The 142,020-nt window shown below is 38.3% G+C and overlaps 1 protein-coding gene across 4 annotated transcripts; it reads left to right on the top strand.

Annotated features, from left to right (window-relative positions):
* Positions 1 to 20,420: 20,420 nt before the first annotated feature.
* On the top strand, positions 20,421 to 136,827 carry limk1a (LIM domain kinase 1a). 4 transcript variants are annotated; one of them, XM_039756958.1, is made up of 16 exons: positions 20,421 to 20,723; positions 24,093 to 24,189; positions 85,360 to 85,498; positions 107,091 to 107,200; positions 118,105 to 118,311; positions 118,658 to 118,763; positions 119,093 to 119,283; positions 123,875 to 124,061; positions 124,560 to 124,646; positions 124,930 to 125,061; positions 125,400 to 125,459; positions 126,238 to 126,303; positions 126,769 to 126,940; positions 133,120 to 133,175; positions 133,399 to 133,556; positions 134,116 to 136,827. In XM_039756958.1, the coding sequence occupies exons 1-16, from the start codon at positions 20,666 to 20,668 to the stop codon at positions 134,276 to 134,278; spliced, it is 1,989 nt and encodes a 662-aa protein (XP_039612892.1). In that variant the 5' UTR covers positions 20,421 to 20,665; the 3' UTR covers positions 134,279 to 136,827. The 4 variants fall into 4 exon arrangements, with proteins under 4 accessions (XP_039612892.1, XP_039612891.1, XP_039612894.1 ...); XM_039756957.1 differs by having other exon boundaries at positions 24,090 to 24,189; XM_039756960.1 differs by lacking the exons at positions 20,421 to 20,723; positions 24,093 to 24,189 and adding an exon at positions 46,452 to 46,775.
* Positions 136,828 to 142,020: the final 5,193 nt, after the last annotated feature.

Genomic DNA, 142,020 nt, shown 5'->3' with positions numbered 1-142,020 from the left:
AAAGGCCTAACCCAGTAGCATCACCAGAATAATTTGAACAAGTCAAGTCAAGTTGGGGAGCATGCACTGGTACAGTGCGTTTCCGCACTCACTACACAACGAAACATCTCGGGATCCCGATTGGCAACTCCCCAGGCAGACATACGGTTCAATCCCACCCTCCGGAAATGACCCTCTATCTGCCGCAGCCAGGTGTTACGTGGGCGACCCCTTGGCCTGGTCCAGCCACTTGGGTCCCCAAAAATGAGGATTATACGAGCTGGATCACCCTCTGAGAGGCGTGTCACATGGCCGTAGTGCCATATCTGACACTCCCTCACAATGCAGGTGATGTGCCTCATTCAGGACTCCATGAGCAACCGCTCATTCAACACAGTCAAACCAACGGTACCCAAGGATTTTCCAGAGAGACACAGTACCAAAGGAGTCCAGTCCTCATCTCTGGTCACTGGATAGCATCCATGTCTCACAACCACATAACAAGACAGGAAGCACAAGGACACTGAAGACTTGGACCTTCGTCCCTTTGCATAAATATTGGGAGCACCACACACCCAGAATAATGTGAACAGAGTGGACAAAAATTTGTCAGGCCTTGTATAATTGTTATCATTAGCACTCATGAACTAGGAGTCTCGAGCACTAAAGAGTTCCAAGAACAATGTCTAGAATACTTCTAATGATGCCCACCCTGGCTAGTACTAAGGGCAAGTACAAAATCTTCATAAAATAAAAGATTTGTTCTTCACAAAAAGGATTCCAATCCAAACAAATCTCCATGGAGAAGAGAGGCAAAATGGAAATGCCTGTAAGAAAGCAATCAAAGCAGAACAATGTTCCAATATAGAATCCAAACAGAGCTGATGGAAAAACATCAAAAGGCCAAAAATTCCAAAACATACAAAGAGGCACAATCACAGCAAAACACACATAACTCACTGATTCTAGAGTGCAGGAACTGTGGAAGACCCTCTCGATTTACAGGGTGGAAGGCAGTTCCTTGGCAGGTGGCCCCACATCTTGGGTCCATCCACAAAACACATGGTGCACAACAAAGGCAGATTACATACATAGACAAAACCAAAAATAACATAAAAAAGAATGAATAAAAGAGAAAGAGACATAAAACATGAATTTGAACACCAGCCAGGAGAGGAACACTGGCTGAGACATGATAGTTACCTATAATATCCATCCATCCATCCAACCGTCCAATATCCAACCTGCTATATCCTGACTACAGGGTCATGGGTAGGGAATCCAATGGTTTACCGGGAGCCCGGGATTCCCGGACATTTTTCGAAACTGCTGTAATTCCCGGGAAACCGGGAACGGCCAAGTTCACATATATAGCGTGTAAAAGTGTAAAAATCGATCAGGAAATAACAGAGTTATTGAACAGCAACTTGAAAATGCAATGCATCAGTCTGTTGCATCCGTAATATCTGTGCCAAGAAACTTGCCATCACAGAATGATGACAAGAAACTGGATGCATCAGTAACAGCTGAAATGGAGGTGTTTCACAGCAACGGCAAGCGCGGGCGTTGTTTAGAACAAGTGTATCTGTATCTGATGACTGTGCTGCCTACTTCAGTGGAGGCAAGGCGTGCTTTCTCAGCAGCTGGCGTACTCTGCACGAAGTACTCTCGCCTGGACGACCGCAGGCTGGACAAGTTATGCTTTCTACGCTTTTATTACCGCAACTAACTAGATCAGGATGCCCACAGTTTTTCGGCTTGCGAGCTACTTTTAAAATAACCAGGTCGAAATGATCTACCTACATTAAAAAAAAAAATATATATATATACTGCTCACAAAAATTAAAGGAACACTTTAAAGAAACACATTAGATACATCAGATCTCAATATGAAGTTGGATATCTATACAAATAACGACAGGGCAATGTCTTAGGAACAAAAGGATGCCAAGTCTTTTAATGGAAATAAAAGTTTTCTGCCTACAGAGGGCTCAATTGTGTAGACACCCTAAAATCAGAGTGAAATGAAGATGTGGCAGGCTAGTCCATTTTTTCAAAAACTTAATTTCTGCTACTCAAAATGCTTTTCAGTATCTTGTGTGGCCCCACGAGCTTGTATGCATGCTTGACAACGTCGGGGCATGCTCCTAATGAGACGACGGATGGTGTCTTGTGGCATTTCCTCCCAGATCTGTATGAGGGCATCCCTGAGCTGTTGTACAGTCTGAGGAGCAACCTGGGCGCCTAATGGACCGAAACATAATGTCCCCCAGATGTTCTATTGGGTTTAAGTCAGGGGATCGTGAAGGCCATTCAATTGTTTCAATTCCTTCATCCTCCAGGTACTGCCTGCATACTCTTGCCACATGAGGCCGGGCATTGTCGTGCATTAGGAGGAAACCAGGACCTACTGCACCAGCGTAGGGTCTGACAATGGGTTCAAGGATTTCATCTCGATACCTTATGGCAGTCAGAGCACCATTTCCTACGCAGTAGATGTCTGTGCGTCCCTCCATGGATATGCCTCCCCAGACCATCACTGACCCACCACCAAACCTGTCATGTTGAACGACGTTGCAGGCAGCATATCGTTCTCCTTGTCTTCTCCAGACTCTTTCACGCCTATCACAGCTGCTCAGGGTGAACCTGCTCTGTCTGTAAAAGTACAGGGCCAGTGGCGGACTTGCCAATTCTGGTGTTCTTGAGCAAATGCCAGTCGAGCTCCACGGTGCTGGGCAGTGAGCACAGGGCCCACTACAGGACGCCGGGCCCTCAGGCCATCTTCATGAAGTCTGTTCCTGATTGTTTGGGTAGAGACATTCACACCAGTGGCCCTCTGGAGGTCATTCTGTAGGGCACGAGCAGTGGTCAGCCTGTTCCGCCTTGCACAAAGGAGCAGGTATCGGTCCTGCTGATGGGTTGAGGACCTTCTACGGCCCTGTCCAGCTCTCCGAGAATAACAGCCAGTCTCCTGAAATCTCCTCCATGTTCTGGAGATTGTGCTGGGAGACACATTAAACCTTCTTGCTGCAGCACGTGTGAATGTGCCATCCTGGAGAAGTTGGACAACCTGTGCAACTTCTGTAGGGTTAAGGAATCGCCTCATACTGCCAGTAGAGATAATTACTCAAGCCAAAACTAGCACGAGTGGAAAACCAGCCAAAAAAGATCAAGAGGGAGAAACTTGAAATGACCTCCACATGTAAAACCAGTCCTGTTTTGAGGGTTTTCTAATTGTTGCCACTTTAGTGCACCTGTCGTTAAGTCCATGAACACCAATACAGCTGAAAGTGATTAACAATGACCTCAGCTGCTTAACCAACCAGAAAATTATCACACAGGTTTAATTGATTACATGCCAGGCCCAATAAAAAAAGTGTTCCTTTAATTTTTGTGAGCAGTGTATATATATATATACTAGCAAAATACCCGCGCTTCGCAGCGGAGAAGTAGTGTGTTAAAGAAGCAATGAAAAAGAAAAGGAAACATTTTGAAAATAACGTAACATGATTGTCAATGTAATTGTTTTGTCACTGTTGTGAGTGATGAGTGTTGTTGTCATATATATATTTTGTATATACATATCTATACATATACACATATATACACATATATACTTACACATATATATATCTACATATATACACATATATATGCATACACACATACATACATACACACACATATATACACACAAATACATATATATACATATACATACATATCTACATATATACACACACAGCTATTTCGTATCAGTGCAATACGCTGCTTGTTAAAACGGATAACTCCGCCTTACGCAAGTCTGCGTGGATATTATGAACTATCGTATTTGTTCAAGTTCTTTTAAATTTTAAATAGAAGGAATTTTTATTTAGTCGACAGAAATATCTTTGGTAGGAATGGTAAAAACAGACAGGAATATTATTCCTGAATAAATCAACTCAAAACTTAAACAACTTATAATATTTTGCTCTCCATAAAAATATATCCTGTCTAAATTATACAAGTTAGAAATAAAGTAAACGTTAAAAGAACAAACATTCAAATTTCTTTACTCTTATGTAATTTAATATAAAAAATAAACTTAGATTTTAAATATCCCAAAAGATTTTGCTCTCCATAAAAATATATCCTGTCAAAATTATACAAATTCAAATATGAACATGCTGCATAACAAAACCTGGAAATATAAATAAAATGTGTTCCTTTCAGCAATAACAAATCAAATCATTCAGTTGTCTTTGCTCATATGTCATTTTAGAGCTGGACGCCTGGCATCTTTTTTTGGCAACAGGTTCGTTTCTGTTTGGTGTGAGGTTCTGTGTTGTGGAGATTCTCAGGATGGATTGCAGGTGCTCATCAGTGAGGCGACTCCTGTGTGCTGTTTTGTTAGTCTTTATCACTGAGAAGAGCTTCTCACACAGATATGTGCTACCAAACATGCACAAGGTTCGAGCCGCATGTAGACGGACTTTTTCTGTTCTTCAAAGTCACCAAAGCGCCGTGCAAACTCAGTGCGCAGTGCGCTCAGTTTATCAGCAAAGTGCGTATTTGGGAACACCGTAGTGGCGACTTGGTTTAACATTACTTGGCAACAGGGTTGCACTGGTGCATTTGTGTCTCCCATAAAAGCAGCTTCACTTGAAATCACTTTGTGATTGTGCACGGGTAAAACGTCCGCTGAAGTGTCAGATTCTTATTTAATTCTTCTGCTTTCTGTATCTTCTGCATTGCATTCAGGTTACCCTGTATTTTGTCTCATAGTGCCGTCTTAGATTAAATTCTGTAATTACAGCCACATTAGCTTCACAAATGAGACACACGGGTTCAGTAAACATATACTCAGCCTCCCATCGGTTTTTAAAGGCTCTATTTTCAGAATCAACTTTTCTCTTCAGCATCGTGTGAGCTAGCTTCGCAATAACTTGCAGCATCATAAGCTAGACTTGATTAACGTGGTAAGTGTTCGGCAAGGCAGCTGAAGCGTTGCATTGCATTATGGGATCTGTAGTTTATTGTGTTACCAGCGCTTCATATACCCGGGCCATTAATAACAATAATACAGTATATAAAATGATCTCGGGCGGATATAATTACACGCCGGGCGGATGTGGCCCGCCCTTGAGTTTGACACATATGGAGTAAATAGAACTTAAAAGATATATTTTTCAAATGTGATCGCAATTCAGATAGAGTTGACGCGAACTACAGCCTGCATGCCTCAATAAGTCATCCTCCCCTCGCTCTTACTTTTTTACCGTTCATCTAATGAATACACTGAGTATGGCTTTACCAAAACAATCATTGATGGCAAATAAAGTATCCATTATTCGAGTATGTAGTTCGGGATATATATATACATATATATATACCCGCGTATCGCAGCGGAGAAGTAGTGTGTTAAAAAGCTAGAAAAGAAAAGGGAACATTTTAAAAATAACGTAACACTAGCAAAATACCCGCGCTTCGCAGCGGAGAAGTAGTGTGTTAAAGAAGTAATGAAAAGAAAAGGAAACATTTTGAAAATAACGTAACATGATTGTCAATGTAATTGTTTTGTCACTGTTATGAGTGTCGCTGTGATATATATATATATAGCAAAATACCCGCGCTTCACAGCGATGTCATGTGTTAAAGAAGTTATGAAAAGAAAAGGAAACATTTTAAAAATAATGTAACATGATTGTCAAAGTAATTGTTTTGTGTATTTGGCGGCAGCGTCACGAAGTTGTTTTCGGTAGCTGCATCAGAAAATGTACCACCACGCCTGACACGCCTCCTTTTACTGTTTTCTCACAGCTTGGATTGCTGCTGTCATATATATATACACACACACACACACACACACACACACATACATACATACATACATATATATATAGACATATATATATATAGATATATATATATAGATATATATATATATACATATCTTCATATCTACATATCTATATACATATCTACATATACACATATATATATATATATATATACATACATACCTATCTACATCATATATTCACACACATACATACATACACACACACAAATTATATATATGTGTGTATGTGTGTGTGTGTATATATACACATACATATACTTGTGTGTATGTTTGTATGTGTCTATATGTGTGTGTATAGGTTTGGTCACTGAGTGCAAGGGAAAAATAATAAATTATAGTCTATAAGTTATTAAACAGTAAAACATTAACGTTTTAAGAAGTACAGGTACATTGAAATTACATTTTCTATGTGAACGTTCAAATTTGTGCCTCGCCTCGCCTCGATTGTGAATCACCTTAATATTATTTTGCCGTGGTATAGAAAAGGGGTCCCGTGTTTGCACTTGTCTGGGCTATAGCGCAGGGGGAGGATGAAAAAATTAAAAGTGCTCACTTTGACTTAAGGCAGAAGCGCAGTCAGCGTCTCAAAGGCCGGCACAGCTATGCGCGTGCGTCGGCTGCTCGACTTTTGCTGGGCAGGAGATTACAGTTTTTGCAGACACGTTCATGATATCAAAAGTCTCAGCGCTCTTTGGAGGTCATTCATATATTATATATATAGCAAAATACCCGCGCCTGGCAGCGGAGAAGTAGTGTGTTAAAGAAGTAATGAAAAGAAAAGGAAACATTTTAATAATAACGTAACATGATTGACATTGTCATGAGTGTTGCTGTCATATATATGCCTGCCTAAATAAGTCACCCTCGCTTTGCTCTTACTTTTTTACCGTTCATTTAATCATGGCTAGTGGCGGAAAAATTATAAAATGGAAGGAGGATGGCTTTACCAAAACAATTATTGATGGCTAATCGATTATTCATAAAGCTTGAATTGGTGATCTGTTTTTCTGTGTTAACCTCATATTTTTTCATACTTCTTCTCAAACTAAGGTGGTGCGAGGGTAAAATGAATTGGGATGCGCTGATCAATGTAATCCGTGTACCAGGAAATCATGCATTGACAAAAGCTCCCCTTTGCTTGTAATGCAAAGTGTGATTAAATGCATTATTTTTTAACGCGTTATGGAGCACATGCATCGAAGCTTCTCGGCTGTGCTTGTGCTAAGAAAAGGAAAGATTTTAAAAATAACGTAACACGATTGTCAATAGATTGTCAGTAGTGCCTGGAGGATTTAGTGTGTAGAAACTCTATAGAGACAGCGTGTGTATTAACTTGTGGATTTTTCTGTGAGTATTTGGTGGCAGTCTGAGGAATTTGCTTCGGAAGACAGCGTTAGCCGCTGAGCTCAGCTCAGAGCAAAATGAGGTGGGAGGGGAGATGATGACGTGACTCCCCCACCCGCCTTAACTGTCAATCCCCCACAAACACAGTCTCGAATTTGCATAAGCACACCCTTCACCTACAATTTTAACTTAGTTACAAAGTGATCAAAACTCGCTTATATCCTGCGCCCTCTCATTAAACTTGTATCCCGCATTACCTGTGTGTATGTGAAACGCCAGCGGTAGCCTGTCTATGAACTTAATTTAAAGTTTAGGTTTACATCGTGCTTTCTTTCCGAGCTGGCAACACTCATGAATATATGGTAGTATATGTCACTCGCTCGCTTCTTATTGTTTCGCTGCCTTCTCAATTATATAATGCATGTTTTCTTGAGCGCTTTTTTGAGGTCTTCCTGGTTTTCTATGTACTGCGTGATTACATGGGAGGCGTGATGATGTCACACGAAACTCCGCCCCACGGCGTTGAAGCTCATCTCCATTACAGTAAATGGAGAAAAACTGCTTCCAGTTATGACCATTACGCGTAGAATTTCGATATAAAACCTGCCCAACTTTTGTAAGGAAGCTGTAAGGAATGAACCTGCCAAATTTCAGCCTTCCACCCACACGGGAAGTTGGAGAATTAGTGATGAGTCAGTGAGTGAGTCAGTGAGTGAGTCAGTGAGTGAGTCAGTGAGTGAGTGAGGGCTTTGCCTTTTATTAGTATAGATGACTGTCAATATACAGTATTTGTTTTGTGAGTGTTACTGAGTGTTGCTGTCATCAATGATTTGATTATCATTATTTCTTTCAATCAGGTTCGTATTTGTAGGATGTGTTGTGTTCAAGTTACATTCCGTGTTTGTCAATCGTTGTAAAGATGACAGGTTTCTTTCATCGATTCGTTTCTTACTGCATCAATAAACAGCTCGTCTTCTTCTTTATTTGAGACCTGACACACTGCATGCACGGGTTTTTTTTACACTGTCTTCCTTTAGCAGGACATTAACTTTTTCCACCGTGTGCTTTGTTTCCGCAGTAGCTGGATTTATGAATATGCTTGTATCAGACGCTTCATATTTTTTGCTGCCTTTTCAATTGTGTAATTCGGTTTTGTTCAGCCTTTGGAACTGTTGATTTTATCTGTGCACTGCGCCAGTTCACGTGAGCCGCTCGGTGTACATGCATCGAAGGTTCCCAGCTGTGCTCTTGCCATCTCGTGCGATGTCCATGGCTGTATTTAATGTTACCTTAGTCCTGGCACTTAAAACTTTCTCTCGCAGTTTCGCTGAGTTTGTGTCAAACACCACCCTGACCATCTCATCTTCCTCTCCATAAGCACAGTCCTTCGCCCGTGAATATTTAGTGGGAGTTTGCTATTGGATTGCGGCTGACGGACGGCCTTATATGGGCAGGCACTAAATTACAAACGCCAGCGGAAGCCTGTCTATGAACTTAATTTAAAGTGTAGGTTTACATCGTGCTTTGTTTCCGAAGTAGCAGAAATCATGAATATGGTTGTATATGTCACTCGCTCGCTTCTTATTGTTTCGCTGCCTTCTCAATTATATAATGCATGTCTTCCTGGTTTTCTATGTACTGCATGATTACGTGAAAGGCGTGATGATGTCACACGAAACTCCCCCCACGGCGTTCAAGATCATCTCCATTACAGTAAATGGAGAAAAACAGCTTCCAGTTATGACCATTACGCGTAGAATTTCGATATAAAACCTGCCCAACTTTTGTAAGGAAGCTGTAAGGAATGAACCTGCCAAATTTCAGCCTTCTACCTACACGGGAAGTTTGAGAATTAGTGATGAGTCAGTGAGTGAGTGAGTGAGTGAGTGAGTGAGGGCTTTGCCTTTTATTAGTATAGATATATATATATATATATATATACAGTATATATATATATATATATATATATATATATATATATATATACACACTTGCATAACTTAATAACCTTTATGGCACAATAACAATTCAATACATTTATGGTCACTACAGTATTTGGATCTAATAATCTTCATGTGGGAAAAGGCTGACTCGCATAAATAAGCAGAGCTGAATTATGCAGTCAAGGAACTTTTGAATTCAGCTGAGTGAAAAATGACGGCTGTCCGATTAACTGCAATTTTAGTTCCCTGTTCTCTTTGTCAGATCGCTTTTCAGAAGGAAGTCAATTTCGTAGTTTTTATGAACAGTTCGAAAGTGCCTTTCCACATTTTCCTTCTTTGGAATAGCAATAATAGTTTGACAGATCAGACAAACGAACTTCGATTGTGACATTGTGAGAGAAAAAAATCCTCTTCTAATTACAAATAAAGCCCATACTCTCCCCAAACAATTTTTTTTAAATCCCTTCTTTAGTCGATATAAATTGGAAGGCTAACTAGATTACAGCCGGAGTTTTGCAGTAGCTCTCACGTTTGATCATGCGTGCGGGATGACCAGTGTCTTAGAAGAAAGTAGATCTCAGACTGGCTGCCCTGTATGTCAATCAAGTGGCAAATGCCATAGGGAGGATATATGATAGACTAACCTTTAAAAAAATTTTTTTTGAATGCAACGCGATCTACCTGCACTACCTTTTCGATCTACTGGTTGATTGCGATCGACAGCACCCCTGAACTAGATACATGTACTTGTATGACAGCATGAACTGCTTGTAGATAAGGTTAGTCTTTTATTGGTGTCAACATACTGCAGCAGTTTTATTAAAAATAAGTGTCGGTCGTTCTAAAACCGTTCACATGTGAGATGCCCGTGCACTATGTTATCCTGGGAAGCCCGGGATTCCCGGGAATGCCATGCAGGATTCCTGAATTCTCGGGAATGGATTCCCTAGTCATGAGGGTATGCTGGAGCCAATCCCAGCCAACACAGAGCACAAGGCAGGAACAAACCCCAGGCAAGGTGCCAGCCCACCACAGGGCACACACACATACACACACCTACACACCAAGCACACACTAGGGACAATTTAGGATCGCCAATGCACCTAACCTGCATGTCTTTGGACTGTGGGAGGAAACCGGAGCACCCGGAGGAAACACCTATAATATCATTTTAAAAATATACATTTTTATAGTGTATACTAGTGTCACATTGATATAAATGTAGGGGGTCATTTTTTGTTTTTGCTGTTGCTCCATCTAGCATGAGTTCATCTCTCTTTATACTAATTCAAATGCACTGTTAAATTGCCTTGTGAAAGTAAACAGACTGCCTACCTTGCGATAATCTTCATGTGCGCCATGCATTTCCAGTCTGTATATTGTGAGCGAATGTTTTCAAATAGGTTATCCCTGAAATGCCTGCATATTTTTCATTTTTTTTCTTTTAATAAATTGTATTCTGGCCACTCACTTTCACATGCATCTATTAGCAATAACTCTGTATGTTTTACCAGCATGTTAAAATTTGAAAACTTCGGTCAACTCAGCTAGTGGTTTGTCAAAATCCGAAAAATCTGTAACTTTCAATATCTAGTGACGGAGCGGTCGCGGATTTTTCATCCTACTCAGTAGTAGTGTTGCTAACACAGCTAGCAGTTGTGTTTTCTCTTGTCTATGGGGCATCACTATAATATTTAGAGTGTCCAGCTCTGTAATGTTTTGTAATTGTGTTTATTTCCTTTAATGAATAAAAGTGCCATTTGTTCAGACATTTTCACTATTGTTTAGCCTACATTTCATATTTCTCTCTAACATAATATTCTTGCATATGTAGCAAATTCAGCAATGTTACTATTCACTAGGCTCCTATTATGTCAGCTTTTAGCAGTAAATGACTACGCTAAAGTTTATCTAAATCGTGTTACGCAGATCCAGTCCTATAACTAACTGGTGTTAATCACATGAGAGTGAGAGAGAGAGATTGGAAGCATGCGCTGGGTTTAGAGCGTATTGCTGCACCCACCACACAGTGAACCACCCGGATTAGGACCTGAGTGCAGCCATGCAATGGGTGACACCTCAGCACCACACTGAAACAGTGGCTGAAGTGCCAATCCTGCCACCAACCTCCATGATTTCCCTGTAAATTGGAGGACCTGCCTGCAGGGCTGTACGCAGATTACCGTTATACCCAGGACAGAGCAATTGCAGGTTAAAGGCCTTGCTCAAGGCCCCAACAGAGTAGAGTCATTTCTGGCATTTACAGGATTCAAACCAGCAACCTTCCAATTGCCAGCACAGATCCCTAGCCTCAGAGGCTCATTTGTAAGGTAATTAAAAAACAGCTAAGCTACCAAATAGGGTGGGCCTACCCAGGCCGTACACTGCTGCTGAACCTGGCCCGACTCTGTTATTTCAATTGTCCTTGTGCAAAAATGTCTGAACACATAATGAGTTATCACTGTTCAGATTCCACTAAGAATACCACACAACTGATCATAGATCTCCTCAGCTAGTGACAGCACACTCACAACAATTCAGTTTTGGAAAAATTTTGTGAGCAAAGCTGGGAAACATATCCACTAGAACACACCTATTCTCAAGTTAAATTTGTAATATTTAATGATTTAGTATATGTAATTGTGCTATTTGTAATTTTACCGTTTGATTTGTTATCTGTCTCTTTTGCAATGTCACCTCTACATTCTATTAGGTAGACATGTTTCATTATGAGAAAGGTAATAGCCTCATATTGTCCCTTCACCCTCACTACACTCAAGCAACAGGCAAAACAATAATAACTTTGAAAGGGTAAATGTGCACCAAAGCCAAAACCTTAGCAGGTAATGTAACCCAGAAGTCACTTCCAAACGAGCAGAAGCGAGTCTTCCAGAGACACTCCACAGTAATTGTCTGGCTAGGCCATAAAAAGCCAGTCCAGTTCAAGGTGCTCTGATATTAGCTGAAGGTGCGGCGTCTATCAGTAGTTTATTAGTATTCATTGTATTTTTTCTGGCTTGTGAAGTAACCTTCGTTATCCTGACCTCCAGAGGAACTGCTGATTAGAATCTATTGCTCTTAGAACAGACATGAATGGAAAAGCTGTAGGTCAGAGGTCAGGTTCATTTGCAAAGACATACTCCCTGAAGTGCCTCCACATGCTGACACAGCATTTGCCCCGGTTTTCAGGTGAGATTAAATTTCCATCCTTATTACATTAGAGTAAAACAGAATGGATCTGCTTGCACGCGGAACTCTTGAAAGGGCCTAGTGGGTGCACCACATCTGACCAGTGGTTGCCAATATCCGGTGAAATATGACTGCTGTGGAATCACCTTAAGGCACACAAAGCCTCCAATTTCCCTGAAGCTCTGGAAAATGGGGTCTATAGAATGACAATAAAATTGATATATTAGAAATAAACATGCACCAAGTCAAACAACAAATCAATGCGGTAAGTGGGTGTAATGGCTCTGACAAACATTGCAATAGCTAGAAAACAAACTTGTGTTTGAGTTTTAGTGTTCAAAAATCATCCAGCTTCTTGGCGGTCACACACCGGAGGTGTAGAGGAGACATCAGGCAGCTGACAGCCTGCTGCTCCAAATGTAGGCGAGGTGTCTTCTAATTTAGCAGCATGACGCCCCCTTTGCATTTCTGAGGAGCACTGTAGTTTTCATCCTCCATGACACTACTCCTTGTGCGGTTGCATGTTTTGTCATCTTCTCCGTCTTTTCTCTTTTGTGCCTTTTATCTCCTGTACTCTCTAAACCTTGTGACAGTGCTTGACCTGTGAGTAGCTGGTCTTACAGTGCCCCCCCCCCCCATTTCTTGAGAAGAAAGCTTTATTTTGTGATGAGTACATTTTCACCACTAACTTGTGTTTTGCATTTTGGATGCACCTTAGCTTTCTTAAGTAGCACTTTATTTATTGGCACTGTATGTTTGTTATTTATTAATTTTACACAGCCTATACACTTTGTACCTTGTGAAAAGTTATTTTTATTTTTTGTGACTGTCATGTTTAGCCCCTTTGTTTCTCCACACCATTTTTGGAGCTGTTTTATTCACAACAATTTGTTTCTTAAGACAAGTGCTCAGCCGAAGTAATGCACCCCTTCCCTTGGGAGCAGAAGGTTTCATCTTTGCTATTTACAAGTCAACTCTGCTATTGGTGTGATCAATTTTAATCCAACTCTAGAATAAATTAAACAGAGAACAACAAATAACGTGTCAAGTCAAAGGAAAACATGGCTTTCCTCCCCAGCTATGACCAACAAGAAAATATAGATAGCTCTGTTCATAGTTATATGGTTGTAATATCCAGCAGAAGATTTAGGTGTCCCCCATGTGTGTCAGAGAATCTCCTTCAGGGCTCATTCGGGGTATGTAATACCCCTCCTGGACAGGAGGGAGCATGTGTCATCTGCCTTTCCCTCCACAGTCCCAAGAAGAAGGCTCCAGTAAGAGCAACTGACTCTTTGCCTATTGTGGTCACCAGCCCATAAATTCCAAGCTGGTCGGAGGTGGGCATCTTTTGCTGACCGAGCAGTCTGCAAGATGGAGGAGCTCCCTAGCCAGACCAAAAGCCAAGGAGGCAAACTAAACTTGAGAGGCTCAGAGTGGCCATCGAGTGCCCTTTTTTATTTATAAATCTCACACTTTAGAGTAGATAGATAGATAGATAGATAGATAGATAGATAGATAGATAGATAGATAGATAGATAGATAGATAGATAGATAGATAGATAGATAGTGGAAATTCACATACTCCAGCAGCAGCATACTTAGAAAAACAATCTATATATATAATACACTAAGGCAAGACACCCATGGAAAGCACGCCGGAAGGGGCGTGGATCATCTATATATATAATTCAATAAGGCAAGACACCCATGGAAAGCATGCCGTAAGGGGTGTGGATTCACTAAGCCGCCAACAAGTAAGATACCTATGGCGCACGCAGGGAGGAGCCACGCCCACCAACTCTAAGACCATTGGATACGACGACAACTCGCAGAGCCACGCCTACCAACTCGGGCTCGACGACACAGAAAGAACGGCGCCATTTATATTCGTCTGTCGTAGAAGCCTCATGTACCTCCGAGCCACCTTGACTGTTCATAGAGGCATGTTTCTCATGGAGGCGAGTCGCCATATGCAGTGTGTAAAACAGTTTGCGAGGGGTATCCCATGGGATCCTTAAAACAATCCTTTACAACTGAGGTTAAAACACAATGAAGTAAGCAGTCTTTAAAAACTGAGTTTTCGGTTACGACGGTTATGACCGCGTGCACCATAGCAAACTGTTTTACACGCTACATAAAGCAATTCGCATCCGTGACAAACATGCGTCTTCTTCACTCACGGACATATATGTTGCTCTCTCCAGAGTTCCATCTTTTCATTCACTTTCTGTTGTATCCTCAAACCCTCCCTTTTTAGACAACTGTGTCTTTCCAAAAGTGTTCAACCATCAATAAATAATTATGCGGCGTTTGTTATGCCTATTGTGTTGTGTTTTGCTCTCTCCAGAGTTCCATCTTTTCATTCACTTACTGTTGTATTCTCACACCAACCCGTTTTAGACAACCATGTCTTTCCAGAAGTGTTTAGCATTCAATAAATAATTATGCATGAGATTGAGCGTGTGTCTACCCGGCGCAGAGAGGCGTGGGTAAGCCGTTGAACCCCATTCGGGCTGCAAACCGTGGAATTCCCACTAAGTGCGACTCATACGCTTCCACTGGTTGCGTCCCTACCCTTTGTGTACACCCCCCTCCTACCTCGCTATTACTGTGGTCGGGTGTCTTGGTGGATTATATATAGAAAAGCAGCCAACGACTCAAGTGATGAGTTGGAGGTGGGCACATGAGCGGACAGTACATACTGAACGAGAATTCAGCAGACTAGCATGACAGAGGGAGCTGAATGGACGTCCTTCTCCTCTTCACCCGTTCCACACTCCGCGCCGTGCACCCCCATCCCTCCATCTAGCAAGAGAAGGCGCGATTGCGGTCCGCCAGTTTTCAGTCACGGACGATTGTGTGTTGGTTCGTTCCGTGCATTGTTACAATGTTGCTTTTCTTGCTGATTTATTACATTACCGATTTTTCAAATGTTCATTTTCTCCCTGTGCTTAAAAATCATTAAAAAAACAGCTTGATTATGCGGCTTATGGTACGCCACGGATTGGCTAGTATTAATTAAAGAGCAATAAAAGCGCAGTGCAAGTTAAAAAATGCAAGGAGAGAGTACAAGGCAGGTGTAACAGTCTATAATCTTGTGTAGTGTTAACATTTACCCCCAGGGTGGAATTGAAGAGTTGCATAGTGTGGGGAAGGAACGATCTCCTCAGTCTGTCTGTGGAGCAGGTCAATGACAGCAGTCTGTCGCTGAAGCTGCTTATCCGTCTGGAGATGATACTGTTCAGTGGATGCAATGGATTCTCCATGATTGACTGGAGCCTGCTCAGCGCCCATCGCTTTGCCACAGATGTCAAACTATCCAGCTCCGTGCCTACAATAGAGCCTTCCCTTCCTCACCAGTTTGTCCAGGTATGAGGCACCCCTCTTCTTTATGCTGCCTCCCTAGCACACCACCGCGTAGAAGAGGGCGCTCGCCACAACCATCTGATAGAACATCTGCAGCATCTTATTGCAGATGTTGAAGGACGCCAGCCTTCTAAGGAAGTATAGTCAGATCTGTCCTCTCTTGCACAGAGCATCAGTATTGGTAGTCCAGTCCAGTTTATCATCCAGCTGTACTCCCAGGTATTTATAGGTCTGCACCCTCTGCACACAGTCACCTCTGGTGATCACGGGGTCCGGGAGGGCCCTGGGCCTCCAAAAATCCACCACCACCTCCTTGGTTTTGCTGGTGTTCAGTTGTAGGTAGTTTGAGTCGCACCATTTAACAAAGTCCTTGATTAGGTTCTGTACCTAAATTCCTCCTGCCCACTCCTGATGCAGCCCACGATAGCAGTGTCATCAGTGAACTTTTTCACGTGGCAGGACTTTTTGCACACGGCAGGAGTAAATGGGGACGTTCTGGTCTGGCACCCTAGCATTTCTCCTGTGGAACTGTTATTCCTCACATGACCACAACAGAGAACAAATGTGTACAAGTTACATAAGGCAGTACTGCCAAACACACCTAATTAAGTTTAGATTTAGGAGGGGATGGAGACTAAGCCAGCAGCATCAGGCTTAAGACAAGGAATGAACCTTGAAGGAGACATCAGACCATCCCAGGGATAATGTAGAAAAAGCAATCAAATGAACATGTATTTCTTTGGGATGTGGGAAGAAACCCATGCAAACTCAAAAAGAGCATGCAAATTCCACACAGAAAATGACGATTCCACGAGGCAGAAGCACAACTGCTATGTCACCATACTGCATCAGAGAGGGAGCAGGGCTAGCCAGTGTATCACCATGCTGCCCACACAAGTTATAAATATAGCGAAACTATAAAAGGCTTAACAGCAACAGAGCAAAATAAGCTCCCATATAACGTGAATTCTAGAGAAAAAAACAAATTTTGTGGACTTGTAATTGTTTGCATATAAAAAACAAAAGGAAATCAGGAAGTGCAAGCATCCCTTTAACAGGAACAAGGTGGCACTTTATTGTAAGCTGTCACCATTCAAATGACATGAAGGACACTGAGATAACAAGAATGTTGCTGAGATGGTACCGACCAGCACCTCCTGCTCCCACATAACACCCTGACCACAGCCGCTAAGCACTGAAGTGAAGAGTGCAAGAATGGCAGACAAGTGAAACAAAAATAGAGATATGGCCTAATTCCCCTGTACTTTGCTCTTACCATTGACAATTTGGTTATTATTATTTTATTGTGCCAGCCAAGCATTGCAAAGGTTGACCTACTACATTCCCTTTGACTTTTCTTCTCATTTCACCCCTCAAACAATGCTTTTAGTTCCTAGTTATTTGTCATTCCTTTTCCAAATGAGCATTTCAACCTGCTCATTACAAGTCGGCCCAAATTATTTTTTGCCCTTTGTGTAATTTTAAACACCAGCTTAATTTACTTAGATATATTCTGTGTAATACATGCTTTTTATACAAAAATGGATTAAGAAATGTCCTGAATTAAAAGCAGTTATTGAGACTTCAGAACTTTTACCTGAAGGAAACACTGACTGTAGGCCATAATCAGAGAAGCTGTGTCCTATACAGCATCAGTGTATGGAAAGAAGAGTAAAACACAAATATAAATATAAATACACCATAAAAAGAATAAAGTGCACTACTGTCATTTCTTTTATGCTTATTTTTACATTTATTTGCTTAGCAGACACTTTTATTCAAAGTGACTTACAAAGGAGGACAACATAATTGAGTAACAAGTGTAGCAGGTCAGGTTACAAAAGTTGATCACTACAAGTGAAGAGCTTTGCATTAAAAAAAAATAATTCAAATATTGAAAATTATTCATTAACAATGACAGGTCCACAGAGCAAAAACAACATTCCTTAGCCATTTGACAGACTTTCACAGAACAGGTGGGTTTTCAATGGCTTCTTAAAGGGAATCAGCAGTTTGGATGGAGGTGGGCAGGTCTTTCCACCAACTAGGAACTACACAGTAAAAAGAGTCCTGATTGAGACTTGATGCCATGCAGAGGTGGCATCACCAGATGCTGTTCATGGAGCGACATGAAGAGAGGAGTGACATGTGCTCATCTCAGCTGGTTAAATACAAAATGGGCCGCTGTGTTCTGGATCATCTGCAGTGGCTAGATAACCCATGTGGGAGCAAATATGTGGGCATATGCCAACCAGTCCCCTATAGTTTAAGTACAAGTAATGCCTCCTTTATGATTTGTGTTTGTAATAATAATATTGAGATCGTCAAGATCATCAGTGAAGACATCTCAGCACGACAGTGACCAGAAAATGATCGGGACTCGTACAAAATCATCAATTGTCAAATAAAGAGGCAGAAGTCTAAGAAACATTTAGAGGAATGAATGAAAATGATTGTCAAAATCAGTATGAAAAACAAGATTATAGCCAAAAATGTAATGTGATTGGTAAAGGGCATAACAACTACAAACAACATGGAGGGGGCAATGCAACAACAGTCACAAAACAAATGCGATCATAAGAAAGGAGGATACAAAATGAAGTCACAAAGAACCACAATAAAATTCAGAAAACAATGGAAAACAATGGAAAAATCAAATCCAGGATTGCAAACATGATGGTTCACCAATTAAGACCCTGGAACCGGGCTGCCTGCTTCACACTGGTTCCAGCTGGTTCCTGGTATTAATGAGGTATTTTTTGTGAGACATTGAGATGTCTCTCTATTATATAAAAAAAAAACTTGGGACGAGACAAGATGTGACCTTCTCAGAAAGACACTTCCACGTCCCGTGAGACTAGACTTTGTGCCAAGAGATTTAACCACGCCCGGGGCTAGAAAAAGAGAAAAGAGTAGCTGACAAAGTAGAACGTCGTAAAGAATTCAAAAATGTTGGCACAATACACATGCAGAGCAGGTTAGAGATAATGAAAGTAGGAAAATTTGAAAGTCCCAAAAAATGATAGTAAAGATCGCATTAGCGCAAACAATGGAAAAAATAACTCAGTGAGATAATGGAACAGCGAAATGAGATTGAATAGTGTTTGAGGATGTTTGGGGGAGAAGAGAGACAAGGCAGTAAGACAAAAGGACAGCTGCTGTAAAGGCTTTTAAACTTTTGGAGTGCCGTACGAGATGCAGATCACACGGCACAGCAGCAGCAACAAGCCAGAAGCTGATCGAGCAAAGAGGAGGTAAAAAAAAATATTTGTTTCCCATTATATCACCATTTAGGAGGGGGTTTTGGAGGAGCAGCCGCATGTCCTTGGGGTGTGTTCAGCTCCCCTCTTCACAACATGAGCGGCAGAGACATGAAGTGTCTGGTGCATAGCGCAGGCCGGGGGGTTGGCAAGTGAAGTGAGCAGGGTGCGAACCCCCTTGTATGAAATAAAAAGAGGCATTTACTGACAGGGGAGGTGCATTCTAACGGCCTACGTAGAAACTACCCACAAACGTCACCAAGCAATTTTTGATGAAAATGATAAAGGAGGTAAAATGAAAATACAATAAACAGCTTAACATGTTTTATTTTTCAGATACCATACCAGAATTTTCCCACAGTATATGAGATTGTTGACTTCTCCAATATAAACAGAGACTTATCTAGCTAATAATGTTTGTTCCTTTTTTGCTAATGACTTGTGAGTTGGGAAGTTAGTGAGCTGTCATCATCTGACAAAATAATGTCTTGTGCTCAATATGGATATTTTTTTTTCCTTTTGTTAAACTACTATGGCTACCTTTAAGGAAGTAAGTGGTGATGGACTTTTCATAAATCTTGCTGCAACATCTTGACTTAGAAAAGTTCAAACTAGTTAAGCGCTAATGTGTGATATAAAAAAAAAGTGGTCCTCATTTTAATGCTGGGAATAAGGGGCTATAGCCTTCGAGCCCCATCACTACACTGCAACATTTGTGTGGCACTCATCCATGCATACACAAACAAGGGTGAGCTGAGAACACTGAAGGGCCAATGCAGCCAGTCGCTCAGCTGAAAATAAGTCCCAAGAACCTGGCAGTTTCAGGTACTACAAGAAGCAATATTTTTTAAGATAAGAAATGGAGTGCTGTTGTAAACATTATAATAGTAAGTTAAATTACAACGTGCCTTAATGCAGAAACACCACTTATGAGTTGCCATTGATCCCGGCCATCAGCACATAACCTTTGTGGTGGGCACTCCGTGGTGAAGTGTCCTGTGAATAAGGAGGCTTTGTCGTCGCTCACCACAAACTTTTGCAAGGAAAAAGTATGTTTTGGCTATTATAATATAGCGTCATTGTCCTAAATTACATAGTCTACTGCATACGCTTAAAACTTCGTTGAAAGGAAAAGTTAGCCTAGCTGTTAACTTTTTAAGGCAATTTTACGTTGTTTATGAGGAGAATAACCAATAATCTTATTTCCACAATACATGGGGTATACCGGGCCTTTCACGATCACGATGTGAGAATTAGAGGAGCTAATGAAAATGCGTTTGGAGATGTTTTCATCAAACTCAACATATCGTTGCCATTGAGTGCAGTTTACGTGGATTTTGCATTGGCGGGGTAAGTGACAACTCTGATTCCAACTTACCACATCAAGTGCCATCAGATGCGCCCATTTAATAACTACACGCCACCATTTAGTTTTTTTACAACCCTCAGGCGGCTGCCAACCCCCTCTTTTTTCTCGATATTGACCCAGCGAACCAAAGGCTTTAACGCTATATCACACTCGCGCAGCGCGCTCTCGTGTAGGCGCGCACCTCCCGTTTCCCTCACGCGCTCTTTTCCAGGGATTGTACTCAGTTGGCCACCCGCGTCTGTGTGGCTTCTCAGTGCTGCGTTCAGCTCGGCTCGCGTTTACGCGGCCCGGCCCCAGCTTTGCCCGGCTCTGCTCTTGCAGAGGGCTACCCGTCAGCGCCTGGCTCTCTGAGCTCCTATCTGGACGGTGAATGCGGTTGATGCTGCTCTGCTGCACCTGGAAGGACGAGCGCATGGGAGAGGAGGAAGGTGTGTTGCTCTTGCGGCTCCGTGTCTGGCGCAGTGGGTTGGGAGAACATTCGGCCAGTGTTGGGGGATTTGTTGTGGGCAGGCGACAGTAAACATTGTTACCCAGTATGGGAGGTGTGCCCGGGCCACCCTTACTCGGACAGATATGAATGAGTGGTCAAGTCTGTAGAGGAGAGTGTCAAGAGTGTGTGACCCTGTTGTCTGCGTGCTACTGCAGGACCTCGTGAGTGCTGTATGTGTGCGCAAAAACGGCCATAAATCTTTGTTATACTACGCTTCAACGAGCCCGGCGACAAAAGCGTTTCAAAGATTAAATCGGATTATATTGCTAAATCAAACGGTCCCACTGCATGATGCATGTGATAGCAGGTGGAGACAGGCAATTGTGCGTATAGTGTGGTGCTTTAAAGGCGGGGATGTGGTAGCATAACACAATGAATTATCACAGGCTGAAAAATAAAGTTGTCTTGTCATTAAAAAATGAAGCCATAGTTTTAATGCTACGAGTAAGCGAATTTCATGGAAAGGTCCTGGATAGAGATTTCTGGAAGGTAGGCACCACAAAGACGAAGATAAACGTTACAGAAACCTGTCAGTGAAACCATATTCGGCGGCTTTGCCCAATCCAAGCGTTTTCTTACCAAGAACCCCTTCTCACCGTTGGGTGGCTGGCATGGAGGTTAGGTCACCTGCCGATTCCAAGCTGGCATGGATGAGTGTGAGAGTGGGCACGGCACCTTGTACAAGGTTGTGTCCTGCCTTGCATCCAACAATGCCAGGATTGGTGGTCATCTCTGCATATCTGAATTGGATTAAGGGGCTTTGAGGATATCATTGTTCATCTGCATTCAGAAAACTTCTACATTATTTAAGAATTCAAGAAAATGTATTAATATTGTAGTCACCGCTACACAGTAGTATTAGGAAATGAAACACAAAAGTCACATCAGACCACCACACTTGACTATCCATTTAAGCTCTCTTTATATTCTCAGATGGTAGGTAGCTTTCTCATTCTCATCTAGATTTACCACCTCTTCTCACTTTATTCGCATACCTGGTGACATTTTGTGTATAGCTTTTTGTTTTTCAGCTTGAAATTAACTTTCACCAGTTTGTTTTTTTTAATTTTTCATATAGGGAAAGTATTGGAATCCTCCAAAAATTCCATTTTGAGATTTTGATGAATCTCGATGTTTCAGACCTCCCTGAGTCCGAAAATACCATTTTTGGAATTATGTCTGTGTGTGTGTGCATGTAAACATGATAACCTGAGTACGCTTTCATTTAGGTCAACCAAATTTTGCATAAAAGTATTAGGAAAAAAATGTAGATTTCTGTCAACTTTTTGGCTATTTCTGCTAACCAGAAGTGGTACTTTACCTTTTATTCATGCAGCTGCAGAGTCTGATTTATTCAACTTTTATAATAATTGTTCAAGATATTATTAATTTGATTTGTTGTTGATGTTTCTTTAATGTACATAATATAACCACTGTCTTGCGGTTTACTGCTCAAATATCCATCCCAATATCTGAGTATATGAGAAAGTCTAGGGGAGACCACTCCCGATTTTTTTTAGTTATTTGTGTTTTACACTAACACACATTATCTAACTCCTCCAAGTGATATACAGTATCTTTCATTGCGTTATTTTCCTACATGAAATAATTTTGCTGCAGTGGGCTAGCGCCCTGCCCAGGGTTTGTTTTCTGCCTTGTGCCCAGTGTTGGCTGGGATTGACTCGGGCAGACCCCCGTGACACTGTAGTTAGGATATAGTGGGTTGGATAATGGATAGATGGATGGAAATAATTTTGGAAACCCTGTGTTTGTGTTGTCTTTAGAGTGTGCATTGACATTTATACAAGAAGTATTCATTAATCAAGGAGATATGGTAATCCATCCATCCATCCATCCATTATCCAACCTGCTATATCCTAAATACAGGGTCACGGGGGGTCTGCTGGAGCCAATCCCAGCAAATCAAAGGAAGAAATTGGTTTCTCATTATTCAGTTGGAAGAGACAGCAGCCTGGACCAAGTTTAATAAATGCAGGTTTAGTCCTAGGTGTAACAGTGGGTCAGTGATTTGCGAGATGCCTTTGGTATGTAAATTTGGTTCCTGGCCTTGTCACTGCTTGTGTGGAGCTTGCACAGTCTCTACATGGATACTTTCATGACGCTATGCTTTCCTTTCAAATCCCAAAGACATGCACTGGAGGTTGATTGTCAGTTCTCCATTGGCTGCATGCATGTGGCGGAGGTTAAGCTGTCGGCTTATTACCAGTAGTTGGATCCTGCCTCACACTTGGTGTTGCCACTGTAGTCTAATTGGACCAAGTAGGTTCAGATGGTATATGCCAGGGGTGGGTAGTGTTGGTCCTGGAGAGCCACAGTGGCTACAGGTTTTCATTCGAACCCAATTGCTTAATTAGAAACCAATCCTTGCCAGTCTCTGACCTTATTTAATTTTATGGCTTGTTAGTCTGCAATGTAAGGTTCTTATATCATAGATTTTTTTACTTTCCAAAGATATCCTCCAAATGATTTAAAGCCTAAAACGAATAATTTTCAATCTGTCACATTTTTCTATTAAGTGTTTTATTAAATCAAACAGTGCATGATGAACACACACAGATGTAAATGGAAGTAACCTAGATGGAGAACTGCTGACTGCTTTGTCATTTACATCTTATTGCTAATAAGGAGCCATTAAAACAGTGAATGCAGCTGTTTAGGTCTGAAATCAGCAATTAAGGTTGGTGACCCTTAACAAGCAAGACCACAAAAATGAAGAATCAAAATGTCACTTAAGCAATAATTGATGGTTGGAACAAAAATATGCAGCCACTATGGCCCTCCAGGACCGACATTGCCCACCGCTGGTATATGAAGTAGGCTTATTTGTCTTTGTTTAGTATGTAGGGACGATTTTGCTTTTGCAGGCTGACGGGGGTGGGGGGTAACAGTTGGTGGATTGTCTTGTAATTTGAATCATTTAAGACATTACAGAAGTAGGAGTGTTTCTTTTAAATATGTTTCATCATGTATATGCATTTTAGTGGTCAGGACGTTAGACTGTGAACCAAAAGCCAATTTTAAGCCCATGTCTGATTAGCTTTTGAGAGTATGACTTAAACTGGCCATGTTCCAATTGTAAAAATAAGTGAATAGTCACAACACTGACCTAAGTGAAACATGGCAATCCTATCTCTGTGATTTAGCATAACTGTTTTTAAGTGCGGTAAAGGTATCCATGTTTTTTTATGAGTATGTGCTGTTAGCCAGTCAAATTTACAAATGTTGTTCACATTTTTTTTTCCATTTTTCCATTGCTTCCCTTTCCTTCTTTTCTTTCCTATAGCAGGAACCAGTTTACCTGTGTGTGCAGGGTGCCAACACAGCATTTATGATGACCAATATCTACAGGCTCTCAACACAGACTGGCACTCAGTTTGCTTTAGGTAGGAATTTGGGGTTCTTTTTCGATTGGGTTATCAGATGATGGAACACTGTAAATGATAGGGGAATTGTGGCAGACCTGAAACAATATCACTTTACAGAAATGGTTAAATTGCTGTAACACTACCACTCTCATTTTCTACATGCTTATTAAAACTAAACTGTTGGCCTCAATGGTGAGCAAAAATTGAACTAGTGGAAAAAAGAAGAATTGCATTACTAGTTTTACTAGCGCCTTGAGCATGGGAAAGGCGCTATATAAATACAATGTATTATTATTATTATTATTATTATTAGTTTAGTAGTCTATAAAGAGAACAATACCTGAAGTGTTTGAGAATGCAAAGCCTTGATTGAAGGTTTGACCTTACTTCAAGTGAGTGACTGTAATGAAGATGTATGGTAAATGATTCGCATATAGACAGACAGATAGCCAGTTTGCAAAGTGCTGACTTTAAGTAGCCACAATTTTCTTTATAATTTAAGTCCTGGCTAGACTTAGCAGTGGTAGTGAGCAGTGTACTGTGAGATTTGAGATGGAGATAGGGAGAGTGGGACACAGAGAGAAAGAGAGAAGAGTTAATGTCCTCTGGAAAGGAAGTATAGTGGATCAATGAGAGTGCATCCTCATTTAACACGCAAGATCTATTATCTGTGAACCTCCTGCACTCCATTACTCCAGGGTCTTTGCAGTTGTTATTAATTTGTTTTTTGGCCAAATTTACTTCCCTTTAATGGATGCAGCTAATTGTTTATTAATTTATGACATATGTGGATGTTCTTGAAAGAAGTCTAAATGAAAACAATTTAGGACAAATCAGTTCTTAAATCTTAAACTGTGCTGATGTGGTAACTGAAGCATACTTACAGGAGACTGTCTTTTAGGTCTACTTTGTGAAATGTTGCTAGGTTTAAATTTTTCCAAAAGATTTAAAATAGGGCTGGAGGAAAAGTACAAAATGTGATCCGTCAGGCCCCGGTGGCATGCTTGCACAGTTTTTTGCTTAAAGCAGAGTAGCACAGTAAGGTGCTGCTGAAGTAGAAGAAGGAGAGTGGGGGTTTGTGGGGGAGAGGAGTAACCTGTTCACATGGCAGAAACATCTAGACTGTCTGTGCAGGATGTAGCAGAGACTCTGGAAAGCTAGAGGAGTGGGACCTGTGGGAATTTCATTCATCATTTTTATTTGTGGTAAGTTTTTTTTTTGCAGTAACAGTATGTGTTTAGTTTTCTTTATAAAGATACAGATATTGTGTGGTGGTGTTATTTTTTCGGTTTGGTATATGTCAGATGCATCTTAAGTTCATAACGCTCAAGACGTTTTTGCCTCGTGCTGTATTGATCTTAAAATAAAGTTATACTTTCATAACAAAAAACAGTGTTTAGTTTTCTTTATAAAGATACAGATATTGTGTGGTGGTGTTATTTTTTCAGTTTGGTATCTGTCAGATGCATCTCAAGTTCATAACGCTCAGACGTTATTGGCTCATGTGCTGTATTGATCTTAAAATAAAGTTATACTTTCATAACAAAAAACAGTGAACCCAGGACAGACCCACATTTTGTAAACAGAGATGACTCTGTCCACATGCAGGCCAGCTTTGTAACTTATTAATTAATTCTCGGGTCAGTGAGTTGTGCGGAAAAAATGTAAAATAAAAAATTGAGTAATCTAGGAAATCCAGCCTAACAGTTGTTTCATTGGTATGCTTAGGTTTGAAAACAAATATTACAGCCCCACATGTAACTTGATGTTGTATAATGAACAATTTATGTGATATTTGGGCCATGTTGTCTAAAACTTTGAGGGCAATAAAAATGCACTTGTACAAATTGTGCAAACTTTCCTCCTTGGTATTTGCCTCTGGAAATGTGCCTAAAAAAATTTGAAATAAGAGATTTATGTCAGTGGCAATATCAATGAGGCCTGTTGAATCCAACACGTGGTTATTATTCGTATGGAGTTTGACTGTGAGGGTTTTCCTCCCACATCCCAACGATGTGCAGGTTAAGCCCTGGGTCATTGTGAGTGTCCAGAACTGTTTCCTGTAGTGATGCTGTGATTGATAAGCCACTGATCTAACTTGTCTGATTTTCACTAAAAAGACCTGACTGGTGATTGGTAAATTGGCCAATCACAAAAGATTTTTAGCATCTGTCTTTTTAGGCTTTATGAGAATTTTGTTCTAGTGCTCTTTTACATGTGTTATTATATCAGTTAAGTGAGCATAAGTCTTTTTGCTGCAAGCTTTCTATAAAGTGGGAGCAGTAATTGAAGACTGTACCAGAGAGGGAATAGTGGAATATTAGCCAAAGGAAGTTGACTAATAAACATAAAAAGGAATTGGAGGAGTCATCCTGTGCAACCAGACAAAAGCTTTAATGAATGAATTCAACACTTTTTTTATTTTGTCCTTTAATTAAAATGAACACTGCTTGTGTATGTTTGGGTGATGAAAAATGAACACTGCTTGTGTATGTTTGGGTGATGAGCGAGCTTGGGTTATGTACAATCAGCTCATATTTTCAACTGGAAAAAGATAAGATGAAGAAGATTTGAAATTGCATCTTAGTAATCAATAGGCTTGTTAACTTAACAGCAAAATTTGTCTATTTTACTTTTAAACCTGTTAGGTATGTTAGCCTTATGAAAATTTGATAGATTTGTGGCTCCTTTAAAGGTTTGTACTGTGTTTATAGCTGTATAAACACAAAAAACTGTAGTGCAACTAATAATTAAAAATGATTCAATGCTGTAAGTGTATGTATGTTTACATTTAAGCAGCATTTAAATACCAATATCTATTAATTGAATCAATATGTGAGTGTGTGTGTGCATATATATATATATATATATATATATATATATACTGTGTGTGTGTATATATATCTATACTAATAAAAGGCAAAGCCCTCACTGACTCATCACTAATTCTCCAAGTTCCCGTGTAGATAGAAGGCTGAAATTTGGCAGGCTCATTCCGTACAGCTTCCTTACAAAAGTTGGGCAGGTTTCATTTTTAAATTCTACGCGTAATGGTCATAACTGGAAGCTATTTTTCTCCATTTACTGTAATGGAGTTGAGCTCAAAAGCCGTGGGGGGCGGAGTTTCGTGTGACATCATCACGCCTCCCACGTAATCACGTGAACTGACTGTCAACGCAGTGCGTAGAAAAGCAGGAAGAGCTCCAAAAAGCACTGAAGAAAACATGCATTATACAATTGAGAAGGCAGCGAAACAATAAGAAGCGAGCGAATCACATATACAACCATATTCATGAGTGCTGCTACTTCGGAAACAAAGCAAGGTGTAAACCTAAAGTTTAAATTAAGTTCATAGACAGGCTGCCGCTGCCGTTTGTCATCCACGGGTAATGCGGGATACAAGTTTAATGAGAGGGCGCAGGATATAAGCGAGTTTTGATCACTTTGTAACTAAGTTAAAATTGCACGTGAAGGGCTGTGCTTATGCAAATTCCGAGACTGTGTTTGTGGGGATTGACAGTTAAGGCGGGTGGGGGAGTCACGTCGTCATCTCCCCTCCCATTCACCTCATTTCGCTCTGAGCTGAGCTCCGCAGCTAACGCACGCAGTGTTACGGAAGCGACTTTGTGACGCTGCCACCAAATACTCACAGAAAAATCCACAAGTTAATACACACGCTGTCTCTAGAGTTTCTCCACACTGAATCCTCCAGGCACTACTTACAAAAGGTTACATTAACAATCATGTTACGTTATTTTTAAAATGTTTCCTTTTCTTAGCACAAGCACAGCTGAGAAGCTTGATGCATGTGCTCCATAATGCGTTAAAAAATCACGCATTTAATCACACTTTGCATTCCAAGCAAAGGGGAACTTCTCTCAATGCATGATTTCCTGGTACACCGATTACATTGATCAGCGCTTCCCGATTCATTTTAACCTCGCACCCCCTTGGTTTGAGAAGAAGTATCAAAAAATATGAGGTTAACACAGAAAAACAGATCACCAATTGAAGCTTTATGAATAATCGATTCGCCATCAATAATTGTTTTGGTAAAGCCATACTCAGTATAATCCTCCATCTATTTTATAATTTTTCTGCCACTAGCCATGATTAAACGAATGGTAAAAAAGTAAGAGCGAAGCGAGGGTGACTTATTCAGGCAGGCAGGCGACAGCTCAATAGCTCGAATTTGGATATAAGTAGGTTCTATTTAGTCGCCAGAAATATCTTTGTTAGGAATGGAAGTTGAATTTAGTCTTTAAATTTCTATGGTAAAGAAAAAGTTATGCAATGATCACTACATTTAACTATATAAAGTCAAAACTTGATTATATAAAGTCTCTGTCAAAAAAAAAAAAATCAAAACTTGAATATATAAAGTCAACACTGGAATATATAAAGTCAAAACTTGAATATATAAAGTCATTCCCAAATATATAAAGTCAAAACCTGAATATATAAAGACAGCGTTGGAATATATAAAATCAGCCCTGCAATATATAAAGTCAAAACTTCAATATATAAACTCAGCGTCGGAATATATGACGTAAGCACTGGAATATCCATCCATTTCCCAACCTGTTGAATCCGACCACAGGGTCATGGGGGTCTGCTGGAGCCAATCCCAGCCAACACTGGGCGCAAGGCAGGAACCAATCCTGGACAGGGCACATGCATCATTTTCAAAACATTAACCGAACAGTGTTTTTTTAATTTATTTTTCTGAATACGTTTTTGTTCACTTAGTTCAGTTCAGAGTCGTTTCAATCAATTGATTTTGACTTTATATATTCAGGAATGAGTTTATATACTCCAATGTTGACTTTATATAATCAGGAATGACTTTATAAATTCCGACGCTGACTTTATATATTCAGGTTTTGACTTTATATATTCCGAAACAAGTTTGACTTTATATATACCGACGCTGACTTTCTATATTCAAGTTTTGACTTTATATATTCCAGCGCTGACTTTATATATTCAAGTTTTCACTTTATATATTCAGAAAAAAGTTTTGACTTTATGTATACCGATGCTGACTTTATATATTCAAGTTTTGACTTTATATATATTCTGACGCCGACTTTATATATTCACAAAATCAATTTATTTGCCTGTTTGGCACCCCATAGTATGTGTGTGTGTATATATGTACACATGTATGTATATATATATATATATATATATATATATATATATATATATATATATATATATATATATATATATGACAGCAACACTCATGACAATGACAAAACAATTACATTGACAATCAAGTTACATTATTATTAAAATGTTTCCTTTTCTTTTTACTTCTCGCTGCCAAGCGTGGGTATTTTGATATATATATATATATATATATATATATATATATATATATAGATATATATATATATATATATATAGAGAGAGATATATGTAGATATGAGAACAAAACTCATATCAATGACAAAACAATTACATTAACAATCATGTTATGTTATTTTTAAAATTTTTCCTTTTCTTTTTCATAACTTCTTTAACACACTACTTCACCGCTGCAAAGCGCGGGTATTCTGCTAGTATATTTATATATAAACTCTTTGGATTTTTGTTATCATTGGCTGAGCTTTCAAAGTAGCAATTCCCTTTTAATATACAGTTAGGTCCATAAATATTTGGACAGAGACAACTGTTTTCTAATTTTGGTTCTGTATATTACCACAATGAATTTTAAATGAAACAACTCTGGTGATGTCCATGATTTCAAGATTTCAGGCTGTCATTGCCAGCAAAGGGTTTTCAACCAAGTATTAGAAATGAACATTTTATTTCCAGTTATTTAATTTGTCCAATTACTTTTGAGCCCTTGAAATGAAGAGATTGTTTTAAAAAATGCTTTAGTTGCCTCACATTTTTATGCAATCTTTTTGTTCCACCCACTGAATTAAAGCTGAAAGTCTGCACTTCAACTGCATCTGAGTTGTTTCATTTAAAATTCATTGTGGTAATGTACAAAACCAAAATTAGAAAAAAGTTGTCTCTGTCCAAATATTTATGGACGTAACTGTATGACATGCCTTATGGAAACAGTAGTATTTCAGCAGTGACATTAAGTTTATTAGATTAACAGAAAATATGCAATATGCATCATAACAAAATTAGACAGGTGCATAAATTTGGGCACCCCAACAGAGATATTACATCAATACTTAGTTGAGCCTCCTTTTGCAAATATAACAGCCTCTAGACACTTCCTATAGCCTTAAATGAGTGTTTGGATTCTGGATGGAGGTATTTTTGACCATTCTTCCATACAAAATCTCTCCAGTTCAGTTCAATTTGATGGCCAACCCCTGCGTAACTTCAACTTTGTGACTGATACTTGAACATTATCCTGAAGAATTTCTTGATATTGGGTTGAATTCATTCAACCCTCGACTTTAACAAGGGCCCCAGTCCCTGAACTAGCCACACAGCCCCACAGCATGATGGAACCTCCACCAAATTTAACAGTAGGTAGCAGGTGTTTTTCTTGGAATGCGGTGTTCTTCTTCCGCCATGCAAAGCACTTTTTGTTATGACCAAATAACTCAATTTTTGTCTCATCAGTCCAAAGCACTTTGTTCCAAAATGAATATGGCTTGTCAAAATGAGCATTTGCATACAACAAACGATTCTGTTTGTGGTGTGAGTGCAGAAAGGGCTTCTTTCTCATCACCATGCCATACATATGTTCTTTGTGCAAATTGTGCTGAATTGTAGAACGATGTTCTTCCATGTCTTTGGAGGTGATCTGTGGGTTGTCTGTAACCATTCTCACAATCTTGTGCATATGCTGCTCCTGTATTTTTCTTGGCCTGCCAGACCTGGGTTTAACAGCAACTGCGCCTGTGGCCTTCCATTTCCTGATTCCATTCCTTACAGTTGAAACTGATAGTTTAAACCTCTGAGAGAGCTTTTTGTAGCCTTCCCCTAAACAATGATACTGAACAATCTTTGTTTTCAGATCTTTTGAGAGTTGATTTGAGAATCCCATGCTGTCACTCTTCAGAGGAGAGTCAAAGGGAAGCACAACTTGCAGTTGACCACCGTAAATACCTTTTCTCATGATTGTACACACCTGTCTATGAAGTCCAAGGCTTAACAAGCTAATCAAACCAATTTGGTGTTGCAATTAATCAGTATTGAGCAGTTACATGCATTCAAATCAGCAAAATTACAAATGGACCCACATTTTTGCACAGCCAGTTTTTCACATTTGATTTAATTTTATGCAACTAAATACTGCTTCACTAAAAATCTTTGTTTGGAAAACACCCCAGTACTCAGATGTGCCTAGGAAATGAAAGACATACCAGTGTTATCTTTTTTGTTGAAAGTAGAGTAAATTATTATGTAGGCTGAGAGGGGTTCCGAAACTTTCATATGAATGTATATACTGATATATATATATATATATATACAGTATATATACAATTTTTGAAATTGTCTGTCTGTGTGTAAACACGGTAACTGAAACACTTTGACCTAGGTCAATAAGATTTTGTACACCTGCTTTATATCAAAAATAAGCCATTCTATCAACTTTTGGGCTTGCAGGAAGTGTTACTTTAACTGAATACTTTTGTGAATTTTCAAGTAAACTATGGTTATAATTACAGAGAGATGATTCAAATTTTGTATAAATATTTATAATGCTAAAAAGCAAGCAGATATGAAATTTGAGAAAAATTACTCAAATGGAAGAACTATTTTATATAAACAACCATCCAAATTTTTTATACCATGGAAATATAAATGTGTACGCAATATTAAAAACTGTATTCAATATAACTCATATTCTTTCAATAACTATTATCAATTTTATTTTAATATATACATCATCAGTTTAACAATAACATGTAAACATTGAGCATGCCATGTAAAGATGTAATGGAAACAATAAGCTGCCACGTCCCCATTGTGTTCCTGGTAATACATTTAATTTTGTTATGCTTTTTTTTTATCTCTGCCATCATTATCATAATTAAATGTAGCTAAATGCAGTTTTACCTATAGCAATTTATTGCAACAAATATTCTATAATACTAACACTTTTTCTATGTTTTTAGGTGACTGTAACTTTTTTTACTTTGCATGTAATCTAGGTAATGCATGTGTAATCATGAAAAAATTCCACCACCGTTTTTAACCTCCCTAAGTACAAAAATATAATTTTAATATAAAGTTTGATTGTAAATAGAGATAAATGATCGTGTATTGATATTATCGATTAGTTATGATGAGAAACAAAGAGGTATGATATTTGAGAAATATTGTGCAACTGGAAGTGGTTCTGATGACCATTTCCTCTATCTCAGTATCTCCTGATTTTTTTTTTTTTTTTATGGTCACCAAACAATTAGCTTATAGAATTTTCATTATATCATTTTGTTAATTAAAATGAACAGGTAACACATGTGGTCTGTAGTTTAATTATAAAAATGCCAGGTTAACACTTTAATATAGAATATAAGACTTCTCCATGTCTGGCCATTTAGGACCTTAGTGTAAAACTTTTTAAAGAGGTATATTAAACAAAAAAAAATCTGAATTGGCTGATCTAGTAACCTGAAATCGGTAATAAGTATTGGACCATAAAGTACCTGATAGGAGCATCACTGATTGTAATACATTTTTTGTTAAAATTGAGATGCTGTTTAATTTAAGAGATATTTTTAGATTATTATTTAAATGTTTTATTACCTGTATTATGTATATAAAGTACATTGACACAATTGTAATAAGAAGAGACACGAGGCATGGCAAGGTTTGGGGAAGCCACCCGTTTAATGCAGTTTCCTGGCTGCAAAAGCAAATGATTCATGTAAGACAGAGTCCAAAACAGAACTGCCTCCCAGAGCAAAGGCGGGAGGCTTTATAGGACGTTGGGCGGAAGTGACGTCGTCCTTGGATCGGAAATGATGTGTCCCGCTTCGAGGTGGTGGCTTCTGGTGGGATTTCCCGGGAAAGACCTGTAGGGAACTTAGAGCGTCAGCGTACCCTGCCCCCGGGCAGATGTATAATCAGTCCTCTCTAAGCCCTTCAGCTGCCTCCTATGCACACGTGTGTGACACAATGTACATCTTAATACTTGTTGTCCTAGACTTCAAATTTGCCCCGAATATATCTTTGTATTTTTTACTGTAGTCATATTTCATTCTGTCATTGTGTTTCTTTATGTCTTCTGAAAGCTGTGTGCAAACAGACTAAAAACACAAAGCTGGAAATACATGTTTTACATTTTTTGTTAAAACAAAGAGAACACAGAATTAATGTAACTGAATAAAAAAAAACGAAAAACAAACCTTTGTATAAATAAAGGTTACTTTTTGCTTGTGCAGTTTTTGCCCACTTTTTGTAACCCCCAGAGCTTTTTTTCCTTGCTCACATAGTTGGTACTGTCTCCCTCCAATTAAAGTATCCCTCTTGTTACTGTATGTAAGTACTGCTGTAGTGTGCATGGTGTACATCATTTAGAGTTTATGCTGATCTGTATATATTTGTACTGTATATACTTTATTCATTTTTGTTTTGCAGTTAAACACAACACACACTTTGGCTTTCAAATTAGTAATCCTGAAAAGCAGTGCTTTAAATGCTGAACAGAAATCATCAGCATGGTACACCTTGGCCCTAATGCTACCATATAAGACAGTTGCCACTGTGTTACGAGTATAAATATTCAGGAAGCTAGATTTGCCATTAAATCGTTGTTCTTTATTTGGGAACATCTGGTACATTCATTCTCCTTCCTGCATCGCTTTTGTAAGCTGCATTTTGCCTGGAGATAAAATAATTTTTACAGCTTGTCATAATTTTTTTTACCTAGATCAAAAATACCTGTGTCCCATTGGAAATTAAGAGCTCTGATTTTTACTTCAAGACAAGGTTGTGCTGCGAGATGTCTTTTGTGCAATATCTTTTTTTTTTAATTAAAATTGTGCCCTGATCTGTTTTAAAAAGATGCTTTTGTTTTGTTTTTGAATCAGAGAGTATTTATTTAGATAGCCTGTTAAATTTAATTGAAATTAAAGATTATATTACAATATGTAAAACAATCCAGTCAAAAATACAATTTATATACCTTTTCCTGAAGAGATCTGAGATGAATCAACTAATATCTATACATAAATCCCCATTCCTACCTTGTTGTGAGAGCTGTGTGAGCAAAAGTACCCTTATAAAGTACTTACTCACATATATTAAAATATCAACAGGGAAAATGGAACAGAGGCAGAGGCCCAGCAGGCCTGTTATAGAGCAACATTAATACATTCTTGCCAAATTGTCATAAAGCTTTAGGCTGTTCCTCAAACAAAATTAGATTTTTTTTTTCTAAAACAGTGCTTTCCTATTGAGGTGTCAAGGTTGGTATGGAATTCTTTCATTGCAGCAAGATAAGTTGACACTCAAGGAATGTAGTACAGTTGATTCCGGTTAAACGGACTAGCCGCTTATTCGGACCGAATCCTAAAGAACCAAAACAGATCATATTACATAAGCCTAATATTGTTCGCTTATTTAGACCAAAATTCTGTTTAATTGGACCAAAGAACGTGACAGAGAATAAGAAAAAGAAGTCACAAGTCGCCCGCGGAAAGCGGATGTAAAGCGGGTCAGCGACATCGGAAGGATCCCTGGACTCCCCAGGAGAATTTATGCTGTTGTCAAAGGTCAGAAAGTCGGAAAATTTGTACCAAGTGCAAACCAGTGGGGGTGAACATGCCTGCCCTTTCTTTCCTAAAACGGACCGCCCAGTAGCCGCCGACATGAAGTTGAGCGTAAACAAGTGCATTGCGTAAATAGAATGCGTCAGATCACACTAGACAAGTTCTTCAAACGTTGACTGAAATTTGGTAATGTATCCTTTTTTATTGTGCTTCGCATGCTGAGTGTCGTGTAGATCGTTTTGAAGAATTTGTAGATTTCTTTTTCAATAAACAAAGTTGTAAGCAACCGTGCATGTACATGTACATAGTTCTTGTTTGTACGTTAGCCATACGCGTGTGCAGCACAATAAAAGTCATGACATTTTAATATGTTACTTATAGCGCGTCCCGTCTTGGTTGTACATGTATAGGGCATGTTCGTGTAATTGGACCAGCCGGTTATTAGGACCAAAATGATTGCTTCCCGATGTGGTCCGATTAACAGGAATCGACAGTATAAGCAATGTACAATGCATAGTTTCATAATCTTATCCATCTGGTGTTAATGGAAAGCAATTCCATTAGGGGAATAGGAATAATTGAGAATTTGACAGTAAGGAAAAATAATCCCTCAAAATGATGGCAAAATTACAAATCAGAACCTCTTGATACAATAGACCAGAATTTGAGGGTTAAACTCACAACAGTGGTAAACTCAGATAATGATTGTTAAACTGACCAATAAAATATACATTTTTACATTTTTTAACACTAGAATCCCTGAAGTTTACATTTTTTTTGTCCCTTACCTCCTTAAATTTTCCTAACATACACCAAGAAACTCATAGGTCCTAATCACTGTGCTAATAGCCCATTTTGTTTTGCAAATATATGGATTAGTAAAATCTAGCCTGCTACACACCCCCACCCCACATTCTGTCAGATGAAGGCATTGCCCTGCTGTAATCCTCACAGCTAAAGTCTGTGTTGAAGTGTTTATCTGGCGATGCATTTATAAGGAATTATATAGGTAGTGAAATACTGTGATTTGAAATACATAAATTTAGTGTTTACAATGACCTGTGTAAATATAGAATGACAGAGGAAATGCGAGGCTAGAAATGCTGAGCACACAGCTAAAACAGAAAATGTTTTCATATGTTATAGTAATAACAACATAATTTTGATGTGAAGTGTAGGATGTGTGAAGACTGAAGCCCATATATCCAAGAAACATTTTCACAAAAGGTGTAACAAAATAAGTATGCCTTTATTCAAGAATATAACCAAAGAAAAATAAATAGCTCAATTGACATGTTGCTGAAGCCCAGCTTTCAGTTGGTACAAAGTAAAAGATGGTTGCATACATGAGTGTTTGCGCATTTCATTTTGAACCATTTGTCACAGTGGTAATGCTGCTGCATCACCAATCTGTGCAGTGGATAAGCTACTGTTTAGGCAATGGCAAGGTAATAGGTTTGAATCCCGTGTTATCTCTAAATTTAACACTTTAAGTAGTGAGCTGGTATTATTATTATCACATAATAAAAACATACATTTGATGTCAATCTCCAACAGAATCTCCTGTGTAAATGTATGATACTTGTAAAAGAAGCTATTTTTCCTTGCATACAGACATTCATATTAACATGTCATTTCAAAAATTGTTTTACTCAGTTGTATTCTTGAATAAAAAAAAATCATTCAAATGACATGTAGATGTGAATATCTGTGTGAGGAGAAGTAACATCCTCCATAGACACTGCGGTGTCTGTTGTTTCAACAAGACACCAAGAAGAAATGATTGAGGTGTCTTCGTGTGTCTGCTTTTATTCTTTTATAAGTACCATAAATTTACACTGGCTGTTACAGACTCAAATCAAATGTATGTTTTTATTATATAATAGTAACAATGATAGCTTACTACTCAAAACAGTAAATTCAAAGAGGACTCGGGATTGAACCCACAACCTCTTGATTATGAGACAGCAGTCCTTACATCTGCACCAGCCACGCGGATGTGTCTAATTTGTATCGATTGATAGTTGGGCTTCAATTTGTACACCTTGCCAGTATCATGTAAATTGAATAATTTATTTTTCTTTGGTTATATTCTTGAATAAAAGCATACTTGTTTTGTTATACCTTTTGTGAAAGTGTTTATTTGATATTTGTAATTCAGTCTTAACACATTATACACTTTACATCAACATTTTGTCCATTATTACTATAACATGAAAATAGTTTTAGTTATGTGTTCAACATTTCTTGCTTCGCATTTCCTGTCATCCTACATTTTACACAGATCGTTGCAGACACAAAACACACATGAAATGAATGTATTCCAAATGATATATTATTTACCCTATACAACTCCAGACACCTAACTCCTTGATAAAGTGACTTCACTTTGAGAATTTTGTGTCTGATGTGATTTCAGCTGCCTCAATAGGGGATGAGCAAGTAGGCTGCCTGCTGTCAGTGCTGATTGACACATTTGCCAAACAAAGATGCTGATGAGGAGGTGCCAGGGAATTTAAGGTGGTCTGGCATTACAAATATTTACATAGGCTTCAGGGATTCTAGTGTTAAGTTTGTGTTTAATTTGGGTGACATGGTGGAACAATGGTAGCACTGCTACTTAGAAATAAAAAGACCAGGATTCACATCTTGGTTGCTAAATGCATGGAGTTTGCATGTCCACCCCATGTCTGCATGGGTTTCCTGAGGGTACTCTGGATTCCTCGCCCAATCCAAAGACAAGTAGATCAGCTATGCTAAATTTACACTAGTGTGTTTTTATATCTGTGTTTTCACCCTGTGATTGTGTCTGCCTTGTCCCAAATGCTTTCTATGATGACCTCCAGCTTCCCTGTGACCTTGTTCTGGATTAGTGGGTTTAGAACATGGATGTTTTGAATATCTGTTCTCAAAGTAGTCTCTGACCCACATTGCTTTGATTTTGAAAAACAGAATTATGACTTTAGGAGGAGTAGAGTGATTTCACAGTTTTTTCATACTATTGAAATTTTTTTTTACAATTGAGCAACTTTATTCACTGTAACTGCTCCTTGTTTAGGTGCTGTGGTGTTGGTAACAGGAAATTAGATGCATCCTTCTAATGATCTTTCTTAAGCAAGGGGCAGGTGTTACAGGAGAAGTGTCTGGTTATAGGGACAATCTTGGTTTACTGATGACTGCAGAGAGGAAGCAGCACCGATGCACAGTAACAGTACCTGCTCATTATTGATTTGATTTAGATATGTAAGCTCTCCATTTCGACTCTGTGTGTTTATACTAAACACATTTTCTTCCTGAATTTATCCTTGAATCAGTCTGCAGCACTAAGTCTTAAGACCCCATTTCCCTACTTTATTTACGTTGCACTGAATACCTTGCATTCATGTGTGGTTTGTTGTAATATGAAAATAAGGCATGTTGTATGGTAACAGTGGTCTATTTTCAGTGAGAGTGTCAAAAAAGTAGTGACTCAAAAAAAGTCTGCAGTTATGCCAAGGGAATGAATATATTTAAAAAACCTCTATACATTTCTTTTTAAACAATAACCTCTAAGCATTTACTGGCTCTCTTCCAGGTCAAAGCAAGTTTCCCTTTCAATCAGGGACAGCAGGTTAGAGCTTCCCCAACATGTGCCTGCAGTCTCTGCAACCCTCTAGGAGCCTGTCCATAATATAAAACAGGGTCTCGTACATAACACAAGTCCCTGCTACCCCCAGCTGATCCGAACTTCACAGCATCAATAACAAATACATACTTGTAATATTAAAGCTGAGCTATCTATATGCCACTTCAAACAAAAGTGCCCTCAATACATTGGAGCACATTCAAAACATTTCTAAACCTAGAGTTTATGCCAAAGATGATTTTTTATCTGTTACCCTTGTACGGAACTTTTAAATTGGAGTAGTCTTTCATGTTCGCAAAGTTGTTGATGACAGTCACCTAAATAAAAAAAGCAAGGCTATAGTCCAATCTATCAGGTTAGCCAAGATCTCTGAGATGGGGATGCTATTGTTTTAACAGCTGTAGGTGTTCACATGCGCCATAGGTCTCTCAATTTGGTCAACCAATAGCTGAGAACAGTGAAGTTCTGTAGCCTAAAGCTAAACACTCTTATAAAATCTACCCTTTCTCATTTTAGGCATGCAAATCTGTAATCTCTTTTTAAATTTTATGAATTTTGGTAAAACGTGTCATATTTTAACTGTATTTATCTCTTAGTTCTCTTCAGTCAGAGTGCGCTTCTCCCTCTCAGCAGCGTTCCACTATCGGTGCTTTAACATGCATTGTTTTTCTAAGCTTGTAATGAACATTAGTTACAAGACTGTGGGAATGTTAACCAGTGCTGTAGGAAGTAGCCAAGACATGACCTTTCCATTTGCAACATTGACCTCTCCCAGAGTCCCAGAACTTTAAATAAAGTCATTTGGCTTGTAAAGAAAGTTAATACATTAAGGTGTACCTATCTTTTTGAGATGTTGATGTTACTAAAGACTTTTAGCAAAAACTATTAACATTACTACTTTTGTTGAATTTGGGGAAGTTTGTGCTGTGAGCATGCACTGTGACAAAGTCTTACGCTCTTTGCCTGATTGCCTTTACATAAAGTGATGTTTATTTTCTGCCAGCTCTGGAGTGTTGTAATGTTTAAAAAAATATTTGGTTACATGATAGCTGTATTACACAGAACCTATTACAGTGCATTAAACAGAGAATTCTTGACCAGAGTCCATTCAAACTTTATGTCCATGACCTCGCTTTCAACATAGGAAAAGCTCTTTCAGAAGTGAGTATTGACATAGCAGGGATGTTAAGTGCTGTGCCGGCATACAGTGCAGCAGAGGTGTTAAACACTCTTCTTCACAGTGATCTGTCCATTATGTGAGGACAGGTGAACCTCATTATGTGGAGCTGCAGCTATGCTGGTCTCTTGACTGTCTTCCTTCACTGAACTGATGTTGCACACAGTGTTTCAGGTCAAGATCTCAGCTTTGAGACTCTCCTCCACTGCTGCTCTGTAACATCTCAATAATTTGCTTTGATATTTGCCTCTTCAGTCATACCACAGGCCCTGATTCACATTTTTTACCTGGGGTCTAATTGGTAGCTTTTATGTTGTACTGAAAGCAAACATAAATCTTTTTCTAAACTAATTCTGTAAGGGGGCAAAAGTGGCAATAACACAAGGCTGTGTGTGTTTGTTTTTTATATATATAAACTGTATATTATACTATATACTGTATATTATATTTTATATTTGACATTTGTTGTTGTAGTGCTGTAGTATCAACACTAAGAGCCAATTTACATGTAGTTGTACTCACTTTTTTTCTCATTTGTTATTGTGCCTTCTGAAGTAATTTATCTACTTATAGTCATGAATGAGTGCAGTACTGACTTAGGTGGGAAAGTTACAGAAATTACTTGAATTAATTTATCCTTAAGTTCAATAATTGGGCATGTAAAATAGCCAAAAGACCTAGAATATAAGCACAGTGCTGAAACATACATTAAGAAAGATTGTGTAAATCAGAGAATTAGCATCTCTTTGCAGTGTAATTTGACATATAGGTTGCTATAGTTATGATCTCTGTAGTAACTAACTAGAAATGTGAGTCTTGGTGTTAACCTCATCATTATTTTGATATATGATCAAACTAGACAAAATTCTTGGTTATGTGTTTTATGATATAATGAAGGTTCAACCCTTCTAGAGTCAATTGGTTGCAGCAGCAAACTTAAAGTCAGATCACACTCAACAATAACCGGAGTTTTTACAAGAAAAATGTCTTTGTATTGAGCAGGAAACCATATAGACATATAGAGATGAAACATGGTGAATGCCCTAGGACACTGTTTCTCGACCACTGGTTCAGAACCCACTGTGTTCGTGCTTGATTCACCTTGGGGGATGCTTTGACGTGTGTGCTCAATTTACCAAGGTAGACGTGTCACCTTCTTTGGTGGGTCATGAAGACACTATCTTATGAAAAAGTGGGTTGTGACACCAGAAAGGTTGAGAAACAGTGTCTTAGGAAATAAACACATGCCTTCAGCAGTAGTTACTCTACAACAACAACAACAACAACATTTATTTATATAGCACATTTTTATACAAATAATGTAGTTTAAAATGCTTTACATGATGAAGAAAGAGAAAAAAACAAAGTAAGAATTAAAATCGGCTCTCTAAATTTAAGCAGTAGACTGTATAATGGCATGGCCCATTTGAAATGGGATCTTCGAGATTAATTAGATGGAAAATTAGATATCTAGCCATGAATAGCTTTTCTAAATGCAACACATACCCACTAAATTAGTTGTTCAGTTTCAGGAACCCTCTCAGGGGTGATTATTGCTAAGACCCATTTTGCCTTTTCTCAGGTATTTGATATTAGCAGCCCTGAAGCAAAACACTGTAGTAGGGTTTTCCGTTTATTTATTCTTCATAAACAATTGCTTTCCACATGGGATGCAGTGCCCTTAGAAAGTCATTTACTCAGCATTAAAACATAAGGTTTTAAAACAAAATCGCCTGTTCATGTCAAATTTGCATATCTCATTCATTGCCATTCCTCAACAACAGTGGTTTGTAGCGCTGATTGTGTATGGTGTCAGTTAATGGCAGCATTCCGATGCAGAAATAAGATGAATAATATTCTGTCACCAGTTTGCTGTACTAATGTCTGTAGGTCTTTTCCAGCCTGTGGGGGAACACCTTTTAGTTTTTTGGGCTGTTGCAACCACAGCAGCACCGTGAGCTGAGACAGCAGAGTCCAGACATGTAATGTGGCCAAAAAGTGAGAGCTGGCAATGATATATCTTTCATGGGTTTTCAAATACGGGAGGTGACTTTGGAAATCTGCACAAAGTAATACTAATAAAGCCAAAGTATCTGGCATTGACATCGCAGGCGGGAAGACTAAATCCTTGAGTACCGCAAAAGCACTATATAAATAAAATCTTATTATTATTATTTATTATTATTAATCCTTTGTATGTCAGAAGCCAATGAGGTCCAGTTCTCCATGCCATATAACAAGATCGACAGAATGCAAGTTTGATATATTCTGGTGTTTGGTTTTGATCTTAATATTGTTCTGGCACCAGAGTTCTTGTAGTGACCTCATGGTGAAGCAGCAAGGTCGATTCTGTGTATGATGTCCAAAAGCACCTGCCCACAGAATGCTGTACAATTCCCGGGTATTTGAGCTTGAAGACGTTCTCCACTTTATGACCCTTGACAATGATGTTACCTGTGTTGTTCCTGACCTTTAAACCCTGCAGTTTCATTTTATGTTCAAACACATGCTGATCCAGACTGGGTACTCTGGTTTCAGATTGCTCCAGTGAGGTCTGTAGGTTTGTAAAGTGGTAGTAGTAGTAATGAAACAGGACAAAGTTTAAAAATCAATAGACATTGGGACTGTATCTGATCATGTTCAAGTCTGACTGGAGAGTGTCCCCCACGTGGGAAGAAAAGAACGTGGCCGTGATATCTCTGGCATTTAGCAGCTATCACCCTAAAAAACATATGTAGCTCTGATCTCCCTCTCAAAAACGTTAAACGTTAGTCCTTAACAATCTATAGATGATAATGTCTGTTGAACAAACAGGTATCACTAGCTAAGCGGAGGCAAGGTACGCTCCAACACATGGCGAGATGTAGACCGGCTCAAATGGTGGTCTTGAACGGCGTGTGAGGGACATTTTGTAATTTGTATGCTGTGGCAGGATTAATTGTACTTGTGGTTAAGTTACGATTAATTGAGCAGTCCTACATGCAAGACATGAACAGAAAAATTGAAACAGAAGGTATATCACTACTGTTTGTTATATATATGAAACTGTAAAATGTTTATTCATTCATTTTACATTAAAACATTTACTTTTTTACATGTAGTTACCAAGCATTTAACATAAACATGCTTATTTTGTGTCAGCACAGGCCAACTATAGTAAGTCCCATAATGCTTAGATAGTAGAGTAAGATCATAAATTGCATATTACTGTGTGTTGTCAGTCTTTCATTACCCACATAGTTCACAACTCAACTAGTACTGCAGTTCTTTTTTTGATATAATGGTATGAATTTGTCTTTCCTTAATAATTACAGGTTTTATTTCAAATATATTATCTATGCAATATGTAATTTCTTTTCCTTGTGATAGATGGCATGTCAGATAAAGGTAATGTTAAAAGTGTGTTGTTCGCTTGGAAAAGTTATTTGGTTTGATTGGGCAGTAGCTGGCTTTTGGCAGAACCCCTTATTATGATATCACTGTGCTAGCACAGTATCAGTTAATGTTTTCTTATTTACAAGTTTGATGTACAAGTTTGTGCTGAATTATTTATTGATTAGAACAGTAATGTGGGAAGAAGGTTTGGGCTGCAGTGAAAGGGCCAGTCCTCAAAAAAAGAGTAATTTTGCTCCAAGAAGACCCTGGAATAATGCTTTAGTGACAAAACTATAAATGCTCAAAAAAAGCATATGGTGAAAATTTCTGGTGTGAAAAAGGAGAAAAAATGCATGGTGTCCTTCAGTTTATGCTGAAACCCTGATACATAGTTTTAGTGACAAGAATAAACCCCAAGGTGATGGTAAGATGAAAATATCACCAGAGAAAAATAGAAAACTTGCACTCTGTCCTATATTTTATGCTGTGCCAGATTTTGTCTGCATTTTTTGCGTGCTGTCTGATTTATCTTACATTTTTTCTCATGAAGATAATGTTGATTCTTCCTTGTGTTATTATCCATTAAGATTCTAAGGTACATAGAAGGACTTAAAAAGACTTTTTTTAAGGACTTCATTATATTTTATTTAATGAAGAATAAGTACAGCCCCCTCCAAAAATGTTGAAACAGCAAGGCCAATTAATGTGTTTTTGCTGTGCACTGAAGACATTTGTGTGTGAAATGTAAAGATGAATATGAGATAAGATCAGAGTTTCAGCTTTTATTCCCTGATATTTATATATGTTAAGCAACATTAACATATCACACTTTGTATCAAACAACCCATTTTTTCAAGTGAGCAAAAGTATTGGAACAGAATGTTTTCAACTAAACTAAAGTCAAAAATATTTTGTATCTGGTTGCGTATCCCTTACGGATTAGTTTAGACGCATTTCTCCGTAAATTGGCAAACAGTATTTTTTTGCAGACCTCTGAGATCATTCTGCTACTACCATCACTACCATTGAGTTACATCATCAATAAAAATGACTGAGCCTGTTCCAAAAGCAGCTTTTTAAGCCCAAGCCATGACACAACCTCCACCATGCCTCACAGATGAGCTTGAATGTTTAGGATCATGAGCAGATCCCTTCTTTCTCCATACTTAGGCCTTTCCATCACTTTGGTAGAGGTGAATGTCTGTTTCAACAGTCCAGAAAACTTTGTTCCATAACTGGTGCGGCTCATCTCTGTACCTTTTTGTGAAATTCCAATCTAACTTTACGATTTTTACTGCTGATGAAAGGTTTGCATCTTGCAGTATGGCCTCTATATTGTTGTTCTCCAAGTCTCCTTCCAACAGTGGACTGTGATATTTCCACCCCTGTTCTTTGGAGGTTGTTCATGATGTTATGGACTGTTGTTTTGGGGTTTTTCTTTACTGCTCTCACTTGTTGTTGTTTTCCTTGGACAACTGGTTTAATGCATGTTGCTCAGTACCCTAATGCTTTCTTTCTTTTTCAGGAGATTCCAAACTGTAGTACTGGCCATGTCCAATTTTTTTTAAATACTTTTGATGGATTTTGCCCCTTTTCTCAGTTTCAGAATGGCATGCTTTTCTCCCACAGACAGTTCTCTAGTCTTCATGTTGGTCTACCTTTCTTAACTACAGATGTAGTCTTCACAGGTGAAAGCCAAAGTTTAAACTCAGAGTAGATATCCAGGGATACTTAATGATTAAACAGACAATCTTATATCACACACCTGGGTAGCAAGAAACACCTGTCACTTGACATGTTCCAATACTTTAGCTCACTTGAAAAACTGGGTGGTTTGATGCAAATTGTGTTGTATGTTATGTTCTATGCTGCTTAACATATCTAGATGTAAATACCAGGGAATAAAAGCTGAAACTCTAATCTCTCCTCTCATATTCATCTTTTCATCTCGCACACACATGTCTTCAGTGCACAGTAAAAGCAAATTAATTGGCCTTGCTGTTCCAATACTTTTGGAGGGGACTGTATATAAAAGTAGTCTGATTGTAGTAACTGGAGGTACTACTTCTATCTTTTCCAACTTTGTTACGCAGGGATATAATATCTTATATATTTTTGCCATTTGAGAGATCATAGTTTTATATTTTGTAGTTTATATTTTTTTATTTTAAACTGGACATCTTTTTGGAATGTAGAAGTGACATAAATTACATCTGACACAGCTTCCTATATTCACACAGTTCCGCTTGTACTTCCCCTACCTTCTACAAAACAAAAGGATCTGTGAACTTTGTCTTCTTTCTTATCACTTCAGTAGCCTAAAAGTTTTTGGTTGATGGACCTTGTAAAATAATAAAATAGTACTAATAAATAGTGCATAGCTTTTTTTATCCATCTATCCATTGTAACTAAACAAATGTAAGTGGGAGTAGCCTCGATGGTTGGATATTTACCTTTGGTGTGGGCAATAACATAACGACCCTGACCATTATCTGAACATATGTTTTGCCCCCAGAGAAGCAGATATTTTTGGCTGTGAATCGATAAACCAGCAGTACGTGCTTTCCTTAGAAATGTTTATGGGTATGCATGTTATATTTTAATTTATGGGTCTTAAGTTTTATGGTGTGAAGACAGTGTATGAAGTTTTGACGATTTAACATTTACATTATACGCATTACAGTAAGTAGCATCTGATACTTGCAAAATGAGATATTGCTTAAGCTTGACTGATACAAGGCAAATAAGTTTATCTTTGCACTGGGAGGAACTGTTTGGTTCAATACTTGTCTACCTTTATGAGTGAGTGTCATTTTCTGATTCTTGCACAATTTTGTTTTGCCAGTAGCAGTTTGAGGGACATGAGCACATTTGCCCTGGCGATTTTTAAAAGCATACATTTGTTTTTATAAGAAGTTGTTTTTTAGCTGGGTGATGTTGCAGTTGGTTAGTTTACATAGTACTCATTTTAAGTGGACTTTTTTTTTGCTTTTCAATTTAGAGTTACTATCCCTCTTTTTACAAATAGAAACTTAAAAACTATTTTGTAGCTAAATATCTCAGCTATTTAATTCCCTTTTACAGTATCTTTTTAAAACTTATTTTCGGTTTTTAATTACATGTGGAGCATGTGAAGGCTCTCTTCAGTTTACATTATATATTTTCCCTTCATACTGGTGTCTCTTTTACAAATTAAAGTAAAATCCATTTATCTTTTAATTTCATCCAATTCTGAGGTTTGTAATATTCAGACAGAGGGATGAAACTCAAATGTTTCAATATATGGAGATGTGAGATACAGAGGTGGTGTGGAATCTGGAGGCAGATGGGTGGGTTATAAGGACTGATCTGTAATCTGAAAGTTAGAGTGCAAATTCACTGAAATAGGAGGAAGTGGGGCGGAGGAATTTGTGCAGAGATTGGGGGCCAGAGGAAAGCTGTCAGTTTTCCTGCACTGTTTCCTATATTTCACAAAGCTTTAGATCTTGTGCCTGTTGTAACAGATGCCTGTTTATAGTAGTTTTTCAAAGTTACAGTTTAAAGTGTACATTTTCACTGACGATCAACTGAGAAACATACAGAAGTTGTGTAGAAGTGTCATGTGTCTCTTTACCTCAAAGCAAAATACCACAAATAGTTCTCTTTAATGGAGGTTTCCTGTTTTCACTCATAAGAGACTGAACCACAAGAGAGGCACAACGGAGAACTGAAAAATGACAGGACGCAGGTATTATTCTACCACATTTTTAATATGTGACTAAATGCTCCTGATACCTTGATATGTGTGAATGACTTCAGTAATTTTTTTCTGTTTGATTGTTTTTTTCTCTAATATTTGAAAAGTCTGAAACATTTCTGCACTTAATGATCATTGTTGGTATGTTATTCCTTAAGGTTTTGTGTTTTTTTTAATCTCTTTTTTTAAAAGATAATCTGGTTTGTTGTGTTCATAAAAATGTCACAAAATATTTAAAAAAATTCTTTACTACACTGTATTAATCCAGGAGTGCATTGTGAAAGCTTGTATACTGTAGTTTGGCCAAGGGATTTAGTTATAGCAGTAATTCTTTGCAATTAATATGTTGATGTTAGAAATGAGTTGCCATTTATAAAGCAAACTACAATATATTTATCAAGTAGTTAATACTGTGATAAAGAAGCAACCCGATATAGTGTTTTTTTTAAACATATTACCTTTGCACAAGACTTTTATTGTTTTCTAAAAAGTTTTTTTTGACTCTGACTTACGCCCTATAATGCACCTTTTGCTGCAAAAATGTTCAAAGAACAGTACTACACCCCTCCCCCTTCTCGCTGGCTATACACAAATCATCTGGGCAAAACTGACATTCAGTTTATTTATTCAGTGCTTGTGGACACTAAACAACAGTTCAGTTATTGAAAACATATTAATATTTGCATATGAAAGTTTAATCTTTTTATGAGAAGTAGGAGGTTTGCATATTGCATCTATTTTTTATGTCTTTATAGCTTTTCAATCTGTTTGTACTTGTTTTTGACCATGAATGTCTGCAGTGAACATGCATTGAACAGACTAGTATGAGACCATCTGTGGGTGAATGTTTTATTTTTTTTACACATGGCCATTCCTTTGTTTGTTTACATGTGACTTATCTGTGTTTATTAGTGTTTGTGTGCATGTATGTATGTATGTATTTATAGCATATGTTGACTGAATGTGTATGCACACATGTGTGTGTGTGCTTGTTTGCTGCTTCTCTTCCTTGATTTACTTATGTGTGTCTCACACCCCACCCCTTAAGCTGTGTCTCTCATAAGACTCATCTATCTGAGCAGTGTGGTGTGACTTGCAAGTCATACATGTGTGATGCTACACTTCAGCAGCCTGTGGGCAATAGCAAAGGAAATTGTGAAAACGTTTATTAATTGCATAGTGCTGCTGTAACGACTTAGTACTGAAAGTACTGTTTTTTTAATAGTACTTATTTATAAGGTTAAAATTATTTTTTATCAAGTTGCCACTGCTGGGCTACAGCCTGCTTTCTAGACTCCAATGGTCAGACAAAACCCAGTTCATGATAGTCATGTCAAGAAGAGATCAGCGGTACAGGAGCCAAGCAAACAGAGTCAAGTAAGTTGGTTTGTCAACTTTTACATCAAATGTATAAAAGAGGGCTACTGGATATTGCTTTGTTGCATTTCCATACAGCTGGATGTTTGAAAACTGCAGCCAGCCAAAACATGAAAAGAAAAGATACACCAACTATAGCTGTTCCAAAAGCCATATATTCTTAATTGGTGTTAAAGGGCTAAATTTATATGTAAGGTATGATGGTTTTTCTGGGCTGTTTCTGGTTTGAAAACATGGCATATTTTTTTGTACATTATTGCATCACATTTGGCTATATTGTTAGCCTTTTGATCATGTGTTTTATGTTTGGGCTGTACTTCTGCAAGATTTCTGAAAGATTTTTGAAGTGATGTAGATTTAATCATCACTGTAGTCAAAAATTCATTTTTTTTAATAAAGAACTAATACATTAAGAAAAATATTAAAAAAGTAAAAAGCGTCTATTCATCCATCCGGCAGCTTTATTCTCTTTTTCCTGTTCAGCATGAGTTGCTTGAGACTGTCCTAACATGAGTGGTCCAAAAGTAGTCACAGTGTTTTTGCGGATAGTGCTGTGCAAGGTTTTTTTAGACACTCATGCAATTTCCTAATTTTACATAATAACAAATATAGCACGGTAATTTTGTTGGTTGATATTTTTATTTCAGGCGCTGAAAATTAGTTTTTTAAATATTAAGCAGAAAAGGACATGTAGTGTTTAAGTATGTCCCTAAACTTAAGTGTTTCATGAATCCATATTTTTTAGCAATAAAAGATTTTAGTCTTTTGGAGAAGGTATGTTTCAGCTTTGCATGCTGCTTGATAGTGATTTTACTTCTGAACCAGTCCCTCAATACAATTTTACCACAGTACTTCATTAGTAGGTATGTATTTTTTTTTTCTTTTTTGGGGTTGGGGCAGTGTTACTTTGTTGCAACACATTTATCTATTCGATTGTAACTTTGAAAGTGTTCCGTCCACTTACTTAGGCATTGAGGATGTGCAGTCTGAAAACTCATCTGAATGCTTACAACACTGTCTGACAGTAGGCCACTGACAGCCTAGCCTAACACAAACATATAATATAATATAAATTCCTTACTCATAATGTATATTTGTAATTCAGCTATTCCTGATTGGGGCATCAGGAGAGTCCCCTTTCGACTACATTAAGTGGAATACATGAAAATTCCCCCATTTTACCTCCCTGTTATGGTATAACTTGCTTGATGTCATAGAGTTCAATGTTTTTTGTTTCACAGTTAGCCTTCACACATTCTGAATTTTCTATCAGTGTATTAAGTGTATCTGTAAATAGCCTGCTTTCTGACTTTCATTTAATTAACTTTTCGTGAAAACACTCGTCCACAAGAAGTGTTTAATAGACAGAAAACAAGCACATCCAGTACAAAGGCTGTCAACTCTTCAAGTTCCCATTGTAGAAGCAGTATACCAGAATGTATCCATGGCCATTTCTTGGTTGATGCAAAGCAGGTCCATAAGCATGAGCTGTCGCTACTGATCATCTGTTGCCTGAATGTGATTAGCTTTATTTTCATCTAGTATCCATGGTTCAAGCTGCATTAGTGGAAAGAGGAGAAGATAAAGCACTTGTGATCCCAGGTCAGTCATGACAGCAGAAATAAAACGCTCAGTGTGACTTAGAATTGTATCATCAAAATTAAAACATTTTTAAATTTCTAGATCGGCAGTTCTGTAAGAGTTCTGGCAACATACATAAAAATCAGAAAGGACTGCCACTTCAACAGCATTTTCCATTTTTCCTTTTTCGGAGCTTATTTTCATGTAGTCAAGTTTGGATTTGTGAGTTGGGCCCAGGCATTTGAGCTATTCTTTGTGTTTAATCCCTTTGGCATTGTCCTTGATACCATTTAAATATTGCAACAGCAGCACACTGTTTTCATCTCGCACCCTGGAATGAGTCTTAACTATCATTTATAAATAGGAGTTATTTTCCACTCCTTTTGGTAAGTTTGTATGCAGAATTTACCTGTTGGGCCACAACCATCCCATGTTTTCCCGTGTTCACTTTTAAGACTTACCACTTCCTTGATATTATGTTTTTTTTAAATCTTACATAAATATGGTGTACTCTATTCTTCTCTCCTCATTTGACACTTACCTTATGCCAGCACTCTCCAACTGAAACGCTATGGAGAGCATGACTTTTGCACATTAGAATGCTATAGTGATTGGCTAATAAAATGTACAAAATATACTTGAATAAGCATGCAAGTCTGCTTTAAATAGATATTTTTGGTGGATGTAAAGCTGCTCCAGTGTACATTATCTGCGTTCCTTTAGTGCATGTACTACTGTATGCTGTTTACTGCCAGTCTAAACCTGTTGTAAATGGGGAAAAATGACTGTGCATTTGGGTGTTCTTAAACATATTAATTGTACATGGTATAGTAAGCAAAATTATCATACAGATATCATTTATCTTGCGTATGTGTATCTACACTGGGCAAGTTTAAAACCCTCATAAACATAGAGACCACATGCAGACTCTTCATAGAGGAGCCAAGATTTATACTTGGGGCCAAAGTAATGTAGGGCACAAATACAACCCCATTTGCAAAAAAGTTGGGATGCACTGCAAAATGTAAAATAAAAGCAAAATGCAATTATTCACAAATCTCATAAACCCATATTTTATTTGCAATAGAACATAGAAAACATATCCAATATTGAAAGTGAGACAATTTACTATTTCATGAAAAATATTGGCTTATTTCGATTTTGATGGCAGCAACGCATCTCAAAAAATTTGGGATGGGGGCAGCAAAAGGCTGGAAAAGTAAGTGGTACTAAAAAGAAAGAGCTGGAGGAACATTTGCAACTAATGTGTTTAATTGACAACAGATCAGTAACATGATTGGGTATAAAAAGTGCATCTTAGAGAGACAGGCTTTTGCAAAGACTTTGAATATCTCATCACCTACAGTACATAATATTATTAAACAGAGAATCTAGAAAAAACTCGCAAGGGACATAGCTGAAATTGGATACTTGTGATCTTTGAGCCTTCAGGTGGCACTGCATTAAAAGCAGGCATGATTCTGTCATGGAAATCACTGCATGGGCTAAGGAACCCTTCCAGAAATCATTGTCTGTGAACACAGTTCGCCATCCCATCCACAACTGCAGGTTAAAATGCTATCAAGCAAAGAAGAAGTCGTATGTGTTCATGATCCAGAAACACTGCTGTCTTCTCCGAGCCAAAGCTCATGTAAAATGGACTGAAGCAAAGTGGAAAAATGTTCTGTGGTCAGACAAATCAAAATTTGAAATTCTTTTTGGGATATATAGATGCCGTGTTCTCTGGACTAAAGAGGAGAGAGACCATCCAGCTTGTTACCAGTACTCAGTTCAAAGGTTGCACTAGTGCCTGTGGAATTGACAGCTTGCACATCTGGAAAGGCACCATCAGTGCTGAAAGGTATATACAGGTTCTAGAGCAACATGTGCTTCAATCCAGATGATGTATTTTCTAGGGAAGACTGCATACTTCAGCAAGACAATTCTGAACTGCGTACTGAATCTATTACAACAGCTTGGCTTTGTAGTAGAAGAGTTCGAGTGTTGAACTTACCTGCTTACAGTCTTGATCTTTCATCAGTTGAAAAATTTGGCGCATCATGAAATGAAAAATACAACAAAGAAGACCAGGACTGTTGAGCAGCTGGAATTCTAGATCAGACAAGAATAGGACAACATTCCTCTCCCAAATGTCCAGCAACTGGTCTCCTGAGTTCCCAGACAAACTGTTTTTTAGAAGAAGAGGGGATGCTACACAGTGGTAAACATGGCCCTGTCCCAACTTTTTTGAGATGTGTTGCTGCCGTCGAATTCACAATTTGACATTATTATTTTCTTAAAATTATACATTTTCTCAGCTTAAACATTTGATATGGTTTCTATGTTCTACTGTGAATAAAACCTGGATTTATGAAATTTGCAAATCATTCAATTGTTTTTATTTCCATTTTACACAGCGTCTCAACTTTTTTGGAATTGGGATTGTAATATCAGTTGTTTTGTGATTAAAAAATATGAAAGGTTAAATTTGTTGTCAACTTTTGTCCAATATAAAGAAAAGAAATTACACATTCTTGAAATTTCAAATCTGCTTAAAAATCTCTCCCACAAGAAGAAAATACTCAAAATATGTCTGTTATGGGAGTGAAATTAGATTTTATATCGCAATAACAGCTTAGGTATGAAATTGTGTGTGAACATTCCCTGAAATGGAATGGAAATTAGCACACTGCCAAGTCTTGTGCTAAATGATGCTATGATATTTTGTAGCCTTCTGTGACCCAGAACTAGATAAGCAGGGATGGAAAATGAATGAATGAATAACTACCCACTGGAAAATATAGTATACACTGCCTGTTTATTAAATAAACCTGCTTCTATGGATACTGCAAATGACTAAAGGTTTATAATCCTGAAGTCATGACAAAACCATATAAATCATATTGGATTCTTATTAATTTTATAAATGAAAGCAAATGTTTTTAATTGGTTGAATTACACATTATTTAGGCTTAAGTTCAAGTTTTTGTTAATCATCAGAACAGTTTTTTCGTTATTATTGTGTACTTGACTAATGACTTCATCCATGGCAACTTGTAAGATCAGTTTATTACACTTATTTATATACATTTTTACATTGCTTTACAAACAGGCTAAGTAATTTACTTACCGTCAAACAGTGTGTCAGAGATGGGAATTGAATAAATTCCCATTTTGCTATTTTAAGGTCTTGTTTTATTCACAACATCACACTGCCTATACTGAAGGCAAATATTTCTAAATGAATAACAACACATGAAAGATTTTCTGCAGATGATGTAGACGAAAAGGTGGAGTATTGTTTTGTGTTTGCCTGACATTTACCATCATTGTAAGAGGTCATTCAGTTGCTGTAAACGATTACAAAGCTTTTTATTCATAACCAGAATGTGTATATTTCTGTTAGATAATTCCAATTACTTTAGTGTGTAAAATTTCATACTAGCCAGTAAACACTAAATTCTGCTCGATTCATTGGAAACTTTTAATCATAGCATCTAACTTAGATGTATTCATACTAATAATAATTTATAAGCAGTTTAAAATGGATTCAAATCAGTTCTAATTTAATGAAGAAATTTTTTCAGTGATTGATAGTATATGTTTAAATATAAAGCAGGAAGTGCTGTGCTGTTTTATGACCTAGGTTCAAAATCAATTAATTAATTAATTAATTAATTAATTAGTTATGAACTCTCAGCTATAAACAAATTGCCCATGATGAATCCTTCAAGGTATATGAGGGCCACCTCCTGTTCTATTTAATTTATGCCACTATTTGTTAATATTTCTTATTTCACCAAAATTACAAAAAAGGGCCCTGAAACTAATGAACATTAAATGTTAAATTTGTAGAGTCCAAAATATAATGTTAGATGGCATATAGAACCAGTGTACTAAATTTTCCCTCGTTAAAGTGGAAATCTAAGCTAATACTTGTTTTGTATCTTACCTATTTGAAAGCTCTTTTTAAATCTTAAATGGATGATCAGGAAAGCTTTCCCTTTGATAACTGTTCTCCGTATATGATGGCAGGATATTTTGTATACCCTGATAGGCAGTGTAAAAGTGCCAAGAAGTAATGTTTTGCTGGAATTTTCATTAGTATTTTAACCCTTATTTTGACCATATAGTAAGGGCCATTGCATCTTGGCACATTTTTACAAGCATGTTAATTTGCTTTGCTTAAAAAATTGTCTTTATCGCCATTTAACACAATGAGCAAAGAATTCTCTAGTCAGTCAGTCATCATCCAACCCACTGTATCCTAACACAGAGTCACGGGGGTCTGCTGGAGCCAATCCCAGCCAACATAGGGCGCAAGGCAGGAACAAATACCTGGCCAAGGCGCCAGCTCAGCGCAGCTATAGTTTTCTTTTTATTTTGAATTTAAATATATGGCAGTAACATAGTGTCTTAAACATTATTATATTTTAAATTATTGTTCATGAGCGCATGCATTTCACATGTTTCAAAACTCTAGGATGAGGTTTTGGAATTTTTTTTTATAAGGTTAGCACTGTATTCAAGAGCTGATTATTGTTCTATCAGTTTAAGCACTGATGAGTAGAGGGCTTCCAGTAATGCTGATAATGGCAGATAATAATTAGATATCTCTCTAAATCAAAGATTAAGATAGGTACGAACTAACAACTGAATGCTGAAAACTTTAGGCAAGTCCTTTCAACCCCCAACACCGCAACCAAAAGGCAGGGAATAATACATACTTGCCTTATAATGGACACACCTTTTTCTAGTTTCAGTTGGCACCAGAATAGAACATATAAATGTTAAATAGCTTATGTTTTATTTGAAATGTACACCATCTGCAAATTTATATTTATCACTTAAAATTTTCCAGTGTAAATGTGCTATGTAAGAACAAACTAAATAAAATTTAAAAAATTGAAATTAGTGCTTTATTTTATAAATTGTAACTGGGCACTTTTTCAATGACCCATTCATGAGTAATGACTTTTGAAATGGCAGTTATTCATGAGTGGTGTTGATCACCAAAATTCGTCAGTGTTTTTTCACAGCAAATATGCTGCATTCACCAGTGACTTTGCTCAACAGACATTTTTCTGGAAATTCGCTATGTCACTGGCTTTGACAAACATTTTTTCGCAGCACCCCATGTTGCTTTGGGATACCAGCTTGATATCACAGAGCAGCTAGTGCTTGATGATACAGCACCCTAGGGTATGTAATGCAGATCCCAATTGTGGCCTAAAAATTAGCTGAAAACTTGTAAATTCATTTAAACACAAAATGCTCATATAGAAGGAAACTGGCAATGTTTTGGTGTGTTCATGTCCTAAAGACAATGTCTCTTTATACTTGTGTTTGGACCTGTGTGTAAAACAACCTACCTATTTAATAGTGTTATTCAGAGTGCTGTGCAGTTAATGCAAATAGGTAGATTGAAGAATCCAAGTGTGTGTTATACATTTGTTAGCAGTGGCAGTCAACAAACAAAAGCATTAAGTGAAAAAAAGGCAAGCTGTACTTTTCAGTTTGATAGAATTAAGTACATGCAGTTGAATCTGGGGAGGAGTTTGGGAGGAACCTTAGTGAATTCATGCTTCCTTTCTGAAAGAAATTTTAGTGTTCTGATGTTTAATTCTATTAATTTTATCTTCAGGAGTTATGGTAGTGGTTAGCCATGCTGCCTCACAGCTCAGGTCACATTTCTGCCCACAATAATTGGTCCAGCATAGGTGGCATGGGTTTCCCTATGTATTAGAGATCTTAAAAGACCAATGCACTATAATTCACTCAAAACTAGGTCATTGTATCCTTCAGAACTGACTTAAATGCATTTTACTGAGTTTGACAAAGTTCCCAAAAGGTTTCATGATTTCACAGAACCCCCAGCAAAACAAATTCAGTGAGGTTTGCACATCACTACCTATGTGTAAAATACAACGTACTGCAAGCTTGGAGTTTGGAATATTGTGGAGCTCTGATTGCTGTGTATTTTTACAAGGCAAGTTCAGTGGAATATACTTAACATGTTATCATGTAATAATATGGAGTATGCAGCAGCCCAATTCTGCTTACAGGAACAGACTCGCACTGCACAGCTGAATGAAGGTAAATGCGTAGTGTCTATGTCAGTTGAAAATATTTTGGTTTTTCTAATGTCTGGCAATTTATCAACATGTAAAGACAGACTTTCAGACTTTTACATTCCTTTTAGCTCTTTCATTATTCTCTACATCTCATCGCAACTGTGCTTTGAATTATCCTGTACCCAAATAACTAATTTGTGAAAGCACTATTCATGAATCCACATCCTTCTGTAGAAATACCATAAAGAGTGTTTATGTAATTGGAACATAAAGTACGATGTGCAGTAAGTATTCTGTACAGTGTCATTTAATTTACCATGTTGTTATTACTTGTTTTCCTCATAGACATTTGTGTTTTATTCATATTGTGTAAAATGACATGAAACATGGAATTGTAAGTAGTGCTGATTTTGAAATCTTCTGTTAAGAATTTTTCCCATATAAATTGGACTGTAAGGCAGGTTAATAATTGGATTTGTGTTTTTGAGCATTTTTTTCCACCCTAAAATATGTATACATGATGCCTTTCTAAGTACAGTAAAACCTTGATTATCTGTCACTCGATTAACTGCCAGTCTCCGTTAACTGTTAGGGCCTTCAGTTTTAATAGCATTTCGTAGCTTTTCTCTTTTGTTGTCATTAATCTACTATATATTGTTGTGGCAGATAAACATAAGTGTGTGGTGTTGGAATTGTCACAAAAAACAAATTATTAAACGTTTATGAAATGGTGAAAGTGCTTCAAGTAATGCTTCAATTTATGGAGTAGGAAGAACAACGATGAATGACATAAAGCATGATGCTGAAAACATTGAAAAACTTGTTGAAAATGGAAACCACGGATGGTAATGTTAATGTATTCATTTTAATGATCTCCTGTATTGTAATTTTCTTAAATTCAGTTATATTATGTTTGCTCATATATTGTGATGTGCTGGCAGCTTGTGATATGCTGTTGAGGAGCAGAAAGTGTGTAACGAATGCCATAAGTAATGCTACTGGGTGAAGGGCTTCTGTTCTGTAAGAGACAGACATGTCTGTTAGGAGATGAGTGACAGGAGAAGTTGGGAGAAAAAGGAAGGAGCGGCAGGAGGACGTTTTGAGTAGGGAGTAGACTATCAGCAGGAGTGTTTGCGGTATAGAGAAAGAAATAACGTGAGTAGCAGGAGATAACTTGGTAGGGAAGGCTTTCTTTTAATGTTTTGGAGGTGTGCTCCATAACCTAGACAACAAAATATAATATAAGGTGCTGTTTGTTATGGAATGAAGACTTCAAGTAAAACGTAGAAAACTCCAGTACCTCTGATTTGCTTATTACACTGGTCATTACAATAGTATATGATTAATTAATTTTGTTAATACTCTGTTTTGTTAATGGTTTTGTTTTGTAAATAAATGCAACTATTCACTAAACTAATCTGCTGTATATAATTTTTAAAGAAGCTGTTCTGTTATCCGTCACACCCTCGGTCCCAAACCCTGAAGGATAATTGAGGTTTTATTACTGTACTGTGAAATTGTTCTGTTTGCATGTTAAGTTAAGATTAATGTAAACAAAGAGACAAAATTCTATGCCCTTTTCCTTATTTTGGCTGGATCAGTAATTACATTAAACAATCTTCTTGGGTAAAAAATGACCATCCTCATATTTCAGTGAATTCTATTAAAGGTTTTGGATTAGTTGCTATCATTGTAACAAGCATGAATTTTGTTTTGCATCAGGGAATTCTGTGTAAGATTGTCAAGCCATTTACCCAACATCTGAAGCTGAAGTACAGTTGAATCTTGGAAGCAAGTGTATATTAGCATGACTAAAGAAGAGGAAATTGGAGTGTAGTGCAGTGATCAAATATAACGTAAAAGATTTCCAGCAAGTCAAGTATTGCTCCCTGCAATGTTACTGAGGTGAAGCAGATTGCCATTAAAAAATGGATAAGAATTCCTTCACAGTGATGTAAGAGACTGATTAGCAATTGTAGGAAGAGTTTTGTTTTTGTATGAAAAAAGTATTTTTTTTTAAGTAGAATATTTTTTCATATAACTATCTTTTACAGGTAGAGGAATTACAGAGTGGTTAGCCTCATTGATTCAGCGTCTTAGATTTAAATCATGTGCCCAGTTATTGTCTTTGTACATTTTTTAATCTGGCTGGCATTTTCTCCCACATGCTTAAACATTATCCAAAGTGGTCCTGCACAGGTGTGAGCAATGCTACGGACAGGTGCCACAACCTGCCTTGTGCCCAGTGTTGCCAATCATCAGTGTAATTAAGGTGGTTTGAGATTGTTGAGTTATGTATGTGTCAGATACATCCATCCATCCATCCATCCATCCTCTTCCGCTTATCTGAGGTTGGGTCGCGGGGGTAGCAGCTTAAGCAGAGAAGCCCAGACTTCCCTCTCCCTGGCCACTTCTTCCAGCTCTTCCGGGAGAATCCCAAGGATGCTTCCCAGGCCAGCTGGGAGACATAGTCCCTCCAGCGTGTCCTGGGTGTTCCCAGGGGCCTTCTCCCGGTTGGACGTGCCCAGAACACCTCACCAGGGAGGCGTCCAGGAGGCATTCTGATCAGATGCCCGAGCCACCTCATCTGACTCCTCTCGATGCGGAGGAGCAGCTGCTCTACTCTGAGCCCCTCCCGGATGACTGAGCTCCTCACCCTATCTTTAAAGGAAAGCCCAGACACCCTGCGGAGGAAACTCATTTCAGCCGCTTGTATTCAAGGACCTCGTTCTTTCGGTCACTACCATAGCTCATGACCATAGGTGAGGGTAGGAGCGTAGATCGACTGGTAAATTGAGAGCTTTGCCTTACGGCTCAGCTCTTTTTTCACCACGACAGACCGATGCAGAGCCCGCATCACTGCGGATGCTGCACCGATCCGCCTGTCAATCTCACGATCCATTCTTCCCTCACTCGTGAACAAGACCCCGAGATACTTAAACTCCTCCACTTGGGGCAGGATCTCGCCCCCAACCCTGAGAGGGCACTCCATCCTTTTCCAGCTGAGGACCATGGTCTCGGACTTGGACGTGCTGATTCTAATCCCAGCCGCTTCAGCTGAAGATCATGGCCTGATGAAGCAAACAGGACAACATCATCTGCAAAAAGCAATGACCCAATCCTGAGTCCACCAAACTGGACCCCTTCAACACCCTGGCTGCACCTAGAAATTCTGTCCATAAAAGTTATGAACAGAATCGGTGACAAAGGGCAGCCCTGGCGGAGTCCAACTCTCACTGGAAACGGGTTTGACTTACTGCCGGCAATGCGGACCAAGCTCTGACACTGGTTGTACAGGGACCGAACAGCCATTACCAGGGGGTTCCGGTACCCCATACTCCTGGAGTGTCCCCCACAGGATTCCCCGAGGGACACGGTCGAACGCCTTTTCCAAGTCCACAAAGCACATGTAGACTGGTTGGGCAAACTCCCATGCACCCTCCAGGATTCTGCTAAGGGTGTAGAGCTGGTCCACTGTTCCGCGACCAGGACAAAAACCACACTGTTCCTCCTGAATCCAAAGTTCGACTATCCGACGGACCCTCCTCTCCAGAACCCCCGAATAGACTTTTCCAGGGAGGCTGAGGAGTGTGATCCCTCTATAGTTGGAACACACCCTCCGGTCCCCCTTTTTAAAGAGGGGGACCACCACCCCGGTCTGCCAATCCAGAGGCACTGTCCCCGATGTCCATGTGATGTTGCAGAGACGTGTCAACCAAGACAGTCCTACAACATCCAGAGCCTTAAGGAACTCCGGGCGTATCTCATCCACCCCGGGGCCCTGCCACCAAGGAGTTTTTTGACCACCTCGGTGACTTCAGTCCCAGAGATGGGAGAGCCCACCTCAGAGTCCCCAGGCTCTGCTTCCTCATTGGAAGGCATGTTAGTGGGATTGAGGAGGTCTTGGTACTCTCCCACCACCCACAACATCCCGAGTCGAGGTCAGCAGCGCACCATCCCCACCATATACGGTGTTGACACTTCACTGCTTCCCCCTTCTGAGACGCTGGACGGTGGACCAGAATCTCATCGAAGCCGTCCGAAAGTCGTTCTCCATGGCCTCTCCAAACTCCTCCCGTGCCCGAGTTTTTGCCTCCGCAACAACTGAAGCCGCATTCCGCTTGGCCTGCCGGTACCTATCAGCTGCCTCCAGAGACCCACAGGACAAAAAGGTCCTATAGGATTCCTTCTTCAGCTTGACGGCATTCCATCCACCAACGGGTTTGGGGATTGCCGCCGCAACAGGCACCGACCACCTTACGGCCACAGCTCCGTCAGCCGCCTCAACAATAGAGGCACGGAACATGGCCCATTCGGACTCAATGTCCCCCACCTCCCTCGGGATGTGGTCGAAGTTCTGCCGAAGGTGGAAGTTGAAGCTACTTCTGACAGGGGACTCTGCCAGCCGTTCCCAGCAGACCCTCACAACACGTTTGGGCCTACCAGGTCTGACCGGCATCTTCCCCCACCATCAAAGCCAACTCACCACCAAGTGGTGATCAGTTGACAGCTCGGCCCCTCTCTTCACCCGAGTGTCCAAGACATATGGCTGCAAGTCCGACTACACAACCACAAAGTCGATCATCGAACTGAGGCCTAGGGTGTCCTGGTGCCAAGTGCACATATGAACACCCTTATGCTTGAACATGGTGTTCGTTATGGACAATCCGTGACGAGCACAGAAGTCCAATAACAAAACACCGCCGGGTTCAGATCAGGGGCCATTCCTCCCAATCACGCCCTTCCAGGTCTCACTGTCATTGCCCACGGGGCATTGAAGTCTCCCAGCAAAACGAGGGAATCCCAGAAGGTATGCCCTCTAGCACCCCCTCCAGAGACTCCAAAAAGGGTGGATACTCCAAACTGCTGTTCGGCGCATACACACAAACAGTCAGGACCCTTCCCCCCCACCCGAAGGCGGAGGGAGGCCACCCTCTCGTCCACTGGGGTAAACCCCAACGCACAGGCTCCAAGTAGGGGGGCAATAAGTATGCCCTTAGATGCTTGGTGCCTCTCACCGGGGGCAACTCCAGAGTGGTAGAGAGTCCAGCCCCCCTCAAGGAGATTGGTTCCAGAGTCCAAGCTGTGCGTCGAGGTGAGACCGACTATATCTAGCTGGAACCTCTCGACCTCGCGCACTAGCTCAGGCTCCATCCCCTTCAGAGAGGTGACATTCCACGTCCCAAGAGCCAGTTTCTGTAGCCGAGGATCAGACCGCCAAGGTCCCCGCCTCCGGCCACCACCCAACTCAAACTGCACCTGACCTCCTTGGCCCCTCCCATAGGTGGTGAGCCCATGGGAAGGAGGACCCACGTTACCTCTTCGGGCTGTGCCCGCCGAGCCCCATGGGTGCAGGCACGGCCACCAGGCGTTCGCCATCGATCCCCACCCCCAGGCCTGGCTCCAGAGGGGGGCCCCGGTGACCTGCGTCCGGGCAAGGGAAAACTTCGTCCACAGTTTTTATACTTCATTGGAAGTTTGTTGAACCGCTCTTTGTCTCATCTCTCACCTAGGACCAGTTTGCCTTGGGTGGCCCAACCAGGGGCATAAAGCCCCGGACAACATAGCTCCTAGGATCATTGGGACACACAAACCCCTCCACCACGATAAGGTGACGGTTCAAGGAGGGGGTGTCAGACACAATATTACTTTTATTAATTTGATTCTACACAGTGGAATTATAGTTACAACTGTCTTGTCAGGATTAGACCGTAACAGATGTATCTGGTTGCCTTTTTTTACTGACATATGCAAAATAATTCCCTAGTGCTGTTTTCACCACTGCTGGAGCTATTGGTCATAGCAGTGAATTTAGTACTGTAATATCAAAAGAGCCACAGAAGTGTTTGCAAACTTCGAGACAGGTCTGTCACATTAAGTGACTTTTCTAGTGATTTTTAATCGTAACCTTCTTTTTCATGATCTTGGCAAGTCGAGCTGGCAGTTGGTGCCACGCTTCCATGAAGCTTAATGTCTGTGTGCATGAGAGCTGACAACCAATGAACCAAAGAGTGGAAGTACAGTGTGAAGAATGCAGTGATTATAAATAAGGATCATGAATGTTTTTTTTCCTCACCAATACAAGAAAAATTTGTCAGTTTGATGTCTGTTGTTTTACATACTAAAACAGAAAGGAATAAAGGGCAGAGACTATGTCTGAACTCATCATACCTGTTAACCCTTCAAACAGTGCCAGCTCTGTCAGGCCGTACCTTATTGGCTACCACAAAAAGGGTCAAGCATGACTGTGCTGGAAGGTCTGCACCCAGTCAGTAGATGTGACTTGTGCAGCATTTTTCAGTTGTGTAAATTTACATAGTGTGATATACCCAGAGAGTGGAAGTCATGTATTGTTAACATTGGCTTAAGAGAGACACCTTTTGAACGTTATGGTTGTAATTGGCGCTCATCTGTTTAGCTATGAAGATGAGTTTGTTCTGAAACATAAATAGTAACTTGAACCAGATATAACTCAAATTGACTGACCTAGTTCAAGGGAGCATTTTCTTTTTCTACTTCAGCAGCAAGAGCTCAGCTCTAATGTTTGTCTCCATTTTGAAGTTTGTGTCCTCGGTTTTAGCAGCAGTCTTAGTGGCCATAGCTTATCAGCAGAGCTTGTACTTTTGACTTTACTTGTGGGTCTAGGTCTTGAAAGTTGAGAAGCTCAGGGGTACACTGTAAACCCTAATATATTTAAAAGAATAAATCACATCTGCTATTATGCTTCCTTGTGTGTAATTTGATTGCTTCTCATGTGTTTATTTTTATGTTTGAGAAGGTTCTTTTAAAGCTAAAGACTAACAAAAAAAAAACACTTGTCAAAGTGATGTTTTTTTCCTCTCATCCACTCTCTGGCATTGGAGTGAAATTCCTTGATGATGTATTCAAAAAACTATTCTTATTTTACATATATTATTAATAAGTAGTGCTGGGAGGTATACCGGTTCATACCGAAAACCATTTTTTATTTTTGTTTTGATATGGATTTTACTTATACAGCAGCACCGGTTTAAATAGCCTAAACGTTCGGAACGTGGTGCAGTGGGAAACTGTTTAATGGGGAACCTTTTTCACTGCTACACCGCTAAACACGCATGCAATGGAATGCATGCGTTAGTGGAGGTATTGAGCAGTGAAAATGGACAGAGAACATTCTGAAACTGAAGCTGTAGCAGATGATAAAGTTGAACATAATGACATAGAAGAACTTTTGCTGAAAAAAGGAGCCATGTCTGTTGTCTGGAGATACTTTGGTTTTAAAAGGTCGAATGTAGACCAAACAACTATTTACTGCAAATGCTGTCAAGCTAAAGTTGTCGCCACAGGTGGCAATACGAGCAATTTGCTGCACCACCTTAGCTGCAAACATGCTTTGGAGTACCATGAATGTATGGAACTAAGATTGGTACCCTCCATGTCTTCAGGTAAAACTGAAAAAGCTAGAGGACACTCGAGTCAGATGTCACTTGTAGACGTGTTTGGTAGAGGTACTGCCTACAGCAAAAAAAGCAAGCGGTGGATCAAGACAACCAACGCCATTACAACGTGTATAGCTAACGTGTCAGTGGACAGAGATTGTTAACATTAACAGAAAATGTAGTTGGTTTACAAAAATTATTCACTATTTATTCCTTTTCTAAGACATGTTCAGTGCAATACAACTTTTGACAAGCACCTCTGGATATTTTACTAAATCTAAATGCCTCTTTGGATGGTTGAAAATATGTTGTCAAAATTATAGTTTAAGTTGTTTGCAAAATGTGTTCAATAAAATGGTTCTATATTTTGACTGCAACTGTCATGCAATGTGATTCCTTCTCTTCATTAGTGCCACCCCCATGACAACTATCACTTTATGGGGCCATGCAAACCTGTATTAATATTTGTGTGCACATTAAAATGTTTTTTTGTACAATGTACAATTCTCATGACAATGGAATAGGTTATTCTTAGCCAGTTTACTGCAGTAATTGCAGTGGAAAATGTGGTTAACATCCAATCATGCATGGGAAAAAAATACCGTCAAATTCCATGAAACCGGTATAATTTTGAAAAATACAGTGACATAGAATTTTGGTCATACTGCCCAACACTATTAATAAGGCTACAGTTGGAATTAATACCTTGAAAATCCCTTGATTTTACTTTTCCTTGTGATTGATAAATTATTATCATAAACATGGTACACTGCTACACTGTACCCATGCTGTCATGTGCCCCCTTTTGTCTTATAACGCACAAAGCTTTCAAGTTTGGTCACAGAATTATATCATTAAAACTGACTAGTTTATACTGAATTATGTCCAACCATGCTGAAAATCTCAAATGGTAGAATAATTCTTGGAACTTTCTGTTAATAAAAGAATTGATAATTTAAATGTTATCAGCCACTATAAAGCTAGATTCCCACCAAAGCCAAAACACAAAGGAGTGACCGAGACCTCAGCTCTGCAAGCATTGTTGATGCACTAGTTATACCTAAATAATGAATTCAATGTAAAAGATGTGCTTCTTTCCTAAAATTCCATACACTAAAGAGTTTAGATGAAAAATATAAAAATGTGGTTGTGATTCACACAAATGAAGAATATTCTTCTTTCTAAGCAATAAAATGTTTTGTTTTGTTAAAACAGTGAAATCATTCCCATTTTGTGCAGTCTTCACTGTTTCATGGAGTTGATCGCAATCTTCTGTCAGAGCTATGGTACTCCACAGAATCTAAAGGCGCTTTTCCACTGCATAGTACGGCACAGCACTGTTCAGTACAGCTCACCTTGGTTCGGCTCAGTTCGCGTTTCGACTGCAGTTTAGTACCGCTTTAGAGTGGGCGGATTATTCACGTGTCGTTATAGTTGCGCCGCCTCTACTGCCGTGACACCGTGGAACTTTTACAACAACACGCAGACAACGACAACACTTTAGCTCGACGACGCGCAAGGGTAAGCATCTAAAAAAAGCACATCACTAGCTAACTTTTATCACTGTTGCAAAGCATAAAATGAACTTAACTGCCAGTGTAACATTAAAATGCTGATTTCTATATATTACAGATCTTCCACATTTTGCAAAAAAGTCGCCGCAACAGACCATCTGTTTGGACATTTAACCGTGCTTCAGAGTGGTGGGATGTGATTGTTCCCGGTTTTACAAACACTCAGTGGCTGGAGAACTTTCGAATGTCTGAAGAAACATTCATCCACTTATGCAACAAACTGCGTCCAGCGATGGAGAGACGGGACACAAACTTCCGCGTGTGTGTACCTTTAAAGAAAAGAATAGCCAGTGACGCAGTAATGACGATTTTCTCCGACCAATCAGTGACCAGCAGAGTTTACACGTCACGTTTTGGTAACGGTTCGTTGCACTTGGAACCTCGGCTGAGGTGGTACTAAAAAAAGGACCAGGTACCAGGTACTGTTCCCAGTGGAAAAACCCCCAAAAGTGAGCTGAACTGAACCGTTTCGTGCCGTACTATGCAGTGGAAAAGCGCCATTTAGTAAACAGCCAGCCATGTATTATTAGTCAATGTTGATAAAGGTGTGTCAAATGGCAGTAACACATGAATTTCAGCTAGTCCAAACTCTTTATTACCATATTTGACTGATAGAAAAAAATCTTTAAAATCTAAAGAGCAGAAATTTCTTACAGAGTTTTTGATGTCAATTTAAAATAATATTGCACGCAAAAATCTAAACTAAACATCTTTGAAATCTCAAGACAATGGTAGGTTCTAAGCATGTTCATTGGTAGATAAACTATGTATGACTCATTAAAATGCTTTTTGAAATATACACTTAATATTGGTAAAGTAAGATTGTCTCATTTATCAGTAGATAAAATGTTTCAAACATAGACAAGAATTGGTGAAAGACCTACAGTGATGAAGTGGTTGCCAAGTTTAAAGACAAATTTAAGATGATCAGCACTTAACTATCTTAATAACTGCTGATTAACCAGAAATCTCCTATGAATAATCTTAAGTCACTTTTAAACAGATCCTTTTGCATGCATCAAGTGACTGCAGAATTTGCTCCAATATAATCCAAAATTTCATCATTTAAAACTGTATAAGATCAAAAAATTCAAACTATGATATTTGGATTTTTCCTAACATTGGGCCAATGAATACATTTAAGTTTTAGGTACTTTTTAATATTTTCTTTTAGTAATGTAGTAATAATTCATATCTTGTTCATACCTCAGTATCTGAAAGGACCCGCCATCACCCCCAGTCACCTTTAAATGTCAAAAAATAAGTTATGACATTTTTGTTCAAGATATTCTGTGGTGAACCACACTTGTGAAATCCTATAATAAACAGATAAGTACAATCAACAGTCACCATCTTATCCACACAAATATTTTTTATATCCCTACCATATAGCAGTTTGACCTCCATAGAATAGAACAAGTACATTATTACTATAGGACTGAAACACTGATGAGCAGGTCACAGTTGTTTCATTGAGAAGCAAAACTACTTATGCAAGGTTTGCATCCTTACATTATTAAAAGAGAGTTTTTTTATTCATTTATATTTTTGTACTAAGAATCATCCTGATCCTGTAATAGAAAGTTGGTGAAGTGATTAGAGTGAGGTGGTGAGTGCTGCTGCAGATGGTCTAGAATGTAGCGGCCCGTCTTGTATTTAACCAGCCGAGATGGGCACATGTCACTCCTTTCTTCAGGTCGCTACATTGGCTTCCTATAGCAGCACACATCAAGTTCAAATCCCTGATGCTTGTCTACAGAGTACTTAGTGGGTCAGCACCTGAGTATATGGAGACATTGGTGAGGTGCTATGCTCCTTCTCGCTCACTCAGGTCTGCTAGGGAATAGCGTCTGGTGGTGCTACATGATATGAAGTCTCAATCCAGACTCTTTTTCCTGTGTAGTTTCTAGTTGGTAGAACAAGCTGCCCCCCCTCCGAATTGCTGTCTCCGTCAGTATATTTAAGCAATTGAAAACACATCTGTATTGTTGGTTGATGTTTTTGTTACATTAAGTATTTTTTTTTAATTATTAATTTTATTATAATCAATACATAGTAATCAAGTGTTTACAAAAAAAAGAATTATGCTAAGAACAGATCGATCCCCACCCTTGAGAGAGAGAGCAAGCCAAATGGTGTAAAATTTAAGGCTTTAAAAATACCTAAATCAACAAATTCTCTGTGCTTTATAAATCATTTCAAAATATTACTGATTAGATCCTGCCATGTTTTGAAAAAAGTCTGCACAGATCCTCTAACTGAGTATTTGATTTTTTCCAATTTTAAATAATATAACACATCAGTTTCCCACTGACTTAAAGAGGAGAGTTTGGGTTCTTCCAGTTTATCAGAATAAGTCTGCGTGCCAACAGTGTAGTGAATGCAATCACAATTTGTTTGTCTTTCTCCACTTTAAGACCCTCTGGAAGAACCCCAAACACAGCTGTTAATGGGTTAGGAGGGATTGTGAGTCCAAGACTGTCTGAGAGGTAATTAAAAATTTTTGTCCAGAATAATGTTAATTTGGTGCAGGCCCAGAACATGTGACCTAGTGAGGCTGGGGCTTGGTTGCAACGCTCGCAGGTTGGATCATGCCCTGGAAACATTTTGAGAGTTTTAGTCGAGACAGATGTGCTCGATATATAATTTTGAGTTGTATAATTGTATGCTTTGCATATGGAGCTTGAGTGAATTCTCTGCATTGCTACTTTCCACTCCTTTTCTGATATATTAATTGAGAGGTCATTTTCCCAGTGTCCTCTTGGATCTTTGAAAGGAAGGGATTGTAAAAGGATTTTATATATTGTAGAGATGGAGTCTAACTCCTTGAAATTGAGCAATAATTTTTCCAGCGTGGATGAGGGTGCAAGATGAGGAAAATCTGGAAGGTTCTGTTTAACAAAGTTCCTGATTTGAAGATAGTGAAAGAAATTTGTAGCTGGAATGTTAAATTTGGAATGTAATTGTTCATAGGATGCAAAGACGTTGTCTATATAAAGATCTCTAAGCAAGTTAATTCCAAATTTTTCCAGATATTAAAACTGCATATGTTTGTGAGGGTTGAAAGAGGTGGTTCTTTTGCAGGGTGCCACAGAAAGAAGCTTCTCCGTCTTAAAATGCTTTCTACATTGGTTCCAGATTCTAAGTGAGTGGAGCACAATTGGGTTATTAGTGTATTGCCGATAACGTGTGTTTATTGGAGCACAAAGCAAGGAATACAAAGAAGTACTGCAGGATTTTACTTCTATTGCGGTCCATGCCTGTGTATGTTCTTCTATTTGTGTCCAGGTTCTTATCGACTGTATATTTCCGCCCAGTAATAAAACTGGAAGTTAGGTAGAGCCATGCCACCTTCTGCCTTTTGTCTTTGTAGGGTCGCTCTTTTGATGCGTGGATGTTTAGAATTCCAAATAAATGAGGTTATTGTTGAATCTAATTGCTTAAAGAACGATTTATTAATGTATATTGGTATGTTTTGAAATAAAAAGGAGCTTAGGAAGAATATTCATCTTAACAGTGTTAATTCTTCCAGCTAGTGTGAGATGAAGGGTTGACCATCTATGCAAGTCTTGTTTAATTTTTTCCATGCAGACACGAAATTTTGTTGATAAAGAGCTTTATGTTTACTTGTGATGTTTACCCGAGGTATTTAAACTGTTCTGCAATGATAAAAGGAAGGGTGTCTAATCTAATATTATATGCTTGAGAATTCACCGGAAAGAGTACACTTTTATTCAGATTAATTCTGAGACCAGAGAGCTTTTGAAATTCTGTGAGTGCTGCTAAGACTGCAGGCACAGAATTTTCTGGGTCCGATATATACAGTACCATGTCATCTGCATATAATGAGATTTTCTGTTCCAGTCCTTCTCTGCTAATCCCCTTTATCTGATCAGTATTTCGACAATGTATTGCCAGTGGTTCAATGGCAATTGCAAACAGCAGTGGTGACAAAGGGCATCCTTGTCTTGTGCCACGCTCTAGTTTAAAGTAGTCTGAGCAAATGTTATTGATGCAAACTGAAGCTTCTGGGTTAGTATACAGTAATTTAATCCATGCACAAATGTTGGGCCAAACCCAAACTTCTCCAAAATAGTAAAAGGTATTTCCATTCAATCATGTCGAATGCTTTTTCTGCATCCAATGATAATAATATTTCTGGGGTGTTTGATTTAGTTGGTGAGTATATTACATTAAACAGGCGTCAAGATTTGAAGATAAGTGTCGGCCCCTAATAAATCCAGTTTGGTCTTGTGATATTACTGAGGGGAGCACTTTCTCCATCCTTCTAGCTATGATTTTAGAGAGTATTTTAACGTCGTTATTCAGAAGTGAAATTGGTCTGTATGATGCACATTGTAATAAGTCCTTATTTTGTTTTGGAAAGACAGTGATTAGTGCTTGGCGAAAGGTTTGTGGAAGAGATTGGTTATCTCTGGCTTCTGTAAATGTTGCTAATAGGAGGGAGCTAGCTGAGGAGAATTTCTTGTAAAACTCTGCAGGGTAGCCGTCAGGGCCTGCTGCTTTTCCACCTTGGAGTGACTTTATAGCATCCAGTAATTCTGATAATGACAGAGGTTTATCGAGTTCCTCCACACTAAAAGCGCCAATTTGTGGTATCTGTAATTTATCCAGAAATGCATTAGATTGTATATTGTCTTCTTTAAACTCAGTAGTATATAGGGATTTATAGTAGTCTCTAAAAGTGTACATTATATTTTTGTGTTCGATGATTTTATCTCCATTCGTGTTAGTAATTACCGAGATTGCGTATGCATATCTTGCTTGTGAATTTGTTGCGCTAAAAGCTTATTAGCTTCTCTCCATGTTCATAATAATGATGTCTGGATTTGTAAATTAGTTGTTCGGTTTCTTTAGTTGTCAAGAGGTTTAATTCTGAATGTAGAGCCTGCCTCCTCTTATGTAGAGTCTCGCTTGGTAGTCTGGCATGTTCTTCATCTATTTTAGTAATTTCGCTTTTATCTCTGCTACTTTCTTCGCTCGGATTTATTTCTGTGGGAAAGATATGAGATAATCTGTCCTCTTAAGAAGGCCTTAAGAGTTTCCCAGAGTATTCCTGCAGAGATCTCAGGGGATGTATTTGTCTCTAGAAAGAATTCGATTTGTTTGGATATAAATTCAGTACAATTCTCGTCAGCTAATAGAAGCGGATTGAGGCGCCATCTGCGGGTGAGTGTATGGGGCTTAGTAATTTCAGCTCCAAGATCATCGGAGCATGGTCTGAAATAACAATAGCATCGTATTTACAAGATTTAATCTTAGGCAAGAAGTTATTATCTATAAAGAAGTAATCAATCCTTGAGTAGCAATGATGTACTGGTGAGTAGAAAGAATATGTTCTTGAATTTGGGTTTAAAAACCTCCAGGGATCTGATAAGTTGTGATCAGTTATAAACTTTGTAATTATCTTTGCGGTGTTAGTTGCCGTTCCCCCTGTGGAGGAAGTCTTATCTAAAAGTGGATTTAGAACACAATTAAAGTCCCCAGCCATTATAAGTTTATGAGTGTTCAGATTGGGAATGGATGCAAATAAATTTTGTATAAATTCCTTATCATCAACATTAGGTGCATAAACATTTATCAAAATCATTTTACAGTTAGATAAGTCTCCCATGACCATCACATATCTCCCTTCAGGATCCAATACTACATCTGATGCTACAAATGGTACTGTTCTATGTATGAGAATTCCCACCCCTCTAGTTTTCTTTGTAAAACTAGAATGGAACATTTGGCCAGTCCAGTCTTTTGCAGCCGGAACTGATCCTTACTTAGTAAGTGGGTTTCCTGTAAAAATACTATTTTAGCATTTAGACCTGTTAGGTGAGAAAGTACTTTCTTTCTCTTTAATTCGTGATTCAGGCCTTTAACATTCCAGCTTACGAAGTTAACTGTCCCATCATGGAGACACTGATTCTGAGTTTTTGGTGTCATATTATAGTCTTAACTGGAAGTGAAATAGTTTAGGTCTTAATTTCCTATTCCCCCAAGAGTTGTTGCCATGCAGCTTATTATTACGTTGATAGTTATAATTATAAAGATTGAGAAGATAGATTAGATATAGATCAAGCCTGCTCTCTTTCTCTTCCCCTTAACCCCCACCCTCCCTTTTTGCCTCCCCAGGTGAGGCTAAAACCCACTTCATGCAGTCCCAGTCCTCTGACATACCCAGAGACAGAGAACGCCCAAAGCACATCAAGCCCCCATGCAGTGGCGCTTTAAGGTTAAAAGATAGAGATATCTGTTACCAATATAGTCTTTAAAAGAGGAAAAAGAAAAAAGAAAAAGAATTTTGCACTTATATATATATATATATATATATATATATATACACATACACATATATATATATATATATATATATATATACATACACACATACACATATATAATCTTCATCAATTTTAGTGCATTAAGATGATATCCCCAGATAATAAACCCAGGTGATGGTGTTAAAGATGTGTCCAAAACAAGCATAACAAGTCTTAATGCAGTAATAGCAATAACAGCAAACCAAGGGTATGATATTGAACAGTCTCATTTAGGGTACACATGAAATAATTAGAAAAGAAAAAGGAGGAGGAAAACGTAATTAAGCACAATAAAACATAAACATTTAGCCCTAGTAATACTAAGTAATGATAAGTAAGTAAGTAATAATAATAATAAGTAATATAAGAATATGAGAATATATGCTGATAAAAACCCGTATTTTAAAACAAATAGATCAGACAGTAGATTATTAATCCTAGCTTTATCATTTACCGCCATGACTCACAATTATGTATCAGAATAGTCCCGGGATCAGCTTTCTTAACTCATTTTCTGCCTCCTCCTTGCTAGCGAAAACATAGAAATGACCCTGCCATTCCACTTTCAGTTTTGCCGGATACAGGAGGCCGTATTTGACATTGGCTTGCCGTAGCGCTGTTTAATATTATAGAAGGCGCGCTTAATAGCTGTTGCTGGAGAGAAGTCAGGGAAGACGCGAATGTGGCAATCTTCATATATAATATCTTCCTTTTTTCCTGAGGAGTTCCATCACCTCTAACTTAAATGATAATCGCTCAAAACGAACTATAAAAGATCTTGGTCGGGTCTGACGGTGTTTGATCAGCGCGCTGTAAGCCGCTGCTATCTCAGATTCTGCTTTAAAGTCGCCCGATTATTTTAGAAAAAGTTCAGTTGCGAATTTCACGGGTTTAAACTTTCGATTCTCCGCAGGCCTTCAATTCTGACATTATACCTTCTATTCCCATCTTCTAAAGCAGCCAGTCTGTCTCCAAGTTTTTCTCCGAGTTTTTTACATTCCGAACTGACATTTACTGCTCTTTCCTCGGCACTGGCAGCTAGATGTTCGCTATTTCGATCCGATTCGTGAATGTCTCACTAAGATGCTCCAATTGATCAGCAAGCGTGCTCAGTTTAGCCGAGTTTTTCTCAATGCGCTCTTCAATTTTGCCCAGCACCTGTCGAAGTTCAAGTTGACCTCTTTGCGCAGCCTTTCATTTGCCTGTTGGAATTCCTGTCGCAGCCTTTCATTTGCCTGTTGGAATTCCTGTCGCAGCCTTTCATTTGCCTGTTGGATTTCCTGTCGCAGACATTCATTGGCCTGTTTCATCTCCTGTTTTAATTCCTGTTTCAGTCTCTCAAGTGCCTTTGCCGTTGCTTTCTCATTAGCCTTCTCGCTTTCCTTTATATCTTGCGTGAGCTCAGCGAGCAACACTTTCAGTTCAGATAGCTCAAATGTGCCTTCTTGTGCCGTAGATGAAGCAGCAGACTCTGCTGAAGCGGTGTCCCCGCTGCTCCAGTCCCGCGTAATTGCGTAACTGAAGCCGCGGACCTCCCGGCCTTTTCCAGTTTCAGGTAATCCTCTCCAATCGGCGAGCTATCCACATCTGCACTCACGATCGCACCTTCGCTCCCCTTTTCGCTCTCAGCCGGCGACGATGTAGCGGACCGTGGTCCCGAGGAGTCTGTACTTTCGCCCATCTGATCCAGGTCTGTCTCTGACAGGCCGTATCTCGAGCTAGGGCTTGCTGATCGCAGCTTGGATGTAGCTTTAGTCTTCGATTCTTTCGTTCTTTCCTTCTTGTTGGCCATGTTTATATGTGTTTACATATACTGTAGCGGTCCCTCTCGGGTCGAATAAATACAGGATATCTCAGAATAATAAGCAAATAATATGAAAAATAGCACCACTGCTAGCGGAGCTCCACTTCAGACGCCCATCTCCGTGATCGGACGAGACCAACTCGTTACATTAAGTTTAACTGCTTTATCAACTGTTAGTCTATGATTGTACATTTATTAGTTATTATATCAATCAACTTTTGTTACCTGTCCTACTATACTTGCAGAATAAACAAACTCTAGCCTAATGTTACTAGATTATTTTTACCTCTTTTGTAAGTTGCTTTGGATAAAAGCATCTGCCAAGCAAATAAATTTAAATGTAAAAAATGTAAATTAATTATATTTTAATTAACAATTTATGTTAAATCTTTCCTGTGTTTTTCAATTTTAACATTCAGGTAGTTTGCAAAAGCTAATCTACCAAGCCTATTCAAAGATTTGTCATTCCTGAATTCAGGTCACTCCTCTGTCTCCCTGTAGCAGCACACATTAAGTTCAAAACCTTGATTATTACTTACAAAGTAGTCCAAAGAACCAGATACTGTGTATATGGAGGCATTCATGAGGTGCTGTGCTCCTTCTTTCCCACTGATGCTTGCTAATGAACAGCTTTTTGTAATACCACCTGTACATGGCACCAGTTCTCGATCCAGACTGTTATATTGTGTACTAGCAAAATACCCGCGCTTTGCAGCGGCAAAGTACTGCCTTAAAATTTTTATTAAGAAGAAAAGTAAACCTTTTTAAACTGAGGGAAAATATACCAATAATTATTTGTTAAGTATCTCTTTGTATACCATGTTGTCAGTTCGGCCCTCTGTTTGTAATATGACCAAGCTGTGCGCTGAGCTTACTCTTGAGCAATCCACCTAACCTGCTTGTCTTTGGACTGTGGGAGGAAACCGGAGCGCCCGGAGGAAACCCACGAGACACGGGAGAACATGCAAATTCCACGCAGGGAGGACCCGGGAAACGAACCCGGGTCTCCTAACTGCGAGGCAGCAGCGCTACCCACTGCGCTATAATCAATTATTCAAATGAAAACTAATCAATTTTAATCCACCAAGTGAATTTTGCATGAATTTTATTTTAATCCCAGAGATACAATATATTTAAATTGCCAACATACAGTAAGAACTATAAATAATTTGTTTCCAGATGAATTCATTTAAATGGTATGGACTATTTTTGACTAACTGTGCTCTATATCTATTATTGTCAGTTAATTTGTTATAACACTTTCTTTGTAATCCTTATATGGATTGAAATGAACAAGTAGAGACCATAAGAAGTATTAGGCACCCATAGGCAAACCCCCTATAATTGATATTTCAAAAAGAGAAAAAATGTGAGTAAGAATGTTAACATGTCTTTTCAGATAAGAGTCTGGTTACAACTACCAAAGATGCCAGTTCTTCTGGCTATTAGAGATTACGGGTGGACAAACACTGGAAGTGACATCAGCAATGAAAAAGGCATTACCTAGAGCAGTGGAGAATTACCATCACCGGAGCCCTTAAACTGTCCCCTTTGTGCATGTGCACAACATTGTGGACCTCAGGATATGAACAAGTTCCATTCCTGCAAACGTTCAAAAACAACTTTTTTAAATAAGCTGGGAAATAAGTAATGGGAAATTGTGGAAAATGCAAAATGTTTTGTTACTTATTTTTCAGGAAAAAGTGAAATAATTAAACTAAGAGTTTGAATCATGGACATGTAGATTATGAAAAATACACCCAGTTTGGAAAACTCTTGGTCTGCTATCAAAGTTATAAACGTTTTGCATGTCCTTCTCCCTGAGCTTGTGCACATTCTCATATTTAAATTCCTTGTGGAATGTGTAACTGTAACACTTTCCAAAGTGATGCCTTTGCCCCTGCATACTTTTCAGATCAAACTAATGAAAAAAGACTTAACAGACGACACACCTAAAACAATCACTTTTATATATGATGAAAGAATAATGTAATATTGGGTGTGCAGATGATTAGGCAGTATTAGAATTAGGCACTGATCGTCAAAATAATGGCACTTGTGTGTGCTATGAGTGTCTTCTCCAAATATTTTGGTGGCTTCACTCTGTGTGCTGTCTTAATTACCAAGGCATTAGTGTCCATTACAGTTTTTCTCAGTTGCTTTGGTGCATTTCTCACAACAGAATTGCAGTTCTCAAAACTGCTCTTTCAATTCCCACAACCTTTAGTCAGTTGTGCACATCATAACAGCAATTTCTGGGTGTTTTCGTGATTTTGCAATTGCTTTAGTTCACTCAGGCAGATGCTTATGTGCAATTCTCAGCTATATCATGCATCAGCGGTTGCTTATGTCATGATGATCAAAATGCATTGTGTAGTCCTCTTTTGCATAGTCTTACACTCCAGACAAACTTGTCATTTTTTCATTGTGTAAGTCATTGCAGTCAAAAGTGTTCAACAAGATATCATTGGCTGCCAAGTGTATTTTATAGGTTTCTACAAAACTTTTTTTGGTTTGTATTCACAATACGAATGATTCCTGCACCACCTTAAATTGCTCTCAGGTGACACATTATTCGGGGCAGGTGTGAGATCTTCTCAGTTGCTTTGGTGCATTTCTCACAACAGACTTAACATTTGCATTACAGCGAGTGCATTTCTCAAAACACTTAGTGCAAATGGCAAAACATCATGGATGACCAGCAAAAGCTGGTGGGAATTGAACGAGCAGTTTTGAGAACAGGTTCAGAAGCAATTGTATAGAGCATTTGGAGTTTCAGTATGTATAGATTGTTTTCGATGTTGTAATTTTTTTTCCTTCATTTCATATATTATGCATTAAGTATTGAAATGCATTTTTTTGCTAGACTCCAAGTGCAGTGCATGGTATGTCACCATATACCTGTGCAATCAATAAAATATATTCTTCTTGAATCAATCTCCCGCAATCGGTGCTTTGTATTTTTATGTTTCCTGCCCTTGTCATTCAGATGTTTTGTGCACCAGAAAATGTTTAGATTGCGCCAATTTTATATTGATAACATGACTTTACATTTTGGTTGTCATGTCCGTGCACGATGATTCATGGACTTGGCATTTTGATGGCACTGACATATTCAGCGATGTAAATACTTTTGAGGCATGGATTAAGGATTTTGAAGAGGTTACTTGCTTTTGCTGGTCATCCATGATTGGTCATCCATGATGTTTTGCCATTTGCACTAAGTGTTTTGAGAAATGCAGTCGCTGTTATGCAAATGTTAAGTCTGTTGTGAGAAATGCACCAAAGCAACTGAGAAAAACTGTAAGATATTTGTGAATTACAAGTCTAGACACTGCTTCTCTTCCTTGATTGTCAAGCAGTAAAAGCACACAATGTTACTGACCCTGGAAATGGTTTTTGACATCCTGGTACTATCTGCTAGGTAGGGTTTAACCTCTTTAGCGTAACTCAGGCTGTGAAAACAGTGCTGAAAGCATTAGTTCCAAGTGTCACTCGGGGAATGGTATAGACACGTCTCGTGTAAGACCCGAGGTTTACTCAGGCTGTGGAAGTGCCAACAGTGTTAGTGCTGAGTGTTGCTCGGGCAACGGTATAGGCATGTCTTGTGTAAGCATCAGGCCCAATCGGTACCCAGGCATCGGTGTAGACTCATCTTCTCCTAGCCTCATAAGAAACACCTCTCATCGGCAGTCATGACAAAGTCAAATCTGTCTAGCAGTGAAATTGAAATGGTTAGTGAAACCAAAAGTGACTTTCGTCACTCACATGTGCAGAGTGCTGTTCATATTATTGTTATTATTTGTATCATTATTATCTATACTAATAAAAGGTAAAGCCCTCACTCACTCACTCACTCACTCACTCACTCATCACTAATTCTCCAACTTCCCGTGTGGGTGGAAGGCTGAAATTTGGCAGGTTCATTCCTTACAGCTTCCTTACAAAAGTTGGGCAGGTTTTATATCGAAATTCTACGCGTAATGGTCATAACTGGAAGCTGTTTTTCTCCATTTACTGTAATGGAGATGAGCTTCAACGCTGGGCGGAGTTTCGTGTGACATCATCACGCCTCCCACGTAATCACGCAGTACATAGAAAACCAGGAAGACCTCAAAAAGCCAAGAAAACATGCATTATATAATTGAGAAGGCAGCTAAACAATAAGAAGCGGCGAAAGTGACATATACAACCATATTCATGAGTTCTGCTACTTCGGAAACAAAGCACGATGTAAACCTACACTTTAAATTAAGTTCATAGACAGGCTGCCGCTGGCGTTTGTAATTTAGTGCCTGCCCATATAAGGCCGTCCGTCAGCCGCAATCCAATAGCAAACTGCCACGGGTAAATATTCACGGGTGAAGGACTGTGCTTATGGAGAGGAAGATGAGATGGTCAGGGTGGTGTTTGACACAAACTCAGCGAAACTGCGAGAGAAAGTTTTAAGTGCCAGGACTAAGGTAACATTAAATAAAGCTATGGACATAGCACGAGATGGCACCAGCACAGCTGAACAAAAACCGAATTACACAATTGAAAAGGCAGCAAAAAATATGAAGCGTCTGATAAGCATATTCATAAATGCAGCTACTGTGGAAACAAAGCACACGGTGGAAAAAGTCAATGTCCCGCTAAAGGAAGACAGTGTAAAAACCCGTGCATGCAGTGTGTCAGGTCTCAGATAAAGAAGAAGACGAGCTGTTTATTGATGCAGTAAGAAACGAATCAATTAATGAAACCTGTCATCTTTACAACGATTGACAAACACGGAATGTAACATGAACACAACACATCCTACCAATACGAACCTGATTGAAAGAAATAATGATAATCAAATCCTTGATGACAGCAACACTCAGTAACACTCACAAAACAAATACTGTATATTGACAGTCATGTTACGTTATTTTTAAAATGTTCCCTTTTCTTTTCTACCTTTTTAACACACTACTTCTCGCATGATACGCTGGTATATATATATGTATATATATATCCCGCCTACATACTCGAATAATGGATACTTTATTCGCCATCAATGATTGTTTTGGTAAAGCCATACTCAGTGTATTCATTAGATGAACGGTAAAAAAGTAAGAGCGAGGAGAGGATGACTTATTGAGGCATGCAGGCTGTAGTGCGCGTCAACTCTATCTGAATTGCGCGATCACATTTGAAAAACATATCTTTTCAAGTTCTATTTAGTCTATATGTGTCAAACTCAAGGGTCGGGCCACATCCGCCCGGCGGTAATTATATCCGCCCACGAGATCATTTTATATACTGTATTATTGTTATTAAAGCCCGGTATATGAAGCGCTGGTAACACAATAAACTACAGATCCCATAATGCAGCGCTTCAGCTGCCTTGCTTAACACTTACCGCTTACTAGAGTTATTAAGACTGAGTTTGCACGGCGCTTTGGTGACTTTGAAGAACAAAAAAAGTCCGTCTACATGCGGCTCGAACCTTGTGCATGTTTGGTAGCACATATCTGTGTGAGAAGCTCTTCTCAGTGATAAAGACTAACAAAACAGCACACAGGAGTCAGCCTCACTGATGAGCACCTGCAATCCATCCTGAGAATCTCCACAACACAGAACTTCACACCAAACAGAAATGAACTTGTGGCCAAAAAAAGATGCCAGGCGCCCAGCTCTAAAATGACATATGAGCAAAGACAACTGAATGATTTGATTTGTTATTGCACATAAGAGCTGGAGTCAACTGCTTTAACAAACAGCGATTGCACTGATAATGAAATAGCTGTGTGTGTATATATGTATATATGTATGTATATGTAGATATATATGTATGTATATATGTGTATATGTATAGATATGTAAATATATATATGTTTATGTGTGTGTGTGTAAATATATATATATATATATATATATATATATATATATATATATATATATATATATATATATATATATATATATATATATATGACAACAACACTCATCACTCACAACAGTGACAAAACAATTACATTGACAATCAGGTTACGTTATTTTCAAAATGTTTCCTTTTCTTTTCATTGCTTCTTTAACACACTACTTCTCCGCTGCGAAGCGCGGGTATTTTGCTAGTACTTTCTATACTTCTGACTTTGTATTTTTAGTGTTTTGCACGTATTAAGATAGAAAGATGAGATTTAATACAAATGTATTTTTTTTTTTGAGAAAAAAATGTAACGCTAAGGAGGTTAAAGACTGCTCCCTGCAGGGGCTCACTGAGCTTAGAGTCAAGGGGTGAGTTGAGATTGGAAGGTAGTGTGGTTAGAATAATAAGGAGGAGAGACAACAAGAGTTTTGGAGGTGGCTGGGAGTGTTGTTCAATATCCAAAAGTACCATGCAAGAGGACCAGCCACCCTTACTGGTTAGACAGAAACTCAATGTGTAATGAGGCCAAGAGAGGTTACAGATCCAATCATTCATCTCATCTTGCTTGTGTTTTCTTTAATTTTTTTATAATAAGAAATTTATTTTACCAGTGTTTGTTCTCAGTAAGGATGTTACACAGTGTATCAGTTATTCATTGTCCAAAAATACTCCCTTGAACATACACTTCTGTGTCAGTGGTTCTAACTTTTTTTCTAGCTTGTATCTTTAGAGAATGTGTCCATTTTGTGTTTTGATAGGCACCCTTGGCCACCCTAGTTTAAACTGAAGGTGGAATTGCTTGCTCTTACTCTTATTGTTTTTGGACCCCATTCCTTGAAGTGTATGCTAGAAACCTCTGTTCTCTTAACCCTGATTTGTTTTTTTTCCTTTCATTTTATTTTTCTCTTACCATGTTTTCTCTACTTGAGCATCAACTGCTACTGTATGTAAATCATTTTGTTGTGCATGGTAAGAAAGATATTCTATGAAATCTAGACTTTTTGTTTTGCCATTCAGGCTGTTCATACATCTCAGGCTTTGTCCTTCTGTACACTGTCAGTTATTTTGTATTCTAGCATTCATTGCGGGTGATTTATATGAAACTTTTAGTCCTTTCATTTGTTTACTTTCTGATACATACTTTCCAGTTTCATTTCACATTAGTCTTCTTTGCAAAGCACACAAGCATTTCGTAGTAAAAAATTAAAAGTCGAAAGTCTGTAAAGCTGAAAGTGATAACTTTAAATGCGGTCAATGAGTTAGTTGTTCAGGATACATACATATATTTGAAATTCAGCCCTTTAGTAATTGGTGTTTTAATGTGCTATCAAGTAATATGAATGGAAACAGAGTAATTCTGCAATCTGTTTCTGGACTGGCGTTGGTGACAATCATGTTAGGCATTTCAGGAAAGCTGATAATTTAAATCAGGCGTCTCAAACTCAAATTGGCTTTGGGCCACTGCTGGTATTGTCATGTCATACAGGGGCCACTTGAATGTTCATTTGCGGGCCGGATTCTATTATTCTGGCGGGAAGGGGATGGGGGGGGGCCAGGGAGTTTGAGACACCTGATTTAAATTCACCATTCTTTTTCTCAGCCCAGTTTATGCTGCAGTAGGCTGTAAGTTTCTTTCTCAGGTCCATAGTATAGATGAATAGATGCAGTAAAAATTTTAAAAAGGTGCTCCTTTATTGTTGCAAAAAGTGTATATTCAGTTTTGTCTTGTGTTTTCCAACAAATATAATAAATAAGCAGCATAACATCTGCTTGAGTTACACATGTGACTGCATGGTCATATTCAGTTCATGTGTTTCACTAAGAGTTAAAATGGACTGCTTTGCCTTCCTGTTTCCCATTGGCTGTTTTTGTCTCAGGAGGCATTGAAATGGACCAGTTAGAAAAGAGCTTGCCGAGGATGAGGTAATGCTTTCTGCACAAGGATGATGTAATCCTTACATTTCCATTTACTACAGGCAGTGAGGGGAGGTAGTAATTTACTGTAGAGATTCAAGTATGCAAGCTGGACGAACTGATTGATTGCAGTAATCATAGACACCAGGGGGCCATGCCCTACCAGTGGTTTGCAGCAATAACAAGTTGGAACTCACTGGTTAATTCAGGTTCAGCTTTAGCATGATGATCTTTTCAATCAACAAGTTTAGATTGTATGTATAGTATAAATATTTCCCTTATTTCTAAATTTGCTAGAAGAGAAATTACTGTGGGGAATTCCTGGTAGAATTTGTCAGTTGCTTTCACTTTCTAAATTATTGTAGGCTATATTTAGTAAAGGGGATTTTTAAATCAGAATATCAAGGGGGTTAAAAATATTTAGAAACCATGTTTATTGTGGACTTTTCTATGAGTCAGTAAAACTAGAAGGTGTGGCACCATCAAAAAATTTGGTAGAGATCATTTTGATTTTGGTTTTTGATTTTCGATGGCAAGGAACAATATGTGTTCTTGGAATTAGTGGACATACAGTCACAGAAGTTGGATTTTGGCAGACAGTATGTACAAACCATACACTCAAACTGTTTGATCTTTACTTAGCAAACATTTTGTTAATTTGACAACAGCCAGGAAAATTTAGAAGCTGTGTATTTAAATAAAAAAAAAAAAACAACTTTGTCATTGCTGCCTTAATAAAAGTCAGAAAACTACACACACACTCAGCCTCACAGTAACCGCAGTATCTATTAGGGAGATTTAAAACATCCAGCCAACATTTAAAACTGCCAGCCCCTAAAACATATATGGGATTCAGGAGATGTTACATAAAAGCTTATACTGTTGTCTTTCATTTCACCAATGTTTTCTTTGTTGTTCATTCTTAAAAGGATTCTATATATAAGTTTTAATGTGACTGCTGTATTTAACCAGTTAAGTTTATATCCTAATTAAAGACCTCTAAAAGGACTTTTATCATTTCTCTCATCGTGTCATCAGATTTAAGACTTTTAAACTCCAGTAATTACCTTTCAAATACTGTGCTTTGTAGTAGAGTATATGGTGTTTCATTCTCAATTCTCTAATTTTCCTTAACACAGCAATAGGAGAAAAATATATAATTTGACAGTGCCTTACCTTGATAACAGTGTCCAGGTTCTGTTTGCAAACCCAATTATCTAGGCTAAAAATACAGTAGTAAAGAATTTTGATATATTGTAGCACTCTTATCAGTGCATTTACTGTTGTTATAACTATGTGGGGATAAATGCTTTGCTCTTCAGATTATCTTCAGTAACATTTTACAGTTTTAAACTTTCTATATTGAATTAGATATTGACCCAGTGTAAATATGCATGCTAATCTATTAGCATTGACCCTTTATTCAATGTGTATTGATTCTGGAAGAAAACAGCACATAAAAAAGTTCTCAGTTTGTGTTTCTCAAACTGTGTGATAAAAGCAAATTATGAAGGTGCGTGTTCAGATTGAAGCCTGTCCTCCATATGTCAAGAGTCCATGTGTTACTTGTGGAGCATTTAAGCCAAGCTCTCATACCCAAGATATAACGGATGTTAAAAAATTAATTTATTATATATAATTTAAGTGTGAATTTATAATTTGCTATCTATTTAATGTAAAATTAAACTGCTGTTCTAGGTTAATAATCAAATTTAAAAAATAATTTCCGTCTTTAAGATCCATGCACTGTTATTTGTACTGTATATTACTGTAAAGTCTATTTTTGTCCGTAATCTTGAACTGCAGGAGACTCCATATAAACTGTGGGCTGCATATACTACTTCTTAGGCTCAATTCAGTCTAGGGTTAGTTTATAGTTGGCCAGCTGTGAATGGAGACGTGAATTCAAAGAACAATAGTAGACTGAAGAGAGCCCCTGGATTTTTGTTAGTTTCAATAATGCGTTTTTTTTAAGCTGTTCTCTTGTTATACAAGAATTTGTAACATTTTACCTGCTGTCTTCGAGCAATTGCAAACAAATTCTGCTTCCAGTTTTTTTGGTAAAAAGATTTTATTACTTGGTTGTTTTAGCCATGTTATGTAAAGTCAACAGAACAACATAATAAATTTTTGTGCAAGCCCTCATTAAAAAGAATAGCACAGAAATATAAGCAAAACCTAACAAGTACACAATAATGTGACATAAATCCGCTAAACTACTAAATTATAATGAAATATATATGTACAAAGATAGGTATATAAATACGAAATATAAAGTGTTCCCAAGGCCTAATATATACTATCCACTTTTGATTATCTAACATGTCTTGCAACAAAACATAACAGTCGCAATCAAGAAGACATTGTAGTTTTACAAATGCCAAGAAAAATCCAAAGTAAAATATCTGTGGAACATGTATAAAAATGAGTAAAATGAAAAAATAAAGAAATAAAAAATACATAACCATCAGAAAATAGATACAATTTGAATAAAACAACAGGAAAAATAGACTATCAGAAAAAACAGTCTGAGCACAATTAAACTACTCAGTCCTGGATGTATACAGACTACAAATGTAAAAAATGATCTCATGGAGCCTAACTAGGCATCACATTAAGAGAAACCAAGCACAGTATCACTGGAATCCTGTCTGTTTCACATATGGAGAAGTGTGGATCTGGCTGACACGTTTTGAGGCAAAAAATAAAACTACTTCTTCAGGGCACAGCAACACAATATTAACTGAAAAAAAATATATGTATAACATAAAACAGTGAGGAAAATACACATACAGTTAGGCCCATTAACATTTGGACAGAGACAGCTTTTTTCTAATTTTGGTTCTGTACATTGACACAATGAATTTTAAATTAAACAATTTAAATCAGGTGTCTCAAACTCCCGGCCCCCCCCCATCCCCTTCCCGCCAGAATAATAGAATCCGGCCCGCAAATGAACATTCAAGTGGCCCCTGTATGACATACATAATTAGATGGTTAAACATACGTACTAAGAGTTATATTTAACAGATCCAAATTCAAATTTCAAGTGCCACAAACTCCTGGTGCTTCGATTGTCTGAATCTGTACCTCCATTTTTACATTTGTCCAAACTTTAAGACTTTCTGTGTTAAATCAACATTCCATTATTTCAGAATTTTTGTTTAAAAAAAGCCTTTGTTGTGCTATTTTCAAAGTTATCCTACATGAGTGATCACACTTTTTTATTGCTTATGCCTGCGTTCAAATCCAGAAACAGAACATTAACTTGTGTGACATTACCTTTAGTTAGTTTTCCTTGACCATTCAGGTTTATGTGCACCTAACACTTTCATTACATTTTAAGGATAATGTGTAAAATTTGTGAAAATTGTTTGCCTTCAAAAAGCAACAAATTGAAAAGATTTAGCATTTGCATATTTGTATTCAGCAATGAAGTATGGTGTTTTGCACATCCTGCTGTGTGTCTCATGAATTATGCATTTCTATTAAAACAGTTCATGTTGTATTAATAGGGAGACTTGCTTTGTAATTTGAAGCATTGAAACATTAAATAATTTATTTTGGTAGTAACAAATGGAGACACTCTTTTCATTGCCGTTCTAGACATGCCAAGTAGCCACTTTTGTAGCTTCCCTCAGTTTTTAGTTGCTATGCATATGACTGTTGTTAGCACTGCCAGTATACAATTTCCTCCCACATCCCACTTTTCTATATACATATTTGCAAATGTGGGCAAAGTTTCCCCCACAAGCCTGAACTGTGTATGCTGGGTAGAAAATGGATGGATGTTTGGACAAACAGCTGTAAACATGCTCACCAAAATCAGAGGATGAATGCAAAAGCTCTGTTCCTTTATTGGATTGTGTAGGACAATGTATTAAAAAGACATCCATCTTGCTGTTATTTCATCTCCATTTACAAATATGTGACATTACAAACTAAACGATTACAACTCACTTCTGATGGATCACATCATTGTCCTCACAAATCTATTTCTAAACTTAATCTTATTATGAGATATGAGTGACAATTACCTGAGTATGTGTGTGTTTTGGCTTTTGTTTTTAATTATAAACACATTTCCCACAATCACATGAAACTCAAAGCATTCTGCTGTTTTTCTTTTCACAGTATTAGTGCAGTGCTGCATCATATCCATTGTGAGCTATTTTATATGTAGTTTTAAGCTCAAGTTTTTGTCATGTATTATTGTACTTTACATAGTACTTTATCTACTTGCAGTCACAAATGATTGCAGTGCCCTCTTTTATTCGGTAGTGCTGATACCGTAAAAAAGATAGTATCACAATGTTTGGTACCAAAGTATTGATTCTTGAGACATCCCTAGTTCAAACAAATTCTAGCTTTTGAATTGAAAACCCACCATCACCCTCACTGGACAAAAGTTTACATTTGTTTTTAAAATATAATTTTATTTTGTGCTGTACTTGGCTAGGGTTTTCTTACAGTGATGTGAATGTTAAGCACTTTATCTGTAACGTGTATGAAAGAAGGTCTTGTGTAAGTACACATGAGGTGAAGGTTAGTTTGCAGTCCAAACATCAATAAGTTTGGTTAAACTTGATTTACTGTTCATCCTTGCAGATGTTGTGAGTGTAATACCTCCCTATCCCACTGGTACTATGAAAAAGAAGGACGTCTTTTCTGCAAGAAGGATTACTGGACTCTGTTTGGTGAACTGTGTCATGGCTGTTCAGAACACATTACCACTGGTCTCATCATGGTAAGAAGAAATTTTGTTTCTCTATATATCATCAGTAGGCCTCTTTCCCTTAACCATCTGTTCAGCTGAGCAGCATGCACTAGTTTTCACTAATTTGTGCTGTCTGAAGACCTTAGGACTATTGGAAACAAATCAAACTTCTATGAGACACCAACCTTTCCCACTGTTTAGGAAGCACAAGAACAGTTTCCAGTTTTGGTCCACCCCATACTTCCCAGGGTCTCATAAATCACTTATTTGGTACATCTTACAATTCATATTGCGCATGTCTGTTTTCCAGAGAATTATTGAGAACAATGATGTTACAGTCAAGCAAAGTTTTTTCTTTTTTTTTTCCTCCCAGAAACTTAGTGCAGTATTATTTGAAGCTAGAAAACATTCTAATTTTAGTCTAATATTTTAGTGCTTTAGAAAGCAATTTTCTCAACTCTGGTGCAGAGATAATCTAAATACAGTATATATTATTAACAGGAAGCAACTGTTCTTAGGGGAATTTCTTATTTTAGACTTTATCCTTTTTAAGATAAAAGTAACTATCAGCTTCCAGAAGCAATGTGGTCTGTGGCAGAGTTGGAATGTTTCCTGTTGTGTAGCACTAGTTCTATAGCATGTATTTGCTTGCTTTTATCATGCACCTTATCTTAAACAAAATTTAATTCCACAGTGTCAGGGGTGTAAAATATAAACATTGTTTAATACCATCTGTTTAAAACCAGGGTACTAAAAATAGGAATGGACAATTTTTGCATTTCTAAAAAGAAGAAGGTGTGCTTCACGTTCTGTGTAGAATGGAACTTGCTGTTTGATGTTAACTGCTAATTAGTAATAGACTGGCATGTTTTTTTTTCTTTTTTGGTACATTTGTTTTTATTGATGCTCATGTCACATTATAGGCGCATTAAATTTTTGATTATAATTAAAGTGTTCAGAAAATAAAAATTTGTTTAAGGTAACTAGATGTTATTACCCTGCGTTTACTATGAAACTAGTGTGGTTAAACACTCAGTTGTAATTGTTATTGTACAACTTACGTACATACATACCTTTTTTGTACAGAATAATACAAATAATTGTAAAAACAATTACAATTGAATAATTACAACATTGCACTGTATTGCACAGTATGTACAAGGTAATGATGCCTAGTTATTATAATTATGCAGGTAATTACATGGTAAGTACAACGTATTAGGGACACCTAATATAAAGTGATTATATAACTTAGAAAACTAAAACAATATTATTTTATGAAAGTGTAATGTACAGTTTACAATTTACTTGATGAACTGAAACATAATATGTATGTATACGTGTGTATATGTGTATGTGTGTGTGTGTGTGTGTGTGTGTGTGTGTATGTAATATATATACTTTATGTCTCTGCTGCTCGCGTTGTGAAGAGGGGGGCTGAACTTACCCCAAGGAGATACAGTTGCTATCCGAAACACCCTATTAAATGGTGATACAATGGGAAACAAATACAGTTTTTTTTTTTTACCTCCTCTTTGCTCGATCAGCTGCTTCTGTGACACGTGATCTCATGCGACGCTGCGAACATTTAAAAGCCTGTACAGCAGCTGTCCTACTCTTTGTGTTTTATTTCCAGCCCCGGGTGTGGTTAAATCTTTTGGCACAGTTCTTGATATTTTTTATTTTATAATTTAAAAGCTGAATAAGAATCTGTAAATCTAACAACATCACATTAAAGTTTGCTAAATTCTGAAAAGAATGATACCAAACATATATGTGTAGGTTTTAAAATAAGCCTCATTTAAAACGTGACAAAAAATGTGACATAAAAAGTCACCATTGCACTTTTAGTCTTAGGATTTTATATATATATATATATATATATATATATATATATATATATATATATATATATATATAGTGCATCCGGAAAGTATTCACAGCACATCAATTTTTCCACATTTCGTTATGTTACAGCCTTATTCCAAAATGAATTAAATTCATTTTTTTTCACAGAATTCTACACACAACACCCTATAATGACACCGTGAAAAAAGTTTACTTGAGATTTTTGCAAATTTATTAAAATAAAAAAATTGAGAAAGCACATGTACATAAGTATTCACAGCCTTTGGCATGAAGCTCAAAATTGAGCTCAGGTGCATCCTGTTTCTCCTGATCATCCTTGAGATGTTTCTGCATCTTAATTGGAGTCCACCTGTGGTAAATTCAGTTGATTGGACATGATTTGGAAAGGCACACACCTGTCTATATAAGGTCCCACATTTGACAGTTCAGGTCAGAGCACAAACCAAGCATGATGTCAAAGGAATTGTCTGTAGACCTCCGAGACAGGATTGTCTCGAGGCACAAATCTGGGGAAGGTTACAGAAAAATTTCTGCTGCCTTGAAGGTCCCAATTAGCACAGTGGCCTCCATCATCTGTAAGTGGAAGAAGTTCGAAACCACCAGGACTCTTCCTAGAGCTGGCCGGCCATCTAAACTGAGCGATCAGGGGAGAAGGGCCTTAGTCAGAGAGGTGACCAAGAACCCGATGGTCACTCTGTCAGAGCTCCAGAGGTCCTCTGTGGAGAGAGGAGAAGGACAAGCATCTCTGCAGCAATCCACCAATCAGGCCTGTATGGTAGAGTGGCCACATGGAAACCACTCCTTAGTAAAAGGCACATGGCAGCCCGCCTGGAGTTTGCTAAAAGGCACCTGAAGGACTCTCAGACCATGAGAAACAAAATTCTCTGGTTTGATGAGACAAAGATTGAACTCTTTGGTGTGAATGCCAGGCGTCAAGTTTGGAGGAAACCAGGCACCACTCATCACCAGGCCAATACATCCCTACAGTGAAGCATGGTGGTGGCAGCATCATGCTGTGGGGATGTTTTTCAGCGGCAGGAACTGGGAGACTAGTCAGGATAAAGGGAAAGATGACTGCAGCAATGTACAGAGACCTCCTGGATGAAAACCTGCTCCAGAGCACTCTTGACCTCAGACTGGGGCGACGGTTCATCATTCAGCAGGACAACGACCCTAAGCACACAGCCAAGATATCAAAGGAGTGGCTTCAGGACAACTCTGTGAATGTCCTTGAGTGGCCAAGCCAGAGCCCAGACTTGAGTCCGATTGAACATCTCTGGAGAGATCTTAAAATGGCTGTGCGCCGACATTTTCCATCTAACCTGATGGAGCTTGAGAGGTGCTACAAAGAGGAATGGACGAAACTGGCCAAGGATAGGTGTGCCAAGCTTGTTGCATCATATTCAAAAAGACGAGGCTGTAATTGCTGCCAAAGGTGCATCGACAAAGTATTGATCAAAGGCTGTGAATATTTATTTACATGTGATTTCTCAGTTTTTTTCATTTTTAATAAATTTGCAAAAACCTCAAGTAAACTTTTTTCATGTTGTCATTAATGGGGTGTTGTGTGTAGAATTCTGAGGAAAAAAAATAATTTAATCCATTTTGGAATAAGGCTGTAACATAACAAAATGTGGAAAAATTGATGCAATGCACTGTGTGTGTGTGTATATATACTGTATATATATATATATATATATATATATATATATATATATATGTGTGTGTGTGTGTATATGTATATATATATATATGTATGTGTATATATATATATATATATATACACACACACACACACACAGTATAATTAGTGCTGGGCAGCATTAAAATTTTTAATTGCGATTAACTGCACGATTGTCTGCGATTACACAACAAGCACATTGTTATGTGTAAAAGTTACACTAATTTTGAGTTAATTATTTATTTGGTTTGCAAACACTTTAAACAAATAAGGTGCTTTTTAACAGCAGTATTTGCTTTACATAGTAGGAGTTAAAGTATTTCTTGTAAATCTCAACTTAAACATTAATGTAATCAGATCAAATATAAAACCAAAGCTATTTGCCATTGCCAGGGCATTAACGTTTTATCTAGTTTGTCCAGAGACACGATCACAACATTCTAACAGGCACCTTCTGGGTAACAGCAAGTTAACATTTCGAAATCTGTGCTCTTTTTTATCTGAACAGATACCAGCAGAAACATTTTCTTTTATCATGGAGCAGTATAAACAGTCAATATTCAGTAGCAACTCTTTGAGGGCTAATATTTTTTCCAATAAACTCAGTTTTCTAAAAACGCACAAAGCAATGGTTTCACACATAAATCAACATAAAAAGTCTGTTGCTGCCTGTTGTGCCTGCTGTCGGCGCCTGTTTGCAGTTTGCTGCAGCATTGGCTGCGCAGGGGCGGCTCGACGGCCAGCAGGAGTGCACAGCGGGCTGGCTGCCTGGCTGTCTTTGTGAGACATGTGCACAGGGGTGCCATTTGCAGTGAGACGCAATGTAGTTTATTACTCCTGTCATCATAAGTGTCTGTCCTCCCAGGTGAACGTTGCCATAGATGCTTCAGCTACGATCAGTGGGGGCCGATCAGCTGAAATCGGTACCTCACTTTAGTTTTCAATCTACAGATCACTTGCATCAAAATCAGAGTCTGACAAATCAGAGTGATTTAGTGATAATTCGGAAAAAGTCATCCTCTGATTATTTTGCTTTGAGCGTTCACTTTGGTATCTCTCCACATGCAATTTTAGAAGCTGTTTCCACATTGCTACTTATGCACGCACAGGGAATTGAGGTCAAATCAACAAAGCTAATTTTCCTAACACGATAACACATTAACTTGCCCAGCCCTAATAAATATATATATATACAGTTAGGTCCATAAATATTTGGACAGAGAACTTTTTTTCTAATTTTGGTTCTGTACATTGACACAATGAATTTTAAATGAAACAACTCAGATGCAGTTGAAATGCAGACTTTCAGCTTTAATTCAGTGGGTTGAACAAAAAGATTGCATAAAAATGTGAGCCAACTAAAGCATTTTTTTAACACAATCCCTTTATTTCAGGGTCTCAAAAGTGATTGGACAAATTAAATAACTAGAAATAAAATGTTCATTTCTAATACTTGATTGAAAACCCTTTGCTGGCCTGAAGTCTTGAACTCATGGACATCACCAGATGCTGGTTTCCTCCTTTTTAATGCTGTGCCAGGCCTTTACTGCAGTGGCTTTCAGTTGCTGTTTGTTTGTGGGCCTTTCTGTCCGAAGATTAGTCTTCAACAAGTGAAATGCATGCTCAATTGGGTTAAGATCAGGTGACTGACTTGGCTATTCAAGAATTTTTCACTTCTTTGCTTTAATAAACTCCTGGGTTGCTTTGGCTGTATGTTTTGGGTCATTGTCTGTCTGTATTATGAAACACCGCCCAATCAATTTGACTGCATGTATGTTCAGTATGTCTCTGAACACCTCAGAATTAATTCGGCTGCTTCTGTCCTGTGTCACATCATCAATAAACACTAGTGTCCCAGTGCCACTCCAGCCACGCACGCCCAAGCCATCACACTGCCTCCACCGTGTTTTACAGATAATGTGGTATGCTTTGGATAGTGAGCTGTTCCACTCCTTCTCCATACTTTTTTTCTTGCCATCATTCTGGTAGAGGTTGATCTTGGTTTCATCTGTCCAATGAATGTTTTTCCAGAACTCTGCTGGCTTATTTAGATGTTCTTTAGCAAAGTCCAATCTAGCCTATTCTCTCTTCTCTCTGTTCTTGAGGCTTATGAGTGGCTTGCACCTTGCAGTGCACCCTCTATTTACTTTCATGCAATCTTCTCTTTATGGTAGACTGTGAAGGGGTTTCTCTTTACCATGGACATGATTCTGCGATCATCCACCACTGTTGTCTTCCGTGGATGTCCAGGACTTTTTGCGTTGCTGAGTTCACCAGTGCTTGCTTTCTTTCTCAGGATGTACCAAAGTGGTAGATTTTGCCACTTGTAAAATTGTAACAATTTCTCGGATGGGTTTTTTCTGTTTTTGCAGCTTAACGATGGCTTCTTTTACCTGCATGGAGAGCTCCTTTGACCGCATGTTGTCTGTTCACAGCAAAATCTTCCACATGCAAGCACCACACCTCAAATCAACTCCAGGCCTTTTATCTGCTTAATTGATAATGACATAACAACGGACTTGCCCACACCTGCCAATGAAATAGCCTTTGAGTCAATTGTCCAATTACTTTTGAGCCCCTGAAATGAAGGGATTGTGTTAAAAAAATACTTTAGTTGCCTCACATTTTTATGCAATTTTTTTGTTCCACCCACTAAATTAAAGTTGAAAGTCTGCACTTTAACTGCATCTGAGTTGCTTCATTTAAAATTCATTGTGGTAATGTACAGAACCAAAATTAGAAAAAAGTTGTCCCTGTCCAAATATTTATGGACCTAACTGTATGCTATAAAGGTAATATATAACTAAAGTTAAATATTGTACAGATATTAGATAATGTTTTAGAACAATTTTGTTTTTTTTGTTTTCTCACTGTATATTCTTACGTTTCATCATTGACCCCAGAACTTAGGAAGCTTTACAAGTTAAACATTAAAAACCGCAAACTGTTTAAATTCTTTACATGACAAGACATAAACTATGATAAGTGTACAAGGGCAAAATAGAATAGTAAACGGGATGAAACAACACAGCATCATAACTTTTAATCTTTCAGGAAAGACTTTATCACTGTCATTAGGAAGCTCAATTCATCTGCTGAACAAAGATACAAACTCAAAATTAAAATAAAATGGCTGGTAATACAGTTCACCCTATAACTGATACATGAAGGTAAAAAGAAAAAAGAAACAATACGAAGCCTTGTTTTTATTCATGCTTGTAATGTGTCAGTAGCAGAGTGTGCATGAAATGGATAGATGAGGTCTTACGTGACGTACAGACGTTTTACTTATGGTATAATGTGAACTACCAGTTAGTGTAGTTATTTGACTACTAACATAGTATGAGTAGTGTCTGAGCACGAGTTAAGTAGGAACATCAAGCATTTTATAAAAGTAACCCATTTCACTGAGGAGGCAGAAGAGCACATTACAGGCTCCACATGTGTCTAGAATGAGTTTTCATATGCAGTAACACTTTTAATTGATAAAGGATTTATTCCTTGAACTGTCATCCCTGGGAAACCATTTGCATACAGCAGCACTAACCCTACTTGTTCTAAACTATTCCTAATCTGATCCCCGTTGGTTTTCCCTTCATGCTTATGACTGCCAGGCAACATGGGCGGAGTCGATGTAAACATGCTTAAAAAGAGTACTGCAGAATTTGTGGATTTTATTTAACATTCAGAGGAAGTTGTGGGGAAAAAAAGGGCTGAACATCGTGATAATGACTTTTGCATATTTATTTTTATTAAAAACCAAATGGAAAATTGGATATTTTGCCCAGCCCTAATCTAGAACAGTAGGTATCCACTAAGAAATACCCTAAAATCTCAAAAATGCATGGATGGATTTAATTGAAGTTTAGTGACATTATAGAAAAAAAAGAATATGCTTTTATTTGTTGCTTTTTATTAGTATTATGCTAACTTACTTGCTCTTTGCTGCTCTGAGAGTGTGCTTTATGAGAACAATGGACAGAGCAGTCAAACAGAAGCACTAGCCAACAGGGTGCATGAATGACTGAAGAGGAGGTGGTGTCCTGGACTGGAAAAAAGAGATGTGATCACATATGTTGCCTACATTCAGGTATGAAATTGAAGTAGAAAGGTAGGCAAAGCTCAAAGAAAATGTTAAGTTCAATTCATATTATTCATCAGTGTACCTGCAGTAATTTATATTCACTTCAAACACTTCTTTGTATATACATTCACATCTCTGGACTTCAAAGCGGGGACCCCATGCAACTCACAAGAAAAACAAAAAGAAACACTGTACTTGAGTTAATGAAAATCATAAACACCTAGTAATTATAATAATATATGGTCAGATTTCACATTATTCCTACTGATTACCTGTTTCAATTCAAATTTTGCAATGTCCATCAACAAAAGCCAGATCACTAGGAAAAACTGGAAATGATCTAATGCCGGAATATTTTACTCATGGGCAATAGTATTCTCAAGAGTAAGTACCTCTAGTGACCTAATAATATTAGTGATGCCTTTATCCAAGGTGACTTACAACATTTGAGTTACATTTTGTTTGATTTTCCAACTGGAACACAGGCCAATGATGTATCTTGCTCATGGTGTCAGCAGCAGGATTTGTACCCACAACTGCAGGGTTTGAAGTCCTAGGTCTCTTAGCCTTAACCACTTTTCCACCCTGCCTGCCAATAACAGTGGCACTGCAAATATGGTATACAGAAAAGTACTGTACTCTATAGTACTTCTGATGCACCTGTTTTACCTGAAAGGCACTATAACGGAGGCCTGTTTCCCATTAAAACCATGATAAATATTTCCTATAAGTTCTTCATACATTCTCTGCAGTATCTACTTCTGTCTGAAACAACAAAAAGTTTTATATAAAACATTTAGATACAAATGTTGTAGCTGAAAGTGCTTTACAAGATGAAGAAAGAATAGTTTATATGAGACAGAAATAAGATTATGGCAATACTAAGTAACAAAGAATAAAGTAAGATCAGGTGGCCAAGAGGAGAGGAAAAAGCTAAACTTTAGATGGGCTGGAGAAAATAAAAACAAAATGTACAATGGTTCCAAGGCCAATAGACTACCCAGCCTTCACTAGGCAAACTGACCCATTTCTCTTTCAGACAGGCTCTCTCCAAATCTAACTCATGAAAAGGGCAAAAAATCATGATGCTGGCATATTCTGAAAAGCTTTCAAGAAAACTTGTTTCAATCAATTTGAAAACTGCACTGTGTTAGCATAACATGAGTGAAATTCCTCCTAGGGGATTGGCTGAATTTCTCTGTCACGTGAACCACTAGAAAGTTATCAGTGCAATATGTGGATTTTTCAACATTTCATCATGTCATTGCTACGTCTTGGGACATAAAGTGGTGCAATCTGTTTTTGAACTATGAGTAAAGTTACCGTATAATCTGTTGCCGGACCAAGTGCTCTAATGCCTGGAAGTTAGTGATGCTCACCATAGTAAGTTAGTTAATTCCATCTCTGATACAGTTTATTTTTCTGAAGCCTTTATTTTCCTATTTTAGGGTAATTTGAAAGCTTGGCCACAGTTTAAAAGACTTCTTAAAGCCAGTCTTGTAACCATCTGCTATACACAAACTTTTGAATGGTTACATAGTCATAACCACATCATTCTGTGTTTAACTCCTGACAATCAATAGTCCTGACTCTTCATCCATTTCACTGTGGAGTGTGGACTTGCATATCTATTAATGAAGGAATTCACATATGTTCACTCTTGAGAGCATAATGTACTAGGATTGTGAAAAGTATTGAAATATTGATAAGTATCAGTTTTAACATTTTTAAACCTTAAGTGCTCAATTTTCATGGTATCAATTCTACAGTCTATTTTACAAATGGACTTGTAGTTCACTCTGGCTTTTGACAGTTGAGTCATGTAGGCTATCAATCAGCATGGCTGTAGTTGCAGCCCCATTTCCATCTACTCACAGATATTATAAGACTGCAGCTTCAGCTCTGTGAGAACGTTTACCAGTATACTTAAAAAAAAAAAAAAAAAGAGCTCTCTCGAACACCTGTGAAGTGAAAACCATTTCAGGTGACTACCTGTGACTACCTGTTGAAGCTCATCGAGAGAATGCCAAGAGAGAGTAAAAAAGTAATCAGAGCAAAAAGTAGCTATTTTGAAGAACCTAGAATATAAAACATGTTTTCAGTTATTTCACCTTTTTTTGTTAAGTACATAACTCTACATGTGTTCATTCATAGTTTTGATGCCTTCAGTGAGAATCTACCAATGTAAATGGTCATGAAAATAAAGAAAACACATTGAATGAGAAAGTGTGTCCAAACTTTTGGCCTGTACTGTACGTCTATACAAACAATTTTGAAAGGAATCTTATTTCTAAATTCCAGAAGCACAAGTACAAACCTGTGAACTTCTGCATTTGAAGTAGTGATGTGATGTTTATTTTATTCTACAGGTTTAACTGTTTTTTGTAGCCAGTTAAACGTTTAACATCTCAAGAAGTGGCTCTTCAATTATTTTTACCTTTGGAACAGTTTTATTCTTTACTGTTCATTCAGGGGCAACACTCTTCAGCACTGTGACTCTAGTTTTCCCTCGGTTTTTAAATCCTCACCACAGGGTGTGCTACTGTAATGCATTACTTTCTTTTAATTATGTACGATTTTACAGTTCTATTTCATCACATTTACTATATGATGCAAAAAAGTGTTCAACTGCATAAACATTGGCATGACTCCTCTGTGCTCATATATTTTCTAGTTATGCTTCCTAGCGTGTATTTACTACTTTAGAACTCAATTGCATTCTAGTCTTTTTTGAAAAAAAAACTTGGAAGTTACAAAGACGTCATAGTTTATGTACACAAAAATGCAATGTGCACTGTTAGAGTTTATGCAAAGCCTTTAAGAATTATTGATCTGCTTGTGTGTTACTTTTCTGAACAATTGTTTACAAAAGACCACATTAATGTTATTTTTATTTAAATGTTTGTTTGTTTTAATACTTACTCAATTAATAAATTTGGTAATTGTAGGATTGCCAAGGCCTCAATGAGATATTAGGACACTTGCTTCAGTTTTACATACTAAGCATAAATCTTCTTGGGAGTGAAACAGCAGGCCTGGATGCTAGTTGAAAGATCTTTTTGTGTACCACTGGATTTTAGAATATCAGGGGTGAGAGGGTTAGTTCATAAATTTGGAGACTGATAGGAGCTACACTTGAAAATTAAGTTAATGTAAAGTACACCGTATACCCCTTAACTACTCACAGCATGAAAATGCTCAGTAGTAGCCACGAGGTGTACGAGTAGGCACGAGGTATACTGTCGGCATGACACTGCCATATTTTAAAGTTGTTTGTGTACATTGTAATAAACGAGTACTGTTTTTTTTTTTTGTTTTACATACCCAAGAGTGTCTTCTTTCAAATAAATCGTAAATTTCCATGTAATAAGCAATTTGCACATGTATATGCCGAAGTGAGCAGGGCATCACAGCTGAGTTAGTTTTGCTGAACCAGGTCTATAATATATACATTTGGAGACAACCATGAGTGAATTTTGCTTAAAACTTAGTGGGAACAAGTAGACGACTCACTATCCATTCATTATCCAACCCGCTACATCCCAACCACAGGGTCACGGGGGTCTGCTGGAGCCAATCCCAGCCAACACAGGGCGCAAGGCAGGAAACAAACCCCGGGCAGGGCGCCAGCCCACCTCAGGGCACCCACACACCAAGCACACACTAGGGACAATTTAGGATCGCCAATGCACCTAACTTGCATGTCTTTGGACTGTGGAAGGAAACCGGAGCACCTGGAGGAAACCCACGCAGACACTGGAGAACATGGACGACTCACTAGTGTGTCCCATTTCTAAATCAAACAAGCATTTGGTGAAGTGAGTGTAGTTAGAAACAGGATAAAAAAAGTCTTGCACAGCTGTCGATCCATTCAATGAAATGGTAGTTGGATTGTACTGTGAACAAGTCACATGTTAGTAAGGGCACCTGCAACCCAAAAGTGGCTGAGAAACACTGTTCTAGGTGTAGGTGTGGGGTGTTTGACTAGCACTGGGGGCCCAGGGCTGCCAGCAAACACATTGTTCCAACGTCCACAATCAAGTACTGGAGGAAGCTGGTATGTAAATGTACTTTGTTTACTTCAGGCATGAGATGCAAGAAATAAACAACAACAACAAAAATGAATATATAAGCCTTTGTGGGACAATGGCAACAGAAGTCAAGTCAAGTTGGGAAGTGTGCTGGTACAGTGCGTTGCCGCACTCACTGCACGACAAAATAACTCGGGATCCCGGTTTGCAACCCCCGAGGCAGATGCACGGTCCAGTCCCACCCTCCAGAAATGACCCTCTATCTGCTGCGGCCAGGTGTTACGAGGGCGACCCCTTGGCCTGGTCCAGCCACTCGGGTCCCCGGCAATGAGGATCTTATGAGCCAGATCACCCTCGGGGAAACACATCACATTGCCGTAGTGCCGTAACCAACACTTCCTCACAATGCAGGTGATGTGCCTCATTCGGGACTCCATGAGCAACCACTCATTCAACACAAAGTCAAACCAACAGTACCCAAGGATTTTCCAGAGAGACACAGTACCAAAGGAGTCCAGTCTTCATCTTAGGTCACTGGATAGCATCCATGTCTCGCAACATATAATAGCAAGACAGGAAGCACCAGGACTCTAAAGACTTGGACCTTCGTCCTTTTGCATAGAAATCGGGAGCGCCACACACCCCTTTCCAACAACCTCATGACCCCCCGCACTCTTGAAATCCGTCTACTGACTTCATAGGAAGAGTTACCAGAGACATTAATGTCACTGCCAAGGTAAGTAAACCTCTTAACAAGGTCATCACTCTCTCTGCAAACAGACACACAGCTGATGGCTGTGCCCAAGAGGTCATTAAAGGCCTGGATCTTAGTTTTTATCCAGGACGCTCACACGCCCAGACACTCAGACTCCTCATTCAGTCTCTCGAGCGCCCCCATCAGAACCTCCATTGCCTCCGCGAAGATCACAACCATCTTTCTTCACCAACAGATGTCCCACAGCCGCTGGACCCCACGACCTTGCCCAACACCCAGTCCAGACAAGCATTGAACAGAGTAGGAGCAAAAACACAACCCTGACGAACCCCAGAATCAACTAGGAAAAACACAGAGGTCCTCCCTCCACTCTGCGCAGCACTCACAGTACCAGTGTACAGGCCAGCCATGATATCCTCGAGGGGATCCCGCGAATCCTCAGGATATCCCAAAGGGCAGCTCGATCAACTGAGTCGAACGCTTTGTGGAAATCAACAAAGGCTGCAAAGAAACTCTGTCAATATTCGTGTTTGCACTCTGAGAACCCTTAGTGCCAGGATGCGGTCAATGGTAGACTTCTTAGGCATAAAACCAGACTGTTCAGGTTGCTGGTAGGTGAGCAAGTGATCATGGATCCTATTGAGGATGACCCTAGCAAGGACCTTACCCGGCACAGAGAGTAGGGTTATCCCCCTGTAGTTGCTGCAATCCAGGCAATCACCCTTCCCTTTCCAGATAGGGACAACAAGTCCTGTTTTCCAGTCGGTTGGGATGATGCCAGTCTCCCCAATGAAAGTAAAGATTGCTTGCAATGCCAGGAGGACAGCCTCCCCTAAGCCTGGAGAAGTTCACCCCGGATACCACAGATCCTTCAGCCTTTCCCTCCCTCAGCTGGTTCACCACCTGTGCAATCTCAGTGAGATTGGGTGGTACACAACTAACTGGAGGATCAGCCTGAAGAACCGTGGACCCAGAGATATCCAGCGTCCTAGCCGGAGGATCAGCTTTGAACAACTGCTCAAAGTAGCCAGCCCAGCGGGTCACAACTGCAGTAAGGACCGTGCCATCAGCCGCCCTGACTACAACTCTCCGAGGAACAGATTCAGATGTGCGTAATGCTTTGATTCCTCTGTAAGCAGGACGTGGGTCGCTAGACCACAGATGGTGTGTCACTTGCTCACAGATTTCTCTAACAAACGCCTCTTTACCTGCCTTCCAAGCCCTCGCAGCCGTCCCTCTCATGACATCCAAACTTGGTACAATGAAGGCTGACAGATTGGGGCACAAAAGAAACTTGATTCCAGGATTGTACATCATAACATGCCTGGGTTATGTACCGTAAAACCCAGTTTGTTTTGGAGAGGAATCCCCAAAGCAGCAATGTTTTGTGTTTTATTCGGTTCCTAAAGGTTTTTAATCATATAATACTTTCTATTAAAATCTGTTATGCTCACTGTTCATCAGCCGTTTGCAATAATGGCAAAAACTCCTTAGTGCCCAAAAGGTTAATCTTTTATGTAAGAGGACTTTATAGCATAACATCTGACTATTTTAGGTTGTGTTCTGGTTTTCAGTAACTGCAACCATGCACTAGAATGTCAAGTTGTGTTTTCGCTCTCAGTTCCTCTCATGTGGAGATTTTCAGGGAGATTGTCCACTGCCACCTTTATGGCATCCTTGCTTTTGGCAGGTTTTTGCTATCCTGACACCTCTTCACATTTGTCAAGAACTGTGTGTTTACCAGCATGCCTTAACACTAGAATTACCAGAGCCTACGAAAAAACTCGTAATTCCGTCCCACCTTAAACTGCTTCTTAAATCCCTTCACACCTCTCCGCCAGCGCCCTTTGTCTTCTAAATGTGCTGCTAAAGAGAAGCCGGCTATTCCATCCCCCCACCAATTTAGAACGTGCACGAACTTCTCTCAGCTCATGCCTTGATTGAGTATCTGGGAGTGAAGTGGAGTTTTAGAGTGGAAATAATAGATCGTTGTTTGGAACACACGCATTTCATGTCTGTTCCGTTTCTACAGTAATCTGTGTCAACACATTGTTAAAACAGAAACTTTTTTTATATTCTAGTAGTAGATGACAAAATGTAGGCATAAACTATATAATGTATGAAGCCTGAAGTCCAAATAGCAAAGAAACATTTTCACAAGAATAACACAATTGCACTTTTATTCAAACATATAACTGCAGAAAGAAAAAGCCGCCTTAACATGCGACATTGACACCAGTTTACTATAACTGACTCCGTGGTTCAATAGATACAGCCCCGCTTGGAATCAAGGGTCACGGGTTCGATCCTCGCCCCTCCTTTTGAGAAGTAAACTGTTCTTAGTCTTACTGTTTTAGAATAAAAACATACATTTGATTTCAGTCTGTAACAGCCGGTGCAATTTATGATCTTTGTAAAGGTTAGCTTTTTTTTTTTATTCACTTTTCACTCTCTCAGTCGCGTTCAGAATCAATCCATACAACCCCATCTGACACGGCTGTTTTCACTAAAGACGCCTATAGCTCTGCAGTGTACCACGATGCATACTAACGCCCCCCCCCCCGGTTCTGACACACAACGCTGGCGAAGCTGCCTTCTTAGTATCTCACCGTCACTTGCTTTTCTTTTTATTCAGTTTTATTGAGTGTTCCTGCTGTATGCTTTTTCTTTTGCACCCAGGACATGCAGAAGAAAGAATGGTAAAGACCAACTTCGCGCTATATGCAATCATCAGACACTCCCCATCTGCCCGTGTCGTTCAAACACAGGAACATATATTGGTGTAAAAGTATAACAAAAGTGCACTTTTATTCAAGTGCACTTTTTCCATCGCCTTTTCCTGTAAGAAGCAGTGTACACACTTCTCTCTATGCTGTGGTTTCTATTACACACCTGAAAGAAAGAGACAATACATATGAACATATCCAGCATACAGCAACATGCGGGGACTGGCAGGAACACTCAATAAAACTGAATAAAAAGAAAATCAAGTGACGGTGAGATACGAAGACAGCTTCGCCAGCGTCTGTGTCAGAACCGGTGGGGGCGTTAGTATGCATCGTGGTACAGCACAGAGCTATAGCGTCTGTATTCTGTTTCTTTTGTACTCCAGGGCACGCAGAGGAGAGAATAGTAAAGAGCAGTAAGTTCGGCGCTATATGCAATCATCAGACACTCTCCATCTGCCCGTTGTTTTGTTATACTTTTCAATACTTTTATACTGCTCAAGCGGGCATGCTCAAAAATACACGTGTAATGCCACGAAAAGTGCACGCAGACACTTCATTTCGCAAACAAAACAAGTGCACTTTTATTCAAAACTACCTGTATAACCGAAGAAAAAAGAAAGCAAGATACAGTAGGCGATTGATACGACATCTTGCATGGTGCAATGCTAAGAAGTGCAGATTTTCATTCCGTGCTATATAAAATCATCACATTCAAATATTAACAGTTCCCACACACCCAAGGACCGTCCTTCCTACATTTACGACCGTGTACTTGTTGCCGTGTACACACCTCTCTGTGCTATGGTTTCTATTACACTGAATGAGCACCTGACACTGTACTTTCTTCCCTGGGGAAGGTCCGCATCAGAGAATTTCCAGTTCCTGCATAAATTCACACCGATCTGACGCTGTTCGTTTTCAAATAATATTGCATTAGTGCGATTATATTTTCACATATATTGTCTTTCTTTCAGGTGTGTAATAGAAACCACAGCATAGAGAGAAGTGTGTACACTGCTTCTTACAGGAAAAGGCGATGGAAAAAGTGCACTTGAATAAAAGTGCACTTTTGTTATACTTTTACACCAATATATGTTCCTGTGTTTGAGCGACACGGGCAGATGGGGAGTGTCTGATGATTGCATATAGCGCCGAAGTTACTGGTCTTTACCATTCTTTCTTCTGCATGTCCTGGGTGCAAAAGAAAAAGCATACAGCAGGAACACTCAATAAAACTGAATAAAAGAAAAGCAAGTGACGGTGAGATCGAAGAAGGCAGCTTAGCCAGCGTTTGTGTGTCAGAACCGGGGTGGGGCGTTAGTATGCATCGTGGTACACTGCAGAGCTATAGCGTCTTTAGTGAAAACAGCCGTGTCAGATGGGGTTGTATGGATTGATTCTGAAGCGACTGAGAGAGTGAAAAGTGAATAAAAAAAAAAGCTAACCTTTACAAAGATCATAAATTGCACCGGCTGTTACAGACTGAAATCAAATGTATGTTTTATTCTAAAACAGTAAGACTAAGAACAGTTTACTTCTCAAAAGGGAGGGGCGCAGGATCGAACCCGTGACCCCTTGATTCCCAAGCGGGGCTGTATCTATTGAACCACGGAGTCAGTTATAGTAAACTGGTGTCAATGTCGCATGTTAAGGCGGCTTTTTCTTTCTGCAGTTATATGTTTGAATAAAAGTGCAATTGTGTTATTCTTGTGAAAATGTTTCTTTGCTATTTGGACTTCAGGCTTCATACATTATATAGTTTATGCCTACATTTTGTCATCTACTACTAGAATATAAAAAAAGTTTCTGTTTTAACAATGTGTTGACACAGATTACTGTAGAAACGGAACAGACATGAAATGCGTGTGTTCCAAACAACGATCTATTATTTCCACTCTAAAACTCCACTTCACTCCCAGATACTCAATCAAGGCATGAGCTGAGAGAAGTTCGCACGTTCTAAATTGGTGGGGATGGAATAGCCGGCTGCTCCTAGCTTCTCTTTATCAGCACATTTAGAGAACAAAGGACGCTGGCGGAGAGGTGTGAAGGGATTTAAGAAGCAGTTTAAGGTGGGACGGAATTACGAGTTTTTTCGTAGGCTCTGGTAATTCTAGTGTTAAATAATTTCTTGCCAGTTATGAGCACCTGTCAATTTGCACTTTATATGTAAATTTGAGTAGAGATTTAGCTTTGGGTGTGTAGATTATGTCCCAAGCACATACTATTATGATGAAAATGTGCGGCCCCTCCATGAGTAGTGTGCTCTTTTCCCCGCTGTTCAGGAGACAGGTTTCATGTATGTGACGCATCATGTTATGGAATGTTTTTTCCTGCTGCTCTGCTTAAAAAACTCAGCAGGGCTGTTTTGGTTTTGCTTTCAGAAATGTAAATGTTTGTTGGTTTGTGATGGAGATTTAGCACAGGTTTAGCAATTGATGTACAAATATATTCAGAAGAGTAGAGTCAGTTTTTACATCTGTCGTCATCCCATTGAGAGGTAGTTTTGGTTATTTTTTTTGTTTGTTTTTGAATAAATGTCGAATTTCAGCTGTGAGACATTCTGTTGCAGTTTCATGAATATTTTTGTGTATATAGGACTGAGGTGGCAGTCTTTAAGTTTGATTTATGTTTGTGCTTCTTAGTTAAAGGCTGTCTCTTTGGTGTGTCTTTCTCAGGTGGGAGTGCTGGGCAGAGTCAGGCAGGAAGTGAGAGCTGGAAGCGCAGAATCATTCAGAGCAGTGCATCAGTGTGTGTGTGTGTGTGTGTGAGAACATGCACATGCGTATGCGCTGTCCAGTGATGTCAACAGAAGGAGTTACTGTTTCCATTCTTAGACCAGCTTTTGTTTTACATTATTTCAGTTTCATGTATCACAAAATTACTTTTCTTTTATGCCACTCTGTGATGCCATGGTGAGTGAAGTGGAGATCTGGGACTTAGCTGATGTGTTTTGTTGTTTTAACTGGAGTCGGAAGGATAAACAGGTAAGTTTTTTAAAAATTACCCGATTCTCAATTGTAAAAACTGTTTCATGCCTTTATCCTTCTTTGAGGATAGATCGTCCTTTTTTGGGATTGTATCGGAACCCTGTAATCATTTACTGGTTGTGTAAGAAGTTGTTTTTTTTTTTTTTCTTCTTTTTTTTAACAACAGTCGATAGAAACGTCTTTTGACGGCCCTGTCACTTTATCTTCAGGAAGTGTGCCTGCTTCCTTTTATAACATTTCTGTTCTGACAATCTAGTTATGGAGGATACCTAGATTTTTATGAACCCAAAAAGATTCAGCAGATCATCTTAACGGAAAAACGTTTTCAATTGGCGAGATAATGTGAATATACTGAATATAACTGGGGGACTTCTGATATGTGTCATGGCATGTTGTCATTACCATGTGAAAAAAAGTGAAATTCTGTTCTTGTTTCTTGCAAAACGACTTCTTTATATTCATAAATGTTTTGTCTTCTGAGCATATGGTGCATTTCTCACTCTAATCTTGAATTATAATGTTGTTAAATTGCTACTTCTGTTGTTGCATAGACTCTGTTTCACTGTGAAATTAATTATATTATTTGCTGTCACTTTTAAATTTCTGTTTTTTTGTTTAAATAAGGAAAATACACAATCTATAATAAAGATAATTTTCAGAGTACTGATGGCTTATTCATCTTTTACTGGGAATGATGTCATAAATGTTTAGAGTTATCTTAGGAAGATGGAGCTTGGCATATTTAATCCTAGATGTCAAAAATGTATGGTCTCAAAATAATGTGTAAGCATTATTACAAAGCCATTAATTATAAATATTACACAATAAAAAGAGATCAGTATTGGATCTTGTCCACTTTTACTGATGTTGATATACTCTGTGTGTATACACTATTATATGTTGTTTTATTGCATATATTGTACATTTTGTAATACACAATAGACACGCTATGTATTCTGTACTTTCCAAATTCCCTTTTTTGGACGGGGATTTTACTATAAGTAATAACTGTAATGGACTTTTACATTCAAAAAGTGCTGCTAGATGTGATCATTTTTGGTCTCAATGTAGGTGCTTCATGACAAAGGCGGTCATCTGTGGGTGGTCCTGGGACAGCACCACTGCATCTATCATTTGGGTTATATTTTCCCACTCTGTGGTTTGCCTTTATTTAAAGATTTTTGAATTCTGTCAGTTGATTTTGTTGTCTTTAATATACAGTGGATCCTGAAAGTATTCACAGCGCATCACTTTTTCCACATTTTGTTATGTCACAGCCTTATTCCAAAATTTCCAAAATTGATTAAATTCATTTTTTTCCTCAGAATTCTACACACAACACCCCATAATGACAACATGAAAAAAGTTTACTTGAGGTTTTAGCAAATTTATTAAAAATAAAAAAACTGAGAAAGCACATGTACAGTATTCACAGCCTTTGGCATGAAGCTCAAAATTGAGCTCAGGTGCATCCTGTTTCCCCTGATCATCCTTGAGATGTTTTTGCAGCTTAATTGGAGTCCACCTGTGGTAAATTCAGTTGATTGGACATGATTTGGAAAGGCACACACCTGTCTATATAAGGTCCCACAGTTGGCAGTTCAGGTCAGAGCACAAACCAAGCATGAAGTCAAAGGAATTGTCTGTAGACCTCCAAGACAGGATTGTCTCGAGGCACAAATCTGGGGAAGGTTACAAAAAAATGTATTCTGCTTTGAAGGTCCTAATGAGCACAGTGGCCTCCATCATCTGTAAGTGGAAGAAGTTCGAAACCACCAGGACTCTTCCTAGAGCTGGCCGGCCATCTAAACTGAGCGATCAGGGGAGAAGGGCCTTACTCAGGGAAGTGACCAAGAACCCGATGGTCACTCTGTCAGAGCTTCAGAGGTCCTCTGTGGAGTGAGGAGAACCTTCCAGAAGGACAACCATCTTTGCAGCAATCCACCAATCAGGCCTGTATGGTAGAGTGGCCAGACGGAAGCCACTCCTTAGTAAAAGGCACATGGCAGCCCACCTGGAGTTTGCCAAAAGGCACCTGAAGGATCAGACCATGAGAAACAAAATTATCTGGTCTGATGAGACAGAAATTGAACTCTTTGGTGTGAATGCCAGGCGTCACGTTTGGAGGAAATTAGGCACCACTCATTACCAGGCCAATACCATCCCTACAGTGAAGCATGGTGGTGGCAGCATCATGCTGTGGGGATATTTTTCAGCGGCAGGAACTGGGAGACTAGTCAGGATAAAGGGAAAGATGACTGCAGCAATGTACAGAGACAGCCTGGATGAAAACCTGCTCCAGAGTGCTCTTGACCTCAGACTGGGGCGATGGTTCACCTTTCAGCAAGACAATGACCCTAAACACACAGCCAAGATATCTAAGGAGTGGCTTCAGGACAACTCTGTGAATGTCCTTGAGTGGCCCAGCCAGAACCCAGACTTGAGATCTTAAAATGGCTGTGCACCAACGCTTCCCATCCAACCTGATGGAGCTTGAGAGGTGCTGCAAAGAGGAATGGGCGAAACTGGCCAAGGATAGGTGTGCCAAGCTTGTGGCATCATATTCAAAAAGACTTGAAGCTGTAATTGCTGCCAAAGGTGCATCGACAAAGTATTGAGCAAAGGCTGTGAATACTTATGTACATGAGATTTTTCAGCTTTTTTATTTTTAATAAATTTGCAAAAACTTCAAGTAAACTTTATTCACGTTGTCATTATGGGGTGTTGTGTGTGGAATTCTGAGGAAAAAAATGAATTTAATCCATTTTGGAATAAGGCTGTGACATAACAAAATGTGGAAAAAGTGATGCGCTGTGAATACTTTTCGGATGCACTGTATGTAACTTCTTATATGACACAGACATGTAAAAATGTCTGACTGATTCTTTGATTTTCTGTACATTATTCTTGAATATCTGTTGACCTTACTGGTGGGGAGAGGACTTGTAATCATTTTCTGTAAATGAGTGAGAAGGACAATTCACCCTAGGTATTGTGCACATTTATACTTTGTATACATCCTTAAAAAAATATTTAACAGGACCCACACAACCATTTGTTTTGTGATGCACTGGCACTGCTTACCGTTACAGTTTATGACTACTTTTGCAGTCTCACCAGACTCTCTTGTTTTAAATGTTTCTCCAGTGAAATCTACAGTTGAATTTCAATTAATTTTCTCAAATATTTATGAAAAACAGAAAAGTATAAATGACAAATTGACTATACAGTAATAACAAACCAAATTTGCTATTAGATAGCATTTAACTTCTCCAGACCATGGTATGCCTGACATCCTGAGATCAGTTTTGCTCATTCAACACATTCTGTACCAGGTACTTATTATTTTCATTTAAATAACACAGCACTTCATCTTAGGTTATATTTTATTAAGATTATACATTTTATCAGGTGACATATTCTGACACTTTTTGTTCCGTGTTCTACTTTGTTACACTATAAATATGTGACGAAGCTGAATGTGAATCCTACCAACTAGTGTCTCTTGTTGCTGTCTGTGAAGGTTGCAGGGGAGCAGAAGTATCACCCAGAGTGCTTTACTTGCTTGAACTGCCGGGTCTTCATTGGAGATGGTGACACGTATGCACTTGTGGAACGTTCCAAACTGTACTGGTGAGTAAGGTTTGGTTGATATTAAACTTCTTATATTTCCCTGGAGTGTATAGAACATAGTGTTTTTGGATGGTGACTACTCCCAAAGAATTGTAAATGGATTTGGAAAAATGTTCCAAGTACAAGCAGTTCCCCGGGTGTTTTATCTTAGTAGAGTAGTATATATTGCTATACTTTCCCCTATTGTATTATTAATACGTAGCCTTAGAATGCCTAATCTCACAGACTTACCACTGTTTATAAGGTATTATTGTATATAACTTAACCCCACCTTCCCTTCTATATCTATAACCTCAGACAATTAGATTTACTAAAAAGACAAGCAGGAGTTAAGTTACACGTAAAATAATGTATTACTGATAATATTCATAAATAACAACAAAATGCAAAGTCCTTTTGAATATTGGCAAACATACAACCTGATAAAATGGTGATGTGTAACTCACGTGGCACACAGACTTGTAGTTACTTAAAATGTCTCCAGTTAAAGCATCATTGGTGCTCAGCTTTCAGCCACATGTCTGTTCAATATGGCTGCTGAGCTGTGGTCTTCATTGTGTTGTCTTCATCATCACAGGTTAGCAAAAGAGATGCTTCTTCATCATATGTTGGTTAGAGAGAGAGAATGTGGTTGAGCAAGCAAATTTATAGGTTTTCTGTCCAACACCTCCAGCCAATCCAGACTGCCATATCTCAGACCAATGGGAGAAATAGTACATTTTAACACCTGCAACCCCCCTGCTAGGGAGTGGTGAAAGATGCATGCATCATTCATACGGCATTTAAGTGGTTAAAGTGCTAGGGAGTGATGGGACATGCATTCGTCATTCATACGGTACTTATTCGTTTAGGATCTTTGTGTATGTATGTGTATGTTTGCTTACAGGGGCAAAAGTAGGCCAACCCATAACGAATTTGCCAAATTGTATTAGAGTAAATTGTAGACTTAGAAATGCCTAAGTTCATTTTAAAGTCAGCCATCTTCCAGTGGAGTGGCAGAGGGAAGCAGGCTAAAGCTAGGAAACCTGTAGTTCAGGTAGAGAAAGCAGAAGCTGAGCTGAGTGTTCCACAAAATGGAAGGAGGCTGGAAGGATTAAGAGCAAGAAAACAGAGATCAGGTTTAAAGAAGACAGCTGCTGTTATAAGAGGTTTACTAGCTTGTATTATTGGTAATAAGAAAGAAAATAGCAAAGTGAATGAAAGTGAAAGTTGCCAATATTCAAATGTACTTTGCATTTTGTTGTTATTTATGAATATTATCAGTAATACATTATTTTAAATGTAACTTAACTCCTGCTTGTCTTTTTACTACATCTAATTGCCTGAGGTTATAGATATGGGGACTAGTTATATACAGTGGTAAGTTTGTGAGATTAGGTATTCTAAGGCTACATATTAATAATACAATAGGGGAAAGTAGAGCAATATATATATATATATATATATATATATTACTCTACCAAGATAAAACGGGTTACGTACGAGATAGGGACTGTAGATTTGTACTTAAGTTGAATTTGTATGTAAGACGGAACAGGTACATTATTTTAATAAATGCTGTTATTGACTGAATGTAACCAAGTGCTCTGCCAGGGAATAATGGAGTTTCACCCCTCTCTGACCTTTTTATTATTTCTACTTTATTTTCAAAGGTGATGGTTTTTCTCTTCTTTACTGCATCACCAGCACTTGCATCAGATTTGTGTTTCAGAGACATTGTTGAAAGGTGAAGACAAAAGGATAGGATGAGCTCTTCTGCACAACACTGTACACGCTATCACAGCAGGAAGGCACCCGTCGTCCGCACGTCTGATGTACTGACAAAAGACAACTTCCTGCTATGTGCTAACAGTACAAGCAGGCTTACTATTGAGAATGAATGGGGGTGGCAAAGGGCGATTCACCACCCACCACACAGTCACCTCCACTATAGTATGCTACCTGCAGCAACTGGCCACCGAGAATGAACACAGTGCGGCCAAAGGTGGGTAGTGAATCGCTTACCACCACCCCCATACAACAGGCAGCCAACCGAGGCACACTACAATGCTACCCCCCACTGCCCTGTTTATCCTCAGTGGCCTCCATTCAGCCACAACCAGGTCACTGATTGCAGCATTACCAGCGGTGGGCGGCTAGTCAGGAGCAGTAGCTGCAGTGGCGTAGTGGGCAGGCAGCGAACCGCCCCATCAAGCCTCCGTCCTGCACACGAGCGATAGCTGTGACCCTGGTGACTATGGACCACGGGTCACCGCTTGCCGCCGGGAGCTGCCCGAAGGACACTACACTGCACGAGCAGCGAAATTGCCCCCTCCAGCCTCCGTCCAGCCACCGCTTGCAGTGTCCCCAGGTTGAAGGTGACGGAGCGGCAGTTAATGAGGCACATGCGTCACAGCTGCGGCCCCATTCGTAAGTCGTAGGTCGGATGTCCGTAACTTGGAGACTACCTGTACATCAAACTATTAAAAGCTGTTTTCTTGCTCACTTTAGTTATCCTGACTACTTCTCACTAAGAAATACGAAATCTCCATATTAAAAATATTTAACAAGTGGAAAGTGTAAAATTTGTCTGCACATCAAGGGGATCATGATTTGTCTTACGGTTGGTTAAAATCCAGGTGATCACTGTGCAATTCCCATACATTGTGATATGTATGTTCTGGGTTTATCCTGGATTTTGATTCACTGGGGGGCAGTTTCTGTTTGTTTTTAAGTAGACTAAGTGGTGAGAACGTTATTTTCAGTTAACAGTATTGTTTCTCTAATCAGGTAACCACAACAGTCAGGACTGTCATGTTACTGTATGTGACATGTAAATGAGACTCCTTTTCCTTCATCTCTCAGTGGATAATACAACTTTGTCATTCTTTATAGCAATAGTTAGTCTTTCTCTCAAGTAGTCCCTAGCAGTGGGATTATAATTTAGGTTTTTCACTTCAGCTCTGAACTAACATCTTGTTCCATGGGTGTTAGTGAACCTCTTGTAGTTTGATGTCATGGCTTTGAGCCTTGCCTGTATTGGACCTCATCTCAGTTGTTATATTTTTTTTTAATAATTAACTGGTACTTCAGTGCCCACAGAAATCTCTTTGCACTTCAGTGTTTCAGCATTGCCTGTTTTGTACACAGTTGGACTTGAGCTGTAGCGCAGGTGTTATAATTCCCCCAAAGTAGCCTCTGTCCACATCGCACCCACTCCCAAACAGTCAGTTGAGTGATGGTGCTTTGTAGTGCTCACCATTTCATGGGGCCCACCAACCTCAGTTATTGCTCATGTGTCTTACCTTCGTGGCAATTCATGGGGGACAACCATACCACCGTACCAACCCAACCCCAGTCCTTGTTCATGTAACTTAGCTTTGTGGTGCTAAATGCTTCACAGGGGACCAGACCACCCCCACACTCAGAATGAAAAAAAAAGTTTGGAATCTTCACATATAATGTTCACATATGCTTAGCAATTAAAAAAAAAATAGAGGCAGCATAGGTGACGTCATGTCAGCACTCAAAAAATTTTTAATTTTGGAGCATTTCAGATTTTAGAATTTTAGGGATACTCGACTTTTGTGGTATAACTCAAAAAATCATAAAGTGGAGGGCAATTGAAAAAAATGAGGGAAAAAAATCAATCCAGTAGAGCAGGGGTCCCCAACCTCCGGTAGTGGACAGCGAGAGAACTGCCGGCAATGGAGACTCACTCATTGAAGGGCTACAGCAAAAAGGCTGCCCCTTCATGTGGACACTTTTCAGAACGGTAGGCGGACGGGGCTTTGCAGCGGCGCAGAGAGGAGAGAAAATATAACAACAAAGTATTTTTATGTTTCTGACAGTTTCCCCATATGACACGAGTCTATAGAAATCTCATTACTACGAAGTACATTCACCAGCAGATGCTTTCATTACAACAAAGTGACCTTGAAATGCTTGAATGAATCATCATCAGAGCAGTTAGTTCTGTGGTCGCAGCTCAGTTGTGCACATTTGCACAACAGTCCCCACACAGAAACATTGTAAATTTGTTTTTCTTTCTTTTCTTTTCTTTTCTTTTTTTTTTGCTGTTTTTGTTTTCTGTGATTTTCACTGATGCATTTTGCTTATTGCTTGTCAAACATTTGAAAAACATCCATTGGAATTTAAGTTATTGTCACCCTCCTATAGAAACGGTAGACACGAAAAAACGATAACAGTGTTAATGTGTGTGATGTGCAATCTGTTGGAATGACAAATGCAATGCATATGTCTTTGTTATATGCAAAAAAGAAGAAATATCTCGGGTTGCCAACATATGCGAACTGCCGCATTTGAAGACACAGAAAAAGCCGTTTTTATGTGGTTCAGTGATGCTCATTCAAGAAACATTCCTATTAATGCGGCACTCTTTCAAGAAAATTTGAGGTTTTTAAACTCTCTTGGGACCTCTGTCAACGGGACAACACAATGTGAGCCTGCTGTTGCCCTGCCCCGGTAACGGACAAACAATATTACACAGACGCAGCAATTGCGCTTTGGGATGCACTTCAGTGTGTCGTTCCCGTTGGGTGGGGGGGATCCCAAAAGAGTTCAGAAACCTCACAATATGAAGAAGAGGAAAAGGATGATTTGACTTCTGATTGAAAACTGTGCTGCCCACAACATGCTTCCGCATTTAGATAATGTTCGCGTTGAATTCCTCCCAACCAATTGCATGGCAGCCATTGGATTTGGGTATCATTTGCACCCTGAAAGTGTATCATCGCAAGGAAATGCTGAGAAAAATTCTCGTCAGCATAACGTGTAGACAGGAGGAGATTAAAATAACGCGAAAGAAGCTATTGAAGCTGCTTCCATTTCCAACATCCTATCTTTGTGAGGCAGCATTTTCTGCAGTGACAGCAACCAAAATGAGATTACGGAGTAGATTGAAAATGAGCAACACACTTCGCGTGTCACTGTCTTCCATCTTCCCCAAATGGGATCGTCTGGTTGCAGGTAAACAAGCTCAAGGCTCTCACTGATTCTGCATTATGATAAGCTGTATAATTTCTATTACTAAATTATAACTTAATAATAATAGAAATGTAATGTAAATTGTATATAAAACTGCCCTTTGAACCTGCCCATAATCACCCCACAAACCCCAGCCCGGCAAACCCCTAAGCCCCCCACCCCCAACGGTCTGTGAAAAAAATTGCTTCTGGTAAAGTGGTCCTTGATGTCAAAAAGGTTGGGGACCACTGCAGTAGAGTATTGCAATATTTTTGCTTCATTGTGATACATCATTCATGCTCAGTGGATTGCTTTTTTCTGCATGTTTTTGTGCAGTACAGTATACAGGTATAATAATATATGCAGCAGTGCTAAAATGTGTGGTGCGACATCTGTTGGAATGTAGAAAAAATTACTTTTTTTTGTTGTCTGCTTTTGTAGTAACAAACCGTTTGACAAATGACACAAGACCATTCACTGTGTCTTGTTTGCTTGGTTAACCATTGGTTACTTTTTCCAAAATCTGAATACTTTTAAAAGTTGTTGGGATTTCTGCTTCAACCTCATGACTTGATAATTTGTTCCAGGTTCCTCTGACTGTTCTTGTGAAGAAGTGCTTCCCTTTAATTTCTGACCTCAAGTGCATGATTTACTATAACTAAAAGAAAGAATGTTGACATATTTAACCAGTTCCTTTGATTGTTTTAGAGATAGGACCCTATGCAGCCTTATTAACTTTGTTTTATCGTGAGCTGCAAAGATAAAAGAAGGAAAGTAAAAGGAAAGAACCCCAGCACATGTACTTAATGTGGAATTTATATCAGTATTTGCAAACTGAATACTGCTCACTATGTCTAGCTTGTGTGTGAAAGTTTAACAATGTTTTGTTAAAATGTCAGGCTGTTAAAGTTTAAAAACACAAATTTGTAATTCTTCATATGGTATTTTAAATGTGAAACTTTTACTATAAACATAACTGTCAATTTCATAATGGCCCAGACAGAGATGAATTTAGACAATATGCATCATAGCTGAGTAGTCTCAGTTTTGCTGTGGAGTCGGCTGAGATGCAGTACTGGAAATCCATTTCCATAATTAAAGAATGATTTAAGTGGGATGAATTGAGTTGAGAGTTTCTTCCTAATAGGTGTAATGGGTGGAAATATTTCTGCCTATAGGAATATGATTTTAACATGTGTTCAGTCGAGTAAAAGGGAATCACTCATTGCAATACATTGTAGAAACATAAACATTGAAATATACTTAATTATTTCTCTCTATTATATAAAAAAAAATCCTGGGATGAGATGTGACTTTCTCAGAGAGATACTTTCCCGCGAGGCAAGACTTAGTGCCAAGAGATTTAACCACGCCCGGGGCCGGAAATAAAGGACAAAGAATAGATGACAAAGTAGAATGTCGTAAAGAGGTTCAAAAATGTTGGCATGATACACATGCAGAATAGGTTAGAGATAATGAAAGTACTAAAATTCGAAAGTCTCAAAAAAATGATAGTAAAGGTCGCATTAGTGCAAACAAATGGAAATTATTACTCTGTGAAATAACAGAACATCGAAGAGTAGGTTTCTTCCCAATGAAGAGGCGTATCCGTGAGAATTAAAAGATTTGTTGTTTGTTGAAAGTGAAATCCACATACGTGAGCGGCAAAGACGCAAAGTGCGCAGGCCAGGTGGCTGGCGAGCAAAGCGAGCAGGGGGCAAAGCCCCCTAGTAATATATAATATAAAGATTCAAAATATTATTGTACTGTGACCAAAATATTAATGTCCCTGGAGGTTTCCTGGTATTATTGTGGATGGTGCTGTGATTCAGTGGCTACTGCTGTTACCTTCCTTGCTCAGAGTCCTGTCATCAGTCCTGGGCCTGGGGGCTGCCTGTATAGACTTTGTATTTTCTCCCTGTGCCTGCATGGTTTTTCTTCTGCTACTCAGGTTGATTAACAACTGTAAATTTTCCTAATGTGAGTTAGTGAAATTGAAAATAATTTTAGACATTGTCATTTAAATATAAATAATACCAATTTTAATTTCAGATTTCATATGTAGCCAAATTTGAAACTCAACCCTCCCCCCTGTATTGAAATAAATGCCCAGTAAAAAGCTTTTTCACAAAAATGGGAAGGGGGAGTAAAGGTTTGAATGTTTTTAGGGCAAGGACTGTTTATTAGTTGTAAGAGAGTCTAGCTTGTCCATTCATAACATATTAAATATGAATATGGAGAGTCTGTTAGTCAAAAAACAGTACTGAACACTAGGGGGGCGGCTGAACGCATGCTAAGAAGTGGTTGGATCATCCACTGGCTTGTCGCTGCTGCTGACGAGCTGCATATTCTGCTTTTCGAACTGTGCGTTGATGATTTAAAAGCCTGTACAGCAACTGTCCTTCTGCCGCTTCGCATCTCTGCCGCTTGCGTTGTGAACGGGTGGTGGGGATATTGTTTGGCTGAACGCACGCTAAGGAGTAGCAGTCGGATCATCTGCTGGCTTGCTGCTGCTGGCAAGGTGCGTGTTCTGCTTGTCGTTGTTTTAAGAGCTGGGAGCACATGATGTTTTGGGTCATTGTCCTGTTGCAGCACCCAAGATCGCTTCAGCTTGAGTTGACGAACAGATGGCCGGACATTCTCCTTCAGGATTTTTTGGTAGACAGTAGAATTCATGGTTCCATCTATCACAGCAAGCCTTCCAGGTCCTGAAGCAGCAAAACAACCCCAGACCATCACACTACCACCACCATATTTTACTGTTGGTATGATGTTCTTTTTCTGAAATGCTGTGTTCCTTTTACACCAGATGTAACGGGACATTTACCTTAAAAAAGTTCAACTTTTGTCTCATCAGTCCACAAGGTATTTTCCCAAAAGTCTTGGCAATCATTGAGATGTTTCTTAGCAAAATTGAGACGAGTCCTAATGTTCTTTTTGCTTAACAGTGGTTTGCGTCTTGGAAATCTGCCATGCAGGCCGTTTTTGCCCAGTCTCTTTCTTATGGTGGAGTCGTGAACACTGACCTTAATTAAGGCAAGTGAGGCCTGCAGTTCTTTAGACGTTGTCCTGGGGTCTTTGTGACCTCTCGGATGAGTCGTCTCTGTGCTCTTGGGGTAATTTTGGTCGGCCGGCCACTCCTGGGAAGGTTCACCACTGTTCCATGTTTTTGCCGTTTGTGGATAATGGCTCTCACTGTGGTTCGCTGGAGTTCCAAAGCTTTAGAAATGGCTTTATAACCTTTACCAGACTGATAGATCTCAATTACTTCTGTTCTCATTTGTTCCTGAATTTCTTTGGATCTTGGCATGATGTCTAGCTTTTGAGGTGCTTTTGGTCAACTTCTCTGTGTCAGGCAGCTCCTGTTTAAGTGATTTCTTGATGATTGAAACAGGTGTGGTAGTAATCAGGCCTGGGGGTGGCTACGAAATTGAACTCAGGTGTGATACACCACAGTTAGGTTATTTTTTAACAAGGGGGCAATTACTTTTTCACCCAGGGCCATGTAGGTTTGGATTTTTTTTCTCCCTAAATAATAAAACCATCATTTAAAAACTGCATTTTGTGTTTACTTGTGTTATATTTGACTAATGGTTAAATGTGTTTGATGATCAGAAACATTTTGTGTGACAAACATGCAAAAGAATAAGAAATCAGGAAGGGGGCAAATAATTTTTCACACCACTGTATATATGTGCCAAGCATTTCACAGTTTAACTAAATGTCTTTTACAGATCCCATTTATCTTATTTAAATGTATCCAAAATGTACCCAAGGCAATAAGTGTTGACATCCTGCTCCAGTATCACTAGGCCTTATGTTTTGGGAATGCACTAAATTAACACCAATTTTGTACAAAACTCCTCACGTATTTCTTAAACTGACTCAATGTCTCAATCACTCCTAATCCATTAACAGCGATATTTGGTGGACTCCCAGATGGCATTAAAGTCAGTAGTAATAGACTATACCACACTGCTTGCACGCAGACCTCTCTTGTACAACTAGAAGCATCTCAGCCCACTTTCAAGAACTTGGGAGGAAGAAACATTCTATATTATCTCAAATCAGAAAAAAATAAAATTCAGTATCAGAATACAACCAAAACTTTTTAAAACAAGGCTGGGCCTGTGTGTGACTCCCTTATCCAATAAACTATTTTATCGTGTTTTTAAAAAGTAGTGTTTTTTTCTTGTGTCTCTCTTCTTTTTCTCTTGGGTGGGAGTTAAATGTTATATGTTTAATTGAGTAGCATGCCATTGTAATGTTCTGTTTTTGAATATAATATAAATTAAAAACAAGTTCATTTTTTGCAGCCCTTCTACATACAGGAGACCTATTAAATCATTTTGCACACAGATGGGATTAAGACCTCAAACAGTACAGATCCCACAAGATGTCATATATTCATCATCAACTGTAAAGATCTAATATTCACATAAAGACACCACCAAAGTCAATTGCAGTGTTAACTACTGCTAGTCAAAAGTGATAACAGATTTTTTTTCATTTTGGCAAGTGGTTAGAGGAAGATGTATAAGATACAGATAAACAACACGAAGGCATTACAAGTGCATCTGATAAACATGGCACTGTATGCAGAAGGCACTTTAGCTTGTGCAAACACAATCAACCACATTAGAGATTAGGAATAGTATTGTATGCTAGGACTGGGTGATGTAGCAAAAGAAATAAAACTTCTTTTTTTAGTTTATGAACAATTTTCAGTTTATCTACATATTTTGACAGAACTTTCAACTGTTCATGTGGAGAAAGATACATACTTGTATAAATTATGAGGTGGTCCATATTTTGCAAACTAAAAGTACAGCTGTATCCTTCTTATAAATACAAAAACATGTATTGAGAGATCCACCTGAGAGAGACTGAGAATGTCCCAAAAACTGTTGCAGGGAATTTTAAGTGAATATATAACTTCTCCTGATTGGATTAAAGTTACTTCCAGTTACAAAAATAAGTGTTTTCTCATCGACAAGTTCTTCTGTCCGTAAGAGTTGTCATTCCTTGTGTAATAGCTCTTTGTTCTTGCTTGAGTCCATTTTTGAAAATTGTGGCTCAAGAAGTTTGGAGACAGGCCTTTGGAGAGTCAGCTCAACATTTTATTTACACCTTTGTTATCAGATGAAGTCCAGGCAGATCCTGGTACAAGCTGGAGTTCATTCACTTAGTTTGGAATGCAAGTGGGGAAAGACGCAGCTGGATGTCTACAATCCTGTTAACTCTGCTTTCTTAGCAGGCCTAGTGTGCCACTATAGTCTAGCAGAATGGGCAATGCCCACTATGTCCTACGCCCAGTTGTACATACTGCTAGAATATCCTGTATTATTTAACAATCTCCAACTGCTTGTTTCATAAATAACGCTTCAAAGAGACACATTCATTGTTATCATGATATTATTTAAAAAGTGCCTTCACATTTAAACAGTAAAGTCCCCACAAATGACAAAAAGTCAATCCTCTCACAATGGAACAAATTCACCAATATAATAGGCAACTTACTGCATTTTTATACTTCGATCAAATCTCAGGGTCCCTCTGTTGTGTTAGTTTTACAATGTAAATATGACAGAATAACAATAATACACATGGTATAGTAAGCATAGAAATAGGGAGCCATACTTGCAGTGAATGAGCCCTAAATAGTTTCAATTATAGAAGATCTTTCTGTCATTACACTTCCTTCTGGCTTGCTGTATTATTCAGGGTATTTTGATTGTGTTGTCTTGTATAGAATATTTAGGATATGTAGTGGTCTTAATTAATACTAATCTATTATTTGCATCACTGGTTGCATGTTATTGTTTGTTGTCTTAACTAATCAATACATTAAGCTCACTCTTCACTCTGTATCTTTGCCCATTTAAATAAAAAGTATCATCTGTTGCCCTCTTTAGTAATTGTGTCTTCTCTTCTCATAGTGGGCGCTGTTACTACCAGACAATTGTGACTCCAGTCATAGAACAGATTCTTCCGGATTCACCATGCTCTCGGATTCCTCACACAGTCACTTTGGTATCAATTCCTGCTTCGTCTGATGGAAAACGTGGCTTCTCAGTGTCTGTTGATCAGAGCTGCAGTCCGGGAGGGTGTGGAGTAGATCATAATCGCACAGTACGAGTAAAGGAGTAAGTCGGCATGGATGGAGTGGGGTTACATGAAGCAAGTCTAGATTTAGTGTTGCTAAAACAACAGTTTTGGAAACACACAGCTAGTTTATATCTTACCTTGTATTCTCTCTGGATTCCACATCCTTCAATTAATAAGACAATGTGGAATTATTTAACAAAGGCAAGGAAGTGAGACAGTGTGACTTGACCAGGGAAATTTCAGGGAATCTGTGCCAGAACTGGGTATATCCATCTGTTCAGTCCTAGCTTTAACTACTGTATTACAAGTTCAGCTGTGCAAGTGAGCTTTTCAACACAATATACAGTATTAAACTCTTTGAATGTGTTTTCTTGTTTCTGGCAGAGTTGATCCAGACTGCATCAGCCCTGATGTAAAGAACTCCATTCATGTTGGGGATAGGATTCTTGAGATTAATGGCACTCCAATCAAAAACGTACCACTAGATGAGGTATAAAGATACCATGCAACTATAAATGTACACTGATCCAGAAACTCCTGGGAATGATAAGGAAGGGCGACTTTAGTAGCTTTTCAATACCATGTGTTGTACAAAGAAATCTTTAGTGTTTAGTGTCATAAAATAAAATGGATTTGTGGATAAAAATGCTTCGCTAATAGCCTGGCTCAGTTCCAAAATGTTTGTTTTGAAAAGTACAAGAATCACCATTGAGCCACTAGGCTGTAGTTCATCAGTTGTGTGTGGTTGTTTTTTTTTTATGTCCACGGATTCAAATTTGGCTTTACAATTATAACTCAGTGTTCATATTTTCTCTCCAGATTGACCTGCTTATTCAGGAAACAAGTCGGTTGCTGCAGCTAACAATCGAGCATGATCCCCATAACTCAGATTCAGGATCAGGGGAAGAAGTTGATGGAGTAAGTCCACTTTCTGACCTGTGCAGTCCCATGAGGCCAGTAGAGCGGACACCACGTTCAGACGCTGGAACTATCGGTTCTCGTATGATCACGTAAGATCCTCTTTTCTTGATGTGAAAAAAAATATATCTTGGAAATTATTTTGAGGACAAAATATTTTAATAAGTTAGGTGGGTGTTAATATATGGAGGACTATTTTGGACAATATTAAATAAATGTGCAAATAAAAGTACTGCAAAATTTAAGCATAAATTAATGTGTCACAAAATATTTTTTGTTGGTTATTTATTTAATTTGTCCATAATATTCCTCCAAACACATCATGAAATATGGCTTGATATAAAACTGTCACTTTCACTTGTCAAACACATAACTGTGTTTTGATTGGTGAATTGTCTCCTGTAGATTGCTCATGCCTAATTCAATATGTTAACGAGTGCACGAGAGAGAGAGAGAGAGGGGTTGGGAGTATGCGCTGATAGCGTGTGAGGAACCACCTGGATTGGAACAGTGCAAGAGACTGTAGTAAATAAGGTAGCACAAGAATTAATTTGAAAAATGCTTACTACTGCAGATGAAATGGATTCTGCCAAAGTTATCATGTATGTCAGAGAGAAAATTGAAGATTGACAGCCCATTTAGACTACAATATCAATGAAACTATTTTTGAAAACATTGAAGAACTGGTGCAGCGGATTATGCTATACGCCAGTTCAGGTGATGAAGTTACCTGCAATGGATGCTCCTCAACTGTTTGACATTCCAGCTGAGTCAATAGAACACTTTCTTTCAAGCAGTTTAAAAGTACGACAGATTGCAGATCTACAGTATATGGTGTATCAGAGAAGACAAATGAAAGCAAATGAGCCAGTATGAAATACAGTGAGCAATACAGTGAGCTGCCCTTGTATCAGTTTAGACACTTTGACAAGAAAAGCCAAAAGCAGCGCCAAGTAATATTTTGAACTGAATATTTGAACCTGTTTTAAGAGTCTAAACTCAAGTGCATATTTGCAGCAACTTTTTCAAACAACTTTATAGCTGTGATCAGTGGCAAACATGTCACTTTCTTATCTTATAATAAGAAAATATATATATTCTCACACAGTTAATTATTTGAGATTGGTAGTTTAAACACTACTTAAAAGTAAATATATATGCATGTATTAGTTTCAATCATTAACTGTAACTGTTTTTTTCAGTTTACCAGCTAGACATAATTCTTGAGGTATAATTATAAGTATGGATTATCATTTTAATTATGCAGCACTTATTTCTAACCAATACATCTAATGTATGACACACACAAAAAGTAAACACAATACAAACCTTTAAAGGAGCCACAAGTCTATCTTATGCTCATAAGGTGTTTATCAAGAAGCCTAACATGCTTAACAGGTTTATAAGTAAAATGGACAAATTTAGATTTTAGGCTAAGGAGCCTATTGACTACTAAGGAGCAATTTCAAATTCTTCTTCATCTTCTTCTGAATGAAAATGTAACCTACTGCTTTTAATGCAAGCCTGCTCACCATCCAAACTTGGACAAGCAGTGTTCATTTTAATTAATTAAGAAAATAAAACAGTCTGAACTCCCTAAGGTAGCTTTTCTCAACATTTGTTTAATTGCACAGGAGTCTCCTCAAATTCCTTCTTTCTCAGTTTATTACTCCACTTTCTTTAATGTGAAAACTAATATTCCAGTCTTCTCTCTCCCTCTGGTAAAGTCTGCCTAACTGCTCTGTTTACAGAAAGATGTGTGAAAGCTCAACTACCATAATTCCTCTTGTAAAGGAGCATTGCAACTAAATTATAATAAAGCTTAAAAAAAAGCAGATGCTGCAAACAATAGTTTTTTTGTGATTGGCCAATTTACTGCAAGTCTTTTGTAGTGAAAAATTGGCCGATTTAGATCAGAGCATCACTATTTTGTGTGTAATCGCTGTTTTTATTTTCTGATGGTCCTAACATTGAAGGCACATCTGGAAGACAGATTATGTGTTTTTCTCAGAAGATGGCTTGTTAATACTGGTAGACTAGGAGCTAAATGTTTTTCAGGCTGTGTTGTGTCTCTTAATGGATTCTTTCCCTGTCATGGTTGTGTGTAACATCACATTGTAATTCTGTTTTTGATTCTAAATTAGTTCAGTCAGAGTGTGTGCTGATGTGTGTTTGCAAGTGTTCGACAGTGAAAAGGTGACCCATCCCGGACTGTTTCCTGGTTTGTACTCCATGTTGCTGAATTCAGAGTTCTGTACTTTATATGTGTCACTACATTTTTCATTACATCTGGTCTAGGCTTCTTCTGGCAAGTTGTATAAAACAAGTGAATACTGATCTGCCTCTTGAGATTGCACACATATTCCCAAACAGCATATTCATGTCAGTTTAAGAAGAAAAAAAAAAAAAGCAACGCGATTTTAAAAAGAGACTGTACTACCACAGTTCTAGTTACTTAACTGCATGCTACCCATGTGCTCAACCACTGTCACTAGCTATTATTAAACTACTGAAGAGCAAATGTGCATCATGATACCAGCTGCACCAGGTATACCAGCACAATAAAAATGATTACATAAAGATAACTTTTGTCATAAGCATACCTCAGAAACATGAAAGGTCTGTTTTCTTTGCTGCTTCAAAATGGATGTATTCAGTAAGTTGTATGGCTTTTTATTTCATGTTTGGACTTTGGTATTATTTAGCCTCCTTTTTAAAGCACAATAGCAATTTCATTTTTTTAAAGTATAAATCCTTCACTTTAAAACACAATTTTATGTGACAAAGTAATATTTGATTTTGAAGAAATACTGAAATAATCCTTTAGCCTAATATGAATGTCACACACAGATCTGGGGGTCAGATTTCTAAAACTTGAGTATGCACAAAAAGGCTCAAAATGTGCATACACAGCTTTCCCCGCAAAAGCTGGGATTTATGAAATAAAATCTGACAGGAGGATGTGTTTATATTTATTGCAACTCTGACCCTTATGTATGCAATATTTCAGAGGAAGTGATGACACCCTTGATCAGGAAGGGAAATGCAGCCAAATCAGCTAAATGATGACTCATCCTCTTTAATAAAACCCCTGTGTGTGTCCAGGTGCCCGTGTGTGTGTCTTCTGGTGAAATGCGCATGCGCGGGGCCGCACATGTTCATTCTCTCCCTGTGCATTACCTGTGCAGAGAGAGAGACACACACACAGACACAGGCGCGCGCAAGAGACACACACACACAGAGGTGCAAGAGAGAGAGACACACACACAGGCGCGCACGTACATTGTTGCAATGTTACTTTTCTTGGTTGTTTATTAAATTATGGATTTTTCAAATGTTCATTTTTTCCCTGTGCTTAACACTCATTAAAAAAAAGTGTTTTTAACAAGCGGTTACTAGCACTATAGCGTGAACTCTTGCAGTGTTACTTTTCTCTGCTGTTCAAGGTTTTCTCAGTGTTATTCAATGTTTTTACATTTAGTTTACTATTACGCTGTGCATTCTATGGTATAATTAACTATATTTGTGCTTAAAAACTTAAAAATATATATTTACATACAGTTTATGCGGTCTGGAACGGAATAATTGTATTTACATACAATCCTATGGGGGAAATTACTTCGGTTCACGACCAAATCGGGTTTCGACCAGAGTTTTGGAACGAATTGTGGTCATAAACCGAGGTTCAACTGTATTACTGTCAGAGAAAATTACAGGCATTTTACGGAAATACAAACCAGTATTACTGTGAGGGAAAATTAAAGGCACACAATACAGTGACGCATATTACAGCCACATACAAGGTCCCTTGCCATTTAATATAGACTGCTCCTACTAATGTTTATGCACTACTGCTCAAGCACCCATTATTGTAACGGGCTTAATGTCTAGTGTATATAATAATTCAAATCACTAAACCATTATTATAATGTGCATTGACATGTCAAACATATTAAACCTCAGAAGTGATGAATATGATGTACAGACTGCATTTAGGTACATTTTATGAGGGCCAATGCTGTGTATTTGCACTGAAGAAATCTTTTGTTTTTTCATCAGATTATATCATGTAGAGAACTGACCAGGAGGTCAGGAATATTTCAGGCAAGCTTTACTCTGTCATTTCTGTGTTGCTAGAAGCCATTAACTGACTGTCGAGGCGCTACATTCAGTTTTGGTATGGTGTGGGTGTACATGCATAAAACATAATATGTTTTTGCCAACATTTAAGGGCAGTTGCAGCAATGTCTGATTCTCCTAATGTAAGAGGAGCACTTTAATACACTCATAATGCAATAAGGGAGCCTAGCAAGAATGATGCAGCTTTTTGTGAACTCTAAGCAATTGCATTCCATTAATGCACAACATCTGTGATGTTAAAATGAGACACCGTGACTCAGTGGTCTGGGTCAACTGATGATTCATTTTTTTGAGGCAAAGTAGCTTAGACAGATGTGAAGGGGAATGTACATGGTAACTGTCTTGTTGTTAGGGTAACTGGCTTAACCTCAGCCAGTGGAAACTTCATATGGACAATGACCCAGCTGGGATTCTGTGTTCTGGACCTGAGAGGTAGCATCACCATAAACTACACCACCTTGCCGCCTGTATTTACTAGAGAAAGTGTTAAAACATAAAAAAAATATATTGAGGAGTTTCCTGTATATGTTTTATTTCACACAGGAGGAGCTGCAGCATTGACAAGTCGCCCTGTGCTAGTAATACAGGCTCTCCTCACTCACAGAAGAAAGATATTGGCCGTTCAGAATCCCTGCGTGTTGTCTCAAGTAGGACACACCGTATTTTCCGTCCTTCAGACCTCATACATGGTGAAGTGCTGGGAAAAGGCTGCTTTGGCCAGGCTATCAAGGTAAAGGATCTTCTTAACTGAGTGAATGTATGCAAAGATTTTACAACAGAACACGATGTAGACCGTCTAGCAAAAGAATTCTTAGATATCCTGTGATTAGCACCTTAACACATAACTAAGCTGTTTTCTAAGAATCCTTCAGCAAAAATTATTAATGCCAATAATGTTAACTACAGTGTTGCCGCATTTTTATTACCTCTGCAAGCTCCAGTATAAAGTGAACTAGGCTGCCTCTTTATCGAAGTGCTGTGCAGAAAGAAGTAAGAGAATGTATTGTATGAATAGCAGCAGACGTACGTCAAATAGAAGAGTGTTATGAAGTACTTCACTGAAGCAAAATTATTTTTGTTGTAAATATAAGGTACCCTTAGCAGTGAGGCAGAGCAGCGTAACACTGAGCCTCATGTTTGTCTAATTTTCTTTATAGAAAAAAAAATAAATGATAAAGCAGGTTTCATAGTATTTGTAGGTATGTTGATTTTTTTTTTTTTTGGTTAGGTCACGCATAAAGAAACTGGGGAAGTAATGGTGATGAAGGAGTTAATTCGTTTTGATGATGAAACTCAGAAGACTTTCCTCAAAGAGGTGAGTGGAAGAAGGGCATTTTGACCAGATGCAGAATGGTAGTGGCTCCACATATACAGTACCTTTACTGGAATATCAGTTCAGATGATATTTCCCAGTAATTTGCTTTCTTTTGTCTCTTATTTCCTCAAGTAAAATCATATGTAGACTGAATTAGTAAAGTTGCTTAGGGTGTATTTTAACAATAACTATTTTTTTCTTGGAAGACTCTGTCTCAAGAGTAATACAAGTGGTGACTGTGTTTAAAATCGCATTTCATTTATTGTGGAATTCACATTTTCAGGTGAAAGTAATGCGCTGTCTGGATCACCCTAATGTACTAAAATTCATCGGAGTTCTTTATAAGGACAAAAGACTTAACTTCATTACAGAGTATATCAAAGGTGGAACACTACGAGACATTATCAAAAAAATGGTGAGTTCCTGTTTCAAAACTGCAAAACAAGCCAAACATGAACCAGAGGTGCAAATAGCAGAATTAAATTCAAGAACTATTGATCAAGTAAAAACTTGAATGAAGTCCAATGTTGATGTTATCCTTTTTATAATGATAAAAGTCCTACTAAATAGTCCACTGGGAAGCAGTACCAAAAGCTTATATCTAGAATGGTATCCTTGTTTTCCTTGAAAAGACACCGAATCAAAAAACATCAAAGTGGACTTTTAAAGATTGTTCATCAGTATCATAGCTGTGTCCTGGTTCAGAGTATGTACTGCGATGACTTGTCATACAATGCATCATCTTCTTGACAGGACAGCAAGTACCCTTGGAATCAACGGGTGAGCTTTGCCAAGGACATTGCTGCTGGCATGGTGAGATTTTTTCCTATGAAATGTGTACACAGGCCAGTGCCCCAACTAAAAGCACACTTTATTCATTATTTGGTTTTGCCTTTTGATACAAAATAGCAATACTGTATTAAAAAGATGCACTTTTTCAGCCTTATGTTGTGCTGCCATCTTGTGGCGTGGTACACTCTTAGCAAAGCCATTTTGTATTTTGTTGCCCCCTGCTGTTTTCTGCTCATTGAACTCAGAATTCTGCTTGAAATAACATACAATCTGGTAGATAACATTTTTATTTGTCCCTTTTATATAACACAGGCAAATGACTGTATTGTTATTTTTTTGGCTTCACCTTCTCTCTATGACCTCTTCAGTAATACTATTAATGTTTTTGGCATTTGGTTTGCTTTTTACATATTTCCTTTAGAACTGCTGAGGCAGTTCACACAAATGATCTCAGTGAATAAAGCTTTACATAAGTTCTTATGTACAAGTCTGATCAACATGCAGCATGTTGCCACTCTTCAATCTCTATAGTGTCGTCTTTCTTTATCACAAGATTTCTGTTTGAGATGGAAGGTTGTGAACAAGACCAGTAGTGAAGTTCCATTTGTTTCTCTCATTAATATTATTACCACTGCACTTGTTACTTTGAACATATTGCATTAAATTCACTCATTTGCAAAAAAGTGAAGGTCTTCTCTGAGAAATGGTATTTTATAAAATAAAGTTAAATTAACTTTCACAGACAAGTTCTGGAATTAACTATGTGGACTAGTAACTAAGTGCGATGTTATTTTCTCAGACATATTTGCATTCAATGAACATTATCCACCGGGACCTGAACTCACACAACTGCCTTGTCCGTGAGGTAAGTACTAGTTTTAGTCAGTCTTTATTTGATACGGTTCCTTTCATAGAGCACACCATTATAAAGTGCACAACAATAAAGTTTAATCTATACCAGTGGCGTAATGTCTCTATAACTGCTAGCATATGACGATATTTTAATAGGTGTCACTTTTGCATTCCTTGTTTATGTATCCTTTCTTAATTATATTGATTTATAATATTAACTGCCATCTGTATGATAAGAGACAGACATATTCTTGATGTGAGGTTGGTATGTAGGTCCATGTATTGATTGTCATTTACTGACATTTGTTTTAATGTGGGGTCTTAGTTATTAAACTTTCCTCTGTTTAGGTACAAGCTGAGACCCTTATCTAACCAGTCGAAGTTCACTGACGTAAAGCTTTTAGCTTAATACTATGAATAGCAATAGGTGTCTATCCAGTTCTCCAAATAAAGGCTGGTATTTTCACTTATATTGTAGAATAAGAGTGTTGTTGTAGCTGATTTTGGACTTGCCCGCCTTATGGTCGATGACAAGAAACAAGCAGACAAACTATCCACTAACAAACTTCCAGCACTGAAGAACAGAGATCGCAAGAAACGTTACACAGTGGTGGGGAATCCATACTGGATGGCTCCTGAAATGATCCATGGTAAGGAGTAAAGAGAGAAGGTGGGGAAAGATACAAATAAAGAAAGCTTGATTTACTACAAGGATTCTTGGACTGCATTGCTTATATGTTTTCATTCTAACCAGATTGGAACATTCCATTTAATTACATATTCTGCTCTTTGTGCCTTTAAAAAAATATATTCTGTGATACTTTAAAGCACAAGCAAACATAAGGAAATATTGACAGTATCCTTTAGGTACTGGGAAATACTACATCCAATTATTTATTCATATACAAAACTCACTTATTCTTTTCACACTATAGGGATAAAAAAAAATCAAAGTTTCATCAAGCTTGTATTTTATTTTTATAGGTAGGTTGTTGAAAGCTGAGGAATAAAAAAAACTACTTTAAGATAACATGATTAATTTTCTCCCTTTGTGTATTTCTAGCTACAAATACTGTGTGTGTGTGTGTGTGTGTGTGTGTGTGTGTGTGTGTGTATAAACAGTATGTAGAGTGTGTGTGTTGCACACTATACTTTTTCTTGGTGTGTATTTGTCTTTTCTTGGATCATTGTTACTGTTCTGAGGAGAAATGCAAGTATAAATTTAATTGTACTATGTACAATATATGCTATGTACAATAGGCTGTAAAGTAAGGAAGGATTGGAAAATATTCCTTGAAAGCAGATGTTGGTGTTTAAAGTATTAAATTTTGATTACATGTCTCTATATTAAATGACATTGAAAGCTACAGTTGTACTGAATATCATATTCAAATTAGTATTCGGCCAGATAATGAGGTATTAATTGTTAAATTTGAGTAGTTAAACATATTTTTAAAATGCTATAATGACCCAGGGGTGCGAAAGAAGGAGGAATGCAATTAGCCTCTTTACACCGATTGCTGGTGAGTGGCCTTTAAAATCACCTTTTGCTATTTCAAAACTGCTTCCAATCTGAGGTAACACCTGCTCCCACAGGCCTTGTACCTTTAGCAAGGAGGCATGTTTGTGGTGCACTCTAAAGGCCCGTTTATACTGTGCCACAGACACAGTCACTCACAGAGGATGTGCACACTGGTCTGTTTACATTACAACTGTAAATGTGCAACACTGCATGGCTGCAGAATCTCCCAAAAGTTTTTTCTTTGCCTTTACATATCGACCTCACAGATATTTCCATTTCTGCTTACCACATCTGTTAAATCCCACCACCAATTAACTCCGGGAGTATATACTAGGTATAGAAAAGAATCACCCCCTTTGAAATATTCTCATTTTTTTTGCTTTACAGCCTTAAATGGAAACACACAAACCAATATTTTTTCCAGCTTTACTTACTCAATGCAATCTGTAACATCCAAGTGAAAGATATCACAGCTAAAGTTCAAAATAATTTTAAAAAATCAAAACCAAGAATTACTGAGATTAATAAAGGATCACCCCCCTCCTAAACAATATTTGTAAACTCAATCAGGTATAAGAGACCACCATTTCCATTGTAGACCATGGTTACTGGCTTCCACCTGTCATCAATTGTAATCAGTGTGATTAGTGAAGCATAAAAACAGCTGTTCCTGGAGCATTCCGTTGCTTGGTAGTGCAACTGACAGCAAACGACTGACTATGGATGGTAAGCCACTTTCAAAAGATCTCAGGGATGGAGTAATGGACAGACATAAGGCAGGAGATAGATACGAAAAAATCTCAAAGGCTTTATCAATCCCAAGGAGCACAGTAAAGTCCACTGCAGCTACAGTCACTTCAGTACACAGGTACTTTGTGAGCAAGCCCATGTCGATCAAACAGAGGAAGCTCTGCAGTTTACTTGTGACATTACGCTGTAGGAAGATAAGTAAATAAATATAGGTAAATACCATTTGATCTGGCTTTTATATAAGTAACATAAATGGTTTTCATATAAAGACATAATCACAAAACAGAATTCAGCGCGATACCTTGGCAAGCTCTGTAAAATGTGCTGTTTCGTGGAAAGAAAGGTATGGGGCAGACTGACTGGCCTTTACGTCTGGTGCAGCTACGTTGTTCTTTTATGTGAGTGGACGTTTCTTGCAGGGAGGGCTTCTGTTCTCTTTCTCTGATGTAGAACCCTCGTCTTCATCTGAGTTCACCTCTGTAATAGCACATCTTTATTTGAAAACAGCAGTGTCAGACTGGGGCAAGCGTGAACGTGACTGAAAGAATAAAACTGAAAAAAAAAAAAAAAAAAAAAGCTAACCTTTACAAGTACCATAAATTTACACTGGCTGTTACAGACTCAAATCAATTGTATGTTTTCATTTTATAATAGTAGGAATAAGAGCAGCTCACTACTCAAAATGGAGGCGTGTGGGTTTGAACCGGCGACCTTTTCATTACCAGTCAATAGTTCTTACTGCTGATCCACCAAAGCGGTCGTGCAGTTATATTCTTGAATAAAAGCACTATAGTTCTGTTATACTTGCCCCTTTTGTGAAAGTGTTTACTTGATATTTGGACTTCAGGCTTCACACATTATATACTTCATGTCTACATTTTGTCAATTATTACTAAAACTTGAAAAATGTTTCTGTTTTAATGATGTTTACATAGATTTTTGTACACAGAACACACATGAAATGCATGTATTCCGAATAACGATATATTATTTACCCTATAAAACTCCCGGCAATTGACACGCAGGTAAACAGACTTGAGCTGAAAGAACTTTCTGCGTTGGTGGGGGAGATGGGATAGCAGGCTGCTTGCTGCTTGTGTTGATTGAGACATCTACAACACAAAAGAAGCTGATGGAGAGGTGCGAACGGATTTTAGGTGGGCTGGGATTACGAGTTTTTTCATAGGCTTTGGTAATGCTGTTGTTAAACCATCTTAAACGAAAGCATCCCATAGAAATGAGAAAATTAAAATGTTAATGTCAGAGCTTGAAGGACAGTGGGAGCAGTGAGCTTCATAGTACGTGTTCCTCAAAAAAAACAACTGTTTTTTGACATAGTAAAAAGAATTGCATGGGAAATTGGCAGCACTGAAGCTTCAAAGGTTCATGAAGTAATAGCTCAGTTGATATTAACAAGATGGGTAAAGCCTATTTCAATAGTTGAAAATGTGAGTTTTGGATATTTAATTGCTGTTCTTGAGCCACATCACGAGGCATTATCTCATAAATTCTACATATGTATGAAAATGTCTGTGAAAAGTTTAAAACTTGTTTGCATGATGCAAAGGACATCTCAGTGCTGCACATGGTCCTTTATGAGCTAAACTGTGCTCCATTGTGAAAATGTGATTGGTGGACATACTGCTAAAATATTTGCACATCCCATTTCTGCAATGACATAATGATAGCGAATACAGTGACGATGCATAAAATATAGAGGAGGCTATGTGAGATGCAAACCAAGAAAATGCAGGCTGCATTGCAAACACTCTTCAGTTTTATGTTTGTGATTCCCTGTTCATTCAGAATTCTGCCAACAATCTCATAAACATTCTGTAAAAGTAAAATCCACAAATGCTAGGGCTTGACTAGTTCAAAAACAAAAAGAACACAACCCTCCTAAACATGAACTAATGCAAGATGTCACAGTATGGAATTCTTCATATAGCATGCTTGAAAGAAAAGCATGTGATTATTCTCTTTTATAAATGAGAAAAGCACAGGTAAGAATTTAACTTCCTTTACCAGGGCTCTAGAGTGCGACCTAATTTCTCAATGGTGCGACTAAAAAAAATCAAAGGTTGCACCGGTGCGACCAGCCGTTCGAGGGGGAAAAAAAACGAAACTCCGTGACTCTTAAAGTCTCCCTGTTGTTCAACAACAGACACACATTAGGCCCATATCGTGGTCTAAACCAATCAGAGATAGTGAAGGCGGATCCGCCCCGATTGGCCGTGGTCCAGATATTCCTGTACGTGTGTGTACGTTTGAAAATGCATGTGATGCAGTCAGACAGAGAGAGGTGAGTAGCCCATCAGGTAAACAGTGGATGTAGCCGTGGATTATGAGAGAAGATGAAAAGAACGATTGACAGCTTTTTCGTTAAGAATGTTAAGTTAGGGCCTGATCCGTCCGAAAATCATAACCAATGCTCTGACACGGAGCCATCAACCTCCCAAGTTATAGCAAGCCCTGGTCCGGAGACGGCATTAGATAATGAGCCACATACGATCGAGTCCGAGCCCACTGAAATTAAAAGGGGTAAAGTGTATACATTTCGAAAAGAGTGGCTTGACCAGTTTCCCTGGCTAAGGTACAGTAAAGCCGATAATATAATGCACTGTATTTACTGTAAAGAGTGTGGGAAGACCATGGCGGCAGTAGTGCATTTGTGACTGGTTCTAATACATTTAGAATTGAAACGCTGAAAAAGCACAATGCATCTATAAAACACATTACATGCCGCAATAAATGCACTGCTCAAGTGTCCCCTCTTCCCGCTGCCTTTCCGCGGCAGGCAGCAGCAAACAGATCATCAGACGAGGCTGAGATGATAATTAAGTTTAACATTGCCTACAATATTGCAAAAGAAGAACTTCCCTTCACTAAATTCAAGTCCGAAATAATTTGTATGAAGAAAAATGGCTTGAACGTAAACCCGACGTACAGCAATGATGTCGCGTGCGCCCAATTTATAGGAGTCATCGCAGATACATTGAAAAAAAAGACGTCTGTGCAAATTGCGAACAGCGCGTACATGGCATTCCTGATCGACGGAGACACCGATATCGCCACAAAGGAATGCGTCATTGTGTACGGTCGTATCTTGCCGAGAGGAGAAGATCGGTGAATATACTTATTGGACACATTGAGGTCGAGCATGCTCATGCCCAAGTCTGGAAGATTTTAATGCTAGAGAGAGTGTAGCCAGCTGGTTTAGTCAAGGCCAAAGATCAAGAAGGCCAAACTACAGGAGTTGGCCACCCGAGGGGCATGTGACTGCAATGGAGGATAGTCCATAAGACAATGAGCCATGAGATGTTCAGTTTGAAGCCCTTAAAACACTTAATTTAGATTTTCTTTTTAGTTAATTTATCTTGAGATTTTTTAAGTTTAAATTTCAGCTCAGTAAAGCACTTTAAGCACCAACACTTTTTCAGTAAGTTACCTTTCTTGTAGAATTGTGCTTGCCTTCAAATAAAGAACTTTATGTTGACCAGATTGTTAGTTAATCATTTACAAGTCAATATTGCCTATATGGACAGCGATTTTAAAAAAAAAAAAAAAAACAAATAAATAAATAAAGTGAACTTATAAAACTTTGGTGTTAAATGTGATGCGGTTGAAAATTTGGGTGCACCTAACTTTTGTGCTGGTGCACCTAAGAAAAAAAGTTAGGCGCCCCAGTGCAACCAGTGCAAAAAGTTAGTCTAGAGCCCTGTTTACTCCAACTCGGTGGCATTTAATGCAAATCCTTTTAACTGTTTTACAATCACATGAAGAATGTAAGGCCCTCACTTAGCATTTGAACAACCAGTTGCCCAGTACAAGTTGTGATGGAGTAAAACAAATGGTTCAGGAACATTTGAAGTCTGTCCACGAAAGATTCCGGGATGTCAAAGCAAATCCACTCTGCATTGTTCCAGTTAGACCTGACCCACATTTTAAAGTAAAATGTTTCATTTCAGAAATCACATTAGCTGAAGCAACAATGAAAAAAGTGAATATGTGACAACAGAACCTCTTGCAAAAAAATCTAAAAACCAATGCAGGACTTTGAATATTGTTACTCAAATGGCAACAATGATCAATCTACAGTATATTTCAGAGAGCTGTTTACAGTGTGACAGTGATTTTTTAGTCTTATTTAATCTTAATGTGCTATTTGTATTCAAGCAAATAGTAAAAACCTGGTATTAGGTACAGCCCTAATGAAAACATTATCATGATATTAGCTACATGGAAAATGAAACAACATATTTTTTCTTTGCATATTCTGTGTGGTATGTGTACTACATAATGTATGCAGTAATTCCCTGTATGTAGGATGAGAAGAGCAGAAATAATCTGTAGATAATGGATATCTGTCATAGTATAGTGATTGTTTGGTGGAAAGGCAGATTATATGGCTTGGAACTAACGCTCATTGTGCTACTTAAGTATATAAAGACAGTGTACAGCATTGAAGAACTTACAATATCTGTATTCTATGCAAATACTGTGTCAAATGGAAGTTTACTGTGCACACTGCAGTATTTACATCACTTTGTTTTGCAGGTCAGAGCTATGATGAAAAAGTGGATGTATTTTCCTTTGGTATCGTCTTGTGTGAGGTGAGTGCAGTTAAGCAAAACACAATTCATGTTCTCAGAGTTGTTGCCAACGTAGTATGCCCTGCATTTATTCCCATATCCAGAGTTTGAAGGACTGATTTTACCTCTTTTCTGTCTTTCAAGACAAGCCTACTGCAAAATATTTGAAAATTTGTGTTCCTCAGCTAACTTCTCTGATGGTCATCCTTTTAATGATTTATTATAAATCTATTTGTTTTTTCAGATTATTGGCCGTGTGAATGCTGATCCTGATTACCTGCCCAGGACTATGGACTTTGGACTGAATGTGAAGGGTTTCTTGGATCGCTACTGTCCTTCAGATTGCCCAGTCTCATTCTTTCCAATTACTGTTCTGTGTTGTGATCTTGATCCAGAGAAACGGTAAGTAATTAAACAGGCCAATTATGTGAGCTAAATAATATATAAATAAGCATTAAAAAGTGAGAACTGATAATTTGAGAACATACATGCTATACTAATCTATACCGTATTTGTGCCATTGAGGGCAGCATCACTAAACTAGTCTGTCAAGTGTAACAATCAGAAAAGTAGCAAAGGCCAATAGGAAAGATGCAAAATTCCAAAGTTAGCCAAATAATTCGATTTTAGCCTCCCTTGTGGGGACAAATTAATAAGAAAAATGTAATGAAACAACTTTTAGAAAAGTATATGGAAACTATGCAGTAAATTTTCAATCAAAAACAGTAAGCCACATTAGAGAGTTAGTGACTGAACTAAGAAATGCATTTGGAGCCTGTGCAAGTTTTGCTTATTTGATTCAGAGGCATATACAAGGTGAGAACCAGAATCCAGGATTCTCATTTTAAAAATGTTGAAGTGTCATACTACAAAACACATTAAACTGCATGTTTGTCATGTGAACGATGGCTTATGTTGTAATAAATCAGTACACATCAATTCATTTTATTATCTTTTGCAGACCCTCTTTTGCAAAGCTGGAACAATGGCTTGAAAACCTGAAGCTGCACCTGGAAATTCGTCTCCCTCTAAAGTCTGAGCTTGAGCAGATCAACCAGGCTTTCTGGGAGAGTCACACACGGTCAGAGAATGGCCTCCCTACACACACTGAGCAGCCAGAATAATATGGAGTACGGAACTACCATGGCTTCATGGAATTTCATATCTAACTGGGCAATGCTATACAGGCTGTTTGGCATTAGTTTAGGTAAAGAAACACAGACCTCTGGTCTCCTTCAGAACAGTGCACTGCAGAAAGTCTTCACAAAATTGTTGTTTACTGCCTATTTGATGTTAGTGTAAACTTGTCAATTTGTTACATGTATTACAGTAATAGGATCATTGCTGTTAGAATTCATCATGTGAAGGAAAGTAGTGGGTTATTTAACCAATAACGTGGGCAGCTTTTGACTACACTTCTGCTTTCAGATTGTTTTATTTGTGCTTAGTTTTATCAAAACACAAAGTACAATCTGTAACTGAGACGTGCATGACCGAATATAGTTGAGTCACTTACCTGATGGTTACCTGAGATGTTCATATCTATGTTCTTTGCAGCCTGTGGCCAGTATAAGCTTATGTGTGTTTTTCTTTTCAATTTTCAAGTATTTTTTAATTGCATAATACTGAAGCTTTTTTTGGATACGACTCCATATTTATGATTTTAGTGGCTGGTTTACTGTAAATAATTTGCTATCATGTAAATTATTTGAAAATATGTACAGAAATATTTTATATATATATATAGGCTGCATATCTGTATTTTTTTTAAAGCAAAGTGTCATTTCTCCCCATACTTAAACCTCCACCTTTAGCCACAAAGAAACATCAGATTCTATAACTTTATAGCATCCAAAATAGATCTATCTTTAGGTCACTTTATGCAGTACTCAGTTGCCTATGGGCTCCAATACACATAAAACTTATTATTTTATCCTGTTTGGAAGCACTTTCCCCAGCATGTATCGTACTTTTGTGCATTTAACACATTAAAAACTCAGAATGTCTGTCAGAACATCTGGGGATTTATTTTCATATGCGTCCATAGTGAGTTTCAGATATTTTTTTTTTTTTAATAATAAGTTTGTTTAGCTAAATTATTGTTTTTACTTAGTCATGTGACATATGTATGATGAAAATGTGAATGGATACAACAGACTTGATAAACAAACGATATTCTACTGTCAGGGCATTTTGTGTTATTTTATAGTTTGCAACCGTTCTTCTGGTTCCATTGTTGTTTATTATGCTACTGTTACTAGCACTCCATGCATGATAAGGACTACATTACATTACATATTCAACAATAGCAAGCTATTTTTGAAGAGTTTCTAAAAATTGTTAGTGAAGTTTCTGCTGGCAAAAGCACTAGAAAATGTCTCCATATCAATGATATACTTGCAAAACACAAGTTTTACACAATAATACAACCAGTAGGTTACTGTTGAAAACGGGTACAGAATGGCTCATCTCCAAATTAGGTGGTATAGTGTAAACATGCAGTATTGTTTGTTCCATATGGTATTCGCCTAGTCTAAGACACAAAAATATATATTTTTTTATTTCATAATGAGCATCTTATTTTTTTAGGCAGACAATAAACAAAGGTGGTGATGTTCATGTTTCATTCAGACTTTCATCAACATTAATCCAAAAATTCTGTGATTCACAAGTACAGTAAACACTGTGAATTGCTTCAAAATGTGCATATACTGGTAACTCTCCATGTTAGCAGTTCCTTTTAAAATGTTTTGGCTGACACTGTGAGAATGAGAAAAGTCACCAGCAGGCACAAATAATCGAGAGTTATTGAAACAGAGTAGCATGTTCAGTCTTGCCCTTTTTTGTTGTTGTAAAGGCATACATACGTTCAACCATTTTCAGGAGTTTTCTTTGTGCCAAGTATGTTCTTGCTGCATCCCGATACATATTACTGATGTGCATACAAAGACATGTGACGTTCTAGTACTGAAAAGCTTGCCTTCCTTTTTCTGCTGCTTGCATGCAAGATACACTACTAGTGCCTATTAAGACAACATGTGTGTAATACATAATTTTCCAGCACATTTACACCAGACTGCTATCATACTACTTTCATTACTGGTGCCTCACTGACATTCCTAACCTGTACCATAATATAGTATATAACCACATATGTATGAAGTTTACAAATGCACAGATGTATTTGACTTAAGGATGTTGTCTTTCCAAGGCATACCTGTTCTGTAACTTACCTTATTACTTTTGTGGTGGTCTCCACACTGTCCTTCTATGGTTAAAATGTGTATATAATTGAGGCTGTACCACCTCTTGAGTTTCATTTCGTCTTATTAATGTGTTTCCAATAAGGTAACCATTTTTTTTCCCTATCTGCTGCCTCAATACTAAAGGTTTACTAACCTAGGTTTTAAAAACTAACAAATGTTGCAAATAAAATTAGTCTTACCTGAACAATTACAAATGCTAAAACATATAAGAAAATAGGAATAGCAAGTCATAAAATATTGATTTATAGTAATAATGATAATAGCTTTATTTATATAACACTTTATCATACATTTACATGCAACTCAAGGTGCTGTCTATAGATTAATCAATAAAACAAAGATATACCACATTTATCTGGATTATTATCATTAATTAATATTATGATAATCTATATATATAATTCACTGAGGGCATGCAAGACACTGAGCGCAAGCAAGACAGTGAGCGCAAGCAAGACAGAGCCCCGCCCGCCAACTCTAACCCTCCTAATGTGTCATGGGATACGCATGACAGAGCCACGCACGCCAACTGTAACCGTCCTCCCAAGTCCAGCGTCGCTCTCAAGGCACGCAATAACTTGCCAAACACAGCCTCAGTTGCTTTCGTCTGTGCAAAAGTCCACATGCACCTCTGAGCCACGTTGACTTTTCACCGCACGCAAGACAGAGCCACAATCGCCAACTCACAGAGCCCTGCCTGCCAACTCTAACTAAGGGCACGCAAGACAGAGAGCCCCGCCCACCAACTCTAAGACCATGGGATACACACGCATTTAGTGTATAAATGGATATAAATAATTGCATGTAAACGATTTGCCAAAATCTGTTGTATGTAAACGATACTGTTTAATGTTATTGTTTTTTCATCAGAAAACCCGGTTTCCACGTCTACCTGATTAGTTTAAATGGCACTTTTACCACTCGCAATAGGGCGGACGCGCTGACTTATCATGTCGACTGGGCAACACAGTGAATGCGGCGTCTATCTATATATGTCTATGTTTTCTGTAGCCTGCTACAGGAAGGTACTCTCTCGACCGTTGGCATTGGTTTCGCTCCTTGCTATTTTCGTTATACTGCGACGGTGGTTTCCTAAGCCTTTGTTATACTGAATTCCTTTCTCACTGTTTTCCGTTCCTATTCTTACACCACCGTATGCTATGACGGGCTTCGGCTAGTTTCTAATAAATGTTAAATATACTAAATATACTAAATACAAAATCAACCAGGTATTGTTAAGCAAAATTCAACCACTAAAGTGCAAAACAAACCTTCACTCTTATCAGAAAAGAGGTTTTCTAATTAAAATATTTATACATTAAGGCAGACAATAGAACAATCAGATCTAATTAATATATATAAAAATAAATATATACAGTAATATCTACATTTTACCAAGATATGTACATGGCAACCCAATGAAACATAGTTGGTTTGAATATCCAAAAACCTAAAGCAGAGAGCATTTCTGTTTAACTGTACGGCCTGTCTTAATCTAGTGGACTTTTCCCTGCTCTTGTATTCTGGCGAGTGATGTGCTTGCATCTCTGAATTCCTTTTCACACACTTCCTTGTGTATCTGTTGACACATTTTGTTGAATGGAAACCCACCTCTCTTACATGTTTGATTTAAAGATAATATAATGGCTTACTTAAGTAGTTCAAAGTTAAAATGTGTTTATTATTAAAAAAAAAAAACAACTACATTTAAAAATTTTCTCAGAATAAAATTACAGTGGCAGATTTGAAACTTGAGTGCATATAACAAAATGGAACCAGAAGTTAGGAAGCATTTCTGTATTTTTGCTAAACTATTGTGTTTGACTCCAGTTATGGTGTTTTCTGTTCACTCAAGTTGCACATTTTTTATAGGTTATCCTCTCAAAATCAAGCAATCCATGTCATAGTACATTACTCAGGGGCTTTTATTTTCTAAAATTGTATCTGAAAAAAAAATGTGAATTTCACTAGAAATGCATATGTAATCTTATATTTAGAGGCAAGTAGTTTCCTGTAAGAAAGAAAACATTCAGTTTGATTAGCCTATAGCCAATTTGCCCTTTATTTGTACTGTCCTGATCGACATCTGCCCAAAAACACTGAGGTAGATAGCAGCCTGTGTAGAGTTTGACTGTACAGCACACTCACACTGTTCAAACACAAAATACCGTAATGCAGGACAAAAACGTAAGAGTAGGCCTGCTTCACTAGAAACAGAATGAACCTATAGCTGTTATGTCTGGTCAGCATGACCCGAGTGTGACTTGTGTGCACACCATACTTTGTCAGTATAGTCTCTTTTCACGATTGCAGTTTGCTTTTTAAACAAAACCTAAAGATGGAATGAAATAAAGGAAATATTTGTATTACCTAACTGAAGGTGAAGGGCAAGGGATTCCCACAAAAACAATATTTACTAATCCACACTCCAGTATGCTTTCCACTTAAGATTCTTCAAATATGAATTTGCAAACTTGATAGTTACAATTGTTTGCCTTTAATTTTTAAATTTTCAGTCTTTTTAAAAAAAGACTTACTTAGTTTAGCAACCCAGATTATTGTTCACTGATGACTAGAAATAATCTGTCATTTTGTTTCCTTTGGTACCACAGCTGCAACTTTTGGTGCATTCTAGTAAATTTTTCTTTCTGTCCTTATTTAAATGTGAGTTGATGTTTCAGGTGCAGAATTAAACATATTCAAAGCATGATAATTCACAGTTGAGACTTAAAGTGGTACGACTTTAAAGTTCTCTTTCTAATAAGAACTTTTTATTTTTTTTGCTTTAAAAACAGTTAGAAACGCCTTACTTCAGTTTTAACATAAGATGTAATGAAGTATAACTGGTGGAAAATTATATTTAAGATTTTATTTCTACTGTGTGACACAAATATATTCCATACTATATTCTGTACATAAATACACACAATAATGAAATCAGTAATATGCCATGCATTTCTTGCAGAATGAAGAAGTTTATTTGGTAGTTCTGATTACCATGTTGTTCTAGATTATACAACATAAACAAAAGTTTGAAGAAGCAGTGAGTTGAAACATCATGTCAGAAACAAAATACCATTCTTTATAATGTTGAAACCAATTCCTTTGTGGCTTGTCATAGCTTTAAAGTTTATTTTGCACAGCCTGTTTTTAAGTTCGGCTGGGTGAGGGATTTAGCAAGAAGCTGTGTCCTTGCTTATCATTTTATGAATGCAAATCACTAAATGAGCCTTTATAAAGATGAAAGAGCTCAGGGGAATCTTTCTTCTGTACAGTAAAATCATAAAAGTGTCTTGCAAAAGCCAGAATATTGCAAGCATACCAATTATTGAGGGCACGAAAGCTGCATGAGTGAAGAGGCTGCTTTCTCTATATATACCAGAAAAAAAACAGCTTTAAGACATGCTAACATAGCAAACTAGTAGCTTCAATCCCTGCTGTGCCATTTAATTGGCACCGTGAGCTGTTGCTTATTGACCTCCATTTGTCTGTCTGGTGTATTCTTAGCAGCCAACCAGATTGCATTTTTAAAGTGAGAACTAGGCTAAAGGTCTAGGTATACTTCAGGCAAGATGAACTTCAGGTGGTGTGGATGAAGCCAAACCCAGTATACATAGCCTAAGCCCTCTGATACCTTATATACGTACTCCTAGAGTGGTATCCCCCTAAGGTCCTGCTGCAGTCAAGAGTCTCATCTAATATTAAAAATCAGGATTTTGAGGCATTCCTAGATGTCAGCTTTAGAAGCTTATGTTTGAATTGATACGTGTCATAGGCTATATGTTAGGTTGACTATTGGATCCTGTTTGAGGTGCTGTGTATTTGTGTGTGAACATGCCCTGCTCTGGACTAGCATCCTTTTCAAGTGCAATTCATTCTTTTTTTACACTTTGCTGCCAGGACAGATTTTGCCTCCGTGCAACCCTATACTGGATTCTTTTTGGAAATGTGTGACCAGACAGAATTGACATTTAATATTGAAAGTAGTAGGCGGTGCTGCTGCCTCACAGATTTAGGGTCTTTGGTTGGTATCCCAGGCCAGAATTTAGTTTGTGTAAATATGAAAAGTTCTTCCTGTGCCTGTGTGAGGTTTCCACTCTTGCTCCTGGTACTGTAGTTTTCTAGTCACATCCCAAAAGACATAGAGGTTAGGTAAACTAACACATTTAAAATGGCCTTGTGTGAATGTGAATAAAGAGGTTCATTTGAGTAGGCCCTAAGATGGGCATGCACCCTTTCCTGGGCTATTTCCTTCGATGTGCCAAGATAGTCTTTTGCCTCCTCAACCCTAAATTGAATTAAATGGGTTTGAGAATAAAGGAATGTGAGAAGTCAGTTGCTTTGTATCTGCATTTAAATAAAAGATTGTCCTCATTTTTTTTTCTAACAGTAAAACTGGACCACATTGCACCAGAGCAGGAGATGCCAGTGCTGTGTCCATTTATTTATGGCAGGCTCATTCGTCTATGATGTGCACCGCATGCTACACAAAGCTTGTTTAATTTCTCCACTATAATATTTGTTTCATCCATGACAGCTGAACACTTTCTGTGTGTAAAGTATTCTTAGGCCTTTAGGGAGGAAGTAAAGATGTGGGGAGCAGATTATTATGAAAATACCACTGGATAAGAACAAAAAGCTTGGAAGAATGACACCTAGTGCAACTGATGCAGATAGAAAATGGCTTCCCCTGAGCTCACCTATACATGCAGACAGATTCTGTTAAAAAATAACAATTGTGCCTGTTCAGAATCAGTGGAATGCCATTTTGTAACATACTGTGTAGATAACACCAAAGGGGGAAATATTTTAGTGTGACATTTGAGGTCCTTGATCCTCAGAAGTTGTGATGGCACCTGTACATGTGACCTAGTCTTTTCTCATTCAGGTTGATGATCTTTGAATTCAACCGTGCCTTTGTGTTTGGCTGGCCCTGCCACCGTGTGGCCAGTCTGTCAGCTTTGTTTAATAGGAGCAATGCAAGCCTGTAAAGATTTTATACCATTGTTCAAATCTTGCCTTTTTATCTTTTATTGTCATATTATTTTGCATTTTATATATTTAACATCATAGTTATTACTTTTTCAGTTTTTTGGAAAGCTGTGAAAAACATTTGCACTTTAATTCAGGAAATAAACAGTGAAAGTGGAGGGAAGAATACCTGTATTTGGATAATGCTGGAATAAACAATTTCCCTCAAAAATAAAAAAAGTGTTACTCAATGCATGTGTGTGTGTTTTTTTTTGGGATTCCTAAGCATATGTGCCACAGATGTGTTCTGTAAAGGCCATGCCAGCAGCTTTCACATTTTATACCCTACCGTCTATAACAGGGGTCTTCAACTCCAGTCCTGGAGAGCTACTGTGGCTGCAGATTTTCATTCTAACCCTTTTCTTAATTAGTGACCACATTTTGCTGCTAGTTAACTCTTTGCCTTAATTTTAATTGATGCACAACTTAAGACTCGGGCCCCTTAATTATTTCTTTTTTCCTTAATTAGCAACCAAACAATATTAAGACACAAAATGAACCAACACATAAACAACAACCTGCGTCCATCACACAATAACTGATAACACAGAAAGGTGAAGGCCTCAGTA

Source organism: Polypterus senegalus, chromosome 6 (assembly GCF_016835505.1).
Source record: "Polypterus senegalus isolate Bchr_013 chromosome 6, ASM1683550v1, whole genome shotgun sequence".
Taxonomy (NCBI): Eukaryota; Metazoa; Chordata; class Cladistia; order Polypteriformes; family Polypteridae; genus Polypterus; species Polypterus senegalus.
Note: the sequence above shows the minus strand (reverse complement) of the source record. Positions and strands in the feature narration are given on the sequence as shown.

Excerpts from the sequence above, each read along its gene's own strand:
- limk1a (XM_039756957.1), top strand. The coding sequence starts at position 20,666 with ATGCGGTTGATGCTGCTCTGCTGCACCTGGAAGGACGAGCGCATGGGA. Across the intron at positions 85,499-107,090 it reads TTACCACTGGTCTCATCATG|GTTGCAGGGGAGCAGAAGTA; the intron begins GTAAGAAGAAAT and ends CTGTCTGTGAAG. Across the intron at positions 125,062-125,399 it reads GAGACATTATCAAAAAAATG|GACAGCAAGTACCCTTGGAA; the intron begins GTGAGTTCCTGT and ends TCTTCTTGACAG.